At 35.8% G+C, this 144179-nt stretch overlaps 1 protein-coding gene across 1 annotated transcript; it reads left to right on the top strand.

Annotated features, from left to right (window-relative positions):
* The first annotated feature begins 56204 nt into the window (after nucleotides 1-56204).
* SPEF2 (sperm flagellar 2) lies at nucleotides 56205-130243 on the top strand. The gene is made up of 34 exons (XM_062512794.1): nucleotides 56205-56262; nucleotides 58007-58109; nucleotides 62351-62600; nucleotides 67178-67312; nucleotides 68310-68389; nucleotides 69257-69473; nucleotides 74766-74954; nucleotides 76199-76386; nucleotides 77619-77787; nucleotides 82293-82509; nucleotides 82974-83104; nucleotides 83322-83388; nucleotides 83881-83966; nucleotides 84764-84867; nucleotides 85352-85599; nucleotides 87075-87180; nucleotides 87972-88129; nucleotides 89523-89716; nucleotides 91163-91290; nucleotides 91388-91526; nucleotides 95879-96016; nucleotides 98314-98474; nucleotides 99362-99536; nucleotides 100333-100492; nucleotides 102473-102574; nucleotides 104169-104307; nucleotides 105549-105790; nucleotides 117450-117556; nucleotides 118560-118742; nucleotides 120693-120785; nucleotides 121395-121568; nucleotides 124680-124868; nucleotides 124989-125111; nucleotides 130160-130243. The coding sequence occupies exons 1-34, from the start codon at nucleotides 56205-56207 to the stop codon at nucleotides 130241-130243; spliced, it is 5037 nt and encodes a 1678-aa protein (XP_062368778.1).
* The last annotated feature ends 13936 nt before the right edge of the window (nucleotides 130244-144179 follow it).

Here is a 144179-nt window from a genome sequence, read left to right as displayed (position 1 = left end):
ACAGATATTTCACTGTCCCCTTACCTCTTTTTTGTACTTATTTTTTAAAACATAGCATATTTCTTTCTCTAACAAGAGACCTCTATGGTTCTAATATCTATGGGAGATGTTGATAATAGTTGTTTTTCCTCCCATCAATTCTTTTCATTGTTTTCTCACTTCCTGTGGCTTGTCTAAAGGGATTATTGAATATACTCATCTTCAGCAAATAGTTTAGAATAATTTAGAGATCTCCATGTAGAACACCTACTTAATAATAATATTAATAATAAAAAATATTTTTATTACAAGAAAAATATTTGTGAAACACATCAGAACATACTAACCAAAAAATACCTAAAAATTGCACCCCTCAAATAATTTTCCCTCTCAGGATGTTAGACTCACATTTTTACTGTCTTTGACATGCACTAACTGAGAATTATTTTATACTTCTAATCCAATTTTCAAGGAAAAAAAGCCACCTTTTAAAAGGAGGATCTATATTAATAGAAACAATCTGTTAAATAATTGTCTTCTCAGGCAATGAATCAGAGACAATAAAAAATAGCTGTCTAGCATTCTGCACCTTGTTATATTGGATGTGATCTCTATATGCATGTGCTATTAATTTTCTGTTTATCCTTTGACCTATTTTCCATCTTTTATGTGACCTTCTTTCTCAGGTCACTTGCCAGATTCTTCATTTCATTGAAGAACTCACGATTTAGCTGGCTTGGTCTTTCATTGAACTGCCTCTCCTTCTTCTGCTCAAGAGTAGCTTGTGTGGGTGGCTTCATCTTGTTCCTTTAAGAAGGAACTTTCCAACTTCCTGAAGTTGCAGTTATAAAAGAGTACTTCTGCCTGAATGTGAAAACAAATTAACAGCCTATCTCATCCCTCAGGTTTCTGAAAAAATTGGTGGGAGCTCTCATTCAAACACTGGTAGCACTAGGCTGTAATTCTTCCTTGCCAGACTTTCTCAGCATATTGTCTTTCTCAGCATATTGTCTGTCATTTCTCAGCATATGCCAGTTTGTTTTTACGTAACTGCGTGTTTGAGCGTCACTTGGGCATGAATGTCAAAGAATGATGGTGCTACCTGCATATTGGTGGTATTACCCAATGCCTACAGAAAATTCCTAATATTGGGGCTCTCTTTTAATAAGTGATCCTTGCACATATTTACTTTTGTGTATCTTTGTTTCCTTGCATAACCCTTGCCTGCTTAATAGCAAACCTTGCAATTAAAAAGCTGAGCAAAAGTGATGCAATATTAATCTTTTTGCTTCAACCTGTGTTGAATAATTTACACATCAATACAGTCATTAGTGAACAAAAAACATCAACCATACCCTGGATAGAATTTTTGACTAAAATAACTGAATACTGAGTAAACACATAGAAAATTAAAACTTTAAATATACCAAAGCTACAGAGAACTGAAATTCAAAGAGATAGTAGAAAATATGAAAAATAAAGGCACATGATATTTGTGGTCTTTTATAGTCAAAAGTAAAAAAAAAAAATTCAGAATACTGCAAGTGTAACTCACTGCACTTCTGAGGACAACAGCACTTCTTGCTGCATTTTGCTTTTTCTCTAATTTACTGCTTCAAGTCAAGACATTTCATATAGTTGACAGGAATTTTTTAAAGTCTTGTTTTTTGATAAAAGTCTGGGGAATTCGGTACTGGAGCATCCTTAAGCCTGGACTGGATACTGGAGAGACCATAGAGATCTGCAGTTGGCACTGCAGAGGCCTTAATATTCAAACCAGCTCATGAAGAAACCCTGGAGTCTTTCCATGGAAACAAAGCAACCATCAGTTAGGTACATTTGGAGGAAATAATCTGAGTGGTAGCTTGAAGAAACATTCTTAAGAAACAAGAATTTTACACACAAAGAGCAGTGAAACAGGAGCACATTAGTTTGGAGTGTGCCAACAGACACAAATATAGTTTCGGAAGAGACAAAAAGGAAGGTTGCTTCAGCACACAAGAATTAATTAATTAATTCTGTTTATTCAAAATCCAACTTACTGAGAGCTCCCAACAGCTCATGATAGAATATTGTTTTGCCCTGAAACTCACTGTAACAGAAAGCTGTGAGACAGAGGTCACAATCATGGATGAAAGGAAGCTAAATTCAAATTAAAACGTTGTGGTGTAGGTGCTAAAAAGAAATTATCTAAATGCTATAGAGCAAGGAAGTTAGGGATCACAGGAGTCTCCATTATGGTAAATTCAGCAGGTTTAACTGTATAATGCAGCAAATGGATGGTCTAAAATACTTTAGCATAAAATAAACAGCCTGTTCTGTGAATTGGAGCTATTATTCTATGCACCAGAGGTAGGGAACGTATCAACCTGCTCCTTTATGCAACAGTTTTAAAATATGTGAAGATTTTTAGAATATTCGTCCACTCTCATCCTCCAATCTTATCTTCTCAAGGTCAAACATTTCAAGTTTTTCCCTTGTCATATATACCTCTGAATTTCTTGCAAAACTTGTTGTTTCCCATAGTTTCTCTGAAATTATTCTGCCTGCTCTTCATGTGAAACACTACAAAAATGGATTAAGTACTTCAATTTAGTCATTAGCATTACTGAAGAGTAGAAATAAAAATACCCGTCTCAAGAACTATACTCACCTAATATCTGATGTATTTGTCCTTCTCACAAATGGTAGGTTTCTTTTTTCTGGTAAACCAGGAAGTATACATATGTCTAACTCTGATAAAATATGCTTATCTACAAAGAATAACTGAAACATATGGCAAAACACAAAGTCTTTCTTTTGCAAACAAAGCGTAGTTTCAATGTGCAAATGAATTTCATATCCATGTACTTGAAGGGATAAATACCAAACTGTATTCAACAGCCTTAACACTCTCTCATCTTGCGAGCTGCTGTAGTCTATAGCTCTTTTTATTTTTGGAACTGGTTGTTTCTCATCTCCTTATTGTGTGGCTATTTTTTCCTACCTAAATTTCTAAGTCTATATCCTTTCTTCTTATGTTGTGCCCTATTTTTTATAGCATAATTTCAATTTTAAAATTGAAATATTATTTTTTATTATCTACCATTGTAGCTCCACCACACCAATCTTCTTTCATTTCTTTAATATCAAGTCAGTGTTTTACAATGTTAATAAAAATCCTGAATCATACTGGATACAGGGCACATGCATATAGAATTCCAGTTGTTACAAACTTTTCATGATGAACTGTTGATAACTACCAGTGGCATGACTTTCCTATTAGTTTTGGTTTTACACTAACATAAATTAATCCTGACCATGTATCCCTGGTCATCTATGAAAATGGCATGCAATACAGCATAAAAGGACACAACCTATTCCCTACAGGCTTCATTAAATCAAGGTATTTAATTGTTACTGGTCTCTATCTCAAACGCCGGCTGTCCTCTTAGTGAAAGAAATCAAATTGGGATGACATAATTTGTTTACGACAACGTTGTTAAGTTACTCATCTCCTTATTGCCCTTTGTGATGTTTATAGTCAAGTAGTTGATTAGGTTGTTTTATTTCTCTGCTTCAGGATTTAACAGTACTATTAGTCTTCAGCTTGGTATTAACAGCATTCAGTAGCTCACAGAAATCAACTTCTTTAATGAAAGATAATTCTCATCTTTGGCCTTTTCATTTGCTAGAGAACAAAAATTTTGTTGTTTTTCTTACTGCTCTTATTGTACCAGAGAGACATTTCACAATTTCAAAATTGTCCCACTTTAGTCACTTCTCATGTCATGTCTTGTGCTTCAGAAAGCTTGATTTAGAAGAAAAAAAAAAGACTTGATGATGCGAAGTGGAGAAAGATTTATTCTTATTCAAAGGATTTAAATAGGGACTTAACCCAGGAAGATAAATGTTCTGTATTAAAATGGTCCTTGAGGGACAGGATAGCAAAGCACATCAGGATGTCCCTAAGGAAAGCAAATACACTTCACACCAATGTAAATAGGACTCACTGGCAATATTTACTATGGTAAACAAAATAAAGTCATGGCACAAACTCAGGCTCAAGCATTCATCTATTTAAGAATTAGCACACTCCTGGTCCACTTTTAGCCTGTTCAATACAGCATTATTCCAGGGGGTGCACAGGAGTATTTTGGGAAGAAGCATGAACCATTTACTGTTCCTTACAGACAGACTGGGAAAAGGCCATAGTGTTTCAGAGAAAAGAGAATTTACCTATATAGATATTGAATGCATGGCACCACATTCTTGGGACTTGGAGCTCTTGGGGCTACAGAATTGTCCCTGGTTCATTTTATATAACAATATACACACAGTGACTATCTATCCACTGTCACTATCTTCTGTTTAATTCATCAGTGGTTTCTTTTATTTTGATTGCTCCAAGTATTCTGGATTGAGTTTTTTGCAATTCTCTTCTATTCAACATTTGTCATTTGACATAGCTTCTGCTTTCTGACCTCTTCTGCTTACTTATTATATTTGAGGTCAAACAAGAACTTACAGTTTTTCTGGGCCTTTGACTTATACCCCTGCATTGGAGGAGTGTGTAGTTATTCTAATACTGTAGTGTATTTAAGGTGTAACATATTTTTTTCCTCTTTTTTTTTTCCTAGGTTCCCCTCCTGTGAAATAATATATATTGATTTTCAGAGCTGAAGTCTCCTAATTTGGAATCTGGTGGTTTTATTTTGTTGCATTCCTTTCATCAAAAGATATCTGAGAAGTCAAAATTATTTACTATCACTAGTGATAGTAGATTGTTCTACTAGCTTCTTACCTGAAGTTTTATTTTTCTTAACCTTTGTAACTTAATTGTGTTCACTAGACCCTCACCATTATAACTGTTTACATTCTTCTCTGCCACTGTCTCCTCATGTCTAAAAAATACATAATTTCCAATTATATGTTACACTTTCACGTTTTTGAAGTGGTTGTCAATACTATGATGGAATCCTGCAGCTTGTGGACTGGAAAGTTACTATTTTTAAAGATGTAGTTAATTTTTGTTACAGATCTGCCAAATAAGATTGTGCAAGTATTAAATTATTATTTTACAGGAATATTCCCTGTAGGATATCTATCCTTCACCAAGTCCTGTCTGGTACTAATTAGAAGACTGTTCGGTATTCACTTTGTTAATGTACAAATCTTCTAAAATAAGTACTGCCAAAAGGGAGACGTTAAACTTTGTTTCTCAGTCGAGATTAAGCAGAGATTGTGATACTGTTCTTAACTACTGAGATGATGATGAAATGAAAACATTTCACAATGAATTTGTTAATATAGCTGAGAGCATCATGGATAGGTAAATTCATTCACACCCACTGAAATGTAAAAAATATAAAATTTTTTTTTTCTAAATGTATGAGTAAAAGTAGTCAATTTGATTCATGTTGAAGGTAGTAAATGGAATAGATGAAATTATTTTTCCTCAAATTACCAGAGAATTCAACAGAGACAGCAACAGCTGTATGACTGTGTACCTGCCTTTAAATCTATAAATATTCCCAGGCATTGGAACCTGATTGTCTATACTGTTAATCTTTTTGAATGGTTCCTGATAGAGATTTGGTCCAAATAACCTGCTAATCTCCAAAAGAACTGCAGATCTGAATACAGATCTGGAACATGCACAGAGAACTACTTCCAGTGGGTTGCCTGCATGCAACTACAGTGTTTCTGAGGACAAAACAAGTTAAAAGTAAGAACATAGTATTTTATGACAGCTGGCCTCCATGACAATATTCCCAAGGCACATTTATTTTACTAAAAAAATTGCAGCCATAATGACTGGTTGGCAGAAAGGCTGAAACTTTTTAATACGTATAGGAAGTAGTCCACCAATATTGTATGCAACATATACATATATCCTGACTTACAGCAAAAATAGTGTGGTCAGCAGGACCACGGCATGGATCACCTCATGCTCAGCACTGGTGAGGCTGTACCTCAAATTCTGTATCCAATTCTGGGCCCCTTACCACAAGAGCTGGAGCATGTCCAAAGAAGGGCAATGGAGCTGATGAAGGGTCTGTAATATAAATGCTATGAAGAGCAGCTCACCTGTGGGCATATAGCCTGGAGAAAAGAAGGCTCAGGGGAGACCTTACCATTCTCTACAACTACCTCAAAGGACAGTGTAACCAGGTGGGGGGCAGTCTCTTCTCCCAGGCAACAAGTGACAGGACAAGAGGAAATCACCTCAAATTGTGCCAAAAGAGACTTGGGTAGGCTAAAATAAAAAAATTCTTCATTGAAAAGGTGGCTAAGCATTCGATTAGGCTCCTCAGTGAAGTAGTTGAGTAATTATTCCTAGAGGCATTCACAAAACAAGTATGTGTGGCACTTCCTGACATGTTTTAGCGGGCATGGTGGTATTTGATCAAAGGTTGGACTTGATCTTGGAGGCCTTTTCCGACCTTAATGATTCTATGATTCCATGAATGTAACCTTCCTAAAGGTCTAAATGGTTATTTGGTGAAATGGCTCTCAACAGTTATGAAGGCAGGACAGAAAACTCTGAATTTTAAGTGTCAGTATTTGGATTTGGTTTCCTCCTCCTGTATACTCAAGAAAAGTTTTTTAAATTCTATAGCTGCAGAAATGGGAGTGGAGAGCAAGGCACTATTTCTTGAGCCTAATGTCTATTACTGCTATTTGCCATTTTTCTGCCTACCAAGGAATGGAATGAAGGAAACACCCTCAGAATATAAAGTACCCTGATACAATTGAACTAATAATCTGATTACAGAATGAGCTGTGTACTGCTCAAGGCACACTTGGTGAACACACTATGCACACATATCTATATGACAAAAAATCTGTCAATACTTACTATATCACTTATTAGCACCCTAGTTTACTATTAAAATATTTTCCCCTAAAAATCCTTTGGGTATGAGAAACATCCCACACTGTCCACTGGAAAAAAAAAAATATGACCCTAATGAATCCTATTTAATTTTAGCCATGCAACCACATATATGCATTATAAAAAGAAACCTTTTCAACATTGAAATGAACAAAATGTTAAAAGGAGCTGAATACAGCCAGCTTCCTTAAAAATTGTTTCAAACACCAAAATAATGTTCTAGGAAAGAATCAATACTTATTTGTATTTATGTAAGGAAAATCTGACAAATTTCTTTAAGCAGAAAATCACATTTTCCTGGAAAAACTACTTATTAAGTATGCATCCTATTAGGGTATTAAATAAAACAACAGGAAAGGCTGTTGCAAATGATAAATATATAGGTTAAAGTATTGGTCAGTGCAGGGTAGATACAACTGGATCTGGGCTTCTTTACCTACACCCCTGTATCTCTAGAAGATTAATTTTATGATATTTTGTAAAGAGAAAAATATTTGGTATTAGTTTTTATTTTGGCTCTTTATGATTTATTGAGGAATTAAGATATTTTCTTTCATCTTAACAATAAAGATAAAATTGCATGCAGTCTCAAATGACACTTGGAAATCATGATATCATGAGACAAGACAATGAAAGTCAGGGAACTGAAAGAAAATGCTTGTCCTATGACACTAGGTGAACTTGTGATTTTTAAAGAATCCCAACCTAATGTATTAGCTGACATATGCCAGACAATGCGTCATTTAACACGTATTAAGTAATTAAGATAAACATCAGGGAGCTTTGGTTTCAATCAGATTACTTAAAAGGTTAAACTCTTTCTCAGTGAAGTCAAAACTTCCAATAATGTCATCTCTGGATTAAAAAAACCTCCCTCAATTCAAACTCCTAGACAATATAAGGGGTGGTTTTCTGACACTGACACTAACACTTTTGTTGAAGTAACTTCTTAGTTCAGCTGGGCAATGTGAAATAGAAAAATCCCTTTAAAATAATGCAGAGTATAACCCAAATGCTGTATTAGGAATCTTAATAGTTTAGCTTGTTGAAATAGAAAAGCATGCAGAAAAATTATACAGCCAAGACCTTGAGATACATTTAAACCAAATGCCAAATGAAGAAATTAAAAGGAAAGTTTTGATTTTGGCTCTTCATTGTAATTCCTTCATTTCCAGTCTACTTTTATACTTTTTTTTGGGTGTTCAACTGTATCTTAATATAGCTAAAATAAGAATAGCTGTGTACATGAAATGCACAGCACTGCCAAAAGAAAAGGAGTAAAAAAACCAATAAAAAAGTTGTATTTGAATATGAAAAATGGAGGAAGTTGGGCAACAGTTTCCACCTTAGTGAACAACTGTCATGGCGAGACAATTATAGGTAATTTATTCCCAAGCAAAAGCTGATTTTACCACCTAGTTTCTTGCATGTCAAGCAGCTGACAGTCTAAGTAACCAAAGAAAATCCAGAATCTAACAAGACAATGAGCAGCTGCCACTGAGACTTAAGACTTCTTAAGTAAGATTGGAGATAAGCAAAATAGCATAATACCTCAAAGAAGTAGAGAAACTGCTGAATTACGTGACTAAGAACCAGGAAAATTACAGAAAGTGATCAGAACAGCAAACTTGGGAACAAACAGAAAAAAGAAAAGTTAAATGTAATTCTAGATTACATGATTTCCAAGTTCTCCAGACTCGAAGGACATCTAGAGAACAGAAGTAAAAACATTGTTAACAGGGATTATATACCACTGGTGGGCACATGGTCTTCTTTCCTCTGGCCAGTCAATTATCCACACCCCAGAGTGATAGCCTGGACAACAGAGTCAACATCCTTGTGTGCATTCAAAGTTGAGTGAACCAAAGTAAGCTTTTAGCTTTGAAAAACTGAGGCGTTCCACCTCTCACTGATCACAACCCTCTCAAGTAAAAGGGTGTATAAACTAATTCTGGATGGTTAAAATGCTACCTCCTTCAAAAATAACGCATTTGCCTTGGAAAGAATGACCCAGAAGCACCAATTTACATTAATCCTTATTTAGATGAATAAGTATAAAACAATTTTGATTCACACTTCATTCTTAGAATTGAGTAGAAAGCTCTTTTGAAACAGAAATCAAGTTAAGACCTTCATAAAAAAGACAGCTACTAATACTCAATCCCTCTCAGACATATTTAATCATAGCATTGACAGTATCTCAAGAATATTTACATGTAATCACCTTCTCATCAACATACACAGCAGCTTGGATTCTAATTTCAATCAATCATGAAATCACTTAAGGAAAATTAGATGCTGAACTCTTGAGTGTTTCTTAACCTTCAAGTCCCTTCTTAGTGACTTCACTTTCCCCATGTTTACCTTATTTCTCTAAGGAAAACCTTGCTTATATGTATACCCTCTACATGCCAGACTGTGCAGTGATGTATTTCCAAGCTTGCTTCTTTCTCTCTTCTGCTGCTGTTTACCCTTTTTTTTTGTCTCATTAGCCTATTCATCCTATTTCTCTTACAGCTAGCTAGAACAAATAAGTTTTCCATGACTTAGGAATCATTAATGCTGTTTCTGGGTAGATAAGAAGTGAAATCAATAGACCTGAAAACAAGTCTAACTTTCTAGTGTCATTGCAGCCAAATTTCCTGTTTGAGTCACAAAGCAAGACCACTGTGGAATACAGAAATGATAGTGTAAAAGACTACAGCACCATGTCCAGTGCTTTTTTTTTCTTTTCCAACCAAGGCCTCTACTAGTCAAAAACTTTATTACTGTGAAAACAATCTGTTTTTGTGCAACATTGATGACCATCAATAGGGCTCCAAGAGAGTACCAGAAGACAGATATATACTCTTTCAAACCTGAAGATGATTCTGTACAACTATTGTTACATGTAGTCACTGTTATATAACTTTACAGTACTCTTTATCTTGCTAGCATGGTGGTGAAACTGGAATTAGAAATTAAAACTGTACAACTTCAAGAAAATCTGATGCACTAAAAAAGCATGGTCAACCAAGAGCCTATGCACCGATCTAGCAATAAATATGAATCCTATATTTCCCCTAGATGCAAAAGAAAAAGTATTTCTTTGCAATGGAAACAAACATTTCTGAATTTGTGCTAACCTCCTGAAGTCATATCAAAGAAATAACAGCCAGACTAGTCTATAAAAGAATACCTGTGCATTTAAGGATTCCATTGAGTAAGGAATTTTTCCACTGAGCAGTGTGTGAGAGAGAAGTATCCTTATTTTACCATAGTTTTGATCAGAAATACTGTTTTCTTTGTTGATAATTACAGAGTTTAACATGCAAGCATAAACATCCTGAAAAAAAATAGTAACAGTTTTACAGCCATATCCAATCAGAAACAAAATGCACTATAAATCATCATAATCACATAAAAAGTATTTCTATCTCATGGATTTTTTTAGATTTCTGTCATCAGGATGGAGTTTGAAATTTTCTATGTATCCATACATATTAAGTACATAAAAACCTGGCATAATTGAGGGAAGATTTCTTACCTCTGTGTCTTCTTTGTGTGTAATTCTATGCATATTCAATAATTTCTCATAAAAGACTTTAGCTAATTTGCTAAAATTTAACAAGAGGTGAACAAAAGCCTGTGAATTAGATAATTCTTAATGATAGCTAATTTCTCATTATGTTTGCATAACTGAAAACTACTGAATCAAATTCATGCTACTGATAAAGCTCAACATAAATATTCTTATGCCAACTATACCTTGTCAGTATCCTTTAAGGCCGAACTAGAAGATCACTTCATTAAAATTACCTAAAATCAGAGAATGAACATGCAGTCATTTAGAATACTTATAGAGCCCCATGAATCACACCTGAAATAGGAACTTCAGGGGCTAAGACAAAGGTACACATCCTGACATCAGAGTAAGGGACTGCAGATTATGGCAAGTTGAACTTCTGATTCAATTTAGTAAAAAGCACCTGTATTACATCTGGAAATGACTTCATGAGTAGACAGTACAGTTTGACAGTGCTGAAAGAGAGCTCTTGTATCCTCACTTTTTCCTGTTCCTCTTACTTTTGATTTAGTTTCATCCTTCTCGGTAATGGAGTTTCCACACCATATCTCAGTGCCCAGGATAAAACATCCATACAATCTCAATATTAATCATTTAATGAGTTAAACATTTTCTTGTTTTCCAAATATAGTTTTCTAACATTTTAGTGAACTTGGGAAATAGAAATAAGTTAGGGAATTTCCCATTCCTGCCCTGAAAAATTTTTACTGTTGTGAAAGTTGTTAACTTGCCTGTATCCACTTCACACAATGTCTTATTAGTGTGTTTTAAAAAATACACTCTTTATTAATTCATAGCTTGTATCAACATTCCAGGATCTTCAGAGATATTAATGAAGGCAAACGATTTTTGTTTATTAAGTGTAAGAAAAGAAACCTGGAGATTTAGAGAAATCTGTAATTTGATGAAGCAATCCTGAAAGTACTATTGAGAACTAGGTAACAGCAAAATATTCAACTCTGACAAGTAAAATGCACACTAGAAAAGTCACTGTAATGTGGCCATTTTGGGACAAGGAAGTAATGTTTCCTCCTTAATGGGTCCAACTCAGCTGAACTTTGAGGTGATTGTGTGTTCCCCATCAGACAACTTTCAAATGATAAATTTCATCTCACTTAAGCAGATACATGTAGTTGAACTTGTAGTTTTACTCAGTGGGGGTCTCTATATTGTCAGTGAAGAGAATCAGGCTGTTAAAGGTCACTCATCTTACAGGTTTTAAATAAAGACAAATTTCATTGACAAGTGCCTGTTTCTTACTGATTATGAGCAAAGAGCCTAGGCAGCCTGTTATAAGTACCCACACTTTGAAGAACTGCAATCGCGGGAAAAAGTGGCAAGGCATTGAGAGTCAAACAATAAAAAGAAGAAGAAAAAAAAAAGAAAAAAGAAAGAAAGAAAAAAAGAGGTAGTAACTAGGTCTCATGACAGACAACTGCAAATACCCCACTGCCATGGCCAGGGATACCTTTCACTAGATCAAGTTGGTCAGAGTTCCATGCAAGCTGGCCTTAAACACTTCCAGGGATGGGGCATCCAAACTTCTCTGGGCAACCCAATCTAGTGCCTTACCAAGCACTATCTCACAGTAAATAATTTTTTCCTAATATGTAGTCTAAACCTACTCTCTATCAGTCTGAAAACATATCCCCTTATCCTGTCACTCCACGATCCAGTAAATAGCTGCTCTCCTTTCTTGTATGCTCCCTTCAAGTACTGGAAGGCCACGATTAGGTAGCCCTGAGGCCTTTTGTCCTCCAGGCTCAACAATCCCATTTCTCTCAGCCTTTCCTCATAGCAGAGGCACTCCATCCCTCTAAAAAAATTGGTGTCCCTCCTCGGCTAGCTCCAGCAGGTCCCTGTCCCTCCTGTGCTGGACCCCAGAAATGGATGCAGTGCTCCAGGTGGGTCTCAGCAGAGCAGAGCAGAGGGGCAGAATCCCCTCCCTGCCCTGCTGCCCACGGGGCTCTGGATGCAGCCCAGGACACGTTTGGCTCTCTGGGCTGTGAGTGCCATGGCTGGGGCATGTCCAGCCTCTCACCCACAGCACCCCCAAGTCCTTCTGGGCAGGGCTGCTGTGAGATCTCTTAATTTCCCCGTCTATTCTTAACAATTTAGTACCCAAATATTACCTGTCAGTCACATGGCTGTGTACTGCAGAGACATTTCCTGTCAAAGACTTCTCAAACTTTTTTATCTCTTTGTTTACATTCAGAAGATGTAACACAGAATTTTATGTTTCCTTTCTCTTCACAAAGGAACATAAAGAAGTTTCAACAGAGCAAGTATTAGGGAATTACTTTTATATCACATTAGTACAACAGAAATGCTTACACTGAAAATATTTTAAGCATCACCTACACCAACAATAAAGGTCAGATGATTTCCATCTCACACCTTTCCTTTCCTTCCCTTCCCTTCCCTTCCCCTCTTCTCCTTTCCTAGCTATACCTATTTCCACCAGCTAGAACATCCCAGAATTTTGCATATGTTCTTTCTGTAGGATAATTCTGATTTTTCATAGGGCTCTTGCAGAGGATACGAAAGATGCTCACTCTACAAAACAGATAACATCTGTTTGCCAAAAGACAACAACTGGAAACAAGATATTCTGGACTATGATCTGCTTTGTATTTGGTAGTGTGAATGTATCCCTGATAGTTAAACAAGCAACTCTGTTAGTATACTCTCTATTTCAGTGCATCTGTCACTGTTGACCTTCTGTAAAAATCAGTAGAGCAGACATTTTCATAGTGCGTTACAGAACAGTTCAAACATTATGGTGCAAAACTTTATCATGCACAAATCAGAAACCAACATCCATGTTTTTATTTCACAAATATGTACTCAGTAGACTAGAAGCTAAAATAGTTCCACCAATCAAATTAGACCTATTTATGGTATTAATTAAATAAAAACTTCCTACCTCAAAGCGATTATTATTAAAAAACAAATGCAGAATCATAATTATATAAATATTCAGCCCAATCTTTGCTGGTTGAGTCAACTATATAATTTTAACAGAAGCTTTTGGATGGTGCAAGTACAGTATCTGTAAGAGTAAATGCTCCCATAAATCATGTTTTTTAAGTTAATATAATTAACATTAAAAGAATATAGATAAAAATTGCCTTTGCTTCTCTCTTCTTGCTCAAGAATTTTTTGGCTTCACTAACTTTAATGTGGGTCTTGATGGTGGCTTTGTAAAATGTCTGTTTGAATTTGGCTATTATTTTGTTTTGTCTCCTTCTTCCTAAGCAATGTTGAATATTCAATATTTTGTGTTCAAATACATAGGTTGAAACAAAAGACAACACTTTTAATATGATAGCTAATAACTCTGAAGCAATGCTCTACATATATATAAAGCAAATATAATTAAGCAAGAAGGAAAACAACCTTCCAGGACGAAGGTAGAAGGGATTATCAAGCTCCAGCCCTGGAAAACTACTTTCCTTTCTTTTCTTTTTTCTTCTTTTCTTTGTTCTTTTTTATAGTAGATCACTAAAATGTTGTGAAAGCAAAAAAAATTCTCCACCTTTTGTTCACAGTTCAACCTTGACCAAAAATACTCTCAGCCACTTTACTCATAAATTACAATTTTTATATCAAGAAGTAGATGTTGTAAAATTAATTTAAAGTATCACCATAAATTCTAAATAATTTGACACCTTATCAATATCCTAGTCTATTTTCAATATTTGAGGATGAACATGTATCTTTCAATTACCATTATCAGAAAATTGTACATCTTTTACACGCTTTATCTGCATTAGCAAATAATACAGTGCAATAGAAGCACATCTTTAAAGAAAAAGAGTTTTTGCTCAGTGCCTTATATGCATTTAAGGACTTTCATTTAATTCTAGTTCTAGTATGGCACATGTTTCAGGTTTTAATACAGTAGAGAAACTGGGAATAACACTAGGTAACATTGCTGCTGAATAGTGAGTCCTAGATCATCAAGAGTAACAAGCATACAAATTGCACTCATTTAAAGCGCACTACAAATACATGCAGGTAAAGGTGGAGTGGAGTAGGAAAATGTTATTTGTACATAAAGTCAAAACCAGTTAAAATATATAATATATTATAAAAATATTAAATAAAATTTTTTAAATTTTTTGAGTAGTTTGCATATTGCTCGCATTTTCTTGTCTAGATACATGAATGGCATTTTTTTGCCATTCGTTCTCAGGCAGTGGCAATAGAACAGCTAAATAAGCAAAACAAGACTCTCTTCCTTCATTAGACACATAAAATACATATCAAATTAGTCAATGACTTTGTCGGTGGGGTTCAACACCCTGATATCTGGTCATTTCCTCTGTATCAACTATAAACTCTGCTTTGGATGAGTGTTCCCATGTCAAAAGGAATTTGTACCTCCTTTTTTACTTCATCAGAGTAGCTACACAGAAGTACAAGATGTTCAGAGGCCATACCCACTATAGATGCCCTTCTGTCATTTTCCTGCTTTTGTACAATGCTCCTTCTTTTCTTCACAAAAGAAGAATGACAAAAAACTCTTTTACAAGGACATCTCAAACACATACAAGTTGTCATACGTACATTTCGTCCTCAAATCTACAAATATTTATGATGCTTGACAATATAATACAAATACAATACAAAAAACTTTAAATTTAACATCAAGTGATTTCTAAATAGGAATATTTTTAAGGTCTTGTAAGAGTACATTGGCTTTATTTTCATGCACACTGCTTTTCTTTGTTCTTGTATGAACATAAGCGTGTACACAGAATCAGAAAGCCTTCACCCTGGCTTTAACTAACTCATTAAGCACATAATCTTCAGAAGAGATTTCTTCAGAGATCTATAAAAATAAGCAGTCACCTTTTCAGTGTCTTGGGCTCTCTGCTCTTCTTGGAGGCTCTGAGCTCCCAGCTGCTCTGCAACATGCACATGAGCTCTCTTATCTGTTTACATCTTGGATTTTGTTTCAGAAGGCTTTGAAATCTGCTGTAGTTGCAAGTCATTCTGATGTGGCACTAAATTCTCAAACGCTAAAATTAAACATCAAGCAATGAAAAGTCAGAAATAGTAATAAACATATTGAAATATGATAATTTAAAAACATAGTTTCAAAATGTTTTCCTGTATTAATGTACACAGAAAAACCTATAAACATATTCAAACTAATAATCAGGACTAGATCCATTGAATATAACTTAGAGATTTGAAATTGAATAATGCCAAACTTTGTTTAGTTGAAAGAATCTAATTGCTCTGTACAGCTTCCTCTGGAGGGGAAGTGCAGAGGGAGGTGCTGTGCTATTGTGGCTGGGACAGTGTGGGAATAGAACCATAGAACTGCAGAAGGATTATGTTGGAAAAGACCTTAAAGATCACTTAGTTTCAAGTTCTAGTTTCAACAAGACTAGGGTGTTTAAAGTCCCATTCAGCCTAGACTTGAACACTCACAGTGATGGTGCATCCACAACTTTGTGGAGCAACTCGTTCAGGTACCAGCCTCACAGTAAAGAATATATTCTGAATATCTATATACTCTAAATATATACTCCTAATAAATAGTTCTAAATACATCGGTTTGAAGCCACTGCCATTTGTCCTATCTTGTCCAACTTCACGGTATTTTCGGTAATGCAAAATTTTAAAAAACATTGTACCTATCTGTGCCCCAAAAAAACTTTTCTGTCCCTAAATGATCCAGTGCCACAGCCAGAATGGGAATCCTGAAGTGCAGATTGTAGGGAGGGAAGAAGGATGTTGCTTATCCCTTTTTAATTTGGAGCCTGGAAGCAGGGAGCGCTCTCTTTCACTGAAGCATTTGCAGAAGGTGAAGGCTCTGCTTCGGAGAGGGCTGCTTCAGGTGGTTGGGTTTTTTTCTGGGCTTGCAACAGCAGCCACTTAGGAAAAGTGTATTTCACAACCAAAAACTGTTTTGGAGTGCAGTTTGCAAACCCTATCAGCAGTGTGGAGCTTGAGCCAGTCTCTGGGGACAGGTTAGTGCCAACAGGCCAATTCTTTCCCCTGGACACAGCAGCACCAACACTGGTGGAGTCCTGCATGTGGCAGGAGGAGGCAGCGGGTGGCAGAGCTGACCCAGCATGAGCCAGCAAGTCTTCATCTGCCATTAAAACTGCTCCTATCTCCCACCTTCTCATCAGGGTTTGCTGCCATCATTTCCCATTTTCTCCTGGACTGTCTTGTTGCCTTCAAAGGCTGCCATCTTGGGGGGGGGTTTGCCACCATCTTCTCCCTTTGTCTCCCCTCACACAGCTGCCTGCAGGAGGCACCATCCCAAAAGTGGCATTTCCAGCATTTTCAGTTTCTCTTGGTTCTCAAGGAGTATGTTTTGGAAATTTTGTTTCTAGTAATTATTTGCTGGGTTTTCCCTGTTGCAGTTTCACTTGTTAGCAAACTGTCATTTTTTTCACTTGCACATGCTTGTACTTGTTTTCTCCATTTTTGTGGAAAGGGATTGGTTAAATCTATAAATTGGGGCAACTCATTTTATAGCATTCTTCTTTAGACTGTCATAAATGAAGACACATGCTGTTGAAAATAGCTGTTTCCATTTTTCTTCTAGGCTCCCTTCAGGTACTGGAAGGCCACAATTAGGTAGCCTTGAGGCCTTTTGTCCTCCAGGCTGAGCAAGCCCAATTGTCTCAGCCTTTCCTCACAGGAGAGGTGCTCCAGCCCTTTAATAACCTTCTGGACTGGCTCCAGCAGGTCCCTGTCCCTCCTGTGCTGGACCCCAGAAATGGATGCAGTGCTCCAGGTGGGTCTCAGCAGAGCAGAGCAGAGGGGCAGAATCCCCTCCCTGCCCTGCTGCCCACGGGGCTCTGGATGCAGCCCAGGACACGTTTGGCTCTCTGGGCTGTGAGTGCCATGGCTGGGGCATGTCCAGCCTCTCACCCACAGCACCCCCAAGTCCTTCTGGGCAGGGCTGCTCTGGGTCTGTTCATGCCCAGCCTGTGCTGATACCAAGGGTTGCTCCTACCCAGGTGCAGCACCAGCACTTGGCCTTGTTAAACCTCACCAGATTCCCATAGGCCCACTCCTCCAGCGTGTCCAGGTTCCTCTGGATGGCATCCTGTCCTTTAGATGTGTGAAACCACCTCACCTTGGTGTCATCTGCAAACTTGCTGAGAGTTCACTTGATCCCTTTGTCTATGTCATTAATGAAGATACTAAATTACACTTGTCCCAGTGTGGGCTCCTGAGGGACACCACTTGTCATTGATGTCCATCAGTTGACCACTGGACGCGACTGTCAAACCCATTCCTTACCTACCAAACAGTCCACCCATCAAACCCATCTCTCTCCAATTTCAAGAGAAGGATGTGTGGGAGATCATGTTAAAGGCTTTACAGAAGTCCAGATAAATGAAATCTGTAGCCCATCCCTCATCCGCTGATGAGGTCACTCCATCATGGAAAGTCAATAGTTTGGTAAGGCAGGACTTACCCTTGGTGAAGCTGGTTGTCCCAAATCACTTCTCTGCCCTCCAAGTGCCTCAGAACAACTGCTAGGAGAATCTGTTCCATGATCTTCCCAGGCACTGAGGTGAGTATGACAGGTTAGTAGTTTCCAGGGCTGTTCTTTCTTCTCTTCTTAAACATGGGTGTGTATCCCTTTTTGCAACTTCCTGGAACATCAACTGACTGCTGTAACCTTTCAAATATCATGGAGAGCAGCTTGGGAACTTCATCAATCAATACCTTCAGGACTCTGGGATGCCTATTACCAAGTCCGATGGACTATGATGACTTCACTGATGTCCAGTGGGATACCCAGCCTTCTTTTCATCTTTTAATCTTTTTTTGATCTTCCCCCATGACCAGCATTAAAACAATGTGAGAACCTTGTTCGTCTTGAGGAACTTTAGTCTTGGAACTAAACTCTGAATGAGACTCTTGGTTATACTTTCTTCAAATAAAACAGTCATGAAAGACTGAGGATGGATGAAAAATTATATACTGTAGTAGGGAGGAAATACAAGCTTTAAGATCAAGACACTTTTTATGGTTTATGTGTGAGAGTCTTCAAAGTATATAGAAACTAGAAAGAGAAGTGCAAATGAGAATTAAAGAAATCACTGCTAGGCAATATGGCCTGACTATTTAACTCTCCTTTAGTCTACTTCTTGCAACATATTTTACTGTGGGATCTGGGATCTTAGTATGAATATTAAAGTCTTTAAGAAAATAAAAACTGTCAAGTGTATGTACAGAACACTTAATTCCCAACCTGAAAGCAATCTTACTCTTGCTGACAATTTTTATTAATAATTTTTGACAACTTCCACACTCTGTTCAATTTTACTTCTCTAATAAAATTCATAACCTGGCATATGGAATGCACAAAACTGCCGATGAAACAGCCATGTTACTTGTTGTTATTGGAGGCTGGAAAAAGATGAGACAGAGTCAAATTGTATTTCAAAAGAGCAGTTCAGGAAACATGGAGGGCATAACCAGTCTATAGGTTCATGTTTACTAATAGTTGCTAATTGTAACCAAATAAAATAAACTCCAGTAGCAAAACCACAATATACTGACACATATTTATCATATGATAAAAAAGTAATGCTTTTTCTTCTTACAATAGTATTTCAGATTTTTACTAACATAAAAAATTGTATTATTAAGTAAACTGTTTATCATAAAATGGCATACATCATACCTTCCATAATTTAAGTACTACTTAAACTGTGTTCATCCACTTAATATTCCTAACACCCTTTCACTGATGCATGGAAAGGAATACTAAGTGCTTGCAGTTTTAACTTTCCTTGTCAATCAGGCCAAGGTCAGGGACCTATATACCCATGAAATTAAACAGATGAGAAAGCAAGGGAAGAGAAATATTTACAATTTTAATTCCAAGGAATTATGAAAGAAATGCTCTTTTTTTCTGAGAAATTCTTGTAATTACTTTGCTTTCAAGAGAAGACCAATTTCCTTACTGCAGATAGAGAGATGTGAGAGATGGACAAATTGAATATGCTGCCAGACTGTCTGAATTTTGCTTTCTGAAGTGCTTTTGAAGAGAAATTATGGCTTTTTCATTATGGCAATGACATAGACGTTCTTTTGAGTATGTGTAATTACATACATTCAAGAGCTTGTAATTATGTCTATTTATACTGAAAATTCTTCTAATTTGATTTTTTTCTATTTCTGTCATGATCTAATGTCATCTTGTTGTTTTTTCCTGTTTTTAAACAGACTGAAAATACAATCAAAACTCCTTCTCTGAATGCCCTTACCTTTGAACTGAATAAAAGAAAGCAAATCAAAATTATTTCCAGGAGGCTATTGCCAAAGAGTCCAATATTAAAGGAAACTTACTTCTTGAAGGTGATGAGGGGATGGAAAAGGAGTGTTTAATGCATCAATAACAAGGCTAAAATCTAAGTTGTCTTTCCAAGATATTCTAAGTTTGAAACAACAAATCAATAACTGTGTGGTTTATCATTACTTTAAATCTGAAGTACTATTAAGCATGCAAAAAAAAAAAGACTGAGAATGTAAACTACTGTAGCATTTAATGCAAATAATGTCAAAGTCTCAATGAAAATGGCTTCTACAATACCTAGAAAATTAGAGAAGGTTTAAAGTAGGAAATTTATAAGTATTTACAAAATAAAGCAAAAAATCCTGCCATTTGCTCTAACATTTTGTACAGATGTTTTTATTTAATACTGGAAATCCTATTATTTCATAATCTCAGTCTCTTGAAAGTGTAGAACAGTGACTAAAGAGACCAAAAAATGTAGAATCATATATGATCTATTGCATAAGTGCATTTCTTAGTGCACCTACAAAAAAAATTTGTCCCTACTACTATGCATGATGAAAATTGCAGCCTCCTGCCACAAAACATATATCAATCCATAAACATTCCATATTCATACCTATGTGGCTTTCCATTCAGACTCTGGAATTCAGATTTAATTGCTTCTCTTTAAATTTTGTATTTCCTTTTTTTTAATCTCATAGTGATCAAGTATGGGGTATATACTTTTTAGACAAACTTAATTTTAAGACAATAATACCATAAAGTTTATGTTGTACTGGTGGAAATGAAGGGCAAGTAAAGAAGTTAAGACAAAAGAAATTACTTACTTGCACTGTTTTGCAGATATAGTAGGATTCAGTTTATTAGTGATTAAGAGTAGAGTTGCACTTAAACATGGTAACTCAAAAAATACTAGCAAAGGCATGAAAACATGTACTAAGCAGAATACAAGAAATACAATGGGGAAAGCAAAATGTTTTAAATTAAAAAATTTGGTTTCAATTACTTTAATAACATTGTAAACGTGTAAAAAAACACCATGAAAGAAAATAATAAAAGCTCCTTGGTCAGTGCACAAAACACAGGAAAAACTGCTTGCTGCAACAGAGGAGTAGTGTTAAACACTAAAACGCCTGAATCAAGTCAGATAAATGAGTTCACTAGATTAATAAGGAAAATAGGATCAGTATGGATTGGGATTTCTCACCTAAGTGGGAAAGCACAGGATTTTTAGGACTGCAATACTGACAGGGGGACTAGGATGTTGACAGTGCCTGTCATACTGTAGGAGACCAGGAAACCCAAGATTAAGAAGCAAACAATGATGTAAACCAGATAAATTACACAGGGGTGCTGAGGTAAAAGTTTACAATACTAAAATGGATTATTTCAGTGACTCCAGTCAGGAAATCCACAAGAGGAAAAAAAGCTCCTGAGTTATTCCTCGGAAAAGTAAAGGACATGATCCAAATCTATATTATTAACAAACTAATCTACAACTGTGCCCATCATATTCTTTACTTCATGTCCAATACAAAAATATTTATATATCCACCAATCTAGGGTTTAATTTCAATAAAAATTAATCTAATGAGTGGCCTTCTTATAAAGTATTGACTTGATGAATGTCATGAAGATCTTCAGTGGCACTGTAAAAGGCTGTCAGAAAAAAAAACAAACAGAAGGAGCCTTCCTTACAGAAGATACATGCATTTGAAACCAATTTTCCAATGTAAGAGTAAAAGATCTGGAAGAAAATAACAAAATGAACTACTGCAAATTGCCAAAATTAAATTAAAAAACCTCACTAGTTTTGAAGGGACACACCTAAAAAGTCACTAAATTATTAGTGTTGATGTGCAACCATCTTAATTGCAGCATTTTCCAAAGCACGCGTACGTGCTTAGGCTCCCCTCCTTTAGCCCTAAATGTAAGATAAGTACTAGCTCTTTTTCCCAGTCATTTGCAGTCTGACAACATTGCAAATTAGTTCAGCTCACCGTGGGAAAAGCTGCAGAACAGAACAGCCAGAGCAACACAAGATAAGTGAATATTAAATGCCAACTAAACAGACAATTCATAATAATTTCTGGAGTATCTTAGAAAAGTAACAAATCATACAAAAAGAAGAAACGCTGAATCAATGGCATCCTGGGATTTAGTTCTTCCATTCTCTCACAGTTACTGCTTTTGCTACTGGTTCAGACAACTTAATGGACTCTATGAACTTAAAGGCTGTTTCCAATGAAAATGAGACAATGAATCTATAACTCTAATACTGTGCCTCTTGCTTAACTATTAGAATCAATTCAATAGCATTGTATTTTGTTTTGGCATCAATATAAACATTTCAGTTGTATCACTCATCCTTAAATTTCCGAGATGGACAGTGTAACAAGTAACTTACACATGTGAAGTAATCTACAAAATGGAACACAAGGAATTTAAGAGAGATAAGGAAGATAAAGAACATAAGAAAACACAATTATTTTTTAATTATGGGAAAAAAATTGAAAAAATCTGATAAATATATTTGGACAAAGAATACATAATTATTCTTTAAAGAACCTATCAAGAAGGCACAATAATAAATAACTAATAATATATTTGAAAAAAAATATTATTCTACTAAACAGATGTTTTTCATACCAGAGAAAGCTGATTATTTAACATTTAAATATCTTCCAAAAATAGACGAATTTTCTGAAAGGTTTTTTTTTTCTTTTTCTAAACCCAACAGGGCAATTTGCTGCATTGTTTCAAAGTGACTTATGATGATTTTAATCAGATGAAAATTCAGACTTATAAATTCAGACTATCTTCTAATAATACTCCCAGTTAGAAAAAAGGAATGAAAGTCAGTACACTTGCTCAGAAGGAGCAGAACTTGTATACGAATTCTACACTCAGTGATTCTGGCATATTCATTCTTCCATTATTAGCAGAGGTTTTGATCATATCCTCTAAAGACCCAAAAAGACTTACCAACTCTATTTCTTCAGAAAAAGTAAAATTCTCAGTGTATTTAAATAATAGTCGGTACAAATTGGTTATATTAGACCCTATGCAAACATAGAATTATCAGTAAAGATGCAATTATAAAGGGAAAGCAAAAATCAGTGTGATCAGTAGATGGTTTATGCTTAGGAAAATCCTGAAATCCAAAGGAACAGATTTCATGGTGGCACAGAAACCACTGGAGAGTTCCTAAGAACAGGAATCAGTCTTGAACACCTGGATGGGCTGGATGGTTGAACTCAGTGAGTTGTAATCAATGGCTTGATGCCCAAGTGGAGACCAGTGACAAATGGTGTCCCTCAAGGGTCAGTTCTGGGACCAGCACTGTTCAACATCTTTGTTGGAGACAGGGAAACGGGGATTGAGGGCACCCTCAGCAAGTTCACTGATGACACTGATCTGTGTGGTGTGGTCACCATTCTGGAGGGAAGGGAGACATCCAGAAAGACTGGACATGTACAAGAGAGTCTTGAGAGGTGGGTCCATGTGATCCTTGTGAAGTTCAACACTGGCAAGTGCAAGGTCCTTCACCTGGTTCGTGGCAATCCCAAGCAGAAATACAGGCTGGGAGGAGAATGGATTGAGAGCAGACCTATAGAGAAGAACTTTGAGCTGTAAGTAGATGAGGAGTCGTCCAACATAATCCAGTGACATATGCTTGCAAGCCCAGAAAGTCAGCTGTGTTGTGGGCTGCATCTGAAGAATGATGTGTCCAGAAGATCAAGGAAAGTGGTTCTCCTCCCCTACTCTGATCTTGTGAGACTCCACCTGGAGTGGTGCATCCAGTTCTGGGAACTCAAACATAAGGACACAGACCAGTTGGCATCAAGCTGAGAGAGTTGGGGATATTCAGCCTGGAGAAGAGAAGGCTCTGGGGACACCTTAGAGCAGACTTCCATTACATAAAAGATGGGAAGATGGAGAAGGACGTTTTATGTGGGCATATAGTGACAGGACAAGGGGGAGTGTCATTAAACTGAAAGAGTGTAAGTTTGTATTACACATTAGGAAAAAATTCTTTACTAGGAGGGTCATCAGGCATTGGAACAGGCTGCCCAGAGAAGCTGTGGATGCCCTGTCCCTGAAGCTGGGTCGGAAGAGGCTTTGAGAAATCTGGTCTAGTGAAAAGTATCCCTGCCCATGACAGGAGGGTTGGAACTAGGTGATATTTAAGGTCCCTTCCAAAACAAATGATTCTATGACTTTGTGAGAATAAGGTGGAGGAGATATTCATTGTAGGTCCCTTTCCTATTCAAAGAACTGCAGAACTTAAAACACAGTTCTGTTTACATTTTTGACCATGGATTGGCAAATATTTGCAGGCCATTAGCATCCTATCCAACTCCTTTCATCAAGGTAGTCTATAGGAGACATTTACTGCAGGCATGTCAAGGAAAAGAAATTTAGAGGGAATTTTTACCTGAAATGAAGTAATCAAAAACATTAACACTGCTGCATGGGAAAGTTGAGTTGAACACTACTATGGAAAAAAAAAAACTGCAGCGTTATAAAATGTATTAGAATATTTATTTTTAAAAATCCTGCCAGACCTGTTTCTGGAATTGTCAAAATGCCAGTGAATAGATGGGAAATTTAAATTTAAGAACCTTGTTAAGAAAATGTGATGCAGCAGAGTCATGTACATATGCGAGATTATATTAAAGGCTTACATGCAGCTCACATAGTCAGTAAAACAGGAACTTATGTATCTAATACCCGTCATTCCTGCAGACCTAACACTTGTTATAACCAGTCTAAGTTTCTGCCTTAGTCAAAATTGAAGTCCAATATTTGAAAGGAGTTTTATAGTGAAAAGCATATATTTGACTTGCAGAAGTAGGGTAAGTATCACTTGTGTCTAGTACAGTGAAAAAGATGCATTTAATTTTTTTCTTCAAGTTTTCTTTAATTTTTAAGGTTTTTCTTCTGGGTTCTGCTGAAGCTTACATATTACACTTTTAGAAGATTCAAAAGTTACATAATTTGAAAATTCTTGGATGAAGTTCCAGGGCAACATTTACCCTGTGCATAATGAAAGTGTCCTGCTAGACAGTGTAGGACCTATGAAATACACCAAATATCATAGACTAAGGAATTCGCTAGGCTTGAAACCCACAATACTGAGCACTTAAGAACATGAGACCTAACTAAAGGGACAACTGTATTGAAAGTATCTGCTTGCCTAACTGTGATTCTGGCTCTCCAAACACCACAAAGCTCTGTTAAATAGGATGTTTGTGACCTCAGCTCTTAGGAGTTCTATTATCTCAAACAAAGAGGAATCTCCTGGGAGAAACAAGTAGTGCTGAAATAACAGAAAGAACCTCTAGTCCAATCTCACAAGCACCAGTGTATAAGACATGCAAGTTGACTGTGCTTTGTATGTGAGCTCTGCTCTGTAACCAAGAGAACACTCACAGATTTCATTTCCACTTTGAAAATCACATTAGCAAATACAATTTTCTTGGTAATTACATACTCAGTGGGCACTGAAAGGAAAAAACCCAACTACTTTTACCTATAATGAAGACAAAATCAAATGCACATACTAAGAAAAAACCTATTAACAAAACATTCCCCTCTTTAATACAAATGCTCTAAGAACTAGAATGGAGGACAGTTATATCTCTGCTCATAGGGACTACAGAAATCAAAGACATATCTGTATTAGTATTACTGCTTTCAATTTAAAATATACTTTATTAAAAAAACAAAAAACAAAAAAAAAAACCCAAAAAAACAAGAAACAAACAAAAAAAGGGCAAAATCCAGGAGATTACAAAAATAACAGAAGGAATTCACACAGGAATTTTACTACAATGTTAAAAATACAAGGAAAAGTGTAGAGAAAATGCCATACAAAAGAGAAGAAAGTTCTGGACTCTGTAACTTAGAAAAGAAATAACAATGGGGGCTTATAAAACAACAAATGATGCAGTGAAAATATATTGGGCTGCTATGACTCAGAAATTGTAAATTCCGAAGTGCAAAAAGAAATGCTAAAAGTCAGCATTGCAGTGCTTGTCTTGTTTACCACCAAAGGCTGAACATGGAGCTTTTCAGATACCTCATATCAGATCTCTTATGACTGTGACCTAATCTGTGTATCAGAATAAACAATTAACATCATTCAATATCCCAAAAGTCTTACAATTTATGTAGAGTTCTCACTATGTTCTTAATAGATGCGATCATTCCTCTCCCTAAAATTTTATCCTGAATTTTACCCAATTTCTTCTCTGTACTTGTTCAGGCAATATCCATCAAATATTGACTATTCAGAATACACTGTCAGCTACTGGTGTCACTGTCAATTTGTAAGCCTCTCTGTATTTTTTCCTTCTCTTGTTCATACTGTTCTTTACTCAAGAAAAACTGAAGATAACTTCCACCATCTCTTCATTTTCTCCATTGCCCTCAACTGAGCAGAGTCTTTGCATGTAAATCAAGTCTTACAAGACGAAAGAACCTACAGGAAATTTTCTATATTAAGATGATGTAAATGCAGTATTATTGTGTTTTTCTCTGTAGAATGGGTTATGAACTTCAGCCACAAGCTGAATATAGGAAAAATGAACAGTATTGATCCAGTGCAGCCATTTCTGTGTTTTTGTGCCTTAAAGCAGTTAAATATCTTTTCTTAAGGAAGCAGAACAGTTTTTATGTTAGCAACCATGTGCCTCAATATAAATCCTAAGCAACAAGCACTGAAATAATCACCTTCTTGGATGTGGGCCTGTTAATACCCTTAAAAAACAGAACTGGTAATCTCCAAATGAGTCTCTATGTGTTTTTCTCAGGCTGAAGCAGGCTGAATATTATTACTTCTGAAGAAAGCAATATCTCTCAGAGGAAGCGTCACCAGTATTTAATCAGTTTTACCTAAACTGCAGATTCAAAATAGGAACAGAAAAGAAAGTTAGCAAATCAGTTTATTTTTTCTCTATTTTTATTAATAATTTTCTGGACTTGGTTCTATCACTTCTGAACCATTAAACTGAAACACCAGTCCTTGAAGTAATAGTGGAACACTTGCATGTTTTTTATTGCTTCAATCAATAATCTGCAAAAGTGCACAGCAGTTAGCATGAGATCAAAAAGCCCAACAGGCACTGAGTCTTCCCCAAACATCTCCTTTTTAAACTGTCTGAAAATGAAATTGTAAGGCAGCATCTCATACATTACTGGCAGGTATTACCAGCTTTTTTTTTTTTCATCAACTACTTTGATTTTGAAATGAAACACCTTCCTTATTCATAGACAGAGGACAGTTGTGAGAGCCACACTTCCTTCAGTGCAGAACTACAACTTCAGTGTTCTGTACATCTGCAGCAGCCTCCTTGCTCCCTGAGCTGGATGTGGACAAGCATGGGAAGAGGCATTTAGCTACTACTACCTGCTTGAAGTCACTTCTTATGTCCTGAAAGATGAAGTGAGCCATAAAGGGAGCACTGTCTAGCTTGCATGCTGCTTGTGGGATCACAGTAAGCTGCAAGGCAACATGATTAACTACTGCTGCTGTCAAACAGTTTTGACTTTAAGGAAGATACAGACTCAAACATAGTGATAATGTCTTACAACTGAAGTTTTGGGTTGATTCTACTTCTAAGTTTAAACTGGGCTGTAAACTGGAAATCAGTATGTAAACCACACACACCTACACAAAAAATGCACTCACAGTGAGCTGATTTTAAAGAATATCCATAGATATAAAAGCCTATGACTATTTTTCTGTTTGTTTGATTATTTTTGTATACAAAACACAAGTAAAATAAATACTAATGGAGCAAGCAATAAAAGATGCAGTCAAGTATGCAGAGGAATGAATACAAACGTTGATCTAAATCTTTTGCACCATTTTTAATAGAAAAAATAGGGAAAGCAATTTTAAAAATAATGAGATTCTCTTGGTTAGTTGTTACTGTCTTTGCTGTTAGGATTTTCTATCTCTTGCTACTTATTGCAGCGACACAAAAATAGCTACTACAAATACATTCTGTCGTTCGTAATTAGCTGCTGTGGCTGACAGTCATTGACTTAAAACCGATGGGCAACAGCATATTGCTATATGTCCTTTTTTTTTAGGAAACCACACATCAGTTAATTAATGTACCCACCATAGCATCTGTATTTCATAACCTGTATAAGTGTGTTCCAAGGCAGAGTGTTTCACTGCCTATTCAGAAAGTGATTTATGGCTACTAAGTTACCCTCATGAGAAATTTATCTCTTAAACATGTAGATCAGAAGCCTGAAGGTAAATTACAAAAAACAAAACAAAACAAAAACATAGAAAAAGAAAGCATCCAACATACAGATTTAAATAGCTGTCTTATGTACAGTGCTCCAAATTCAAAATATTACAATCCAGTGCAGAAATAATCAATACTGACTATTTCAATAAACACATAATCTCATAACAGCAATGGAATTAATGTTCCATAATCTGTGGTGGTACAATTCACAAAAATTCATTTTGAGAAGATCACTGGACTAAATTAGAGCTCAGACATTATGCTTTTATTTATTTTAATTAAAACTATAGTCTCTTTTCAGTCTTTCGACAACAGCAACCTAACACCTGAAGTCTTCCATAACCTCATTTTTTTCCTGGGGTTTTGTATATATGAAAAACGTGAACATTTTGATTTTGTATACTGTTCTTGTATTTTACAGCACTGTCAATAGCTCTATAAGATGAAAGAAGAAGAAAAATCAGACATGATTAGGGTACTGTAAGTCTAGTTCCAGTTTCCCCCATATTGATATTACAGAATTGAACTGACTTCAAATTAATATTTTTCCAATGTCTATGCCTAAATTAATGTCTGAATTTTTTGATCAAACAAATCAGATGTTCATGGTATATTGTATTTAGACTACATGGACCAAAGTTACACCAGTAAATTGAAATGGAATGATAAATCTGTACTTGTAAGCATTTGACATAGAAGAACAGATATCTACCAAACAAGTGGGAACATCTGGACATGTGGCTTCGGGCCATGCACAGATGGCCTGCTGTAAATTGACAGCTTCAGAAATACCTTAGACTTGTTATGCACTCATGGATCAGTTGCACAGCACATGCACAGGGAGGATGACATGTCCTGGATTCACCTAATGCACTTCATAAGCTGGGAAAGGCTGATCTCCTCTTTGTCCACAAACAAAACAAATGGGGAGGCTGCTGCTGCTATCACTATTGCTCAGGATTGCAGATAATCCAAGAAAGCAGCAGGGTAGTGGATAACTTGCAGTAATTTGCTGGAACACTGTTAAACTAGTTAGTTGGTTTAAAGAAAATAAATAAAAAAAATGGATTCTACTTATTTTTTTTCTAAATTAGTCATTACTAGTCAAGGTCATTCATATTAATGAGCTCTAATAGAGGGTGGACCAAGTGAAAATAAGGACAGATTTATTTGTAGAAAATTAGGAAAAATGCAAGAAGAGGAAAAGATTTGAGATGTAGATAATATATTAAGAAAAGTATTCAGCTCTGCACCTGACATAAAAACTAAAAGTAAAAAATTAATAATGAAAGAAGAAACAGAAATGAGAAAGGTACATGTTTCCTAATCCTTTAATTTTGCAAATCAATGCTCTCTTTTTCATGACAATGCATTTTTCTTCCAGAATTTAAGCTGCAGTCTTTTAAGTCAATTTCTGCATGTATTCTAAAAATTTTGATGTTCTCTTCTTAGATATGTATGCATTAAATATTTAAAGTATTGAATATGCCCTCATCTCTAACTTCTATTGCGCATTTTACATAGTTAAGAAGGCTGACATAATTTTGAACTCACAGAAGTCTTCACTATCCTCTTGTTTCATTTATTTCCCTGTTCTGATATAAGTATCTCATTAGGAAAGTGGCTACTCTCAGAAATGAAGCAATGAAATCAGGTCAATTTCAAGTTTTCTATAATGGGTTTAAACATGCAGCAAAAAGCCTGAACTTGCTTTGATAAGAGGTATCTTACCAAAAAATGACAGAAAAAAATTACAGAAATTTTCTGTAACTTTGACAGAATGGCAAAGACAATAATTTTGAGAAAAACACCCAGTTATTTAAAACAGTCAGATACAAAAAATTATAAAATGCAGGAGAACTAATAAAAAGGACTGGGACAGCAGGAAAGAATAATCAAAATTAACAAAATCTGCTGGCTTTGACCAGAGGTAGAGATTAACCTAAAGGAAAAAACAAAGACTAAGAAAGAAAATACATCAAATGGAATGTTAGAAGTCAAGCCATTATCATAATCAGACATTTTATTTCACACTTTGCCTCAGATGCTCCTTCTCAGCACAAGATATGGGACAAGTATCAGTATTGAGAAAAGTTCATTTGGCATTGTCTGCACATGAACTAACACTGATTTTTTTTTATATAAAAGACATGTAACACAAGAGATACCTAAAATAAAAATGGTTGATACACACAGACCAATAATTAAAATGGCTAATCAAGAAAGACATTAAATCACATTTGATGTTACACAACAATACGAGAACGAAAAGAAAAATAAACTCCAGAGACTCTGCCAAACTATGTCAAAATGCAGTTGCTCCTTCATTCTTATTTTTAATGAAAATTCAACTAATGTGTAATATTCCGTTTTGAGTTAGAAAAAGTAGAAATAATTTAATGCTTAAGCAGAAAAAGTTCAACTTCTTTTAACACAAAAAACTGGGAAAAAAATTGCTTGTATAATGGAGGTTTATTTTAGTAACATAAGCCTCAATATTTACTACTAAAGAACACTGTGCTGAAAGCTGTTGGCAACCGTTCCACACCCCAGAGAGCTATAAACTTTGCTTCTTATCCCTGCAACTTTAATGCACTTTTATATTGGTATACTTTTCCATTCATTTTCAACAAAGATAAAATAGACTCCAGCATTCATCATAATTTAGTTATCTCTTCCACATTCATAGCTCACATGGAAATTTTTCTATAATTTAGTTTATAAAGATTTTACTTACACAAACAAGAGTCTTTTAATCCGTCTAACTGAGAAATGCATTCACTTCTTAGAATACTCCAAGTCTGATACTTATACCAGGCACACTTCAGGTACGCTTTTACTTGTGCATATCTCCCTCACTCCTGAGGGACACTTCCAAAGTGAAGAACTGACAGGTCTTGATCCTGCTAAGGTCACAGGGACTTAGCTATATTATAGCTTTGCTTAATCCTCATTGGTTTTGCCTACTGAGCACAAGGCTGTCACCCTGACAACACAACAGCAGTTACCACAGTGTCCAGAAATACATATGATGTCCAGGCTTAAGGTATATCCCACCTGAAGATGTATTATTTAATGCAATTTTGTATAGGTCATTGTAGAGAAAAAAAATAAAAGATGTGAAGATCTTCTGTACATTCTTCTGTTAAGCTTGTTACTATTCCTTCAAGGACATTCCCTAACTAGGTTGAACACTTCAGATACTCAGTTCTTGAATTAGTGAGTACATGGAGCAAAAGTCACAGTAAGAAGCCATGGAATGTAAGGGAATCACTGAATGTTTATATAAATTCCTGACAAATGTGAGACAAATGTCTCTCGTGACACAACATGAGAGAAAGCAAAAAAATACCACTTGAAAATTTAACAAGAGGGCAATAATTGCTAGCATAGAAAGGAAGGGACCACCTGGGGTATAAAGTAGAAAGTTTGGGCAAAATTTAAAGGTGGATATAGAAATGAGATGGTGAGAAACTACACTCTGCAGCAATATGTTGCATGAATACATATGGACAATTGCTATGATCTTCAGTTCAAAAGAAGGATTTTACAATAATTACAATAAAGTACGAAACAAGAGAAAACAAACACATCAGATCTGTAGATGAATATGGAAGCTGTGATTCTAGAAGTATTCTTCAGTAACTAATAAGAAAAAGAAAACAAACAAAACAAAACAAAACAAAAAATACCACTGAGACATTAAATCTAGCCAGGTAATTTCTTGCACTTCACCAAAAGCATGCAGTACCACAACACATAGAATAGATCCTATATAAAATTAATTCATTAGTTTAAATTTGTTTAAACAATGCTGACAGGGTAAGTTTCTGGTGGCAAATTACTTACCTGGCCACATATTCACTAAGTTAATATGAAAGCAAAATGCTGTTAAAATGCCGTTTTCTTGTGTGCACTGGCTGATGCAAGAGAAATGCACTATGGGATCATGTGTGCTCCAACTCCACTTGCACCAGGTAAATTCAGTAATAATAACTGAAACTTTATGCATTAAATGCTCATTGTCAGGTGTCTGAGTGATTCTAGCTGAGATGAAGTCAGACTGAAGAAAGGAAAGGAGCAGACAGTAACTTGACCTCATGGTTAATGGAGGAATGTCCAAGCCTGAGTCAGGCATTGCAATGGACTTTCCAGTAAAAAGCAATTAGAAGACAAGGATTTAATCAATTAACAAAACAGCAGTTTGTTTCTAAGCAACACAGGTCACCAAGAAGACATCACTTCACTCATATAATTGTTTTCCTATTGAATATAGTTGTACATCAGCTTTCAATTTTCTTTTTGAAATACCTCAAGTGTACAAGCTTATGTGACAAAAAAGATGGGGCTAGCACAGCTAAGAAGACAATATCCCATGACACTGACTTTCTATCTTGAGGAACAGTGGCTTAAAATGTGAAGAAAATTATTATGGGGTGTTGGGGGGCATCTCTTTGGCTTTGCTTAGTTAGCTTTGTTTTTAAACTCCCAACAAACAATGATGTAGAGTTTATCTGACTGACCCACATTCATCAATTTAGGCCTGGGAAGTTGGAAAAACTATGAATTCCATCACTTTCAGAGAAAAGAAGAATAATGTATAATTTGATTTATTTTTCCTACAGATTACATATTAAATACAAAAATAAATAAATGAATAATAAAGCAAACCACAGTCATTGAAAGAATGCAATAAGAGAGACAATATCAATTTTCTTAGATGCTAAGATAGTACTGTGATCTGCAAGATGTAGCAAGCATGGAAGTATAACCACAGTTACTCAAAGTAAGATAATTTGTTGAGTACTATTTTTACTTTAGTCTCCTAGTGGTTCATGTTTTTGAGTAAAATTATGAAAGGTTATTTTGAATAAAATAATGCTTATACAAAATTGTTAGCAATTATTTGCTCATTTCAGTTCTGAGAAAGCTTTTACTTACACAGGCAACTGAGCCACACAAAATGTGGACATTGAAAATACAATGAAAAGAAACTAAGGGGCTTTTGGAAAATGACAGACCATTTAAATTATTTTTTAAAAGAGTGTTCAGTCTGTAAATAATATAAGCAGCTTGCACTATCAATGCTCTGTGAAATCACTGTTATAAAATATTTTACACATTCTAAAAATAATGCTAACATGAAACTAAACCATTAATAAGGCATTTAAAGGAGTTAGATTTTTATAAGAAATACAACTACATGTAGAAATACAGCTAATGGTATTAGACAATGTACTTACGGCAAATCCAGAGATTTAATTCTTCAAAAGTTTGAAACAGGTAACAGTTGCAAACACAGTTGTGCTGACATCATGTACTTTATATCTATACAAAAAAAGAGAAAGGAATTATAGTCAGGAAAGGAATCTTATTTTCTGTATTAGCTTAAAATTTAATTAATTACTGATATCGTAAGTACCCTTTATGCTGCAAAACACAGAAAAAAATAATTACAAATGCTCAAAAAAGAATAATGACTGATATGACACATCTAAACTCAAAATTATTTAAAAATAATTACTATTGAATAAAAACCAAAAATTTCAAGTTCATTCCTTTTGGAGGAATACTGGGCAGGATAAAAGCAAAGCTAAAAGGATTTAGGACTTTCTAAAACAGAAGAAGGAATAAGAAATAGGAAAAGACAGTGATCAAACAGAACACAAGCACACTCAAGGTAAGTTCATGACTAAAAGCGAGATTCTCACATGGTAGCTCATGCTCATACCCACTCTAGAGGAACCCCAAGTCCTTATGTTCCTACAATATTCATGTAAGAATGAAGATAGAAATTATTTAAAAATATATTTGTACTAACACTAATGTATGGAAAGCAACCAAAGTTACACTAAAAGCCAATCTCCAAATAACATATTGATCACAACTGATAGTTTATTACAGTGAGGAGTTGAATGAATGACTTTCCTAGCACATATGGAGGTAACACCTGTCTTGTCAGTTAACTGAGATTCATTAGAGCTATGAACACTTCCTTCAAATACAAGCTACTCAGGATTCCAAATCCCCACTTCTTGCTCTTAAACAACTTATTTCTGTTTTGTTGTTGTTGTGTGGGTTTTTTTGTTGCTGGTTTTTTTTGTTGTTGTTTGCAGAGGGGGTTCTACCAAGGTAGGTAGCCAAGAAATTCCTCAAAAAATTTCATTGTCTATTTCCTTAAGTTTCTATGGATGTCTGTTAATCATAATGTAACACAGATCAGTTGAAAGATTGCATTTGTGAAATAGGTCCTGCGCTAATACTGTGTTAACATGGGTACTGAACTGAAACTTGTTAGAATTTTCTGATTCATACACAGAATTAAATGTTTATTTTCTTCTAAGGACTCTGACAATCTCCCCATATTCTCAATAACTTATATATCAGAATTTGTTGATTTCTTTCCTATGAGATCACTTCTTTTCCTGGATCCACTAGTGATTAAATCCTTCCAGAGTATTGGGACTTAAACACTGAAATATGAATCTAAGAACTCCAGAAGGATTAATGATTTAAACAACACAACAAGATTACATAACTTCAACCAACAAGAACATTTACTTTCTAAATGCTCAAAATACTGTAAAAGCACAAACTAACAATGCAAAGAAAGTAACAATAAGTTACTTTACAAAGTTACTTTGCAAAGAAAGTAACACATACATCAAGGTTAGGTCAGCTGGAATAATTTGTCAAAGTATTACAATTCTTATTAACAATTTTAGCTGAAAAAGTAATGACGTAAGGTATCAATGGATTTTTTTTTCAAAACACCTCATGTCTTTTAACATCTTTTGCATCTACTAAACTAACTTCAATTTTAATATTAAATTAAAATTTTCACCATGATTGTTAAAGAATTTAATCAAAACAAAGCATTATTAAACATACAGAAAACATTATGTGTTCATTGTCTACAAAGGGGAAAAAAAAAAAGAGACAAAATAATTAAATAACTTACATCATGTTGCACAGTTTGGGGGCCTGAGCAAGAGAAGGATTTGTTTCACACTTCTTGTTTTAAAATCTCTAAGTCTTCTTTCAGGCTCCTTTTCCTGAAAGGATAGTTAAGCACAGGTTAAAAAGGGACCACTAGACACAGACACTAAAATCAGACATAAAATTATCTATTTCCTAAGAACTGATGTAGCTTTTAGCATTAGAAAATGTAATCTTTCATGTGATGATGATAGATTTTTCTTTTTGTTATAGTTAATGATGCCTTTTCAAGTGTGCTGAGGTAATTATCAGAAGCAGTAACAATCTGAAACAATCCAAATTACCAGCATCTCCATGTATCTGTCATGCAAGTTTTCAATCACTGCAGTTCCAATTTCTACTTTTCTATCATAATTACTGTTCATTAGAGCAACTGCTTTAAGACATGCAAGAAATCTCCACTAATCTTAAGAGTTTTACAGTAGTAATTTATGTCTAACTACCTGCTTGTCTATATGTTCATTGTTTATACTTTTTCTACAAGAGAATATTTTTTGGATTGCAGAGTTAGAAAGGCAAGGTGTAATTTGCCCCTTTTCAATGGAGGAATTAAGGTTATTTTGTTGTCAGTACATCATACAAGGAAGCATGGACATACAATGATATTTTTGACCTCACCATTCTCCCAGTAGAGTAAGCCTTATAAAGCCAATCTTAAAAACAGTCTTAGCAGAGCCTGAAACTCTTCATACAAGGTATATGCCATTTAGATATTTTAAAATTTCATCATCCTTCTAGATGCAAATGGAAAAATATAATCTACACAGAGTCTTACACAGCCTGTAAAATGTGACCGATCAAGTGATTGTCTCTGTTTGATAAAATTAATCATTTCAGAGAACATTAAATCTCCTTATTAGCAACTGATTAAAATAAAGCAAACTATCTAAGACTTTGTGTAGACTTCATTTCTCTATTCGTATTGAGAAGGTTGCTAAAATTTTACAAATTTTAAATGGCATATTGTATTGCTGAAGAGTTTGAGACTCTTCTCAGACAGTCAACTCTGAGATTTTCATAAACAACTCAGAGTTATTTATAAAACAAAATATTGTTTATACAATGAAACATATTTCAGCACAGTGCAACAAGTGTATTACATTTTCATATTAAGAGGAAGTTTAAACAGTATTAAACATCTTGTATCTTTTTTCACTTTCAGAATCAAATAATACAATGAGCTCCATGCTGGGAAATTTATGCTTACAGTAGTTTCAGCGCTATATATTTTTTCAACTTAAAAATTAAATAGATTATATTGAGATTATTAATTATGCTGTAGTCAATGTCTGGAAAGTCCAGGAATGCAGTGTTCAACAATCTGAAATTATTAAAGACCTCCTAATGAAAAACAAAAGTCCATACGAACGACTGAAAAAAACAACCAGCCCACAAACATTTTTTTCTATTTTGCTGACTGTGTACCAATGGATTTTTTGCAATCTTAATGTTCTTACTGTCTGTAACATAGTGACAGAACCAGAAACACTTGAGCTAATGTATCCTCCAACAAGGTATTTGTTTCCTATATCAGTCTTCCGAATGCTATTAGATAGAGAGGTTATCCCTTCCCAAGCAGAGGGATAAATATATTTACAACTGGTCAGTAACCATCTCATCTGTAAGATGCTGGGTTCATGTAAAGTCAAGACACACAGTGACAAAGCATACGATTTAATAAGAAATATAGGATTCTCAACGAGAGAGAGGGGAAAAGAAGAATTTTAGTGATAGGTAAGAAACTCTTACTTGCACAAATTAATCACAAGAACTATCACAAGAAAATACATTCTTTTCAAGTTTTCTTTGCCTAGGCTGTTCTTTTTCAATCTCCAGAACAATCTGTCTCTTATGTTCCTTTCTGTTATCACACCTCAGTTATTGCTGTCTACTCCTTTTACTTGGACTAGCAAGATACATTATTCCAACCTCTGTCAGTACTGCTACACTCTCAAACCAGGTGACTCTATCATCCAGTGGCTTCCTTGCTGTTTCTTGTCTCTTGCATGGCTCCCAGCCCTATGCTCCTCATTCACTACGTTCTTAAACTCATCATCTCAGTTGCATGGAATCTCTTTCTGAGACAGAAATGCTATACTTGTAAGGGAAAGTGGCTTAACAACTTTTAATTTTTTAATATGAAGTGTCAGGACACCTCCTGCCTTGTATATTAGCTTTCATATATGTAATACATATAATATACTATTGCAGTACAGGTCCTATTCATATTATTTCTTCTTTATATAACAGTAAGAAGAGGTTCAGTTCAGTTTTCAGCAGACCTGAATTTTGCAAAGCTTTGTAGCAAAGTCCAACTCAATAAAACCGTATTTCCAGAAGAAGTGGCTTCCCTTTCATGAGGATCACTCTACTGGAATTAGCATTCACTGTCTTGGAAAAAATACATTGATAGAAACACCCAAAGAAGGAAAAAATGAACAAGCAGCTCCTTAGATCTCTTTCTGTGAAAGGTACAAAACAGCACATTTGCTATCCCTGGTTGGCACAAAAAATTAAGTAATAATTCTTCATATCAGCTGCCTAGAACATACCTTGCAACTTTTGTTCCCTGGGGAAAGAAAATTTTAATTCAATCTGCTTCAAGACTGATCACATTAGTTAAGCCATGTCATTATAATGGCTAGCAGCCAAATTTCTGTCCCATCATACACATGGGTACGTGCAATGATCATGGATCTGCTGTGTCATTCACCTACAAACTATTTATCTATTGTCATAATTATGAATGCAAATAATACTATCTGCAAAGACAGCGATACATAGTTTTTCTCATTGTTTTCTCATAGTTTGTCTCAAAGGCCGGAGATCACTCAATCGCCAACAAATAATGAAAGATTTTATGATTACATGTATAAAATTTTTGATAGTTCTGCCCAGTGCAGAAAACTTCTGCTGTATATTTCAAATGGCAGACTAATAGAGATGAGGAAAAGGTGCATCTGTTTTTTTTCACAAACAAATCTATAATTAAATAAATTATAAATAAATTATAAATCTAATTAAATGCATTTGAGGACCAAAACTAACATGAATTATTTCTAATATTAACTGCCACAAAGCCTTAGCTCAATGGATGTCTGAAGAACAATTGGCATTATCTACAGATCACTAATGACGTGAATAACATATCAATGACTTGTACTTATATTGCTGGAGAGGATTAATTAAATTATATGATTGTTTCATGTTCCCTTTTTGGTTCTGTTGTTACTCAAAGTAGACTTAAAGCGAAATGAAAAAGATGAATTTCGGAAAAAAGCTATAGTTATAGAAAGTAAACCTTATGTGTAACATAAAAAGTGCATCCTATATACGAAAATCACTGTTGATTTTACATGCACCTCTTCAGTTTTCAGTGCTTACAAAATAACTCCTTCTGAGTAGATCCAGTTCATCATATCAATCATACTGCAAAAATGCTCCTCAGCATTAAGAGGAAGATGCTTAGGACATAGTCCACTCATACTTTGATACATATCTTCAAAATCTACTTCATGGATTGAGATTTGTCATCATTATGCTACCCAATTTGGTTTTGACTACAGAGGTGCAAACATTTCTTCAGGTTCCAAGAACAAATTCTGACTCATCACATATGGGGAAGAGTCTGAGGCACAGCAGAAAGATTCCTCTTACCAGTGCATACTTTATTCAAGCACACAGACCTGGATACTGATGTCAGTCTTAATCCTGACCACAATTTACACTTCTACTCACCTCATGGGCAACCAAGTGCTCTGTAAATAAAACACTACTCAAAGCCACTTAGACTTGACCATTAGGATATAAAATCACCATCCACTTTGTTCATGCAAATAAGGAGTAAAGGGAGTCAATGGAAATTAACTTGTATTGACTTACATTTCTGTGTCCAATTATTTATCTAATCATTCTGGGACTGCATGACTGTGATTGCCTGACAGGAATATTACTTCCAGTGATTGGGGAGAGTGTGCATAGAGGGCAGGAAATACATTTTGCTTGATGTTTAAGACATACTACTTCTGCTTTTCATGTTCCTCAAAGGCATGAAAATATGATTGTATACCCTTACAGGTATACAATCCCTTATTAATTTAGAAAATAATCACTTTCTATGGCTACGCCTGTATCAAGTTTTCCCTTGATTTAAAAATCATATACGTCACTTCAGGAAGAAGTAATTAACAACCAGACCATCACCTCTTAGAGCAGGCTATTATCCTCATAAACAGTTAAATTAGACAGTACCAAGTCATTCTTGTACCAGCTTAATAATTTAAAATACTTAAAGGACAGTAGAAGCCAATATTTCTTTCCCAATATCAATATAGCATTATGAAAAAAAGCCTTCAACGAGTTTGAAAAGAAACAGATTCTTATGCCAGTTCAAAATTAATTTACCCCTTCCAATATTATTGCTTGTTCTTCTTTTGACAGTGACTACTGTTAAAGGGAAGATAAAGGTTTTCTCTCAGGGCCAAGAAAAGCAATTGCATGTCATTCCCATTTTCATTTTTTAAATGTATACATTTAAATATGTCTTAGGCAGTAAGCACAAAAAAAATTGAGTAAGCATGGTGGTGCACTCCCCCTGGCTGCACTGTGATCTCAGAAATCCTCATTATGCCTCAGCCTTGACAAACAGCACCTGGACTAATCTCTTGAGTTGTTTAGAAATACTGTCTGTGCCCAAGAACTTGTGCTATCTAGCACAAACCACTTTGGAAACTTATTTTCTTTGTCTGAATAACAACTTCAGTGGAACAACATTCTTGTAACTGAATTTACTAACCTGAACTATGGCCAAGATTGTAGATTATTTTGCTTTAAGCCAATTCTCTTGTGACCTTAGAAACAGTGATCCTAAGCAGACACTTCCTTTCAGTAATTTATTCTCAGATTGTTAGACTGGGATTCACTAGAATGAACTGTCCAGAGAGTTTGTGAAGTCACCATCCCTGAAGGTGTTAAAGAAGCAGCTGGTAGTGGCACTAAGTGCCATAGTCTAGCAACCAGGTGGTGACCAGTCAGAGGTTGAAGTTGATGATCTTAGAGGTCTTTTGCAACCTCATAAACAATTCTGAGCTCTTCTGGACTGAAGCAGTCTGTGATCAGCAAATTCCTCTGAGTAGGGCACCTCTCAGCAAGTCTGCTGTACTGGGAGGACCAGTGAACAACAACAATGGATCCTGGGCTGATAACCCCACTCCTCAAGGCTTGGCCTAGTGAGAAGATGCAAAAGCATCCAATGTATCTCCCTGACCTTCAGGGAAATTTTTCCCAAGTGAATACCTTATCCATACACCTTCAGGTCTACATGTGTGCAAGTGTGAATAAGCTAAAGCAAATGTACTAAAATCTTTGCTCTCCTAGGTATTTAAATAATTTAGGTTTGTAGGCTAAGGTGAATTACTGTTGTGCTTACAGTAAATTATATAGATTATTTAAATATCAATTAAATGTCCTATCAGGTTTAAGTGCTGTTAAAACCTTTAGGCCTAAACCATTACTCAAGTCTGGACCAAGTGCTCTAGTCAGAATCTTGTGATCCTACAGGACTGTCTCTCTTACTCATTTTTATCCTTAAACCTTTCCTATCTTTGCCCTTTTTCATCACCAGCCTACACATAGATATGTTTTGGTTTGTTTTGGTTTTAGGTTGATTGATTTTAGGTTCTAGTCCATTTTTTCTTGTGTATGCTTTAACCATTGAGTAAATAGAAACCTTGTTGGCAGACATTGTTTCATCTTCACTTAAATACTAAATGTGGCCTGGCCATCACCTTTGCTGGTGATTTTTTGAGTGACCTAAAATACTCATGTGCAACAGTAAACTGGTAATGACAAGTATTTTCTCACAACACTGAGCTACAGATTTATAACAAGACGGCTTAACATAAAAACTATAATACTATGTATGTATACATGAGTTACATATGCTTACATAGACACAGGTACATATACACATAAAACCAGACATATTTACTAAAGTCTATTCTGAAACATTGAAAACAATTACACCAGTGATCTACCAACGTTAAAAAAAAAAATCCCACCATGACGTAAATACACATCTGCCTTGAAAAAACCAAAATTTATTAGTATGTGTGCAAAAAAGCCCATATTCTTGAAAAAAAAACAGGGAGCTCCTAAATTTCCCATTACAGAAAAGTAAGCAAAAAGCAACCAAGAAAAAACATACCAAAAATTTGTAAAATCATGTCTGTTTGTAATAATATTAAATTTAGCACTTCATCAAGTAAATTAAGAAACTAAGGTATATACAAAAAGCAATTTAACAGCAAATGCATAGGTAAAATTTTAAAGATTGTATAAGGCAAAAACAGTCCTTCAGACTGACCAAAGTAGGATCAAAGCAAGAAATAAACAAAACACAGAAAGTGATAGGAGAGAACTAGACTGATGGTTCTCTGATGACTGATTTCACTTCTTTTATGAAAACATCTTACAGTCTAACATAAAATTAAAGAAAAAGATGGTAACACCATATCTACTTGCAATGATGTAAAACAATTCAGTTACAGGGGGTTGGAACTAGATGGTCTTTAGGGTTCCTTCCACCCCAAACCATTCTATGGTGCTATGAAATTGCAACAAACATATTAAACTTAAAACCAATGAAGAGGGTGCTGGGCAAGATCACCAAAGCAGCACAGTTTAGGCAACAACAAATATATGGTCTCTGTCTGCTACAACTGCTAGTTTAAAATGTTGTGATTTCAGAGATTGTTCTTCAGTTAAATAACTGACTACACCCTATTTTTATAGGGACAATAAAATAAATTGATAGCTCAGTATCCAGCTGTACATAGCACACTGACAATTACTCCCAAGTTACATCAATTAATGAGCTGCAACCAAACAAAACTGCTAAAAGCCAAATGCTAAATTAAGAAAGAAACAACAAATTATAAAAAATTGTTTGACCTTCACCTCACACATGTTCTCAGGCATTAGCATGCTCTTCATTTAACTCCTATCAAAAACATATTTCTGAGTCATGGCAATGCAATAAACAGTAATTACCAGCAATAACTATAAATTATAATGTATAATTTTCTACTTCATTTAAACATATAATCTGCCTATACAAGCAGCGAAAAGGACCACACCTGTCACAAATGAGATCCAGCATATGGATCAATGACAAGTCAGACTAGTTCCTAGTGATTTAGCTGCTATCATTTTGTTGCAAGGACTAATGTTTTGTGTCACAGCATTTGATTTTATTTTCTTTTTTCTGAAAAAAAGAATGAAATTAATTAAATAATGAACAAGCTCCCAAACTGGGAGGAAAAAGCCCCATAATCCAAAACCACAGAATTTCTTATTACACCCAATTTTAAATTGTAAATAAAAAAATACTAATTTGTGCAAGAACAGAAATAAAACTGTTCACATATATGAAAAACACCCCAAGTTTTCAACTTGACTGAAAGCAAATCTTCACATTCAGTGTTACAGTATTGTAGCCAAAATATTAGAAGAAAATAGAAATGCTTTTAAGTAGATTATATTGTTTCTCAACAACAATTACTATATATCTGTTCTGTGCAGGAACCATAACAGTATAAACAGGTATATTACTGGAGCTTGAAACACAAGGTCACTTTTAGGCTCCAAGTTTGTGTTGACTGGGATATGGCAAATGTGGTCATTTTTCCATTAAAATAATTCATTGTAAAATCCTTTCTTAGATTTTTAGGTTACTGACATTTTAAGGACTGCAGAATGAAATACATTAATGTTCTCCAGCTAAACAAATAGACCTCACTTCCCTTCTCTTCCAAAACAGTTTTATTTTTTTATTGGTTATGAATGGACTGAACTAAAAGGCCTATGCTTAATCTCTTTTATTATTTTTCTGGGTTTTTTTCCCTACACAGCTTCACACCTGGTATTCTAGAAAAAATGGTGATTTTTTTTTTCCCCATAACAGAATTAATGAGAACCTCTTGCTCCCATTTTGCTCATGTTCAGGGTTAATATCATTCTCTGGGAAAGTGGCATTCTTACTTTGTGAGACACGTCCTATCCAGAAAAACTGCTTTAATGAGAATTGCTTCATTAATGGTTGTGTAATCTCTATCCTGAACTTGATTTTTAATGATTTTATCTTATTGCTTTACATACTCACTGGCTTGAAGGTGTTGAAATGTCTCCAAGTCTTCAATGTGCCAGCAATACAGAATGCATGTGTTTCATATTACATAATGAAAGCACTTATCATACATCAGTAGTTTTTGAGAACACTGTGATAAATCCAAGTCCACTAAGCAGTTTGCTAGCAAATTTCTGTTTATATTAACAAAATTTTAACTGTGCAATACCTTCGTTTTTAAGCTGTCAGCAATGACAACACTTCACAATATCGTAAGCATGGCATTTTAGAACCTTAGGCTTAACTTCTTTGATCACACAATTTTTTTTGTTGTACGTATTTTTTCTTCTGGCTGCTGTAGATTAGAAGATTGTTAAAGAGCTGGCGATAAGATTTTCTAGACTCTGTAATTGTAGGGCAGATTTATTTCTCCTAAACTCACACACTGTCTTCTTTCTTTTGTGGAGGTATTCCATATATTTAGGACTTACTTATATTGCCAAGACTTGATGTAAAGTCATACATCACAGAATCATCAGGGTTGGAAGAGATCTCCAGGATCAACTGTCCAACAGACAGTCCAACTCTCAAAAGAGCACCACCATTATCACCCCAAGTGCCATATCCAGGCACCTCTAATACAAAACTGCTGTGGAAAATGAATTAGTTTTACAGACTGATTAACATATGTAAGAATTTTTGGTCTTCTAGTGTTTCTGAGATATGAAATACATATGAAAATAAATGGAATCTTAACAGAGTAAAGCAGAAAAAGAAGTCCTTTCCTCAGTGAGGAAACTGACAAACTCAGAAAGATGAGAGATAGCAGAAAGAAACGTGAAGGACAATAAGCAGGTTTTGCATAAGAGAAAAGAAAAGCTGGTAGAAATAAAGCTAGTATGCTTCCTGAGTACTTAAAAGCCCACAAGAACAGTTATCAGTAAAAAGTACAGTAGTTTTAATTGAGTAATGAGGAGGAGGACAGGATCACAACAGAAAGCAGAGCCTGGAGAAATATTAATAAGATTCAGCTAGGGTCTGAAATGGAACTTCTGTAAGGACATTGGGTTTCCTACTATTTTCCTGTTTAGCTGTTTTGCTCTTTCACACCACAGGGTTTGAATTAATACTCCATTTATTTCTGAAACACTATTCCAGAGAACTACAATTACAGCATTAGAAATGTAAATGGATTATATGTGGAATACACACTACACCTGATTATCTAAACATACGGATAAATAAGGCTTGCAAAATGAATAACATGGCATAGTATCTAGAGCTGTCTTAAGATCTTCTTGACCCATACAAGGACAATGAATGTAAAAGAAGAAATGAAAAAAAAAATAATTTTTGCGCTCTATCCATTTTTCCCTTTTAATGCTTTATGTTTCAACTCTATGAGCTTAGAAACTGAGACAAGCCTTTCAACTACATGAAAAAAGTCCAGACTCCAAATGGTGACAAGACGCCAGCCAGACAGGGTCAGCATCACACTGGGGATGAAGAGAACAACTGTAACTTTCTCATAAGGTAATTGGGAAGCAGCAGTGTCTTATGACAGGATTAAATTTTGAAAAAGTAAAATATGGATAACCATTATAAGTCAGCATAAATTTTTAAATGGCATGCTTAAATTTTTAAATGGCATGGCCACTACACTTTAGCCCAGACTGTTAGAAAGTGAGTGGACAAGAGAACTCTCAACAGATTAACAGAATAATGCAAGAATTTTTCCTGAGCATTATCATTTATCTTATGTCTCTATCATACTTATTTTACTGATTATGACTCAATCTGGATTAAAAACAAAATGTCCTATAACTTCAAACTGTTTTCTCCTTTAAGTAGCACAAATACTTCCAAAGATCTCCTCTTGCTAAACCAAACTGTAATTACAATTAACTAACTCCTTATACAGATTTGACATCTCCATTATTTAGCAATTACATCATTTATTCTTCCATTATTTGTCCTGAATTTCCTGTAGTTTATCACGTTGCAAAACATGCATTTTTTTCTGCTTGTTAAATTCCACATAACAATTTATGGCATCATAAACCATGGCTGAACCACACCTGCATACTCTGGACAGTTTAAGGGATCCTCCCTGAAAATGAATGATCAACAATAAGGTCTTCTTCACTGATGAGGATATGTTCATCATAGAGAAAACAGATGCTATAAAGATGAAGGGAAACAAACAAACTGTATTTAAAAGTTTCTGTTGCGTAATTCAGACATAGAGGATAATAAATTAAAAGGTTCAACAAAATACAAGAAGTTACAATTACTGAAAAACTATGCTCCTAGGAGATGCTGTTCTACATGCTGACATGTTATACGCAGGATGGAAGTACATACTTCAATCTTACAAAATACAAGCAGTAGTAGCTCACACAAACAAGTGAAGGGGACAATAGAAACAAATTAGTGTCAAAAACTCTCACAAGGAAAGCAATGTTACTTCCTCTGTTTGAAGAGAAGTAAACCAGAGATATTTAACAAAAATGCCATAGTCATTCTCTTCCTTTTGCACAAACAAATCTAAATGATACACAGCATTGGACAAGAGAAAAGAAGAGAATAGGGTATTTCAGTTAGAAGTGACCCAGAAAATGTTTAAGGAAGTTGTATTTCTGTAGTTATTTAAATGTCAGCAATGCCATGATGAAAGAAAAACATAATTAAAACAGTGAATCACATTTAAAATTCCGGGGAAAAAAGTAATTACTTTATTTTCTATTGTAATAAGTAACTTTATGGGAAAGAAACTACACTGCAGCAGTAAGAAAGCAATTAATATTTTTAAATTTATTTATAATTTGAAACATTGAACACTGTGTTTGCAAAAGAGCTTTTAAAATCCCTGTATGTTTTCAAAAATATATTTAAAAGCATATACACATGTGCTTGCACACCCAAGCATAATCTATACCTAATTTTTGTTACAAATCTTAATTTATTTGTATTTTAGTTATATTTGACACTCTATATCTGGTTCTTCTCTTACCATGGAACCCAAACTGTTAAAAACACTCATTAAAAAGGACTGCTGAACAGAGGTTCCCTAGGCAGCTAATTACAAGCAGCAGCTGTGTAACTTCATAAACAGAATTATGTGCATCTTAGGTTCCATGTCTCATATCATGCAGTATACTATTAAATTTTATTTACATTACCTATACACAAATATGGGATTAATTTGATGCTGTATCAGATGTAAAATGTGTCAGATACACTTATTTCTTGTTCCAAAATTAGAACAATTTTTCTGTGCTTTACTTGGTCCATTTAATCAATCCATTAAAAAAATAATTAAATCCAAAACACAGAATTTAATTGATTTAATATAAGTTTATTTGCACTTGCCTTTTATAGCTTCGTGCCTTTTTTTATTCCAAGTAGAATGATAAAGAATTATATGCTCATAGAAAACAAAAACTTACACCTAAATCTTAGAAAGACACCTTTCTCGAAGTGGAGGATCAGGGCTATTCTGTTCCAGTAAGATTCTCCTGATTTGTGCAGCATGTATTGATCATGTATCTGCAGCAGGTATTAGTTTAATGAAAGAAATTTATGCTGCTATCCAATAGCAAACTGACCAAAAGATAGGTTAAATCAATTTCACTTACATATCTTATTAAGTACCACGCAAGACAATTTTTGCCACAGAACATGTAAAAAAATATTAGTTTTTAAAACAGAAAAGAAAGAAGAATTTATTAAATCATTATGAACAGCAAGAATTCTACTCAAGGCTATAGTAAATTTTCAAATCCTCTACTGAACAGAATTGCAAAGAAAGAAGAAATTCTACTACCAACTTACTAGTGTTTGTATATGAAAACATCTAATACCCACTATTGTAACTGCAGCTGAAATAGATGTTTTGAACAGTGCATCCTGAGCATCTGTATCTGTTACTGCCAAAGTGAAGCAACAATATAATGAGAGGTATAAAAAGACAAAGGGCAGAATGAGATTTATTGTCAGTAACTACCACTGAAAAGAACAAAGAGTTACCTCTTTACTGACAATGAACACTGGTCTACTTGAGTATATGCCCAGATGAAGGATACTTGAAATTCATGTAAGGTTTCCAGAAGAAGGAAGAAAAGAAAGAGTGCATTGCTACTATTGTTAATGATTCATTCTGACAAATGATGCTCCTCTGCTGCTAAAAAAGAACTTGTAATTGATATAATTTCTCTGGGAGCAATCATTCTGCATAAAAAGATAAACACACTGACTAGCTATTCCTAACGTGAAAAAACAGCTTTTGAAACTCTAGGGCAAAACAAGATGTGCTAGACTTCATAAACTGGGCGAAATGAGTTAGAATTTACTGCATATGTTCAGAATCAGGCACAGCCTACATATAACATAGACATAATTATGCAAATTTGAAGGTGAATGATCAATGGTTTGTAACTTTCTCCCACCCCGTCTCTGTTTTTCTTGGGCAGGGGTCAGTTACAAGGTATGTAAGCGCTGGCCCATCAGGCAGTCAGCTTTGTTGTGATTTCATCTTTGCTCACAGGGACCTTCCTCAGCCGACATAAAAAGACTGGGAAACTGCTTAGACTTTTCCACAGGCTTTATTCTGTGAAAGGGGGATCATACAGGAATCCAAATATATGGGGTACTACATGTACTTTTATAGGGTTCAGGGAGGATTAAAAGCAAACCAATGAGATACAGGGTTTTTTGTGTAAAACAACCGATTACAAAGAATCAAATCTAACCAATAATATTCTAAAAAGGTAAGGGAGAGTCTACATTTTTCTAACATGAGTAATTTCTGAGTACTTGGTTTTTCTTATCTCACAGAGAATACCAAGAGGGTGTCACAGGGGTATCTGCAGAGGGATTCGTCTTCTCTACAACAGTTTTCTAAGGCATTTAGCAAACAGATATTCTTCCCAGTCATAAGATTTTTTTTAAAGCTGGTGTATTCACCAACTGCTTCTGTGAATGCTTGGCAGCCCAACCATGATTTTCTTCGTTTTTAATTTCAAATCTCATTCATACAACATTTCTCTGGGATAAAGCAGGGCATCCATAATCCTTGGGGAGAAAGAATTTCAAAACTGTAATCTGCAAAGACACTGATCTGTCAAGATGGCAGGTGCCAAACATCCATATGCCAAAGAGTCGACAAAGCACCTGCAGAAATGGTACTGAAGGGGTTTTGGGTCTACCACTCTCTGTATGACTGAAATGGAAAAAAGGGATAAATTTTTGCCATTGAACCTAAAGAACAACTCCAACAGTTTCTACCATCATTCTGAAGAATGAGAAGAGAATGGTTAGTCTTGCTACTTTAGAAATCTGATATAACACATAATTCAGAATGTAAATACTTTTAAAACAAAATGTGTGTATAAGCCTTGGTAGGGTAGAAGGGTTGGGGCAGTAGATGAAAAGGTGAAGAAAGACTCATCATCAGATGTGAAGAGTGGAGGAATATGAAGTAGGAAATAAACAAATATATGGGTAAAAATAATGCCAATTGCAGAAGAGAATAAGAATCAAAAGAACAGAAAGAGCTGGAAATGGGAATAAGTGAGACAGCTGGAAAAAATCAGAGGCACAGTAGCACACTGTTTTAGAGGCTTACTACTGGTTTAATTGCAGAATTTTCTTCACCGTTTCATTATTTTAAGTGATCCATCAGTAACAGTAAAGCAGTCAATGCTTCAGAGCAGGAGTTGCTAAATTTCTGTCATTTGTTTAAAATGCTTAACTGTGGCACAACTCAAAACATGAACAATTGGATGGCTTTTTTTTCATCTTTCACTAGGGCCTGTATTCAGTCATTCTGCATTAAATTAAACTTTTTTTCAGAATTTTATTTATTTTAAGGCAGACTGTTTATTCCTGTTTAAATCTTCTAGTCAGAGCACATGTAATCAAATAAGAAACTGCTTATGAATAATTCAAAGTTTTGTTAAAATTGTATTTTCATAGCCATTAAGCAGAAGCACAATACTAATCCTGTCAATATCAGCAACTCCTACACTCAAGAAGAAAAGAAAGCATCTATTGGAACAAGAAGAAAACATCTATTGGAATCAGCCTGAGAGTAAAATTATACTGGCATAAGAGGAGAGAAATGAGCAACTTGAAAGATAAATCATTATTGTAGAAAAGGAGTTATATTCTGTGTACTAGCATAGTTATATTCTGTTACTGTGCCATGATGTACCATTAATTTTTTATAAGAGAAGCAACTGGGCATGTTAGCCCATAGTCTCTCTGTTGTCTAGCTACATCAAAATCACTTTGATTTTAACTATTTACATTATCAGTTTCACCCTAATTAGCTAAGTCCTGTGGATTAAAGAACAATGTTGAAAAACCTGATGTTTTACCAGGAATACCTCCAATGTAGAGCATGCTTGACCAATCCCTTTCAACAAAACAATAAAGAACCATCTAAGGCTTGTAAGTGCTGGTATTTGTTCCTAGAATGTCAGCCAAATTCCAGATCACTTAGTTACATGATGCTTACTTGATTCCCTTCTCTACTTCAGAAACAGACACAGTACTCTTAGTTTTATATTCTAAAACCATAATTGAACAGAATTGTTAGTACACAATAGCCATACTATTGCTGAAAGAAAAAGTTGCATTTCAGTAATCTTCAAGAGGATTCTAGTTACATTACACACATTCTTTAATAATGCTAGACAAAAACCACAGTAAAAGAATGTAGAACAAATATGCAGTTAATGTGCATTTATTGAATGACAAAGATAAAACACTAGCTGGCGAGGCCTTGAGAGTATTCTAAGTACTACTCAAAATATTTCAGACCATTGTTTATAAAGCAATCCATAAAGTTATATACTTACAATTTGTAGCTGCGTAGAAAAATCTGATTTATTAACTGGATTTTTATCTTGCAGAAACACCATGCTAGAAAACGAATTAAACTGTGCATGACAAAAATGAACCATCTGAACTTACTAATTTACTGCCTTCTTTTTTCTAGAAAAAAGCCAGCTGGAGAGAGATTTCATTCACCTACACCAAGCACACATTCTACACATAAAAGAATGACTACAAGAAAAATGTTTTTATAATTTTATTTCAGACTGCATTGTGACAGAGATGTGAGTGGATATGTGCAATTGCTGGCGTTGACTAAAACCATCTTCTGACAGTATGTTTTACATACAATTTCCTGAGGCAGAGAAATAGTGACTCAGAATTTCAAGACTCTACTTAAGTCATAGAGCTAATGCAAATTGTGTTGCCTTGATCCTCTTTGTTCCATCCCTAATGGAATCCTCTTCTTGGCTAGCTACTTGTACCAATCACATTCTTCAATGAATCTTCAATTCCAGTCTCTAACCTTCAACTTTCTTTATCCCTCACCTACTGCTTTCCCAACTAAACTCCTATTATCCCACTAAGGATGCACAGAATCTTCAACCCAAAACGCCCAACTTTTTCACAGAAAAAAATAATCATAAAGGAAAGAAAGTGGTAATAAACCCAAAAATAAACTATTAAGAATAAGGAAATGCTTAGAAATGGGTAATGAAATTCAGTGAAATTGTCTCCAAAATACTGTCCTTAATCCCTCATTTCTTGTGTTTTGCACACTTGTTTAAAGCTGTATCAACATGTCAGTCTCTTTCTCCTGTAATTTACTGTGTCCTTAAACATGTATGCAGTCATTATTCAGAGAGGTTCTAATGAGCTTACTACTTCCTTTCATTTTGCTTGTGCGAATTTTTAATCTGTCAGGCAGTTTGGTTCTTTCTTTCCATCACTGAGCTTTTACTGTTCTGATGCTTTATTTTACTGTTTTGATGCTTTAAACAGTTAAGAAACACTATCTACCTTAAAGCAGCAAAATTTCTCCAAAAACTTTCAATCAAATTCAGTAGCAGCTTTTTAAAAAAACAACCAAATTAATAGACAAAAATCACACCAAACCCCCATCTGCTTTAGTAAGTCTCTAAGTAGTCTCATTAAGTCAAATGGCATCGACATTTGAAATGTTATTCCATATCATATTCCTTTCTTCACCATAGCAGATTGTAATTCCTGCCAAGCATATCACACTGGAGATAACAAATTCTCACTGGGAGCTGAAAAAATCTTGCAGTCCTTGATTTAAACATGCAAAATTGGTATAACTGAACTAAATGGAATTGTACTGTCTCAGATACAGCCAGCAAGTTATGGATTTTGCTTAAGAAGATTGAATCATCTTCTTCCTTACGTGGCTATCAGTAAAAAAAGGAATTGCAACAGTCAGCCACAGTACTCCACTCATTCCTCACACTGGAAGCACTTTGCCCTATCTCCTAAAAGCACCAGAACTTCTCTGCATTTCTCTTGCCTTAATCTTGCCCAGTAATTTACTGAGATTTACTCAAACTGAACCTACATGCTAATAATCCATTTTGCAGTACAGAAAACAATGCACTCAGTCGCAATATTTTCCTGCACACAGCACACCTGTAACCTTACAAACCTCATTATAAATTCTTATCTGTATTTGAACACACTTTTTAAATATAAAGAGATTATTTAACCACTAAATGCAGATCTTGCATACGTATCTTAGGTAGCTTCATTAGTACTGCCAAGTGTTAGTTCTGCAACTACTAGAAGAAGAGGACTTTGTTTTGCAGGACTGGTACAGTGGACTCACACCCTAGTGCCCTTTTATGTAGATAATAAAAAAATTAGAATATGCCATAGGAGCCACAATTCTCCAGAGACACAACCTCCAACCAAGACTGAGAGAAAATAAAGATGGTCAGGAAATGTTAATAGAAATGCAGTTATTATACAATTATTGGAAGTAAGATAGCACTTAAAGCATCAGTTCAACCTGAAAGTCAGATGCCTAATGCTCTTGTTTAAAAATAACAGAACAGCTAGAGAGCTGGAAAAAAAAAAAAAGAAGAAGAAGAAAAAAAGAGCAGAGGATGCAATCTCAAAATACATAAAACAATGCAATACATTGCATAATGAAGGGTAATCTATTTTTTTCACACAAAGCCAGGTTTAGTTATGGAATTCCTTACCACAAACCACTGTCAATATTAAACATTTACAGAGATTCAGAACTGTCTGCATGTGTTCAAGGAAGGAGAATTTAATTGTATTAGCTTATATCAATGCATAAAGTCCTTCACCACATTCAGTGGTGGCAGGGAGAATGTTCTGTATGGCAATGGACTACACACTAACAGATCTTTGTATATTATTTCTCCCCATTTTTTTCCCAAAATCTTTTATTGATCATTGTTAGAGACAGGAGACCAGACCACACCTACAGGAGGTGTGACTCAATATAACTGTTGTTTTGTAGCAACAGAGAAAACCAAGTTAGAAGTCAGGACAAGCTTCCACAGTGCTGTTCTAAGAGCCAGTAGGGACCATGGAGCTGAGAAATGCACCAAGCAACCACCTGTGGAAGCATCTGGCAAACACAAAACTCAAGATCATGATTTTTTTCTTGTTTAGAGCTTGATCCTTTTCTTTCCTCGGAACAGACATGAGGACCCAGAAGTGAGTACATGTGACGGACGAATAAATTCAAAACTAAGTTTTAAAGAGGACTTGATCATTTGATCATTATCAGAGGGGATAAACACCCTGAGATTAGCTCACGTGCTTAGAGCATAGCGCTAATAATGCAAGGTTGCAGATTCAAACCCAGTATGGCCTATCTGTCTAAGAGTTGGAATTGATGGTCCTTGTGGTTCCAACTTCCAACGCAGACTATTCTGTAATTCTGTGATTCAAATAACAAATTAAAATGAAAATAAACTGGGAAGGAACAGTGACAAGAAGCCCTAGGAAAAATGGAGGCTATTTAGCCTCTTTGTAACTTCCCAGGAAAAAGAAAAAACAAGCAAATAATATAAACCATAACATTACAAGTAATAAATAAAATTTAAAATAAACAAAAATATATATAATTATTTAAAAGAGTATGTTTATAAACAATCTTGTTGATACAGGAAAAAGAAAATTTTGCTGCACAAAAGGAAACTCCTGAACCCAGACACTTTAATTACTCCGTATCACTTTAGTGCTATTACTGTCAACACAGCTTCACTCTGATTGCAATTTAATTCCAGAATTCAGGTACTACTTCATTTGACTTTTCTTAATCTCACTTGTATTAAATTGCAGTAATTTCTTCTAATTAATTCCCCCTTCACTTTAGTATCTTGAACATTTAGAAGCATTTTAATTGTCCTTTTGTGATAAAATTTATCAATATTCACCTTTAAAACTGGATTTTGCCATTTTATTCTTTATGCATACCACTAGGTATGTCCACTATGTCCATGTTATTCAAAATTAATGTAAAAAAAAGCTATAGGGTTGGTAACATAATTTTTTGTTCTTCATATATGAACTTGCTTTCAGACGGGCAAAAGGAATGAAATGCAACAGATGACACCTGACACTTCAATTTCTGCTCAACAGTTGCTGCCTGATGTCTTCTATTCCTTCAACTATTATAAATTCAGCCTGTAAACAATCCTCTCTTCTTTCAAAGCAAGTCCACAATAAGATGCATTAATTTTAAAATAAAGACAGAGTCTTAGATGAAAAATTAATTTGTATTCCACAACCTCATATTACTGACTAAAATCTACATAATTCAAAGTACAGAGTCCTGTGAAAATTCAGTTTGGAATGCCCTGTGGCATTCCCAGCAGAGACGCAAAAAATTGAGAGCACAGGAAGTAAACAATATTATTATTTAAAAACACTGATGTTTTCACCAAGGGTGGAATGAGGGAAACACTTACTTTATTTGTTTTCTGCAATTATTTTCCTTTAAAAAAGGACTCAGCTTTCACAGTGCAGAACACGGACATCTTTCTAAGCTCTTAAATTCAGGGAAAGAATGAAGTAAAATTTGATTAATAAATTATCCCATCACTTCTCAGAATAAAGAAAGCTACATTAATTTGTTAAAACACATTTAGATGAAATAACAAGCCACTACTGAATTTAAACACAAAATTCCACATCTTTTTCTAACTAGTTCTAGCTTATCTCAGTAAGATTTAATTATGTCATCTCAACAGACAGAAAAACTCATGTTAATTTTAAACAAAATCAGGTGCTTAGAAATTCACTGAATATGATCATGACCTTGAAGGAATACATTCCATTAAAAAATAATTTAAAGACATAGGAAGTACCAGCCTTTTAAAGTCAGAGGTGATATGGAAATAAATTCTATACTTTATCTAAATCAGTTCTGGTTTGCATGTTTTAAATTAACATAACCTTCTGTTAATAACTACTTGCAGCAACACCTAACTGGGTATCAACATAAATATATATACATTGATTTCTGGAGCCATGGGAAAAATTCCATTATGAATCTAAAATACGTTCGCTCTTTCCTCCCTGACATACCAGAAAAACTCTGATGATAGAATCACCCACTACAAATACAATCGTAAAGTTATTAAAAATTTGAACTTTCTCCTTCTAAAATGTATTTTTATAAGTTCTGATATATGCAAAACTTCAAATCATTAAATGAATATAAACAGTAATTTAAACATCTGTCCTAAAAGTACTTCTTCTTTTTTGAAGTTTCCTGTTACTTCACTCATTCATATGCCACTGACTCTACAAGGACCTTTTCAAGATTTATAAATACATGATCAGTTATACATTTATATTCTTATTCTCAACGATTTGATTTCAAGCACACAGATTTAATCTGAGGAATTCTGTTTGTTCTCAAGGAACATAATCTGTAGCATTCCAAATTAACTGTCACTGTTGAAAATTATCATTAGCTTGTTGTCTGTCTGTCATTAGCCTCTAGATCATCTTGTTCCTGCCTTTTATAGCAAATAAAATCCTTCGCAATTCCGTATTGTGCCGAAAGGTAGTTGAAAACTTGAGTAGTTAAAATACCTCTTCCAAGAAAAAATAATAATATACCCATGAAATACCCCCTGCGTGCAGTGCATTTTCCAGATGTAGCTCTCTTCCCTATGCTCTAGCTTTTTGTTACACACACTTCAATTAGGAGCACTGGAACCACCCATGGTTGTTTCGGTGTGACTCTAAAGCAAAGATGACTTAATGCAAACAAAAGCTGAGCAAAGACCTCCTCGGCGGGGCTCGGCTCCCGCACGAGCAGATGTCTGGCACAGGCACGCTCCCGAGCGTCGCTCCAGCAGCGCGGCTGGAGCACACGGCTGGAGCACACGGCTCTGCATGTGCAGCGCCGAAATTTGGGACTGCAGGGGCCCCGGCCGGCCCTCCTGCGCCCGCCCTCCCCCTTTCCACACGGCGCCAGCACAGTAATAAATCTGTGCTCATATGAGAACGGCTGTGGGAAAACCGCCCTGGATTCGTTCCCCTTCTCCCGCCAGGCTGTGTTTTGCGGAATCACAGGAATCAATCAGGTTGGAAAAGATCTTTGAGGTGACCGAGTCCAACCAGCACCCCCGTGGTCAACCAGACCACGGCACCGAGTGCCACGTTCACTCTTTCCTCAAACACCGCCAGGGACGATGACTCCACCACCTCCCTGGGCAGCCCATTCCAGTGTCTAATCACCCTTTCTGCCAAGAAATTACTCCTGATTCCGAGCCTGTCTGTCTCTGCCCTGCACCAACCCCACCAGCTCACGAGCAAACACGGACCACACCGGGCTCGGGGCAGAACGGGGAAGCGGCTGTTTAAACAAACACACGTGGAACGCGCAGCCGGGGTAGGCAGCGCTCCGGGGCCAGCAGCCCCGCAGGGCTCCGAGACACGGGGAACAGCAGGCACCGACCCGCGGGACTCCGCCAACACCTCCCCGCTCGCCGAGCTCGGCCGGGCCCGGCCCCGCCGCGCCGACCCCGCCTCAGCCCCCGCCCGCCCAGCGCCTCCCCCGGGGCCGCCCCGCCCCGCCCCGCCGCGCGCTCACCTTGCTCCGTGCCCGGGGCCGCCCGCGCGCCCGCCGCGCCTGCGCGCCCGCGCCGCCGCGCGCCCCGCCCCCCGCGCAGGGGCCGCTCGCGGTCGCCGCGGCAACGGGACGCGGAGCCGGGCGGCGGCAGCGGCCGCGGGTGCCTCTCGCCATGTCCCGGATCCTGTTGGACTGGCTCAACCGGGACGTGAAGCTCTCTCGGTGCATCGGTGAGTGGGGCCCCGCTTCGCGGGGACGGGTAGGGCCTGGCCGCGGGGGCAGCGGGGGCAGCGGGTTCAGGGTCGGGCCGTCGTGCCCGGGCTCGCCCCGCGGCCACTCTCCTGTCGGGCCCGCCCCCTTCCCCCGACCACGTGCCTCCGCAAGTACATTTTTAATCTTCATGTGCAAGGCAGGGGCTACAGAATCGTAGGTTCGCCTGAGCTGGAGGAGAGCTTCGGGACCATCCAGTCCAAGCACGCTCCCAGCAGTGCCCCTGTAACCCCTGAACCACTAAACCACATCGCCCAGCGCCAGATCCAGTCACCTCTTCAACACCTCCAGGGATGGTGACTCCTTCACCTTCTTGGACAATTAATTCCAATGCCTGAAAATTTTCAAGCTGAAGTTCATTTTCCTCATGGGGCAGGTGCTCTCAGGAGATGAAAGGTGCTCAAACTTAGACTCCTAAAAAGGACACTAGAGAATAAAAAGTAGTTTGGAAAGTAGCGCTTTGTTTTGAATGACAAGTATTGTGCTGGCCTTGGAAAAACATTTGTTCTGCAAGAAGGGAGCAAAACCCTCAGGCAAATTAGAGATGGGCAATCTCCAACTGTATGAAGTCTAACAAGGTGCCAAGTCTAGCAAAATTCTGCATCTTGGGTGGGACAACCCTTGTTGTGTCTGTAGACTGGGGAAGGAGATGCTGGTGTGCCAGAAAAAGGGACCAGGGGCGCTTTGGTGAGTGGAACACAAGCCAGCAGTGCCCTGGCAGCCAGGAGGGCCAGCCCTGTGCTGGGGACATCAGGGCCAGCATCACCAGCCGGGCAAGGGAGGGGATTGTCCTGCTGTGCTCTGCACTGGGGCAGCCTCACCTCCAGTGCTGGGGGCAGATCTGGGTGCCAGAGTGTAAGAAAGGCATGAAACCATCAGAGAGTGTCCAAAGAGGGGAAATGAGGATGGTGAAGGGTCAGACGGAGAAGCCGTGTGAGGAGAGGCTGAGGTCACTTGGTCTGTTCTACCTGGAGGAGACTGAAGGGAGACCTCACTGCAGTTACAACTCCCTCATGAGGGGAAGAGGAGGGACAGGCACTGATCTCTGCTCTGTGGTGACAGTGACAGGATCTGAGGGAATGGCCTGAAGTTGTGTCGGGGGAGGTTTAGGTTGGATATCAGGAGAAGGTTCTTCCCCAGAGGGTGGTTGGGCACTGAACAGGCTCCCCAGGGCAGTGGTCACAGCACCAGCCTGACAGAGCTCAAGAAGTGTTCGGACAATGCTCTCAGGTACATGGTGTGTGACTCTGGGGTGTGCTGTGCAGGGCCAGGATTTGACTCAATTTTGATGTGTCCTTTCTAATTCAGCATATTCTGTGATTCTGTGATTGTGTGAAGAATGCACATCAGAGCTAGCTTTTTTTTTATTATTTCCATTTTGTATGGAAAATTTAGTAATTATAGTTTATACATATTTTCACAGTCTCAGTGTCAATTATGATGATGTTTGCATTTTAACACTGAAAATCAGAAATTACTATGTAAAGCTGATGTTGCAAAATGACTACATGGAAAGTATATTTATTTGTGATTTCAAAACTATTACTGCTAAATCAGTCTCCTAAATCTTTCTGAATTATTGACTAAACTTCAGATGTAGTTTTGTTATAAACACAATAACAAGTTTTATTAAAATTAACATTTGGATTCTCTTAATTATTTTATTAAAAAATCCTCAAACAATCACAGAACCCCCAAATTTAGTTCCAGGATCATTTCCAGAAGAATTTTCTACTGGCTATCTCCTAGGAGAACTTCTACACAAATATGGTCTTCAGGACGACTTTAAGCAATTTTCAAAGAACAGGTTAGTACATATGGGTAACATTTGGTCTTCTGTATAAAGTAACAGTTCTCTTACATAAAGTAGACAAAACATGTATTTTCTCAGCTATGACTTGCTATTGCAATGTAGAATATTTTGAGATTTAAAATATTTTTCAGTTATTCAAAAGCTAAGTATGTTTGATTCATTAATTGATTATGTATTTCCAGAGAGACTGATCATACTTCTTCAAGAAAATTATGCATTTTAATTGCAACTACAAAAGTACCAGGTTAGACCAAAGGTTCAAAAAGCCTTTCAAGGATGTCTCTAAGATTTGGAATCTTAGTGGAACACTGCCCATGATCTGTTGTAGAGTAAGGAATACAGAGTTGTGTTGTGGTGGTGACCATAACATGTTCACTAAAATGAGACTGTTGAAGAAACGTGAGTCTCTGAATGGAGCGCTGACAGAAGATGATAATTTATAACTTTACAGGTAATCTGGTGTAATATCTGTAATCAAGAACTGTAAAATGGGAAGTTGAAAAATCTTATGCAGATCTGTGAGCTTTTATACATAGATGATGCAATTCATGAGGTTTTGTCAGACCATGGTGCACATGTACATGAAGAGTCCCAGGCTGTACAAAATCCTCCTGTTTCTTCTGAACTTCTGCTTTCATGTTCTTTGAACTTCTCATGTATTCACACCCTTTCCTATCCCAAGTCCCGCCAAATTGCGGGAGGGCAGGCAGGGCACAGCTAATAATGGCAGCTAACGAAAAACAGTTTCACACAGCAGTTTTTGAACTCTGTTTCTAGGGCTTGTAGATCTCTTAGGAATTTCTGGGATCATTGGAAAACTCCAGGTAATTCTTAGAGTGCTTGCTGTTACTGGGAAAAATAGCTTCAGGAGGCTTTTATTTCTTCTAGCAAGCTCCAGCACCTTCTAACAAGTTTTCTCAATTCTTCCCAGTAAAAGAGTGCTTTGAGTTCTTGTCCCCAGCTGATTAGAAAGGTGCATTTAGTGAAGATGCACTTCAGTAGGTGCAAGAAGCGATTGGGAATCTTGCTGAGACAGTTTATGTGTGCTCAGCAAAGATGGGGATGTATGACAGGACATGATATCCAGTACACACTGGAACAACTACTCAGAGTGTCAGAGTCCTCAATACAAATTTCTGTCCAGTGAGAGAATTCACTTTGTCTCAGACTGATGGGAATGCCTTCATCAAAGGGAGGTGGTTGCTTTGCCTGCAGAGGTGTGTGCTCATGGCAGAGCTGTGTTATCAAGTCAAGCTGCTGCAGAATGAGGTGAAGGATTGCACTGGATCTTCTCTGAGACATTGCAGATACAGGAACCTGGACCCACAGCTGTGCTGAGGGAGAGGCAGGCAGAATTGTCGTGTTAGGAAGAGGAGGTGACTGGCAGCTGGTGACTTCTGTGAGGAAAAGGAAGGTGTCTGCTCCTCCTGCTGAACCACAGCTGCAGAACAGGTTCATTGCAGTGGTAGCAGATGTGTGCTGGTAGCACTGTGTAACAAAATGTCTGAGCAAATGAAGTGTAAACCACCCCAGAGCACCAGCAGGAACAGGTGAGGATAGCAGTGGAGCACTTTCCTGCAGGAGATGGAAGTGCCAAGGGCTGACCTCACACATTAGCCTGAGAGGTTTGCTGCATGCTGGAGGTTCAGTCCAAAGCTGCAGAGACTTGTCTAGCTCTTGCACTAATATCCCTGCTATTCTTCTCTTTGGACACCAAGGATACTGCCAGAGACCTGGAGCCAAAAGCATGAGGGCTCAGGTGTTTATTTTCCTCACTTATGGTAGATGGGCTTGATGAGGAGTGGGTAGGTTCAACAAGTGGCTGTGCAGCTGCTGTCCACCACAGAGATTTGCTTTTCTTAATCTTAGGGTCCTCTTCTGATTGGGAAGATGGGTAGGAAGAGATGGGGTCCACCTGACCAATTTGGACAAGGGAATCATTGCCAATAGCCTGGCAAACCTGGTGAGGATAGCTTTAAACTAGGAATGAGTATTGATGGAGAGGTTTAGTCTCAAACAAGAGAGGAAGTGATAGCCTAGACTGGCAAGCAAGAGGAGAGTGATGTGAATAAGAGCAGCAAACCAGTGCAGAAGGCTGCCCACCCCAAATGTATGCATACAATTGAGGAAGTGCTAAGAAGACATGATTATGGGAGAAGCATTCACACATTTTCTAAATTATTCTAATTTTTTTTTTTAAATCACACAGCTGGCTGCTTCTCTGAAGTGCTTCTGTAGTAATACATGCAGCATGGGGATCAAACAGAAGAAATTAGAGGCTTGTGAGCAGTTGCTGGGTAATCACTGCCATCACAGAGGGATATCCCACAGCCATGGGATAGCTCCCAGTACTGGTGTGCTGCCATGGCTTGATACAGGCTCTTTTGGATGGACAGATTGGGAAGGTGGAGGTGAAGAGGAACTAGCCTCCATGTGAGAAAGCAGGGAAGATCCAAGACCTGCCTCTGTAGTGGCCATTCTTAGTTGTCTTCCTTCATCAAAAAGATGGCAGAGTATGGCTCCATCAGCCTTCCTCTCCGATTCTCAAATGAGTAGCTGCTGTGCTGAGGCTGAGATGCTTAATGCCTTCTCTATCTTAGTTTATTAAATAAAACTCACACTCAGAAATCCCAAGTGCCTGAAACTAACAGGAAGGTCTGCACCAGTTGTTTACCCTGTGATTTGGAAAACCTCCAAGGATGGAGACTACACTACCTCTCCAGGCAATCTATTTCAATGTGAAATTTGTATGTATTTTATACATGATTGCCCTGATGGAAAAAAGTCTTGTCTTTTGTCTAGGCAGAAGGGCATCAAGGGCTTTTACAGGTATCTCCACAGCAAAAGGAAGGCTGGGGAGAATGTGGGCCTGCTGGAACATGCAGAAGATTAAGGTATCCCAAGGACACACAGGAAAGTTTGTAGCAAGAAAAATTTACCCATGGAGAAGGAGCAGTTTAAGGAACATTTAAATAAATTGGAAATGGGAGCTGATGGCACATACTGTTTGACCAGGCTGTGTGACCTGGCCAATGTTGTTGCTGAGCCACTCTCAATAATCTTTTAAAGTTTGTGGTGACTGGGGGTTCGGGGGAGTCCCTAGGACCAGGAAACTGCAACTGCTGTTCTTCTCTTCAAGGAGTGCAAGGAGGGAGAAGTAGAGATGTACAAGCCCGTCAGCCTCACAAAATAAAAAGTTAAGAGCTTCTCAATGTATGTCATGATTTCTGGCAAGAAGGTTCATCTTAACCTTGAATCAATAGCAGAAAAATGCTCAATACTTGTAAGCTTCAGTTCAGTGTAAGTGTGTAAGAAATAAAGCATGGACTGTTACAGTGAGAATAATGAGCTCCTGGACAGTTTAATCGAGAAATAAGATGAATACTGTTTTATCAGAATATCTTATTAGGCATTTTTGTAGAATTATGCTGCATCTTGGCTGACCTCAAAAGCTTGTTGCTCCATGTGAAGGAACTATTGTGAACTCAAGCAATATAGCAGTATAGAAAGAATGATTTTCAGACTCAGGCTGAAATTATGGGTATGTCTGATGAAACATGATGTGCTGATTGTTATAAACTGATAATTTATTGTTATTTGGTTTTGCCCTGTATATCTGTTGGTCTTGACTGCTTCTTCATGAGAACCTACATATCAAGAGAAATATTAGCCTTCAAGCCACTATTTTAGTTTGAAATGTAAATTGCTCGTTTAGAACATAGACTTTGCTTTCAACACTGCTTTAACATGTTTGTCCATTTCTTTTTCTTGGAGAAAAAGTGTATTGAATTGTTGTAAGGGTTAATAGACAATACAGACCTTTTTTTTAATTTTTTATGTTTTAACTGGTGAGAGTTTGAGTGATTGATACAGCTAATACAGAAACTTCATTAAATCTCCTTGTGTGTTTAGTGGATGGTATACCATTAGTTGCAATTACAGATTAGCTTTTGCTATTAGATGCACTTTGTGTGCATGTGTATCAGAATTTATATAATCCAATGTGGTCTTTGTCTTTTCAAAAAGTTATGCATAGTAATCAATGCAGTTACCTGAACAGCAGCATAAAACTTAAGCCAAAGTGTGTATCACATTATTTAAGGAATTCCTCTCTAGGTTGTTTTTTTCTCCTCCTGTCTTGGTATAAGTGTCATGACCATGCTTACATGCAACAAGTTAGATTTGAGAATAAGTTCATATTCTGGGTTCTTTTGTTGTTGCTTTTAATCATGTAGAAATGCAGATGCGAAAATTAAAAATTTTTCTCGCCTGGAACCCACCCTTCATCTGCTTGGTGTGCAGTTTAATGAGAGTATGGCTCAAGACATCATGACAAAACAGCATGGGGCTGCAACAAATCTTTTATATGAACTGTATATTGCTTTAGAAAAAAAGAGGAAGGCAAAGCTCACTGGAGCAGCTGTGGAAGCAATGAGACCTGCAGCAGCTGCAAAGCTTAAGTCTACTGAAAGTGGAAATCGAGAGGTAAGTAACTATGTCTGTTTTGTATAAATACAAAGAAAAGGTAGTATATTTACATTTACTTCTCAAGCATGTTGTGTCCTTTCCCTCTCTACTTTATAAATCCCCTGTTCAAAACCCAGTACTTATAAGGAAATAAGCATTTCTTTGCTATGTCTTTTACAGTGGGTTTGCACAGCTTATCAGAAACTCAATAGAATATCGGTTTTCTGTGTTCTGTGTTTCTTTATTTTGGTTCATCCTCCATTACCTGCTCTGTTTTCAAGCCTTCTCCAGAATTAAAATATTATAACAACAAAAGCTAGTAGTTGTTCAGCAGCAGTCTTTTTCCATCTTTGATGAGCACAGATTGCAGACTGCATTGCAGTCTAGGTATCAACTCAGACTAATTTCCCCTCCAGGAAACCTATTAACTATGTCAAGCTCTGTGCCACAGTGGTTTGGTTCATTCTGTTGCATATCTCTCCATATATTTATACTGTACTCCATTCTGCAATAACCATATGCTGAGAAATACAAAGAGAGAAAAATAAAGGGAAAAGAGAACATCTAAGAGGAAGTCAGTGGTGTTGATGTGATAGGGTCTGTTAAAGACTTCTTTCTTGTTTTCAGTAGTTATATTCAGTATGTCCAGACCATTACTTGGTATCAAGATGAGGAGTTTTTAAGAAGGTGTGTATCATAAATTAAATTCAGATGGGAGAAATTTCACCTTTTTTTTTCTTTTTTTTTCCGGCACTATTTCTGAAAAATAGCCTTCAAGCAGAAAATTTACCAACTAGTGCAAAGATTGTACTGAAAAGTCAAAATATCCCTTCACCTGCAGAGGGATAGGTTAAAGAAACTGAGTAACTGACAGTAGGACCTGTCTTTAGACAAGTTCAGTATGGCATTTGAATCATGGAATAGTTGGAAGTTGGAAAGATCTCTGGAACTCAGTTTATACCTCCTGCTCCAAGCAAATCCAGCTATAGCAGGTTCCTCAGGACCCTGTAGAGTGGGATTTTGAATATATGCAAAGTTGGAGACTTTCAGTAAAGAAATTCTTCCTTACCTCCCCTGGTGTGGCATGGGACAGATCCTGTGACTGAAGTGCAACTATGGATGGCTACAGGCTGTTGAGAAAGGACAGGAGGGGAATGGGAGCCGAGGGTTTGCCCTCTATATCAAATGGTAGATTGGATGTGAAGAGTTGTCTCTGAGGGGTAGACATGAGCAGGCTGAATGCCTGTGGATAAGAATCAGTGACCAAAGCAAAAAATGGAACCCTGTGGCTTACTCACCTTCCTGACTAAGGCGAGCCTATTTGACAAAGTCTTGCTCCAGCTAGAGGAGGCATCATGCTTACAGGCTCTTGTTCTGCTGGGGGTCTTCAACCTACCCAACATCTGCTGGGAAAGTAGTACAAGGAGCTGTAGGCATTCCAGGAAACTCCTGGAATGGAGGATGACTTCTTGAGTCAGGTTATAGACATCCCTACCAGAGGGGATGTGGTACTGGATCTGATGGTCACCAGTGCATACAAAGTAATTAGGAACACCAAGACTGGAGGTAGCTTGGGAGGCAGTGACCATGAGTTGATGGCGTTTTAGTCCTGAGGTATCAGGTTAAGGAGTAAAGGCAGATCCCTGAACTTCAGGAGAGCAGACTTCTAGCTCTTTAGGGAAATAGATCACCTGGCAGGCTGTCCTCAGGGTCAAGGTGAGGTAGCAGATCTTTAAGGAGTTCTTCCATAGTGAGAAAGAGCTAACAATCCTCAAGAACAAGAATTGAGACAAAGAAGACAAGACACTGGCATGGCTGAGTTAGGGAAGTTAGTTTGGAGTTAGTTAACTGAGTTAGCCAGTTAGTTTGCTGGGAAAGCAAACACACCAGAAGTTGAAGCTGGGGCAGTGAGCTGGTAAGAACAGAAATGAAATATGGTTGTCTGGATCGAGTGATGAAGGCCAAGGCAAAACTGGAACCGAACTTGGCAAGGGACGCAAAAAGTCAAAGGAAGAACTTCTACAGGTATGTTAAACAGAAAAGGAAGATCAATAAACAATGCTGGAAAACTAGTTACAACAGAGGAGGAGAAAGCTGAGATTCTCAACTTTTTTTGCCTCATTCTTCAATTCTCAGTCTACAACCTCTTGAGTGGATGGACAGCAGGTTGGGAACTGGGGGACAGGCTCATGAAGCGGGCCCATGAGCATCTCATGAGGTTTAACAAGACCAAGTGCTGGTGCTGCACCTGGGTAGGAGCAGCCTTTGGTATCAGCACAGGCTGGGCATGAACAGACCCAGAGCAGCCCTGCCCAGAAGGACTTGGGGGTGCTGTGGGTGAGAGGCTGGACATGCCCCAGCCATGGCACTCACAGCCCAGAGAGCCAAACGTGTCCTGGGCTGCATCCAGAGCCCCGTGGGCAGCAGGGCAGGGAGGGGATTCTGCCCCTCTGCTCTGCTCTGCTGAGACCCAGGTGGGTCTCTGGAGCACTGCATCCAGAGATGGAGTCCCTCTAGGGACCTGCTGGAGCAAGCCCAGAGGAGGCCACCAAGATTATTAGAGCACCTATGCTATGAGGAAAAGCTGAGACAATTGGAACTGTTCAGCCTGGAGAAGAGAAGGCTTCAGAGTGACCTGATTGCAGCCTTTCCAGTACCTGATATAACTGAAGGGAGCCTACAAGAGAGATGCAGAACAACTTTTTATGAGGGCATTGAGCAACAGGAAATGGGGGACTACCTTCATGCTGGAAGAAAATAAGTGGTGGTAGTAGTAGTAGTACTAGTAGTTGCAGTAGTATATAGTAGGCTAGATATTAGGAAAAAATTCTTTACTGTGAGGGTGGTGAGGGTCTGGCACAGGTTGCCCAGAAAAGTTGTGGATGACCTATCCCTGCAAATGTTAAAGACCAGGCTGGGTGGGACTTGAAATGGACCTGGTCTAGTTGAAGTCGTCCCTGCCCAGAGCAGGAGGCTTGGATATAGGTGATCTTTAAAGTCCCTTCATTCCACGTGTCCTGGAATGTGATGCCAACTGGATACCAGGAACAAGAGAACAGCACCTCCCCTTGCAGTTCCCCTCCAGAGGAACTTGTATAGACCAATGAGGTGTCCTTTTCTGTCAACTAAGGAACGTTTGGCATAATTCACGTTGAAGTCTCCAAGTTCTTTTCTATAGAGCTAGTCCTGTTTTTCAGTTTAAATATGTTTGTAGGCTTTTCTGTGTACATTAACACAGAAGAACATGGTTTGAAGGATTGGTCTCAAAATTATAATATTGTTATATGTTTATTGCTCTTTCTGACTCTTCATTGCTGGATGTTTAATATTAGAAAACTGTAGTGCCACATCAGAACGAAACAAAATCCAAGATGCTAACCGATGAGAGAGCTCATGTGCATGTTGCAGAGTAGCTGAGAGCTCAGAACATCCAAGAAAGCAAAGAGCCCAAACCAGTGGAAAATGACTACTTATTTTTATAGATCTCTGAAGAAGTATTTTCTGAAGGTTATGTGCTTAATGAGTTAGTTAAAGCCAGTGTTAAGGCTTTCTGATTCTATGTACATGGTTATGTTCATACAAGAACAAAGAAAAGCAGTGTGCATGAAAATAAGACCTTAAAAGGTTCCTTACAAGACCTTAAAAGGTTCCTATTTATAAATCTTTTCATGTTAAGTTGAAAGTATTTGCATATTGTCAAGCATGGAAAATATTTATAGATTTGAAGAAAAATGTACATATCACAATTTATATGCATTTGAGATGTCCTTGTATAAGAGTTTTTTGTCATTCTTCTTTTGTGAAGATGGAGCATTGTACAAAAGCAGGAAAATGACAGAAGGGCATCTATAGTGGGTATGGCCTCTGAACATCTTGTACTTCTGTGTAGCTACTCTGATGAAGTAAAAAAGGAGGTACAAATTCCTTTTGACATGGGAACACTCATCCAAAGCAGAGTTTATAGTTGATACAGAGGAAGTGACCAGATATCAGGGTGTTGAACCCCACCGACAAAGTCATTGACTAATTTGATATGTATTTTATGTGTCTAATGAAGGAAGAGAGTCTTGTTTTACTTATTTAGCTGTTCTACTGCCACTACCTGAGTAAGAAGGAGAAAGTCCCTTCATCTGTCTAGACAAGAAAATGCAAGCAATGAACAAAATATTCAAATTAACATTTTAAAAGAAAAGTTTGGAATATCCCTTTTGATGTATTATATATTTTTAACTATCTTTCATTTCTTTGTATAAAAACTATTTTTCTGCTTTATTCTGCCTTCATCTGCCTGCATGTCTGGTGCACTTTAAATGAGTGTAATTTATATGTTTGTTACTTCTTGATCTTGATCTGTGCTAGTGTTACCTAATGTGTTACCTAATGGTATTCTCAGTTTCTGTACCAGGAAACTGGTGTTCTTATTTTCTGGCTATATTCAGACATAAAAACAGGTGCCATACTAGTACTAGAATTCAATGATAGCCCTTAAAAGCCTATAAAGCACTGCTCATCTGCTCAAGTCTGGAGCCTGATAATCTCTTCTAGTTTCTTCCTGGAAGACAATTTTCAACTTAATTATATTTGCTTCTTATCAGCATTACATTGGAAGGAGACAAAATGGAATAATGGGCAGGATTCAAACTGTTGCACTGATTCAAAAACAACCATCAAGACCCACCATAAAATCTTTTGAAGCCAAAAGCTTCTTAAAGAAGAACAGGGAAGCAGAGGTAATTATCATCTATATTGTTTTAATGCTAATTACATTAACTCAAACCCCATGATTTCTGGAAAAATTATGATTACAAATACTGTACTTGCACCATCCAAAAGCTCCTGACTGTCAAATGATATCAATTCAACCACTGAAAATTGGGCTGAATATTTGCATGATTATGTTTTTGCAGGTTTTTTTAAATAAGAATTGTTTCTATGGTAGAGAAATTTAATTTTGAATAAATACCAAAGGTATTAATTTGATTGCTGATCATAGCTACAAGTCTGCTAGAAAGAATACATTAAATAAAATCATGAATGTTCCTTTTAGATTTGTGCATATCATTTTTCGCCATAATGTTTGAACTGTTCTATAACACACTATGCAACTATCTGCTTATTAAATTCTAGTAACAGCTGAAATTTACAATAACCTTAAATCAAAAGATGCAGCAATTATCTAGTATCAAAAAAATCTTGGTTACAATTCAAGTTCATGCATTGTATTGCCATTAGCAGTGGAAATATTACCACTTTTTACAACTGGGGAACAGTAACAGATGTATTTAAATCTAGAGTTTAGTAACCTATAGTACAACAGTTACTTGAATAAGGATTAGGGATATATTCACTTACTAAATCGAAAGCAGATCATATTCCAGAGTATCTTGTTTCAAATCCCCATATGGTGAGAATTATATACTCTGCTAGAGCCCAATGCAAAATCAGAGTTATCCTGCAGGAGAACAGCTGCAAAATTCTAGGATTTTCTGGCTGGTGGAAATAGGTATAGTTAGGAAAGGGGAAGAGGGGAAGGGAAGGAAAAGTGTGAGATGGAAATCATCTGGCCTTTATTCTTGGTGTAGCTGATGCTTAAAATATTTTCAGTGTAAGCATTTCTGTTGTACTAACATGATGTAAAAGTAATTCCCTAGTCCTTGCTCTGTTGAAACTTCTTTATGATGCTTTGTGAAGAGAAAGGAAACATAAAATTCTATGTTACTTCTTTAGAATGTATACAAGGAGATAGAAAAGTTTGAGAAGTCTTTGACAGGAAATGTCTCTGCAGTGCACAGCCATGTGACGGACAGGTAATATTTGAATACTAATTGTTAAGAATAGGCAGGATCCCACCTGAGGTGTCTGCTATGTAGACAGCTACTTGAAGAAGAAATAATATCTCATTTAGTTTAACTGCATGATTATCCTTTGAATGAATTTCACACTATCACTGATTTCAGGTCCAACACAATTGCAGCTACCTTTAAGTTAACTTTAGTCTGTAAGTTACCTTTACTTTTAGAAGGGACGGCTCAAGCTTCCTTCACTACTTTTTGCCACATATGTAGCAAGAAACGGGTCAAAATGCATCTTTTCTTTGTTCATTTAGTTATTGGGTCTGTAAGGTCAGTTAACCTTGCAGCAAGATAGAAGTGATAAATATGCATACACAGTAACACATTTCAAAGGGAAACAAAGTAACTTTTATCCTGAAACTTATCTGTATGTTGATTTATTTGTGAATATTTGCAAGTAATTTTCATTCTGTCACCTTTAGTGATATGCATACCCTACTCAGAGATGTGAGACTCATGCATGCTGCTATGGATATTTGTGTGTGTAAATCTGTGATTAATAGCTGCAAAACTACGTAGAGTGTATGGCTATATTGAGGAGTAACTCATCTTTCTTTGATGTTTTATGAGCCATCCTAATTTCCTAGTTTCTAGCAATTTGGCTTTGTATTGACAAAGAAACTGATGATCATTTGGCTCAAGTCAGTGCTGCAGTCTTCCTCTGGACCCAGTGGGCATTGTGGAGAACAAGAATATCAAGAAGTAGCCACAGAGCCCACAGAGTGATATTCTGTATTTGTTAGACTTGCATATAACTATACAGGCATCTGTATGAAAAGACCCTTAAGAATGGTAATTCCTGTCATTCTTTTTTTCAATCAGTGATATGCAAGAATTATTGCAAACACAGAAGTTTCAAGAAACAAGTCTAGAAACTGTACCAGAGATGAAAATGGAGCTGTTAAATATTTACTCAGATGATGAATACATAAGGAAAATTAAAAAACGTGTAGAGGAAGATACATTTGCTAGAGAACAACGAGCAAAGAGACGACAAAGAATGCTAGTGGATCAGTTAACAGCACATGAGGCTCAAGAGGTGGGAAATTGTATGCTGATGTACATAGTCCATGCATATTTAATTAGTAATCTAAAATGTGCATGCAAATATGAAATAAATACTTCTGGAAGGCTGAAAAAAATTTGAAGGGGATAAAGGGATTTATACATACTTAGGTATGAATATCTCTTTTATGTTCAACCCTTGAAAAATATGGAAGGTTGGCTGTTCTTCATCACCAGCCTTATGTCATGCACCATACTCATAAACTTAAAAGGATAAAATGAAAGCAGCAGAACAAAGATTATTAAAAATCCATTGCAGACCTGCCTTCTATTTCCTGTCCCCCTCCCCCAAAAGTGGAACATCCCATGGTATTAAAATGTATACTGGTTCTGAAGAAAATTCTTATTTAAAAACAACAAAACATGGCAGTCCTTGTTTGAACACCTGTATTTACAAATGTGTCATATGGTTTTGATCTGGACTGAAGGAATCTGAAATGGTTGCGGTGTGTGATACACAGAATCAAAATTTTATTTGCAGGTCAGAGATTTGGTGTTTGATGTGTTACGAAATAGAAGACATGTCTCTGGAGAACATCTGTGCTGTGTCTAGGAATGAATGTTGCAGATTATTACATTTGAATCCTGTCCCAGAAAGCACAAGGCTTTTAAGATTCTTCATCATTTATTCCTCCTTTAAGAAGCAGCTTTTAGGTTACTAATTTCACAGATCTTCTCTTTCATAATGACTCTATCAAATCACAGCCTTGTAATTTACTGGGTTTTTTTGATTTCTCATTATTTTTTATTTTAGTGTTTCCTTGTGAGTCCTGAGCTTAGATCATATGTGTTGAACATATATAGCTGAACCTATCCCTACTGCTAATACTAGTAATACTAGTAATAATAATAATATTTCATAATAGTAGCATTTCAGATATGTAGCATCTCTGAAAATATGATCTATTGGATATATATATATATATATATATATATATATATATATATATATATATATGTTGTTTTTTAAGCATTATGTTGTTTTTTAAGCATTGGCGCCTAATGTCTGGAGACTTTTTGGAAATTTTTAAAAAAAAGTTTAATTTGCTAGGGTAAACATCTGGAAGTTAGATGCTTCTCATTGTCTATCTCAGACCTATATTCTTGAAAGACACCTGTAGTGGCTTAGACCAAGAGTCCATCTCTCCATATATCCTGTCTCTAGAGAGGATAAAATCTCTCTAGAGTTTTATAGTATGTTCTTGTTGGTATGCATAGGCCATGAAGAAGTTTTGTGACCTATTTGCCTGAGATTACTGTAGTGCTAAAAACTTGCTCTTTAAGCTCTCTCAGTTCTTGCAGCCCCAGCAGTGTGGGCCATTGATTCTAAAAGCAGTGGCTATCAGTCTCCAGAGTACTTGGTGGATACAGCAGCTCAGACTGGCTCCAGAGAGGCTCCAAATCAAGTGAAAACTAGCAATAGTGTTCCTAGCTTCCCAGGAAGAAAAATCATCTTTGCTATACAAACAATTGAAATCACAGTCTTCTGGGACTAGAAGAGACAAATTAGCATTTGACTGAAACAGTAATCTGACATATCAGAGAATCTATTTAGTGGTAATTTGGTTCTAAATTAGTAGAGGAAAAACTGTTTTGTTGGAACATCGTGAGATTACTTGACTTTAGAGAAGTGGGAAGGAAACTGAAGTATTTTCTTTTAAAAAGAATGAATATGGAAAATAGTTCAAGATTGTTTTTCCCCCTCTATTAAATATTGAACCAGAAAGGGTTTGTTGACTGAAATTGCAGCTGTTTATATGCATTCAGGTCTGAGTTTTACCTCCACTACATAAATCTTGAACATGGCATGGGATCATGTAGAGTTAAAGGAATTTCATCCTGTCAGAATGCTGTCATGTGTTTCATGTCCATATTTATAAAACTTTATTAAAAGATTTTTGAATCTTGTTCAAGTTTTGGTTTTTGGTTGGTTTTTGTTTGTTTTGTTTTTTTGGGTTTTTTTTTTTTTTTGGCACACTGCAAACTGGAACTTGGGAGAGAAAATACTTTACAATTACATGACAGTACTGTAGGTGGAGCACAGCATGATGCCGGTCAAATTTTCACTGGCACGTGTTGAAAGTACTTGAAAGTTGTATGGCTTCATCCCAACTGAACCTTTTACCTCCACTATTTCAACAAATTGGTGATTTGTACTTGTTATTTTTAATGCTCTGTTCAGATTTTATATCTCTGAGTTAAAAAGTTATCAGACATAAATTACTATCAGCAGTGAATTGAAAATGTGCAAATGGGAGAAGGTAATTGTTACTAGCTTATTACTTGCCAATCAACTTGATTTGTGTATGCTAAGCTCTAAATTTCGGTCATAAAGTTTATGACCACATAACCACACAGAATTGTCTCACTTGTAACTAAATCAAACAAGGAAATAGAAAAATAGAAGAACATGGTATAGTAACTATGTATGAACAGCACAAAACATAAACGCGTTAATGTTTGGCCACTGGATGCCACTGTTGTCTTAAGTAGGTAAACTGAAAAAAGTGTCTATTATGCTTTCTTAATAGCAATTTTTCAAAGTATTGCTAAGTTGTCCCATTTGTGATATTTAAGATTTCTTCAAGCATTTCACAGTTCTCTGTGAAGATGTTGATGTGAAATACTGGGTCAAAAACTTTTTCTAAAATTTTTATTTTGGGTCCTTGTATGTTCAGAAGTTTCAAAATTTGCCAGCCTTTGGCTTGAGTACTTTGTGAATTCCTTTTTGTATGAAAGGTCATTACTAATGCTTCACTCCCCCATCCAGTGAAGATCCTTTTTAAAACTGAGTTTGGAGTTCAGTGTTCTGAATCCTTATTTATCTGTTGTGTAGTTTTGAGTTAGTTGCCTTTTCTGTTTTTCTTGTTCCTCAAGAATTTCCTGCTGGGTCTTTTTAGGCCTGGTGAGCATGCCAAAGTACTTGATCACTTAGAACATTGAAGTTCTCTACCTTTTTAAAAAGAGAAAATCTGTTTTAGCTGCTGTGAAGTGTTCTAAAGGAGCATCTTCCAATTTCCTTTATGAAGTGGAAATTCACCTAGAGCAGGTGTTTTAATTTCTCACTGGGCCAACTGCATTGCACCATTCTATTGATGGCTTGAGTATGACAAATGACCACTCTGTTAGGGTGGCTCCTTCAATTCTCTGTGAATAAAGATTTTAACATCAATTTTCCACTGGTGAACATTTTTTTACTGCTGTAATAATTTGTGATTGAGGGTAAGCACCAACTAATGAAAAAAATTAATGGTATTTACTTGCAATAGGAAGTAACTTGTGTAACCTCTGCTCTTCTTTGAAATCTTAATTGAAACACTAAGTTCCATGAAACAGTGGATAGAACTGAGGCAGCGAAGGACAGGAAAATTTTATCACTGAGATATATCAAATGACACAACTAATAAAGTTGTTATGACTGCATTGTTTTCCATGTCAGTTGTATGTATGATGCTAATTTCCTCCACAGACAAACAACTTAAAACTAGTACACTACAGATAAAGAACAAAACAAGACCCATTTGAAATTAGATCCTCATTTAGTGAAAAGCTTTATAGAGAGATAATATAGCATCCAGGTGAAGGACTCTATGATAAAGGCCTGAGCTGAGTGCACATTTGTCACTGGAACAGTCATGGAGTGTCATGAGACCCAGTAGCAGGAAAAGTCCTCAGTACAGAGGAGAAAGCCTACATTTTCGCAAACTAAGGAAAAATGTTAAGATATTTTTATATTAGTTTAATATTTTCAAGTAATCAGAATTTAATTGGAATGTACTTTATTCCCAGCAATTCTGAGGGGAAAGGAACTTTAAAAATATGGAACAAGATCTGTTTGTTTGGCTTCTCCCCAACATCAACATTAATATCTAAATTATTTAGAAAGTTCTTGCTCTTATTATTGCAAATACAACAGTCATGCTTTGCATTAGAATTCTATTACAAGTGTCCTGGCTGCATTGTGTAAGACAAATCTAGATCTCTTAATAGAATTTTTTCATAAATAATATCATATGCAATCAAGTTGGATTTTTCACTTTTTAAGTGACGTTACATAAGGTGTTTTGCCCACTCTGTCACAGACAGCTGATGAAGAAATAAACCAGATTGGAAGAAAATAGAAGTGATACTTTATTTTAGTGTGGTTTTTGTTCTGGTTTGTGTTTTGGGGTTTTTTTGTTTGTTTGTTTTTTGTTTTGTTTGTTTGTTTTTCATGTTGTTGTTTTGGTGTTTGTTGTTTGTTTGTTTTTAATTACTACTAACTGACTTTACTTATGCCTCTGTTTTTAGGTAAATGAATTTGAGATCTTCAAATCTAATCCAAATTTAAGTCCATAAATTTGAATACATTTAATAACAGTTTTGATATATCAAAAGCAAATGTTAAACAAATCAGAAATTTCCTCTAGAATTCTGCTGTAGCATTGGCATTTGGAATGATGGTTATGTGGCAAGCTGATGTTTTTGTTCAGGACTCAAGGAGTTTTGGACTGTGATAGTAAGGCAAAGCTTTAGGTTAGATTAAGCATTAGTTATATACCAAGAACAGTCTGGAGAAGTGTAGCAGTGAGAAGATACTATTATGTTTGAAGAATACTTTGAAAAATAACAATTCACAGCCTTCAAAGTGTCTGTGCGCACAGACCATGTCTCAAGTAATGGTTCAGAATTATTTTTCTTTAGTACTGCATAGTGTAGTATATTCATGTCCCAATGAAGACACTGGAACTATTACCCAGAAGTCTTGTATTTTGCTCTGTTCTGAATCCTTCCTCATAGCCCTAGTCTGATGAATAGGGAAGAATGGAGAAAATAATTACCCAATTCCCCCAAAAGAGGAAAAAAATTTGAATCTGTAGAAAATAGATTGCTCAAGGCTGCTGTAGATTATTGCTGAGAATGGGGACTGGTGAATAACAGGATGAAATTAATTATTTGAGGAAAGGGTATATCTTCAGATAAGAAGCTGTTATTTGAAGTATGCTGCAGTTTCTTTGCACATGGGAAATAACTACACTGAAATGGGGTTAGTCTGACCAGATGTATTTTTACTGAGTATCTCAGTTAAGACATATTTTGAATTCTCACATAGTTTGTGAAAATGGTACTAATAAATAGATACGAAGTTTGTTCTGATTTTACGCCCCATATAAGCAGGTGAATGCTGTCATATGATAGTATTCCTATTTCTCATATTAAGCACTGATGAATTTTCTAGGAAACAGTTAATCAACTGTGCTTAGTACTATTATTTTTTATCTTTTAGAAGGCTTACCAGGAGGAGCAGCTCATTTACAGACTAATGAAACAATCTCAGCATGAGCGGAGGATTGCTGCTCAACTTATGCATGTTCGGCATGAAAAGGAGGTGTTAAGGCAAAACAGGATTTTCAGGGAAAAGCAATATGAAGAAAGACGACAGAAGGACTTCCAGGAAGCTCTTGACAGAGAAGTGGTAAAAGATTGATCTCTGAATTGCTGCAGGAGTGCTAGAATACCTTCATGTTAAAAAATGGAATTTGTATTGTCAGCTGTTATTCAGGACTCTTCTAGGGACTTCTCTAGACTATATTTGTAGGGATAAATTTATTCTTTGTTCAAAGTCTCAGCTATAAGCAATAAGGATGTTACTGTAACCATGAAACTGACTACATTTTGTACTATGTTAAAAGTTTAGGGGAATTATCCAGGGAGGAAGAATAGCTAATGGACCTGCTCTAGTGAAAGCCCATGGCAGCAGGTTTGAACTAGGTGGCCTTTAAAGGTCCCTTCCAACCCAAACCATTCCATTTTTCCATGATCCTGTAATAAGGGATAAAGCTGAGCAATTCAAAGTCTGATTTTGATCTTTTCTTTCATACTGATTTTAACTTTGTAGGTAAACATCTGAGTTTAAAAGCTCAGGGCAGTAACCTAAGGTCCTTCTTCAGGAATCATGTTCTTAACTCCATTTAGATATGATCAAAGTCTGGTTTTGACAAATTCTGGAGTAGTTTCCCTCATAAGTGCTGATTTCTGCTTTGAAGCTTTAAGTTGATTAAAAGGACTTATAATTCTGTGGGAAGCTGCCAAGTGCTGTGCTCATAGTAGGCCATAATGTAATATTAGAAATTTTATTATTCTCCTGTCAAAATGATTAGCAAGTCCAAGTCCTTCAACACAGCTGGAGTCCTGTGTAATCAACAGCTATAGCTATTGATTACATCACCTCTTTAAGTATGCTTTCAGACACCATCATAGGAGGTGGTGATGGAGCACACCACCACAGGAACTACTGGTAATTTTATGCCATGACCAGAAATCTTTCAAAGATTGAACAACATCAGTAATACGAAATATTTGAGGATCAGAATCTAGTAAGATAAATTACATGTTCTAAATGGGTTGTTACACTGAAAGCTGCAATTTCATTGCCCTCAAGGACTGACTATGTCTTAATCTGTTTGTCATAAAAAAGTAATGGTTTCTCCTTTATTTTATTCTATTTTAGAAAGCAAACAAGTGGGAATTTATAGGGTGAATAAAAATGTTTAGATTTGTTTATATGTTAGTTTGCCTGCTGGCTGTGCAGCTCTGGAGAAAATTGAGCTGTTTTGTTTCTTAAGTTAGATGAACAAGTTAATTTTCATTTTCAGGACTGTGTACCTCTACTTTCATTTTCATTGCAGTCTCAAATTTACTCCTTAAAAACACTTCTAGGCTCTTGCAAAAGAAGAAACTATTGATAATGAAGAACAAATAACCAGAGAAAGAGAGCACCATAAGAAAATTACTGCTGAAAGAGCTCAGGCATGCTATAAAAAGCATTATTCTGTATGCTGGGAAATTATAGGCCAAATCATTGATTTGTCAACAAAAGTTGGAGAATATCGTCAACTAACAAACAAGTGAGTATGTAGCTGCTAGGCAAAAATAACAGCTGTTAGGTGGCTGTTAGGCTGCATTATTCAGACTGCTTTAAACATTATAGCAAATTATGTAGTTTCTCAGGTATTTTACATGGCAGCTGCAATTAGTTTTTTTGTGAGAATGGTGATAGTCTTTTTGTGTGAGGATTCACTGATGTGTAGTACAGGGTGAACTAATGCTACAGCCTTAGCATAATTTCTTGAAAATTCAACTAACTTGAATTCTTAGGAGACCAAAATTCACTAGTGCCACAGAAAGATTTCCTTTCTTATTAGTAAATTCCTTAGTAAGAGTTAAAAACTCAGTGGTGCACAACTCATCCTAGTTTGCTTCACTAGGTGAACAATTCCTCAGAGTAATAAAAAATGATCAATTCCTCAAGATATATAAACTGCCTGAGTGTCCAGAGCACAGAAACTAAGCCCAAATTCTTCTGAGTCCTCCATGCTGTGATTCCCTCCAGAAATGCCATAATTGCATACAGTTTCCGAGAAGGTTCTACAGAGGCAGTAATCTCCAAGTGTTTTGAAAACTGTAGAGTGGGGCTTTGTTGCTGTGATTCTTTCATCAGTATTCAGTGATTTGACTGTGGTCTTAGACTTACAGTATTAGAAAGAATGCCTAAATCTTATTGCTTTCTAGTGTAGAAGAACAACTAAAAAGAAGAATTCTTTCTAGTTAAAAGAATAAAAGTGTAACCATATGAAACACACATTATTATATTTTATGAAAATTATATAAATTTAGGCTTATTTAGTATTTGATGAAATAGTCAGCCTAGGCACACAGTTTAGTGAAATTACTAACTAAAGAAAGAGTTTAATTTATATTATTCTGAATTAATTTTTCTTTGAGGAAAAAGTATTTTATAGATCTTTGGCAAAAGGAGGCTTTATACCACAAAAGGAAAGAATATTTTGTGGCTGGGAAAAGTAAAGATAGCAACAGTTACTGCACAGCTCTGCCAGCCAAATATTGTGTGATGACACATTTGTGAAAACACTGAAGCCTACAAGTGCCTACAGCTGTCATAAAAGCAAATAAACACTTATAAAAGGCCATAATTATTACAGGATACGACTATGACTAGTTTTGTATATGCTTGTTTCATGATTGGGATTCTCGTAAGTTTGGATACACTGTTGTCAAATATCCAATCTTTTAATTTTTGGTTTAAAACTATTTTTTTTCTTTTTTTTTTTTAATGCAGCCATGTTCCACTAAAACTGATGCTGGATTGGAAGGAACTTTTTTTAAATGGAAAACCAATATATGAACAAGCCTCAATTCAACCTTTGCCAGATGAACCTAGCCCAGAACAACTTGTAGAGCTGAGTAAAATGAGTCTGTTAGATGAAAAAGATTATGATGAATACAAGGTACATCAAACTGATAAGGCATAATGGAAGATAATACACCTTGCTTTTTCATAATCATAAATGTCATGTTGTGGTCCTGCATTTTGTTCTATTATTGGTTTCCAGTGTCAAATTTAAACAAGCATTTTCTTTTCATTCCCTGATGTTTTAAATGAAAACTGCATTTGATATTAACAGCAGTTACATTTCTTGAGTTATAGGACCAGCATGTTAATTGCAATGCAAATAATTTTAAGCTAATTGGAATTTAAAGGTATAAGTAATATTACCAGATTGGAAAATGCAACAGAAAGTAACCTGCAAAAGCAGTAAAATGAAATAATGGACATGTTACAAAATCTTAATCTCCTAATTTCAGCAGTTTTGAGTGAGAGCTCTCTAACAAGATTTATTGGTTTGAATGAACTATTAGTTTTAATGTAGTAACATTTTTTTATATTATTAAAAATGGCTGGCATTTTTCTCAATCTTCTGTTAGAAAACAAGTAAATATTTCGCAGGTTATATTAACTTCATCTACTTTTCATTATGTCAATGTTATTTGAAAAGCGAAAGATTAGGGATTGATGTTTCCCTGTTAAAATGTATTGTACAGTTTTTTCAAATTATATTTATGATTATATTCATTAAATCCCACAACATATATAGACTTTTCAGTTAACCTGGTGAGTCACAAAATCATGGCAAATACCCAGTCTTTGTCTTGTCAGGGATTTATAACTACAGTATATATTTGCTTTTTATTCACATCCTGAGCGACTTGGTACATTTTCCTTTGCAGTGAGTATACATGGTCATTATGAGTTTTTGTGATGAATGCCTGAAAGCTGAATTTACTGTAGCTTCATTTTTTTAGCATATGCTTTTCTGATTTATCTCTTCATATGGTTCTGATTCACAGCATCCCATTTCAGGTATGAATTTTGTGATTATTTTCTTAAGTGAAAAAAGGGCTATACACAAAGTCAACAAGGAGGACATAAAAGACAGGCAGGAAACAGGAGAGTACTAATGAAAAATTAAGTTTTTCAGTCATATTTTTGTTTACATTATGAAGTCTCAGGAGTCTTCTCTAACTGTAACATCACTGAATGTCACAAAAAATTACTGACATATTTAAAACCCCTTTTCTTCTTTCCAGGCTATTTAAAATTATTTAATAATTAATTTATTCCCAGATGTTGTTAGGTCTTATGCCTTTCTGAATCATTATTAATCAAAAACTGGCATCATAAGACACGTTAAATTTTGGCACCAATTCATACTTAATGTCTTCTAAAAACCTAAGTGAATGGTAAATTCTTTTAAAGTCTTGCTTCTAGGTAAAAATTTGTTGGCAGGTCATTCTGACAATGTTTATGCTGATTTTCCTAATGTTAGTGAAAAAAGCCCAGGACAGACAGTTTGGCATCTGTCAAGAATACTTTGCTTACATTAGGCATACCAGCTAAAAGTGTCAAATGTATTTGATAAAATATAAGAAAATGCAATGCTGTCAGTCCATTGCACATTATATGTTGCAATTTATTTTGAGAATATTTTTTGAAACTACTATGATATAAGTTGTGGCTAATCACTTAGTAAATTAGTACAATAACCAAAAACCAAGCATATCATTAGGTATTGCTCAGATAATTTCTTGTTTCATTCAAAAGTATTTACTAGGAGTTACATAAATCCCAGTCTGAAAACTTGTTTCTGACAGGTAAACTATTTTACCTCATGACAGGCACAGTCTAGCAAACTGCTGGTTATAAGGGCAAGATAACTGGAGAATGGGGGACCCCATTCAACTTGGAATTAATTTTTCCTAGAGATCTTATAGAATTCAAAGCTGTTGATCCATCTCTACATATATGTTTAAAGAAAAATTATTCAGATAGTGCAAGTATTTGGGTTTTTTTAAGGATGTCTTTTCAATTACACATGAAGAAGTATGTTTTCTGAGAGATAATAGAGAGGGGATATTGTGCAACTCAAAGATTTACTTTATTTGTTTTTATTGACTAAAAATTAGTGACTTCCAATTTTAATTTAAATTTATTTTAGACTTATAATTAAATTGGGTTTTTCTATCTAATAGACATGTTCTACTAGTAGAATGTATGCTATGGGAATACATGATTCAGATAGTAAATTCAGGAAAAGATTGCATATTCTACCCAGAACATGAGTTCAAAATCTTAAGAACTTTAAGAAGAACTTTAGCATTGTTCACTTCTCTTGATGGTGGTGAAGTATTTAATTTATAGAATGACCCAATTGTTTGGATTAAAGGTTTGTGAAGGTAATTTGCTTAAAGCAGGGCCAACTTCTGAGTCAGGTAAGGTTACTTAGCATCATTTGGTCAACTTTAAAATACTCCAAGGATAGAGATTCCACAGACTCTCTATGTAATCTTTTCCCATGCTTTACTAGTCTCATTGTGAGCCAATTTTTTCTTCCTTTTTCCCTGCTTGGAGTGTTCCTTGCTGAAACATTTGACTTTGCCTTCAACACTTTCTTGTGCATCCGAAATGAAGAGACAAACTAAAATCTAGTTGGAAATATTATTAGTCTACACGTCTTACAAACAGCTGTTTAATATCCTCCAATAAATGTTAATACAGGACTAGTATTCTGCATACTATCATGTCTTTTAGCTTATCACAGCATAAACTTCAGTACATTAGGGCTTTCCTAGTGCTGTAAGGTATAAAACTGGTAGAGTAAAAGTACAATTCTGTGGTTCCATTCTTTGGACTACATTCTTTCATTCTTCCAGTGTGGTTATCAGTAAAATGATCTTTACTAGTAAAACCTAGTAAATCAACTGATACATTTCTATTGATCTCAGAGTAGATTAACTGGAAGTTTCTGCTCAGTATTTCCTTCCCTTAATGATGTTTGAATTGGTTTGAATTGTTTGTTTGGTTTTAGTTTTTTTCTCCACTGAATGTGTGTTAGGCAAATCCATATATTTGAAATCTTTGTTCAGGAAATTTCCAGAGATTTAGAAGTGATACTGGGAAATAATATTGTCCAATTTTAGAATGCAGAATATTAGGATAGGGGCTTTCTAATACAAAAATCTGCTAGTGATTAATTTTATAGTATTGGTGAAATTATTTTTCATGTTTATGGCATTTAAAAAGTGGTTATAGGAATCTGCATTAGATTTGCACAACAAAGTTCCACTAGTGAGGAGCTGCAGGGGTGGCTTCTCTAAGAATCTGCTGGAAACTTCCCCCATGTCCAGCTAAGTCAGTGCCAGCACTGGCTTCAAGATGGACCCATCACTGGTCCAGGCTGAGCCAACCATTGGTTGGGGACAGCAGTGATACCTCTGTGATAACATATTTAAGAAGAAAAAAAAGATTTTGTGCAAATGTCAGAGAAGAGAGAAGTGAGAAGGTGTGAGAGGAACAACTCTGCAGACACTGAGGCCAGTGGTGAATGATGAGGAGGAGGTGCTCCATGAGCTGTTGCCAAGATTGTCCTGCAACCTATGGAAGCTCATGGTGATGCAGAGATCCACCTGCAGCCCCTGGGGCACTGGGGGGAGCAGAGATCCACCTGCAGCCCCTGGGGGACTGGGGGGAGCAGAGATCCACCTGCAGCCCCTGGAGGACTGGGGGGAGCAGAGATCCACCTGCAGCCCCTGGAGGAGCCCACACCTGAGCAGCTGGGTGCCCGAAGGAGGCTGTGACCCCATGGGAAGCCTATGCTGGAGCAGGACCTGGCAGGACCTGTGGCCCATGGAGAGAGCAGCCATGCTGGAGCAGGTTTGCTGGCAGGACTTGTGACCCCACTGGGGACCCATGTTGGAGCAACTTGTGCATGGAGGACTGTACCCCATGGAAGCCTTTTGTGAACTGTAGCCCATGAGAAGGACTCAGGCTGGATATATTGGTGGAGGACTGGCTCCTGTGGGAAGGACTGCATGCTGGAGCGGGGGACTGTTCCACTCTCTAAGGAGAAAGCAACAGCAGAAGCAGCATGATGAATTGTCCATAACCTCCATTCCCTGTTCTCCTGCTCTGCTGGGCAGGAGAAGCTACAGAATTTGGAATAAAGTTTAGCCTTGAAAGGACAGAGGGCTAAGGGGATGGTGTTTGTAGAATTTGTTTTAATTCTCACTATCCTGCTCTGATTTTGATTTATAATAAATTCAACCAGTTTACCCAGGCTGAGTCTATTTTGCCCTTAATGGTAACTGGTGAGTGATCTCTTCCTGTCCTTAACTCATGAACGTTTTGTTACATCCAGAGGCAAACCATCACAGAATCTATTAAGATGTTTCTATAAGTACTTTTCTCTCAACTAGTTATTAGTGAATATTAATAAATACTTAATAATTATGACATAATTATAGGTTTTAATGAGGTTCTATTCTAAAAAATATGTTATTATTGAGTACTATTCAAATGTCATTATTTTATGTATTATATTTGTGAATAAGTACCTATATTTAGAAAGACTGAAGACAAGACATATTGAGATTTGTTAATTTGTCATTTATACAGAGTATGACAGGGGAATGGAGCCCAACTGAAGAGAGCAGTGAAAACAAACCTCCTCTTAATAATAACATATTGGGTCATGTGCTTCGTAGACTGATGGAGATGTTTTATCCTCCAAAACCCAAATCTTCACCTGAATTTCCTTCATTTCCTGTCAAGGGATGTGTTTTGGGAAAAATGTTTAGTGGAAAAACTACTTGTGCAAAGTATATTGAAAAAGGTAGAGGTTGTTTGTTTGCCTAAAATTCTTTAAAATTTTTGTCTTAAAATCTCACTCTTACAATGAAGGTTGTTTGAGCAGATCTTTGCATTAATAATTCTTGAAACTCAGATGGGTCTGTATTTTGCTGGGGTTGGATGCATGTCATTCCTTTGTTATATTCCAAAATAAGTTTAGAAACCCTGGAAATTGAAAGTAATATTAATATTGTATTGTAATGTTAATACTTCTTTCTTGATAATTTGAAAATGCTTTTGGTAAACTTCTTTGGAGATACTTGCTTTAGAATAGACTAGCAAGATAGCTATGTGATTGTCGATACATACTGTGAAGTAATTACAGAGAAGAGTGAAAGCAACTTGCATTGACAGCCCAAATTAAATAATAAATTTAATTGCTTGTAATACTTTCTCTGTACATATATTCAAATCAAATTGTAGCTATCTAATATTTTTGTGTATTAGTTTGCAATATTCAGGTACTATCTGTTGGTACTCTGGTTCAGGAGGCCATTGAAGCTTTTCTTAAAAATGAAATGAAAAGTGAACAGAGCATAATTTCACAGCAAGCAGAGAGTCCTGGAGAACAAGATGAGGTAAGCATATTCCCTAGTTTTGGTCTTGGCTCTAACAGGTAGATGGAATTGAAACCTGTTAGGAAAAAAACGTGTTTCAATTTTGTTACTCTATTTCAAACTTAATTCTAAGTTTTGACAGTTAAGACTGGAGGAATCAGCCTGAATTCACAGGGTTGGTTTTTTCTGTGAGATGTAATTTTCATTCTAATCCATTTCATGTCATATTTGATACAAGGCCCAAGAGATCTTACCAAATTCACCACCAAAGCGTCTAGAGGAGCTCCAAACAGAAACCACCACAGGTAAATATTTCTTGCTGTAAATTTTCCTGTGTGTCAGGGCCTTGGGATACCTCAGTCTTTTGCATGTCCCAGCAGACATTTTCCCCAGACTTCTTTTTGTGGAGATACCTGTTACAACCCTTGTTGCCCTTGTGCCTAGACATAAGACATGACCTTTTTCCCACGAGGACAGCCAAGTACTGAAACACATTTCCTGGAGAGGTAGTGTAGCCTCTGCCTTTGTAGGTTTTCCAGATCACATGGGGTAAACAACTGAGAAGCCTGGTTTGACCTTATAACTGATGCCAGCCACTTTGAGCAGAATACTGTACTTGAACTAGGTGACACCCAGAAGTTGCTTCCAACCTGAATTACTCAATGCTCCTGTGATTCTAACAATTTTCTGTAATTTCTGTATTGATTTGTTCAAAGAACAATAACAGGCCATGTACTTTTATCCTTTGTCTATGATAATGAATTTTATAGTAATAGCTTCATCAAACTTTATTTTAGAACCTATTTTAGACAATTGTCCTGTTGAAAAGGATCCATCCAAGAAAGAATTTGAATTGGATAACAGTCAGGATGGCCTATCCAAGGTTAGTAGTGCAATTTTAGTTTCTACTTTATAAAAAGACATTAGTTAAAATTAATTAAGTGAATTAAATGGTGACACCTTTTCATTATTCTGAATTACTGACATCAGTGCAAGTATTTTCTGTATTTTCTGAAATATGAAAAGAGCTTATTGTGAAAATATGTTCTGTATGTTGTTTAGAGGTGTACATCTTGTTAAAATTCTGCATTTTCTTTTGAAATCTCACAATTACATATGATGTGATATTTTCTATGACATTTCTGAGTTAGCAAAAATGTATTTCCGCTTGCTGCTGCCTAGCAGATAATTCATCCCATTACAAGATTTATTTTCTTTATGTTAAAAATGCTTAATTCCACAGTGATTTCTTTGTCCTACTGCTCACTGAAAATTACTTCCAAAGCTAAGATATAAAAGAATCCCTGTAAAATTAATGATTTTCTGTGCTGCTGTATGAAATCATCAGTAGTCATAGAAATCAGAATAAGTTGAGAATCAGAATTTAGTTTTTAATTTCTTAGCCTTTATATCCTTAGTTTCTCTATCTTGTTTTTTTCAGCATCTTTATGAGTGTAATCATGGAAATCAGCTGGAGATTTCAATTAAATAAGGCATTTTTTACAATTAAAACTATTCTCCTTAATAGACACCTCAACTATTGAATATTGATAAATAACAGCCACCACCCCCAATATAAATGAAGAGTATATGATATAAAAGGTGGAGTCATACTGTTTTCTATGGCACTTTTTAATGACTGTTATGGACATTTTGAGCATACATTGCACTCTTCCACAGCTCTCAGTACGTGCCCAACTTGGTGCTGCATCACAGAAATGGCTGAAGAATGGAAAAAGTGTTCCCGATGAATTACTAATTGACATCCTATTGGAAGCCATTACGTATGATATTCTATAGATACTTGGTTTTATCTGCTCTTGTTTGACAGAATATTGTCTCAACTACCCTGAAGTGCAGTTAGCACTAAAGTTCCTATATGAATATCATTAAAGTTGTATTACTCCCATTAGTATACTCTAAGTTATAAAATAGATTTTCCTCTTTATTATTTCAGCAAATAAGTTATTTGAGAAAACTGAAATTATACCTCTGTGCGGTCTCTATAGAGTGGTTTTGAAAGCTTTATTTATCAAGACAGCAAAAATTGTTTTGTTTGTGTTCATTTTTCACTTTAATTAGACGTAATTTTTTTCTGATTTAAAATCCATTATTTTACAGTTTAATAATATTTATCATATTCTGTATTCATCAGGAAATTCATTATACTGAAGTAAGAATGACTGATGGCTAGAGGAAGCTGTTCTTTCAGTTTTATTATTATGCTATCATTTCACTGCATAATTCTGGTTCTTCATTTCCTTTTAGCCAGATACCACCAGAGAAGGGGTGGATTGTGGAAGGGTTTCCAATGACAATTAATCAGGCAAAGCTATTTCAAAAATCCTATACAGGGATTGATGTAGAAGCAAAAGATCCAATTTCTGAAAAGCTGTCCCTTGCTATAGATCCCAGAGCCCCTAACCAGCCTCCTCCGACCTCACCTGCATTTGATGTTTCCATATTATTGGATATTTCAGACAGTCTGGTGCTGAAACGTGCAGCTAATGTGAAGAGTAAGTTTCCAACTATTGTTGACAAAGTAAAATGACAAGCAGGTATCTTTAAGTTGTAGTTATTAATGCAAGATAACATTACTGGACAATTTCTGTAAATTTCACAATATCACTTTCATTAATTGTGCTTGAATACTTCCAGGTTTTTTCCACTACTTCTGTTTGTTTCAGACAAAGGCAGATCAGAAGTGTGCAAGTGCATGTGTATATGTTTTTTTGTATTTGTACTCTTTTGTATATGAACTCTCACTGCAGCTGAGATAGCACAGTGGGTGGTGTTATATATCTCATAAAACAGCAGCTGGAAAAAACACAAGTTATAACAGTATATAACAGAATATACTGCACTACAAATGAGTGTCTGTAAATAGTATTTTTCTTCAGGAGACACACTTAGAAAGGGGAAAAGGAAATTAGAAACAGAGGGATGTGCCAATATTCATTCCCTGAGGGTGCAGAATAAATTCCCTATTGATTACTGCCTTTGTCTTGTCTTCAGCGAATGATCAGAAATGAAAGTCAATTTCTGGCCAACCAAGGCAAAGGCATCAAAGGTTTATTGAGAGCTGTTTCACTTCCAGACCATGCATTTTAAAGACCTTGGTGAAACAGAAGTTTTTTTAATGAGTATGTTGTGTATTATCCAAGTTATGAGGAGATTCTTTGTTATTTTCATTGCAGTGCACAGATGGTAAATAACTCAAGTTGAAGCACCATTTACATTTAGCTTTTAGGTATAGGTAGGAGTGAGGATGGGACAAAATCTTCAGAGCTTTTGCTTAAGATCTGGTGAGGATAAATGCATCGACAGTTGAATCTTGCTAATTTTAAGACCTTGTACTGCTAAAATACTAGGAACATGTGATTATATTTAATATAATCTCAGAAATAAAAATGGAATTTTTTCATAAGATGTAAATGTGATGATACAGTCAAAAGAACAATTAAAAATCAAAATTATTTTAAAAGAGCATATTTCTGATTAATTAAGGGCTTTTTAAAATTTAAAGAAGACTCGGACAGAGAGACCACTTTTCATGAAGTGAAATGTCTGCTCATTGTGAAAAGTAGATACTTGGATTAAACTGGAAAAATATCTTCTAACTGGTAGAGTAGGTAAGCCTGAAACAGTCTGCCCACAGGAATGCTCCATCTCTTCAACGGGAGATTTCTATGGCTGAAAAGCATTCATTAAGAAATATTAGTGCTATAATTGGCTATGCACATGAACAGAGGAGGAGGCAGGACAGTGTCCTTTACGTGATTATATTTTGTGATGTTCTCTGACCTTTACTTTCTCTTAGGAAGTCTGATAACCAACTTCTAAGTGAAGAAATGTAAGATCAAGGAACACTGAATTTATTCTTATAATCTTATTATTTTGTCTTAATCTGATTATTTTAGTTCAGGTGAATAACTGTCTGAATAATTGCCTTTTTCAAGATATATGCTTATGCATGTGATTTTCCACACAGTAGATAAAAGAAAGGCATCTCAGGCTGAACAGAGCAGCAATCAAAATTCAGATGCTGAAATCCATGAAGAGAAGATTGACTTGGCCAGGGAGCAGGTGCTACATAGGTAAGTTATATGAAGTACAAAAAATTTGCTTCAGCCAGATATTTGGTCATGTAGCTGATCTGAATCTCTTATGTGATCCAGGACAATAATGACATGCTTAATGTCAAGAATTTACTTAGACCTTTCTATAATGCGGAGCCTAAAGGGTATTTTCATTTTCTGCACAGTATAGATCCTCCTAGAAAATAAGAATTCTTGTGTTTTAATTTAACAGGGTATTGTTCCAAGGAGAATTTAGTTTTCAGGTATATCTATTTCATGAATTATATGTATACATTCCATATAAGTATGTGTATTTATGTGTGCACTTATATCTGAGGTCTGTCACACATTTAACAGCCCTTGAATGAAATACATTTGATTTGAGTTAGAGATTTTGTGAAATGTTATTTTCCACTTCTACATTTACAAAACCTACTTAGTTTTCTAATTTTAATTGTACCACTAGATGTTTAACTTTATACAAAGAGCAAAATCAAGAACAATTCTTTCTTCTGGATATTTGATACTTTTAACTGTTTCAGACTATTATATTTTGTATTATTATTGGTTTAATTGGGATATTAGAAAGTAAATATACCTTGTGTAAAGAAAGAGTAAGAAATACAATATTAGTTATCAATAGAATTTTGAAAATTTTCTTATGTTTAAAATGAAGGGGTTGATGTGGGTGGAGATGTTTTTGTGTTAAATTAGATTATCTGCTTTTTCTTATATGTATCAATTTTAGAAAATGTTTGATTTTCCATTAGTTGGGTTTTAATTTAATACACTGATATGATTTTCTGTAGAATTTCAGGCTTCCTAAAGACATGGCCAAAATTAGAGAAATGGTTTTCAGTCCATCAAAACACTCTAGTGAAAGTAAATGCAGAGACAGAACAAAGTCTTGTGTGTGAAACAGTGAAGGATATTATAATAGAAGAAATGGTGAAAAATCAGAATAGAAGTAAGTTTTCATATTCTTACTTTCTGGAATTCAGTACCAAATGACTTTGTTTTTTATAATTAACACTAATAATCACTATATAAAATGATTTGGCAACCTAGATTTTTGCTGCCCCTGAAAAAATCTGAGGATGTGCCAGTTAGTGATAACTACACCAGAACTCTTAACTTTTCTGTTGTGCTTTCATCTTTTTGGAGTATATAGACCAATTCCACATAAAAATTAAAGCTTTACATTCAGTTCTTTCTTCCTGGTTTAAAAATTACAGCCAGCATCTTCATCTATGGGATTCCATAACCGTATAAGAAAGTCTAACTTGCCATTATGAACATATAGTCATTGATCAGTAGAAGTGGTTTTGACATTTAATTTTGGTACATCTTTATTTCACTTTTCCTCCTTACTACCCAGAAAGAAAGAATAATTTAAAATAATTATTAAAAAAAAAAAAAGATGAAGCATCCAGGAGGAAAATGCATAAAGTAAACCAGCAACAGTGACCTCTAAATAACTATTATGAGAAAATCTTAATGTGTCTTCTACCACCAAAAGAAAAAAAACAAACTTGAAAAGCACTTGTAACAGTAAAAGTTTATCCCATTACTCCTGTGCAAGGTTTGTAGTTCATAGGGTCTTTTAAAGTGCTTTGTATATAATTAATGGCCCTGCTAGAGTCAATATCAAAGTTCCTATTGCTGGAAATGAAGATTTTCTAGTTAGAATCCAGCTATTTTATAGAAGTATTTAAGGACTGTATTTACTCCTAAGGAGAAATAACACCTGGGGTCAATTAATAAAGTTTAATTTCATATGTATGTTGATAGCTTCCAAGCTGTTCTTCACTATTAGGTTTATATAAGCAGAACAGAGAATCAGGTTGGTCAAGCATGTTTTCCCTTTAGTGAATCCATGCTGGCTACTTCTGATCAGCTTCTTGTCTTCCATGTGGATAGGGATGGTCTCCAGAATGATGTGCTTCCTCACCTTCCCGGGGATTGAAGTGAAACTGACTGACCTGTAGTTCCCTTCTTTCCTGTTTTGAAGACCAGGGTCACACTTGCTTTCTTCCAGTCCTCAGGTGCCTCTACTGATCTCCATGGCCTTTCAAACATGATCATGAGCTTCCTGGCTATGATGTCTGCAAGGTCCCTCAGCACTTGTGGATGCATCCTGTGAGGGCCTTTGGATTATAGATGTCGAGTTTGTTTAGGTGCTAGCTGATCCAAACTTTCTTGATCATTGCTGATTTAATGAGTATATTTTTGATGAACAACACCTGAGTAATGAAACAATGAATCTGTTCCATTATTTTGAGCCTGTGAGAGTAGCAGAAATGTCTGTTTATTGATACTTAAAATACATTTGGAAGTACTAATTGTGCATTCATATCAAGGGTCTGCTGAAGAAATAGTACCAGAAGAAGAAAAGGTTTTACCAGTTACAGATGAAGAAGAGGTTTTACCAGTCACAGATGAAAAAGAAAAAGTTTTACCAGTTACAGATGAGCCCCCTCCCTCTCTTGAGACACCACTACCGATTGAACCAGGATCCAATGAATGGATTTATGTAGACGAATCACTTCCCCAGGTACACTAATTCCCAACTGACAGTCTTAAATATCAAAATGTTTATTTTTCTTAGCATTTCATGTATATCCTACCTAAACCTTTTTCCATCACTGCATGTTGATTTTTTCAATATTTTTCAAGAAAAGGTATGCTATTACTTTCTGGTAAATATACTAAGAACAGTTACTACTAAAATACATAAAATAAGGAATCATACTTTCAAATTTATATACTTTTTTACTTCTTTGCAAATATGATGAAGAACACAGCTGCCAAAACAGTAATACTTTTTACTCTTTTGAAATACTAAAACAAACTTCCTAGATCACTTTTCTTTCTCTGACAAGGGTAAGTTGTTGGTCTCATACAAAGAGTAAGAATGGGGAGAATGTGCACTAATATGGTAGTATATTCTCCTATATATAGTAGTATATTTCTCCTAGTATATTTTTTTCCTAATATTTTCTCCCCAAGGACATCTTCTCAGATTCTAGTGATCTGAAATTTAAGGGTTTTCTGAAATGGCTGTCTATCTGCATCTTGTGTTTAGTAGCTCTCAATGCACTTTTCTTCTATGATTATGTTTTTTAGGTGGTTCAGTAGCTTTTTTGAAGCCATTTACTTTTTGTTATCTGTGACATAGCTTGTATAGTTATGTTAATTCTGAAAAAATATTTCTGTTTCTTCGCTTTAAACTATGATCTGGCTTGGATCATGTGGTAACCCTAATTCCTGGTGACCCTAATTCATATATCGAGAGATACAATGAATAATTCTATAGTCAGCCTCGGAGGGCTTTAAAGATGTGACAAGCATCTCTTAAATGTTCCTTTTGCTTAATGTTGCTTTTGTTCTCCATTCCAGTTATAATCTGTTGTAGTTATTCTGTAAGGTTTTTGAGATGAGAGGCTGGGACTGCATGCAGTTTTTGAGATGAAATTTTTTCAAAGGTGTACAATGATGATTTGAAATTTGTTCTGTAGTTGCTTTCCTAATGTTTACCAGTTTTTTTGTGTTAACTGCAATCAGCTTACATATGCTGGGTTTCCTCTGGCCATGGCCTTTTACATTTCATGACAGTCTTTCAGTCACACATCACTTCTGCTACACTAGGCAGTCAGCTTAGATTTTCTTGAGCTGCAACAGTTACGAATGACCAAATTTTCTTACTTCAGTGCTCATTCAGTATCATAACGTACTTTATGAACATATCTGAGGCAACAGATACTGGAATATTCTGCTGGAATTTCCCGTTCTTTTAGACACTTACCACTTTTTCCCAAAGAAATTCACAGGATATATGTCATTACAGTGTCTGTAATCAGCTGTAAACCAAAAGAAATACATAGTGGAAAAATAAATATGATTTCCTGAAATAATATTTTTGTGTATTTGCTAATGCTACAGATAAATGAATTACCAATAAATAAATCAATTAATTTTGATGTTTTTAAAAAATTCACAGGAGATAATTGATTTTTTAGTACCTTACTGGGAAATGGTAGAAAATACCTATGTGAATACAATCAAAACTGTACTTAGATGTCTAAGGGATGAACAATACTCTATAATTCATTACACAGCAGATATTAGGTAAGTAAAAATAGTATCTTATTACACTAATATTAGAGTTATGTGTTTTACATGGTGTGTTCTGTAACCCAAAAGTTGTTTTTACCATAATTTACAGAAAAAATTTTCAAGATTATTTGAAACGTCCACATCATAAGCAGGAGTTTGTATCTCAGTGGCAAACAGATTTTAATTCAATTGCTGATGACTTGCAAGATGATGAAGAAACAAAAGCTGAACTACACCAAAAGGTTACTGTAAGTAAATGACAGAATTTACAATATACCCTAGACAATTATTTCTTTGTATATAAGCTTGATGTAACATGAATTATATTATTATTTACTCCTTTCTTCCTCTTTATAGTTCTTCTTAAACAATGTCATTTCCTCTTGTGCATAATGTGTCCTTTAAAATTATTCCTCTGTTGTTTGGCTATAATTTTTTTACATCTTTCTTTGGTGTTTTTGGTTACACTGTGATATTGTGGTACACTGTAAAATAAATATTTCTCTGCTTTCTTTTTCTTTACATTTTGTATTTTTCTGAGATTTTAAATTGGATATTTCTATCACAATCTAAAAAATCTTGGCAGTATTTTATTTTTTCTGTAAATTATATATGATGCTATATGCATTCTAAAACTGATTATTACAAAGTACATAGGATTTCTTGTGATGTTTTGATTCAGGTAGATCTTTTTGAGGTCATGTCCTGAGAGTTCTTTTTCACAAAAATCCATAATACTAAATGTCATAACAAGATCAGAACCAGATTTAGCATAAGCCAAAAGTAAATCTATCATTGAATTTACCAGATTCCATGTCAGAACAGACATGATTTTTAGTTAAGTGGTGTCAGGAATGGTCCCGAAAAAGGAGAAAAGAATACTGACAACATTTTTAGTTGAAGGGAACATTTGAGGAATAATGGATTAATTAATCTGAGATGGAAAAAGTGCTGGACCTCCTTGTCCATCGAAATTTTCAAAGAGAATGAAATAGAGGACTGAAAAATTGTCATCCATATTCCTAATTTCTACTGAATGGAATTATAAAAATAGTGGAATTACTCTGTCCTATATTTTAGAAAGATAAAATTAAAATATTTGGCCTTTTTCTCGTAACAGAAATCCAAGTTTGACATTGTCCAGTTCCAATTTATACTCCCATATGATGCAGTGAAACTCAGATACTGTGACAAGCCTAAGCACTTCGGCGTGAATACATGATTTTCAGAATTATTTTTTAAAACGACCCATTCACCCCTTGTGAATCCCAAACCTGTGGGTAATTGTGAAGAGGTCTTCCTCTATGCTTTTAAAGCCATGCTCATTGTATCTCCCTGAATGAATTCTGTCAGCTATCCTTCCTTGCTGTTAGAAAGAAAGAGGAAATGAAGAGTGACAATCTTCATAATGTTTTTTCCTCAAACTCACAGATTCCTCAACACTTATCTAAGCTGGACCCTTTCTAAAACACTGAAATGTACCAGCTGTAATAACAAATTACTCTGGTATCAACTGGGAAGTGTAAAAACCACCTCATTTTGTGATGTATGTAAAATTCCTTAAAGGTCCAAAGCCCAGAGGGCAGCCAAAGCTTTGGCCTGATGTTGTGATTTAACCCCAGCCCGCACTTAAGCCTCATGCAGCCACTGAGCCCCACCAGTAGGATGGGGGAAAGAACTGTAAAAGTAAGAAGCTTATGGGCTGAGATTAAGCAGTTCAACAGGAAAAGCACAAAAGCTGTGCACAGAAGCAAAGCAAACAAGGAATCCATCCACCACTCCCCATGGGCAGGCAGGTGTTTGGCCATCCCCAGGAAAGCTGGGTTCAGTCACACATAGTGGTGTCTTGGGAAGATAAACACAACCTCTCCCAGTGTCCCCCCTGCTTCCTTCTTCTTCCTCTGTTTTATATACTGAGCATGGTGCCATAGGGTGTGGAATGTCCCTTTGGTCATCTGGGGTCAGCTCTCCTATCCGTGTCCCTTCCCAGCTTCCTGGTACCCACAGCCCCCTTGCTGGTGGGTGGGGTGAGGAGCAGGAAGGACCTTGTCTCTGTGCAAGTGCTGCTTAGCAGTAATGAAATCATCCCTGTGCTACCATCACTGTTTCCAGCATAAATCCAGACCATAACCCATACTCACTGCTCTGAAGAAAATTAACTCTTCCCCAGTGAAAACTAGGATGCATCCTAAATATCAAAACACAGAATTACTGTGGATAAAATACACTTGAGCAGCATATCTCTGTCTGTCTTCCAACAATTTCTCCAGATTCTCTCTCCTTGCATTGCTATCATTGAGTATAATCAGTTGCTTGCTATCACTACTTCTCTTGTTCCAAATAGGAGAGGACTGAGCAAATGCATCCATTTTTAGGTTTTTTTCACCACTTTTCAAGAAAAGAAGGAGAGAGAAGCTGCCTCATTGTGAAAAGAAGAGCAGTGAGAGAGGAAAAGAAGAAACTTGTAAAACATGCTTTTAGCTTCTGCCAGAGGAATATACCTCACTGTAGCCCTCTGCAGTTTTCTCGACTGCTTACAGTAAATCAGTCCTGTGGCTTAAATGATATGAAGACAAAGAGTAAAATCTTTCTTGTTACATGTTTAAGAAAGATGCTTGAAGGAGCTGTGCATCAGTTTGTACAAAACATTAGTGTGGTTTTTTGTGTGGTATTGCATTTATGTGAAAGTTTTCTGTGGCAAAGGGTCTGCAGAGGTGGCTTCTGTAAGAAAGCAAGACAGCTGTGAGACAGAAGTGAGAAAATGTGAGAAACAGCTCTTTGGTCACTAAGGGCACTGAAGAAGGAGGAAGAGGAGGTGCTGCAGGCACCAGAACAGAGATTCCCCTGTGGCTTGTGGAGAAAGCCATGGTGATACTGATTGTTCCACGGAAGCCCATGGAGGATCACAGGGAAGCAGATCTCCACCCTGCAGTCCATGCAGTCCACCTAGGCTGCATCAGGTGGACATGCTGTGAAGGAGCAGCAGCCCATGGAGAGCCCAACCACAGCAGATTCCTAGCAGGAGCTGTGGCCCATAGAGTATACACACTGGAGCAGTACAGTCCTAAAGGGCTGCACACACAGAAAGAATCCACATGGGAGTGGTTGTTGAAGAACTGAAGCCTGTGGGAAGGACTTGCATCAGAAAAATCTATGAAGGACTGTATTCCGTGGGAAGAACCTCACTCTGGAGCAGGGAAAGACTGTGAGGGAAAGGAGTGGCAGATAAAAATGTATTATGAGCTCACCATAATTACTGATTCCCCATTTTCCCTGTGCCATTTAGGAGGTAAAAGAGTCAGGAGTGAAGTTAAGCCTCAGAAGAAGAATGGATGGGGGAAAACTGGTTTTAGTTTTGTTTAATTTCTCATTATTCTGCTGTGATATTAATTGGCATTATATTAAATTAATTGCCCCAAATTGAGTCTGTTTTGTGTACGATGGTGAGTGATCTCCTCATCATTATCTTGATGCATGAACTTTTCCATCGTACTTTCTCCCCCTTTCCAGTGAGGGGGAGTGATAGAGCAGTTTGGTGGTCAGCTGGCAGTCAGTCAAGGTCAACTCACCACTGCCAAAAGATAAGTCATATGCTTGATTTATTTTTCATCCAGTAGCATATTCTTATGTGCATATTCTACAACGTGAACAGCCATGAATATCTGATTCAAGCCTGCCCCTTGGCTACTTTCTAGCCATCATTGATGTGTTAGGTAGCCCAGGGACTTCCCTGTGGCTTTTGTCCAATTGAGGACAAGTGGATTTAGTTGAAGTGTTCAGACAGGGGGAGAGAAACAGAATCTGACATAATAGGTTGCAACCAAGACCTGGTGAATATGGAATCACCATGAAGTGTTTTAACGGAAGCCTAAGCTTCTCTCCTTTTCTTCCATCCCAGAACAGGTCAGGTAGGGTAGAACTGCATGGAACCAGAGACATCTCATCTTGCCCTACCTTGGTGCTGTATTTAACAGCGCTCTTCTCCTGTGGCCTCTTACACACAGTGGCCTGTCATGCTATTTCCATGCAGAGATGGCAATAGGGAACAAATGGATTGCATAATGTTTTATGGTCAGTAGGCCCTGAGTGCTGTCAGTGAGCCTCATAGTCCTATTTGACATAGTCACTAGCTGAAGAGCCCTTAATTAAAAGAACATTAGAGAAAAGCAGTGTGAAAGCTACTCAAATTTGAAAAACACTTGAAATCTGACACAATTTTCTCAGTATTTTTCATATTACCCATCTCCTGAGAGTACTATTCTTAGCATATTAATTAGCAAACCATTCAAGTGGAAAGTTGTTGGTGCAGTTGGGAACTTAGCCATTCATAGTTTCATATTTGTCTAGCTTAGGTAGATCATGTCTGCCTGAGGAAAGCAAGGCAGCCTGCACACTGAACTCATATTTTTGTGTTCTTCTCTCTAGCACACTTGTGAAAAAACTTTGTCATCGCTCTGTAGGCATGTGACCTGACCAAGTGTTGATATTTATAATAGTAAAGGAAAAGCTCCAGATAAGAATTTGCCCTACACATAGGGGAGAAAAAGAAAAAAAAAGTTTTCTTTCATAACTAGTTACTATACTTGATTTTGTGCTTTAGGACCTAAGAGATCTTCTCTGGGACATCTGTGACAGCAGAAGGGAAGAAGCAGAGCAGGAACGTATTGGTATCATGAATGAAGAATGGTTACCAGATCGGAGGGGAATTGCAATGAACCATTTCTTTACACTTATGCAGGTATGGACTGCTACAATACACCTGAGAGAAATTTCTTATGGTTGGCTCCAAATATGTGAAGGATTAAAAATTAGTTAAGTAAATGTTAATGTGCTTTCTGAAACAAGATACTTTATAGACAAAGTTAGGAGACAAAAAGTTGATGACATTCCATACATTTAACTTTGGAATGCAAAAAAGATTAAGAAAAATACCATTCTTCTTGTACAACCCCCAAAACTTTCAGACTCTGTTATATACTGCTACTTTTTGCAATTTTATAACTCCAGTGAATCATCTTGAGTTTTGTGACAGAAATGCTACAACTCTTTATCCTTCTGTGATCATATTAACATCTCCTTTTAATTTATGAATTACATCATTCACTACTTGATGTTATAAGTATTTCCCATGTCTCAAATTTATTTCACTTGTAATTTCACTGAGGTGGCTTGAAATTTTATCTGCTGACCAACAAAAAGAAACCCCAAAAAATCCAATTATGTTTTAAGATTGAGATGTCTATTGCTGCTGTTGCTCAAATATAACCCAACTTTCAGATATGTAACTTTAAAGTTTTCAAGAGTCCATTCAATCCTGCAGTAAAGTAAGATTTCCCTGTTATTGCTGTTCTAGGTGCATACATTTAGTTTAGAGCTGTATTGGAGTATTCTAGACTAGACTAGGCTAGACAGACTTTTCTGCAAACTGAAGTGACCATTCTGTGAAAATTTTGTCGAATTTAAAGAAGACAATGAAATGAAAACAGTGTTTTAAACACATGCCCTGTGATGCTAACTTAGCTGAAAAAGGCAGACCTAAGCAGTTTTAGGGTGGGCTTTCAACCCTTTAAATTCTCTGTGCTGTTTTATATGTTTAATAAAAAAGGGATCTACTCTCTTATCTCATCTGAGTATTGTGGTAATTCAAGAAAAGTTTGTGAAATAGTCAGTGCTATAATAAAGACATTGTTGACTTTGTTTTCAAAGAATCTACATAATGGCCTAAATAAAGAGTTTGGGCCACTCAAAATATCAAGTAACTGCTGACTATCTGAACCTAATTGGTTCTGTAACTAGGGTATTTATAGACCTGAATATTTAAAAAATCCATCTTGAATGATATTCATAAAGGAGACAAAGTTATAATACAGAGCTTAAGTATTTTATATTCAGTTATATCTTTGCAATCCTAGTTCTAACAGAATTTCATGGGCATGTGTGATGGAGTTTAGAGGAGATTCGCTATGAATCCATTTTGATCTGTCTTGTGTGGATATGCACAATAACACTTTAAAATTGCTAACATGTATTAACCATATGTAAGCTTTTGTTTTAATAAAGGAAAATCTAATAGAAGACATTACTTCTTGCTTTATTTATTACATATTCCCCCAAATAAATGAATTACTAATCTTCAAACTACGGGACTAAAAATATAATAACTGTAACTTTATGTAATGACTATTCTTTTTAGAAGCAGCCAAAAATAGGCTTGTTATTCAGTTCTCCATTTGTGGGTTTTTCTGTTGGAAGTTACATGTATTCCCCAGGTGGCTCTGTAACTATGTAAACACATAAATTTGTATGAATGCCGTTTTATCAAATTTCATTCCTTCTTTCTATGTACACAGTTATACTAGAAGATATTTCCTCCTTAACTTATGGATAAGTGCTGGTTTACACCACAAGGTTTTATCCTTTGTTTTGTGAATGTGGTTTTGTGCATTTTCCCATGAATATTTAGTACTGTTTTGTCAGTTAGAAACTAACACCATACTGTATCAATAAATCAAAACATGACAGGTGTTAAATGTTTCTTGAATCTTACTTGATTTCTTCTGAGAGGATTCACACAAGAAGATCTTCATGTCACTTAGGTGTTCAAAGTCTGCTGATTACTTAGGTCCCGAAAAACTATATAACTTTTAAAATTTTCTCCATCACATAACCCTTTTTATTTTATGCTTTTGAGACTTTATTTCTTCTGAATAAGAAGATCTATGTGATTTGTCAGCACTAGTATATTAGCTACTAGGAAATATGTATACATCAAAATATATTGTAATTAAATGTAATGCATTGAGCATTATTTATTGTAAATAGCTAGGCTACTGCCTGGAAATGACAGTGTGAATACATTATAGATGCAATTAGAAGTATGCAATCAGTATGCTATAAATTTTAAAAGAAATATGACTGTATTTCTTGCTCTCCCTCAAACTCTTTAAGATTTAGAATTGTTTCTGTTAACATGTGATAACAAAAATTTGTTCTGTAGTATGTTGAGTTGCAATCTCTTTGTCCTTTCTTCTTGAGGTTGAACTGGATCGTTTCCAAGATACAAAGAGACTTCTTCATGACTATTATAGGGCAATGGAAGGAAAAAACCCAACAGAAGACACCCAAGATTTTACTAGAATCCCATTGTTAGATATTATTAATGGAGACCAGAAGGAAAATCAAGACAAATCAAAAAGGTAGAAATGCAATGTAAAATTATACAAATATGAACAAATAGAATGTACTGATAGATTTTTGGAGTATATGGAATTATATGTGTGTATATTTCAAAGGATGGAGAAATAAGAATTTTTTTACCAAGGATTATAGTCAAATGATGAATCTTGCATTTTTTTAGAGGTTTCATTAATCCCTCATTTTTTACATATTTACCTGTATCATATTCATTAATGCATCACTGAATTGGAAAACTTTTAAAAGCTGCCTCAGGAGGAGATCCACTATTATAGAAATGTTTCATTCTTTCCTTTGTGTTGCTGATAGTTTACAGCATAATCCTCACATATGCAAGGTAAAGTATTGTGGTGGAACATTAGTAGGTTTAAAATTTGTGCCAATAAATAAAATTAAAGGTTATAAATTTTATGTAAATGTAAATATAATTAATTTTTACATAATAACAGATGTAAATCAAAGCAACCTACAAAGATACACCACACCAAATGCTATATTAAATGATGAGGGTTACCACCTGATACTTTCGCAATATAGAAAATGCTATCAGTAAAAACACATGATTTTTAAGCTTAATTAGAGTGAATTTAGAAATTATCTGAGTACTAAAACTGTGTCTAATGCACGTGGAATTCCTCAGCAGATCACATTTGATGTAGTTTTATCCATCTGTTACTATTTTTTAGCTGTTACAGTTAAACTGGACAGTTTTCTTGCCATACACACACCTCATCACTTTTGGTCATAAGGAAAGTTCCTCCATTTTTTTTGTTTTGCTATTGCAATTGTTGAAAATAGCATTTTCATTCTCTCAGCATATTCTCCAATGTACATACTAACACATTTTATAAAACAGTATGTAAATTATTCCTTACATTTTATTTTTGAGGATTCCTCTGGTTTCTTGGAGAGTGCCTTCAGCAGGTAATACTGAGTCAGAAAACAGGAGTCAGCAGGAGAGTCTTAAGGATAAGAATTCTGGAAATGAAGTGACTGCTTGCAGGAATGATGAAAATCTTATTATTGATACATGTCAAACAGCAGTAACAGCAATATCAGATATGGTATGGAATGTTTAACTTAAAGATTTCTGGATTGTACAGTCAAAGCCCCCCCATTCAGTAGGCAGCCTAAACACATCATCTTTGCACTGTGTTTCTCAGTTTCATATGTCTTGCTCCACCACTGGTATTTCCATTGAATGTGCTTGCAGTTCTGTTGGGAAAATGTTGGAGTCTGTGTTTTCAGCACCTCCATATTTATAAGTGAGCCTTTCATTCCATTACTGAGAAATATTTCAAATGTTGCCTCTATATATCTTCTTCCATGATGAACTCTTCTTTTGTCCCTCAATAGAAGTGTGAGAAGATGGACAAGTTTAATACTATGATGCAATGTTTGCTCAAACCTTTCACATGTTCAGACCCTGTGGTTACATTTTTTTTTCTATATAGCTAAAAGTAATTTAGGTGAGCTTTTCAAATGGTTAGTTTCTAGGTTAGATTGTTGTTTTCTCTTTGATAATTTAAAATAAATTAATTTCTGCCCCCTTACCAGGTAACTCTAGGCTTGCTTTATGTACTGTTGATTCTAGCTTTTCTAACGTTTTCCTCAAGCACAGGCAATGACTGTACAGGAATGCAGGAATTAAACTCAGTATGTCTCTGTCTTGTGTTTTTGCTGCAGAATTTTATTTTTAATAAATAATCAAAATTTAACCAATTGGTTAAAGTATCTCCTTTATTTTTTTTAAATCTATCTACTTCTCGTCAAGTACTTTCAGCAAGTATAGACTGTTTGAAACAGTAGTTACACAGTGCTGATACTGTGTACTGTACTATGTGTGTCTGTGGTGTCAAGGTAACGGCTGAAATAGAGTTTAGAGAAATGGAGGAGGAAAAAGAACATCAGCAAAAGCAGAAACCTTTGAAAGCTGCACAGAAACAACCAGGCAAAGCAGCTGGGAAAGATACCAAGGCTGCCAAAAAGGCATCTCCCAAATCGACTCCTAAAAAAAAAGGTATTTAAAATGCAGGCTTTGTTTTAGCAGTGCTTGAAATTACTGAAATGTAAATATATGAATAATACAGAAATTAATAATCTGTGACATTAATTTGTGACATTAATTTCTCTTTCAAAATGTCAAATGTGACACAGTGTGAGAAGCTGGTAGTGAAAAAGGAGGGAAAAGGCTTTTGAATGGCAATTGCATTTATTTATATAAAAATATAGTCATTATATGTAGAAATAAATATTCTAAATTCTAAATATTATTTTTTCTTCATGTTCTGTAGTGGAATGGAACAGTTAAAGCTAGTTTATCAAGTTAAATAAAATTCTATTAAATTCTCCCTACTTGACAGCTGAAGTCCTAAAAAAGAGCAGATTCTTATTGAGGTAGGTCTTGCACATAGACCTGGCAAGAACCTGTCCCACCAAGTGGTAACACAAGATTTATTTGTAAGAGAGAAAAACAGGCAGTATGCTGGAAGAGATTGTGGCATACAAAACTGTTTATACTTTTTCTCACAATTATTTCCTTTTGCAGGTAGTAGTTTATGTAATATTCACCTTTTGTCTGCAATATGTCATCATTTCATTAGCAAGTGAGGCCTGTAGCCTAAACTCTTGTGTCTTTTGTTAAGACATTCTGTATAGCAAAGGAGAGGTTCATGCCCTGTGGGTAGGGTAGGGTAGGGTAGGGTAGCTTGTAATTTAGCTATTCCATTTCCAAATGAGAAAGCTGTAACTGCAGAGTTATTGTGCATAATACAGTTGTCTTTTTTCTTTGACAGAAGTTTTATTTGCACTGTTCTCAGTTCTCTCTCTGGTTATTCCTGCCCATACAGAGTCAACAAAAGCATAGTCTTGTAAATACTTGGCCAGTTTGTGAGTCCCAGGGAGCCTTAGGCTTAGTTTAGTATCTCATTTAGCCAAGAAAGTAGCAGATTTTCAGACTTTTGGAAAAGTTTTGTGATAAAACTCCGCAGCTGTTGCATGCTAAGTGGATAGTTCAGAGTTTGTGGATTGCTTCTTGGAACCGAATTTTTGTTCAGACCTGAAATCACAAAACCAGAACTGCAGCTAAAAAGCTCTGTGTTCTTCCTAGTAGAAGATGAAGTAAGAATTCATGGATTTGTAACTGAAGTATTGACTTTGATTTAATTTCAAATACAGTGTTCCTGTAACATGAGAACGCCCTAGGACAGAACTATGGGCTGGTAACAGGGTGATACAACTTACTACATGTAGTTTTATCACTTCTAGAACTGACCATTTGTTTTACGTTGACTTAATGTATCATGCAGATATCATTATATCTTTTTCTGTAACATCTCCATCTGCTCTTCTTCTAGGATAAAGCAATTATAAATATTTTTATATTTTTCAGTAATAGTCAAAGTCGTGTGGCTACAGAATTCCATGCAGTCTCTAAGAACATGATAAAATACCTTTACAATATCTGTTCATAGATAAGTAGGTCCAAACAAGGTGGAAATGCAGGTTTGAAGGAGCATGAAATAAGAGATCTTTTTTTTTTTCCCCTATGTTTTTAATAGCATAGTTCTTTTCACTGCTTTAATGGTAACTACTACCATAACATTTTTACTCTAGTTTGTTATACTTGAATTTATTCCAGAAGAAACAAGTATTATTCAAAAGACATTTATTTATGTTCTGATTGTGATAAATTGGTAGATACTAGAGTCAAAGAGGATCTGACCATCTAGGATCAAACAAGAGGCACACTTATTCAGTCATGGTTTTTCATTCAGAAATACATTTCAGGATGTTATTTAACCGAAGTTGTATATCCTGGGGTATTTTTATGCAGTATTAACCTTAGCATGACTTGCAGATGTAAATCATATTTGGCAGCTAAGTATTCACCTTTGCATTCTCATAAATGGTTACATTAAGTAAGCTTAAAAATGTTATTTTTCATGATACACAAACTTACAGGCAAAGTGCAAAGACTGAGAGGTCTGTTTTCCTGCAGGAGCAAAAGCCACTCCAGCTCCTATCGACCCAGAAGAAATAAGGAAACAAGAATTGGCACTTAAAATAAAGCAAGAGTATTTCAGTGCCTTGAAACATGAGGGTATGTTACTGTTCCATTATTTATATTGGTAGGCGATTGTTATTCCTAATTTCATTAGTGTGCTAGTCAATACTAACGAGAGACAGTAGGCAAAGTGGATGGATAAGAAAGAAAAAGAAGGAGAGACAGTCATGTCTAGAGAAATCAGGAAATATTTTTAATGTGGTAATCATCAATCATTCTGTGGTAAATATACTGAAGGTAGTAATATGATTTTCATTCCTTTTGTCTTCTGTTTCATTTAATCTAATTTGTCATGAGTAAGCAAATATTCATCCTGAGAGAGAAGGTTCTGGATAAGTTGCTAACTTCAATATCCAATTTAATTAGATTCAGTATTTGAAATGTTTTGTTCTGGGAAAGAATTTCTTGGCAGTTGCATATTTCATTGATATTTTTCTCTGATTCCCTCCTCTTCAAGCAACTTGGGATTCAAGCAGTAGGACATAGATTTTGTTTGTTCTTCCAAACTGCTTTATGGACAGAGTCTTCCAAAACCTACATATTGTTCAGTCATTCTCTCTGTTTGTCTGTCTTACCCAGTAACTTTCAAACTAAATGGTTCATTTCAGCCAAAAGACGTCTGTAGAAAAGAAGTCCCAAATTGAAGATGGTTTGAGAATTTAAGATAGGTTTAGACTAGAAGAAAAACTGTTTTGTCATTAAAGGGAAAATAGAACCCAGCTTTTACTGATTCTATTTGGCAACATTTGGCAAGCCCATCATTGTATGGTACCTTTCTGGTGGGAGAACTATTGTGTAGCATTTTATTATGAAAGATAGAGGGCAAACAGCAGTTATTGAACAAACCACAAATTCATAAGGCTCCTTTAGAGCCAGTCAGACCAAATGCTTGTACACCTATGTCTTTCAACATGATTTAATACAAAAGCAGTTCAAGAACAAATATTCTAAGATTCTGGGGTAATGAGAAGAATAGTAATAGTAACTGCTCAAAGATGAATTTTAGTGATTCATTAACATGTATTTTTTTTCTTGACATTGCTTCATTTTCATCCTGTATTTAAGAAAAAAAGCCAAGAACCTAAGGAATGCTGAACATACAGAGCTGTATTTCCTGTTTGCACAGGCACATAACTGGTATTTGAGAATCATAGTTTTGCTTTCAGCTTTGTTATCCAGTTACCTTTTGGTAACTCGTGGTTTTCATTATACAGATACAAAGAGTCTAGCAAAGGCACGAGTTGTGTATAGTTGCAAAGTTTTTAACATTGATTTCATATTTAATTTCTCTGTTGCATCAATGTACCTTGCTTTTTATTCTGCTAATGTTAAGAGAGCAGCTTTATCTAGTCATCTGTGCAGTACCTACCTCTGAAAATACAGGGAGACAAAAAGTGTCATGCACTTACCTCTGTGACATAGTGATAGCAGCTGCTCAAAGAACATGTAGAGAAGCCACAATTACAGCAGGCTTGACTGTACTACTGAAAGGTGACTAGCCAGGCAGCAAGAATCCTCTAAGGTACTTTTAGCTAAAAACAATTAAATATGCTGAATTTTTGGTGCTTAGACTGAGAACATTCCTCACATTTTATAAATGTTATTTATTAAGACTTTACCATTTAAACAGAGGCAGCCACAAAATCTCGTCTAGAACTTATAAAAGAAAAAGCTTTAGCATTTCTTGAGGATCTAAAATTTAAAGCAGAAGAGGCTTATAAAGATATGGAAATGTGGCTTGGATCCACCTTCTTGGAGGAAAAATCAAGGTAACGTATCAATTTTAAACAGGATTTTTTTTTCATTTTTTTAATCTAGACTAAAAATTTTTAATCTAAAAATTTTTTTAATGCTAGTAAATAGAGTTGTTTCTGGAGACAGAAGTAGTTTGGAAAAAAATGTCAATAATAATAGTTTCATTTAGTTTTAACTTAGAAACCTGAGTGCTAGTAACTCATTTCTTGGCTGATTAAAAGGTTCTGCTTGTAGCTGTAAAGGTAATTATCATGCTATGCTATTTTTCTAGTCTACAGGTTTAGCAGATTAGTGAGCAGACAATCAGTTATTCTATATTAGTAGAATGCTCTCTATCATTTCTGTAGCTTCTATAACTTTGGAGTGTGGGATTATTTTCTTTCCTGTTTTTTACATGCACTGGAAAATTCCACCTATTGTTCTTACCACCACATATTATGTTTCTCAAAATTGTTTGAAGGACCATTAAAAAAAAGAGTTCTTCTTTACAATTTTTCTGTCCTAGTAAATAAAATGTACTTGGGATTGCTATAGCACATTAGACTATCTGGCATAAAATGACCAGTCTGCCAATATGCCAATTCTGGCACAGAATGACCACAAATAGCCCTGTATCATTAAAGGCTCTTCCTCTCTAAAGGAAAGGAGTAACTTTGCCCCTTGTAAAGTATTTCTGGCCTATACTAACTTTTGAATCATAGCTGCGACAGTGCTGCTTGATCTACATCAGGGTGTGACCAGGAAGAGAGGTATAAATGGAGGATGTGAAGGCCTTAACTTGCAATAGCTCAAAGAGGCAAAGCCTTTTCCTTCTAGCCAGTTTTATTTGCTCTCCTGACATGTGCTAACAAAGATGTAGTATTTATAGAATATCATATCCTTTGACCTGACACTCCAAGCCAAGTCTGTGTTTGACATATAGACAGCTGATATCTTTTCCTGTATAAATTGCATTCAATGCACTTATATCATCATATATCAGTATGCTAGCCTAGAAATTACTTTCATGTTTTTCCATCAGGTCTCTTCTGTGTCTTAGATCTGACTTGATATAAATTTCTGACTACAGTCAAAAGATTTCTTGCAGCCAGAGGAGGAGTAGACTTCATAATGATTTTGGTAGTTACAGAATTAACACAGAGAGTTTGATATTCTTACTTTAGGAAAGCTTTAAAAGCACAAGCACATTAAAATTTAAAGCTACATTGTTAACATTGTGTATTATACTCATGAGTTTCTGCATTTATGCTTTCAGTGTTGAAAAACTGGTAGAGGTTGCACGACATCATATTGAGAGTTCTAGCAAAATCCAATATGAAATTTCTTTAGAAGGAACAGATTTCTTCATCAATAGTGATGTAAAAATGGTTCCTGACCCTGTTCCTGACCCGGTTCCTCCACCAGAATTTCAACGCATAGAAACCTCTGGAAGTAGTACTCTAACCTTTTCACAACTTACTGCACTTCATAAGCAGTTTCTACAGCTGGCACCTAAAGGTAAGAATTTTTTCCCTTTTGGCTCCTGAAGCCTCTTGGTACCTAGTTAAAATCTAGAGTAATTGGGAGCTTAGTTAGTTATCTATATTGTTAAAGATAACATAGTTATCTGTATTTTTAGAGATTGTACTACAGTTAAAGATCCTGCTTTAGAGCAAAGTCATAGTGGGGTATATTGAAAATGTGAAATAACAGACCACTTGAAACCTTTTAATGGCTTCCCTAAGGGTTTTTTATTGTTGAGACCATATATTCAATATTACTCTAACAGGTGTCACTGTAACAGGTGTTCAGTACAGTGTGTATCATGCTTGCTTTGCTTAAATATGCAAGTTTAAAATTGTTTATTAATTGAGAGGTCAGTGAACTCAAGCTATATTATTTTAAAACAAAATAATTTTCATGGAATTATTATATAGGGACTATTATAAATACTAACCATTATATTCTTCAAGTCAATGTGTGCCTGTTTGGGTGATTTGCAAGCATTAACTCAGATATGTATCTTTTTTTTAACCTTTAATCATGCATTTATTTTTTATCTACCCTCTAATTATGGGAACTTAGGATGCTTAAAAAGGACTTGCAGTAGTTCCTAAGACTGTATAAATGTTACAAAGTAATTTAGGTAAGGCAGTTATAAACTGAGACAGAAAATAGTTAGACGTGTTTGCAGAGTGTTTCATTACCAGTGTTCCATATTATAATTTTAGTATTATTGCCACTAAGATTGTGAAATACAATGTGTAAACAAGTGCTTACAATTAAAGATCTAACTCTTCCAGTGTAATAAGGCCACAAAGGCACAATGAAGTTGAGTTTAATTCTTTATTGGGAAATTGTTTTAGTGTATATTTACAGAGCAACTCCAACTTCCTTTTGTATATAAAACCATTTTAGGCAGAAAGATACTTACAGTTTTCCCTTGGAGAGATGCATGTCATCTCTAGTGTAGGAGTGTAGATGTGTATGTAAGCATTTCAAAATCTTCTGTTGAGACCTATTCTGCAGATAGTATTGCATATACAATGCCACATGAAACTAAAAATCTGTGTTTGTAAGAATTTACTGTGCCATAGAAGTGAAACACAGATAGCAGTTTGACTGGTGCTTTCATTTAATTTTTTTTTTTTGGTTTTAGATCATTCATGACTAAAGTACTTAAAACTAAAAAAAAAGTATATTACAAACTTTAATATTTTTGACATATTTAGGACAGAACAACCATTTTCATTGTAAATTTGTAATAATTAGAAAGAAAGCAACTGAAGTCTTTATCATTCTACAATATTTCCCTTTTATTACTCCCTAGTATTATATTCACCAAAATAACCTGCCATGACTTGCGTGACTATATGAAAAGGGAAATTTCTTGCCTTTAGCAGTCTTGAGACAGTAAAATAATACTGTTACTTGTTCTCTGAGACAATGGGAAAGAACTATTGTTTAAATTAAGGTCACATATCCCATGTATTTATCTTTTGTTTGGTGACTGTTAATTTAAGATACTTACCTTTTTTGGATAGCTGAATTAGGATGCTTGCACAAGCTGTGCAAGTCATGTTTAATATACTTCCTCCCAGTCTCTTACACATTTTAAGACAGCATAAATCATATAAATCACATCCTTGGTTTCCTAAGGCAACCACTTCACTATAGACTCCTTTCTTTTCTAAAACATCAGGAAAATTTTCATAGCCTTCTGTCTCCCCTTGCTCTAAAGAATGGTCAACAGAAAATACACATCTCAGTAGTTAGTCTCTCGCTGAGCAAAAGAGGGAAAAACACTAAAGCACCCAGCACAGCAGCAGTGAAATTGTTGAACAACATCAACAAAGGAGACACCAAAAAGTAACAAGGAAACCCTTACCTTGGGGTAGGGTACCCCTACCTCCAAACAGATCTAGATTTGCTGTCAGACATCCTAATTTTTCTTATTCTTACCCACCCCAGCGTATCTCTCAGCATTCCTAGTGGAAATCCACATTAAAAAAACCCACATGGGGCATAAGCTATTGGGCAAGACTAAATAGAATAAATCTACCAATCACCTTGTAGTAGAATAGAAGTAGTATTCAACAATAAATTTCCTGAAGTTATTCTGAAAATTGGAAATTAGGCTTTTCTAAAGCATCATGGACATTACATAAAGCATATTTTTTCTTAGAAATGCAAGCAAACAGAGTAACAAAGGAGGGGTGATTATATTAGAAGAAATTAACATGTAAACAGGTTTCTCACAAGATACTTGGCAAATGTGAAAAGGAAGTCTTTTCAAGATATACTTAACAAATTGCCAAAATTAAAACTAAAAGTGGGAGTTCCAGCATACTTTAAATATGTTTGATATTCATGGAAGAATTCTTATGAACCAGTTTTGTGTTTCCTAGGAATCTAAAGTTTTAAAGAGCTGCTGATTCTTCACAGACAACTTTGTGCTGTCCTGCACACTTGGCTCTCCATGGAAGCACATTATTCTCCATTCTAAGCACCGATGGACAAAAAAACAGCCTGTGCTGGACCTTACTACCTACTGACACTCTTTCATTCGAGAAAGAATTTTTTTTTTGTTTTATTATTATCCCAAGTGCTATTGCCTAAAGTCAACATGAGTCTGCATTTCTTAATTTCTCTAACAATTTGATCAAGTTTTTAACAGTGCTCTAAAGTATTACCTTGCGAGTGTTTTTCATAGGAAGAGCTGTGACGAGTCTTAAATGGAGCTAATAACATTCACCTTTTTATTTTCTCTCTTATAGTCTTTTTGAACGCATGCTTTTCTTATCAACAAAATTAAAATATCTATTAGATCTCATGCCCTTTGATTCCCTTCAGCAGTATGGTCTTCTATAACTATATCTCTTGTCATTTCAATTAGCCCGCATATGGAATGTCTCCATTTTCTTCCAAAGATGTATCAGAGAATGCAGTTTGGGTGTGGCTTTGCATTACCAAGCGATCAAAGTAGATTCTGTCCTAAATTTGGTCTCCATCTTATGACTGAATCACACAAGAGCATTTTAAATTTTTTTCTTTTTCACAGGCATGATCCTTATGAACCATTCCAATTTAATTACAGAAATGATTCTATAATTAGATAGAATAAAGAGACACCAGTCAGGTTTTAAACAATTTATCTCCAATAACCAAAAACATGTTTAAAATACTTATTTATAAAACTATTAGATAGTCTTCTAAGGTGTAAACATAAGGGATGACCAGTGACCGTATTGCACTGCTGTTTGTTTTCAAATTGGGAACTTGTGAATTGAATTTTACTTTGTTGGTAGATTTGGAACAGACAGTTATTTTAAGATGTGCATGTAGTTCAGCTGAAATGTTACCTTTTCAATATTTATTGAGTCCAAATTATATGATGACCCTGGATAATGTGCACAGATTATGCTTTCTTTCCCCAAGCACTTGTAGAAACAGTTGAAGAACAGTAATTGCTTGACTTGTATGCAAATAGAGATTGAAGTCCATATGAGAGCATAGGAATAGTTTAATCATCTCTAACTTATATATTTTGAAGACTATTTATCTTCAGTGTGTTTTTTTTAAAACTTGAAAATGTGAATGTTTTAAGTTTGTGGACAGAGGAAGTATTTCTTTCTAGGTGAAAACTTAGTAATTCTACCAATAGTTTAATTTACACCTCCCGTAATGTCTCTTACTAAGACATGTATGTTATTTAATTTCAGAAATTTGTGAAACATATTTAATATGTTTGTATGTCTTTCTGTGCATTTGAATATATATATATATATATATATATATATAAAAAACATTAAGATTTCAGTCAGTGTGACAGAGGAACTCACCCCTCACTACTACATCTATGCAGCAACAAAAATACCTTAATTCTTGGTTCTTCTAAGTTTAAATTCCCAATTCCTGCTATTTAAGGAAGATTGGACATATAGCAGCACCAGTCATAATTAGTGAATAAAATATGCAAATATTTTCAGTGAAATTGAGACCTGTAGGGAGTGATGAGTCTATCAACAACTCAGATGAAAAGTATCATATTTTTGAGAGTTCTGTCTTTTTCATCTAAGGGTAGAACTATCCCATATTACTGCCTTTTAGAGTCCTAAAGTTAAAAGAATATAATTCAGCCCCCATGTTTTATTTCACTCATTCATCCTTACAGAATTTCTACAGAGTCTGGTGTGTTTGTTATCCAAAAACCCTAGTCAGGAACTGCTATGGAAATATTTTTCTCAGTAAAAAATAAAAGGGAATATTAATCTCAAATGTTCAAATGTTTTGGTAAAATTTGATGGTAAGGGAATAAGTGGCAACATAATTCTCATCTCTAGTGTAAGTTTACAGTCTCTTAATATTTTGTTGCCTGTGTAAATTTATAATCAGAATGTTTAATAGAGATTTACTACTTCATCAGTTTATGGAGATATTTTTATACAGTGCCTATAGAAAATACTCTACTAACTGTTTTTTCATTAAGAAATGGTCTCTTTTGTGTATCTGCACTAACTGAGGCATAGTGATTGCTCTTTATTCAAATGTCACAGGTTTCATTTAAAATGTCACTAGTCCAAGTTCACAGGGTGTAGTGTAAACTTATGCTACTGTCATTCATAATGCTTGTTTTTAAATGTTTGTTTTTTCTGTTTTTACTTTCATGAGTGGTCATAATCTTAATATCTTCACTAATTAGTGTTTTTGCAATTTTTTAAAATTTCTGCACGTTTATCGAAACATGTAAAGGCTTGCTAGTCACTGTGAGTATCAGGGAATCATACTGCCTCTTAGAAGGATTTTAATGAAAAACAATTCTACCTAGTGTAGCTTTTCCCACATTAGTTTTCTTCTTGATTTCATTTGATAACAATCTTTGTGAAGAAGTTGCTCCATATGTTGCTTCATAAGTAGTGCAGGCTGGCTTCCTTCTGTATCCTTTGTTCTTTCCATGGTACCACTGCAACAGGTCCCACCTTTTTCTATATTCCCAGTTTCTCCATGTGAACTGAAAAAAACATTGGAAACACTAAAGACCCATTTTACAGGGAATATTATGCCTGATATAGTGAATCACAGGTCTACTCTGATCCCTATTTCCCTAACCACCAGCGAATTTCCACAGGTTTCCATATGCCCAAAGAAGCAGTAGGCACTATAGAGGTATTAAAATGTTTTTGTCCCTTATACCCTTTCCAATTCTCAAGTTGCAGGTCCAGTTTTCCAGCCCTCCACCTCCTTTTTCACCTTACATTGTGGTTTTGCATCTGCCTAATGGAGTTTTTTAATCTCTACTGTGTGTTAAAAATATTTTTCTTCCTGTTTTCCGGTCTGTGTATGGTATCTGGGCACACATCAGAAAAAACCTCCTGAGACAGTTAGTTTTGCTGCCCATGTGGACCACAGCTGCTACCTCAGATTTTAAGTTCTTTACAAGAATCATCCATACTGGAAGTGTATTTAAACTGCATGTTCCTAACTTTTTTTACTAATATAATGGCCTTTCAGGACACTTAGAATAGAATGGAACAAACTGTCACTTATTTCAACAATGAGAACATACAGTTCTCACAAATTATATAGTATATATATATATATATATAAATATGAAAATTTGCTCCTTATTCTGAAATAGAAAGGAGTGGCATACAAAAACTTTTTCTCAAGACCTTTTAGAGCACTAGAAATAGCATTTCTCTCTATGATTAGCTTAATGTACTCATTAATTTTGCTTCTTGATGTACATATCACAGTAAGGAGGGAGAGTCAGATTTTAGGTCATCTGTAGGGTGTTACTTTTGTTATTTCCCAGTGAACAAATAAATTTCTCTTTTTATTGCTTCCATTCTGCATCCAATTTTTCTTGCTTTCTTTTTAAAGTCCTATAATTATGGCAGTAGTGCACTAAAAGAATCATTAAATTACTGGCCAAAAGTAGGCAATAAATGGGATCTAGAAATAAAATTCTTAAAATGTCAGCTTATGGGATTTACTCCTACAAAATACAAGGGTGACTGTCTTCAGAACAATTTGGGAAAAGTTGAGAACAATCTCAGTGCATTAAGAATGCATATACAGTTATAAAAGCAGTAATAATATCATTTTCAGGAAAATACATTTTAAGAAGATCACGTCAGCTACTATGTAAGTGTCTTAGGCATTCTGTGTCAGGGTTTTGATTATGTATTTACAGACTTGCTCCAAGTTAACATTTCTGCTAATGCCAGATATGATGGACATTGCAATAAGTTTGTGACTTCAGCACTGTTTTCTGGATGTGTTTTGCCTAAAAGACCATTCTGAATTGCATTTCATAACTTTGCTTTTCCCTGTTTCAAAAATAGCATTGATGCTGCTGCACTTCATGCGTTGCATACTTTGATAAACTTCTAATAGTCAAAATCAAAACTGACCATTTCTTACAAGAATCCTTGGTAGCCTTCAAGTGATTTAAGAGTAGGTCTGCTTTCCTTGTTTTCTTTCATGTCTGTTCATTTCACGTCACACTCTAGTCCTAAATTAAAAAGATAAAAATGGACAAAAGAAAAAGAAAATATGCAGCTGATATTTTATCAAATAAAATTATTTTATATTTAGTTGTTTCTTTTTAAATTATAGCCATAAGAGCACTGAAGCAATTTAAAAGCAAGACTAATACTTCTAGCAACAGAGAAGCTGGTGACAGAGGGAAAGAGAAGAAAGACTTGGAACATCAGAAAACAAAGAGAAATCACCAGTTTCCAAAAATATGGCTAATGAAATACTCCTGGTTAAAATATGATGATGAAAAGGGAATAATGTTTTGTGCACCATGCCGTAAACATAATGTGGATTTGGGGGAAAATATTCATAATTTTTGTTCTGGCACTGATGACTTCAAACTTGAATTTATAAACACACACCAGAGTAGTGAAGCTCATGCTTGGGCAACCTGCATGGAAGCTGCCAGTTCTGCTTCACCAGATACAGCTTCTGCTGAACAGATGTTGAAAAGCATGAACTCCATAACATTGGGTAGAGTAGAGAATATTTTTAGAAGATACCATGCTATTGCTAAATCTGGCTCTCCCTACACAGACCCTTACAGAATGTGCAAACCAGATAAACTTTAATGTGACCTTTTTTAGACATGTCCTTCTGAAGACTTCCCTACAGAGGCAGAACAGGTCCTCTTCCCATTCCTGATTATTAATTGCATTAATTAGTCTTCCCACAAGAAGTACTCTTACAGACTAATATACTTCACATCTTGAACTACTTTTTATTTTCCTGTAAGAATATTTGTAAGGGTTGCAATAAGAATATTGCATCTTCATTTTTAATCTAGGAGCTGAGAATGAGTATAGTTTAAAGAATATGTATTTTCATAATTCTACATATTCTAAATGCACCTTTCTACTTGATAATTTCAAAAGGTAAAGCATACCAGAATATATTTCTACCATCAAGGAAATAGTAATGATATATATCAAAAGATAGCTAAAATTAAGTCATTGAAGACCCTTCTTGGTTCCTTCAACAGCATATGAAGTTGTACTACAGATAATTTGGGAGAAATTAACATGAGGTCATTCACCTTTGAATCAACCCTCTGCTAGATCAAGAAAACTCTGTACTTTAAATATAAAATGTGTCTGGTAGCAGCAGGAGATACCCAATACCCCACACCCTACTGTACTAGTCAGCTCTGCTCTGTACTGTGCTATGCTGTACCACACACACATATGTATATACACATAGTCTCTTTTTGGTGTTTTGCATAGATGTTCATGCTACTTCTGGGTATAAACAGTGTATCAGAAATGGAGTAGGTTTTGAAGGAATGCCTCATTAAAGAATGTTAGTCCACTCCAGAAGGGTTAATCTGTAGGGGTCAGAAATAGAGATCAGTACTGTGATTTGTAAAAAATACTTAAACGTGAGAATTCACAGACAAAAAAAAAAAAAAAAAAAAAAAAGTTTAGATATACTTTGCCTAATAAGCAACAGGATATATATTTCATGGATTACCTTATTAGATATGTGGCTTGTTATATATTAGAATTGTGAATTCTAAGGATTTCTTTTAAATCTTATAATACCAAGAGAGTTCTTTTCCCTCAAAGTTTTCAAATAGAGATTTGTAACTAAATTGAAATTAGAAAAAGTTTGAAAATGTGTCCCAAGGATGTCCAACCCAAAAAATGGTGGTTCTATATGTACTGTAGCACTGAAGTAATTTCCATGATGCAGGATGGGGGCATATTTTCTCATAATCTTCTTTTCATCCATGTAACTAGCAGAATTCCTTCAACCTCACATTTCAGGAGATATATTCTAAGCCATTGATGATTCTTGCTGCTTTCTTTTGGGCAGTCTTTAGTTTACATCCATCCTTCTTGATCTAGAGTTTCCAAAATTGTGTTATAGCAGAAGCCTTAACATCTGGGGGGAAAAAATTAGTATTTCCAATGACTTCCCATGTATTTTCTTGTAGTATGGTAATCTGCTATAATCTTTAGGGACTTTTGTATAGAAATTTTACTTTGGCAGTAAGATTCCCTTTGGGACATTTATTCAGTCCTTTACGTCAGCCCAGTCTGGCACTTGACATTTAACTTTATTGGATAGTGTCTTTTTATTCTAGACTTTATCTCCAGTTTTTAAAGTTTCCTTTGAATTCTAATCCTGTTCTCTAAATGTGCTTGAAGTCTGTTCCTGAATTGTTTTATCTGCAATGTAATAAATGTATCAATTTGTGCAGTCCATTTCCAAAGAGTACTTTGGTCTGTTTCTGGTGAAACTTACTGACCCATCTCTCCAGCTTTTCAAAATCTTCAGGATTTCTTTTTACAAGATGCCTGCTACTCCTTCTAATTAAAAATGTTTCATTTGCTATTCAGTTTCCTACATTATTAAACTAGAATTTACTAGGTTTGGTTTATTTTATTTTGTACTTACAAAAGGATTTTGTAAAGAGCATACCTGTTTTGAAATGAGTCTTTCTAAGTGGAGAAAGCCAATTCTGGGAATTGTTTTCCTTTTTCTTTCCTAGAGGACATAGTTTTCCTTCACCGCTTGCAGACACCAGTATTCTTCTCTGGGTACCATCTGTGTAGCTGCCCTCTCTCAGCATCTCTCTGTGATTATGAAGCACTGACAGCCCTTGAGCTGAAATGAGTCACCCCTTGTTTGGTATTATAATCAGATACTGAAAAACACTCCTGTGCTCTGAAATATATACCCAAATCCACTAAGTCTAGAAAAAATATCTAAAAACACAGTGAGGAACATATTTCATCCTTTATGTTTATGAGGGATTTCCTCTGTTTCTCTGAGACTTCCCTCATTCCTCCTGCATATATCAGTAGGAGGAAATAAATCACAGCCCACTTGAAGATTTTGAACTACTACAACTTAGGAATTGTCCCTCATCAGATATTTCAGGAGGAGGTAGTAAAGAAAAAGAAATTGCCCTACTGCACATCAGCAATTCTATAGTTTAAAAATTATATCATTTATGTAAGTTGTGAGTAGTGTTTTAGATTGCAATCCTTTAATCCCATCTCAGACATTAGTTTTGATTCAAGTTCTTTAAATTCCTTCTCCCTCAGATACTTTCAATGTATGTTTCTGAAGTCATGTAGCTTCACAAAAAGTGATATGAGGATATTAGTATCCTTTTAGAATTCTGTGAAGAAAATCAAAATTAAATTTCATTTCAGGAAGTCAGAAACTCAAAAGAAATACAGGAACTGCATCTTTTATTGTCATGTAGGGAAATCATAGTAGGAGTTGAACAGTTTAAAACATAAGATGGCGTGACAGCTAAGTTAGATTGCTAGTGATCACATGGAAAGAGAAATGTTTAGCAAAACACAAAATAATTTTTTTTTAGCTGGGCTCTTTCTTTATGGTAAAGAACTAGAAAATCTGAGACTGCAAAGAAGATGTAAAAATTTTCCCTGTTGTTTTCTGTTGTTCACTGGCTCCTTCAGGGACCCTAGTTTATTTTCCCCATGAACCACTAAAATGGTACCTGGTTTATTGAATCTTTGATGAAGTATCCCAGTGATGATGCAGTGATGTCCCTGTGATGCAGGATTCATTGTGCTATATGGAAATTACCTGATTCTTGAGGCTGGAAGTTTTTATGAAAAAAAATAAAAAGCAACAAATTTCTGTTTACCTTAAAATTATTATATTAGCAATCCAAGGTGCTCCAGAAAATAGCACATGATTTATCACCATTTTTAGATGTTCTTTCTCAGAGTGTAGATAACTCAAAAACTTTCAAGATATGACATCAGAACACTGATACCAGTCTGACAGTACTTTTTCCCCCCAGCTTTTATTTTTATGCTGAAATTTGTGGGAGGATGCGAAGGCTTCAAGTCCAGGTGTTTCTCTCTTCCTTCCTCCTGTCCCGACAGACTGAGCTTCCCAAATCTGTTTTTGTCCTCTTCTCTCCAAGCTTATATATGTGTAGGATTTCTCTGCTGTTTGAAGATGTGCTGAGGGAATTAATCCTGGTTTTCCTGATTGGAGATAAGGTCTACAGGGAGGCACACTATTAATTCAAATTGGCAACTTGATTTTGAATAATGACACAATTAAATTAATATTCAAACACAGTCTTTATATTCCTATCACATATCTTTTTCATAAACCTAAATTTCACTTCACTCTTTCCCTTCAAACAAAGTGTCATAGCTATAGAATGTGCACAGCTTTGCCTTTTCAAACAGACAAAGAAAAAGGAAAAAAATAAATAAGTCTTTCCAGTATTTCACTGATTATGTTTGCTTTCAAAGATAATCTGAAAACTCCTGTTTTGATGCTATGGAATTCATCACAACCTGATCAAATCAGCTTTATCTCTCAAAATTTAAATACCTTGAAATTTATTTTGCTTTTTTTTGTTGTTGTTACTGCAGATGTTTTGCTGTGAACACTCACTGACCCAGCAAAGTCCATTTCTGAAAGAAAATACTCATCTATCTGTTAAAAGTTTTATACATAATTTTGTGGTTTAATACCCCACATGAAATTTGAAGTTTCTGTTTGCTCATAAGCAAATCTATTTATGCTTATAAAACAAATAGAGTTTGCTGCACTCAACAGACCTTTTTAATAGGATTTCTTTAAAATAAGATTAATGGAGCTATATTTAACTTTCACATGTGAGTTCTGAGAAGCTTTCCACACAGTTGAATTTTGTTTCAGAGTTCATCAGACAACAGAGCATGTTTTTCACCCCATTCTCTAGCACACACTTGCTTTAAAGAGTGAAGATAGATTTATAATTAGTTAAAATAGAGCAGAGTGGAAGAAAATATTGGTAGGCATTCAATACATAGAACTCTATGAGATTGGCATCTGTGAATGCTTATTAACTGTCAGTGCAGACCATGTCAGGATGGATTAGTGATCTTACTGCAGATCAGGACAAGTCCAGAAGAACTGCAGTGCAGCGAAATATTTTAAATTTTGCTGTTAGATAGGTCACATATGATTAATTTTAAATGAAGAGCTTTATGTTTGGTTTGGAAAATATTAGCATTATCAATAGTGCATAATAAGAAAGTAAATAACTTTCTCATATGGCCATTAAAATTTGAAAATAGATTTTTTTTTTAACAGGGTAAGTCTATTTAAAAGGCTAAACATATTTCTGTATTGATTCTTTTATTAGGTTTTATACCAAAGAAAATATTTATTGAAAGTGTTAGTGGCTTGGTTAATTTGAATCTTGGAATAAATTGCTTTTCTGATGCATGGAAGAACTTAACACTTGCAGATGTAAGTTACCCCTTATATTCTCTTGAACTGGAGTAAGGGTTTGTGTAGAAGATGCAGCATTGTCCTTAGTATGATAAAATGAAGATTATAATATTATAGGACATTATCAGTTTTTCTTTAAAACTCATGTTTCACAAGGGAAGGATCGTGGAAGTCACTGTGCCAGACATTTTGTCAGCACTTTATTTATTTACAGTTTGCAAATTGTATCATCCAATGTCATCCAAATTATAACATCCAATGTTTTCAGATTTAGAAACATAAAAACTTCCAGATCTTCCATACTGAATTAATTTATCTTAATTTATCTATGTTGCTCATAAGCCTATTGAATGAAAATATTTACTTGTTTTAGTATGTTTTGATAACTATTTCTGACAGTAAACCATGATTCACATTAAGATTTTAATTGGATTTCACATTATTCCACCACTTTATTCAGATATTCTTCACACAGAGGAACTGCATTAGTAAAACATTTTAATGCTAGCGTGGTGTAGTCACATCTGTCATCTTGACTGTACAGCACAGGAAATTAATTTTTTTTATCCATCAGTCAAATTAATTATCTATCAGTCAAATATTGTCTATTAATACACCAAATGTGCATGGATTTCATGTTCTGTATTCTTTGAGAACTTTTTGTGCTTGTAAATCCTATCTTTATTTTAATAATAGAATTTTCTTTCCTTAAAAGAACCATTTTAAAATGAGACTTTAAAATTTATTGTGGAAGCAAGGAAAGGATATTCTCAAAGCATAAGCTAAGGTATATATAGATGCCTATTTGGGCACTCAGGGTTTTTGTTTAGACAAATATCAGCTGCACATGGCTGTCAACACAGTGGCCTGTGGTCTATTTTGTTTTGCTCTTTACAGAAGTGTGAAACCTCACTGCAGAGACTTGTACATCCTGTCCAGGAAAATACCTAAGGATACATAGGATATTGAAAGAATATGTTTATGAAAATTTGTGACAATATTTGCTATTTTGATTTTATAGTTAGAAAATCTGGCATCTGAATTCACAGTGAACTCAGAACTTACTGACTGGCGCAGATTCTTGCTGGCAGCAGCACAGCCTTGGCCATTGCCATCTGTGACACAACTCCTCAAAACACTGCATGTCTTCAAGTCTGTTGATGTCACTGGGTCAGGCTTCGTTACACAGGAACGCTATATGCAGGTTATAATCCTTTCACTTTTTCAATCAAATTTTATTTTGCTAAACTCCCTAAATTGAATGATATGTTGTTTGGTTTATTCATCTTGAGAAACTCAGTCTGCATTTTAAATGCTTTAGATCTGAGGGATCTTTCTATTGAAAAGTGTTTTCAGGAAGTCGATGGCCTATTATGTGTCTTGTCCATAGTTCCACAAATCAAGCTAATTAAACCTGCTTTTTACTTGATTTTCCTACTTTCCCATAAATTAAACTCAAGTGAAAATCCTCTCTGTTTTAAAGAAACCATTCTGTGTGCACTTTGATGACTGTTAACTTATTTGACACTGAACAATAAAATTTGCTCCAAGCAAAAATAAGGACTTCAGTTTCATCTCATCAGCTGCATTTTAATTAAATGTTTCTAGATTTTTTCCAATAATTAATTTTCTCAAGATCATTCCTCAAACCTTGAATACATGGAGAATTATAAAATTCTTTGATTGTTTATCTGGCAACAACTTTTGTTTGAATTGTCACATCGTTCAGCACAGTTTCTCAGAAGGAGTACTATGAGTGTATTTTTGTTCTTTCAGCAAAATTCTGCTCATTTTCACTTAATTTTGCTTTGCATTTTTAATGATACTTAGAATGATACTTGCTGGTTCACTCTCAGGCTATACTAGCTGTAAGTATCATATATGTGCACATATAGATGTGTATAGATACTCCAGTCTTGCCAGTTTCTGTAATTGTTTGGTGATATTAAATATAATTTTACAACTGTTTTGAATAAATTTCACAGAACCGTTACTATAATTTGTCTTCCAATCACCTAGCATTGGTTTTTAAAGAAAAATAAATAAAGGCTTTGTTAGTCCAGAGGTCTGTCATTTTCAGAACTTCTTTGATTAATTATAAAACTTCCAGGAGCACCTGCCAATCCCTGCCCACCACAGACTTTCTAAGAAACAAAGTCTGTAAAGCCAGAAAACACATCAAAAATGCAGGTCTACGTGCATTTATTTTTTTTCTATTGTTGTAAGTTTTACTGAAGAGTTTACAAATAAGCTAAAAATTACAAGATATGCAGATTGAGAATGTACATTTTTAGCACAGGATCCTATTTCAAGTATAGTATTAACTGAGCAATTAATCACTTCAGTATTACAAGGTAGTAAATACGCAATAAACAACCGATTTGAATAACCTTCTACTGAGAATTTGAGCTGCTTCATCTCTCCTCTGTACCTGTATTGGTAAACTACACAGTGCTGGGTTACCATCTTCAGGTAATGGTGCTGGGTTGTCCCTACTGTGATGTTTGTACAAACTGTTGTGGTTTCACACAGGTGAGTCTTTCTGTAGGAAGTTTGTTCATGCCTGTTCAGATCTAGCTGATCCTTCCTGTGTCTAGAGTCTAGTACTACATAATTGGTTCTGAGCACTTTTAATTTACAGTTGTAGCTCTGGCTCTGTCAGACATCTTGTTGGGAGCAGGCAAGCATGGGGACAGTCATGCCTCCGTCCTTCATCCTTCTTCATCCAACTGAATTGTATGGACAGTTTCTTTTAAAAGTACAGTCTGGACAAAGGATATCCTAAAAGGATATCCTGAAAGTAAAAAATCCCAGTTCTTGCATGGAAACTCTGTATCATATTCTGCCTCTTCAGGAGCATAGATTTACAACTACATAGTTAATTTTCACCTTTTTCAAAAGCATACATTCACTTCTATCCTAAGTGATTTTCAGTAATTTCTCAAGTATCTGTGACAATGTACAAACAGCTACTTAATTATTCTCATTTCATTGTATATTAATAACAAATTATAATAATAACAAATTCCATTTCATTATGTCCAGAAATTAGGCTCTTAGTAACCTGTGTGTTGAACAGCTACAGTATAAAGATCACCTTATTTCAACATATGAAAATAAACAAATTTATTTATTTATTTATTTTTAAACTCAGGTTGGTTTATGGTTTAATGGAAACGAAGATCTATGCATAACAGAAAATTGCGAAGAGCCTGTTTCTTTAGAAAGGCTAAAACACCTCATAAAGGTAACTGAAAACATAGGTATTTTGAAGAGATCACTATTCAAACATGAGAGGTCTCATTTCAGAGATTTTTTGGTCTCTTTTTTTCTTCAATAAGTGCTTTTTTTTTTAATGTTTTTTTCCGGTCAAGTGGTGCTTCAGAATAATGTAAAGAGGAATCCAAGAGTCAGCCCTGAGTATTCTAAATCATAGTCTGCTCAGAAAGACTTAATTACTCCTGTTCTTGGTTGAATGACATTAATTTTGCTACACAGCAACCAGCTTTGTAAAGAATAGGAAGCAAATTATCACTGCATCTGAGCTCATAAAATTTTCCATGAAAGAGGAGGGTAATAATAACCTGAATACAAAAAATGCTTTGAACATATTTGTCATGATACAAGGTTTTATTGATTTCTCCATTTTCTGAGAAACTCAGTTTCTGTTTCCTTGAATTACTTAACACACATTTATGATTATCACAGACTTGATTTGTGCAGTCTCAACATGTCCTTAAGTATAGTAGCTCTTAGCAGTAATTACTGTGTTTCATCCTTTTCTCTATAGTCTTGATTTGTATTTCATTTAATTCCACTTATAGAAATTAATTTGCCTGGTTTTGCCCTTTTCTAGTTTTTTTTCAGTTTGTTTGCGGATACCAAAAAAGACCCTGCTCTGCTGGACTATATTGAGATGCTGCTTTATTTCGCCTCCCACTCTGATCCAGTTGAAGGTGTATACAGAGCACTTAGCATTGCTGCTGGAACATACATTCACAGAAAAAAGGAAGCTTCTCTCCCATGTGTGGTAAAATATTACAGAAAAATACTGGAGAATAGTAGTAATACCTTTGAATTATCAATTAACTAGATTTCTCTATATTTGCTTATCCTGAGACTACTTACAAGTAGTCTCACTGAATTAATGGGAATATTGAATTGGTAATAATATTCAGATGGATTCTTTCAAAAGTCTGTAAATTTGCATGCCAATAATGAAAATTTAAGATATTTACTGGTGATTACTCCTTGTGCCTATGCATGGAAGTAATTTTTTTGCCTAACTGACCAGTTGCCAGTCGCCTGGAATTAGACTGCAGTGTGACTTCTAGTAATGTTATCTCAAGATGCAAGATCTGGTATTATTGCTGGTCTTACTTTATTTTCCTCTAAGTTTCTATGGGGTGTTCAGACACACCTCTGTTGTGTTATTTCTAAGTGTTTAGGTTTATTTGTAAACCAGAAGGTTTAATAGTACCTAGTTTCATACGGAGTAATTTTAAAATTATTTTTTCAGCCACGATTAATGTATTGTTACATCAAATGAAACTCATCATTTATTAGTATTTTGGAGTACGTTTTTTATTGTTAAAGTCTTAAAACTGAAATTAGTCCACTGCATATATCAGTTACTTATTAGTGAACACTTACATTTATTGAAGTCTAAGTCATTTTTTAAGACATAAATTATTTATCTGTACACACCTTGGAAAGAGGTTACTGCCCAAGATAATAATATGATTCACTGCCCTGTCACAACCACAGTGACTCCAACATTCTCCCAGGACTTAAAGTACAATTGAGATCTCTAGAAACAGTATAGAAAAGGCATTATTCTACTACACAGGATAATCATATACATATGAAAAATAGCATTTTATAATTTCAAATGACAGAAGTTATTGTACTTCCCTGTGTTTTGTTTGGCACAACATAGTTTTTGTACACTGGAGAGACTGAGTAAGACAATAAAACAGTAAGACTTTCCACATTTCATAGGAAGAAGGAGAGCATAGAATGCTCCCAATTAGATATTGTGGTATTAATTTCTCATATTTTGGTGGCAAGTTCTAACTTTCATCTCCTTGGATACAAAGCTACACAACCTGTTCTGATCTTTGCCATTTTCTGCTTGGTTTGATCTATTTGGTTGGAAGTTTGATAGGATATAAGAAAGAACATTGGCATTAACATCTATGTGTCATCTTCTTAAGGCTGTGAGTTACAAGTGCAGGGGAGCATTTGCCTTCAGCCCAGAACTGACTGGATCTCTAAGGAGAAAGATGTCCCATCTAACTTGAGCATTTCCTCATGCCTGCTTTCTCACTCAAGGCATTGTCTCTGTTAATTTGGGCTATGTCTGATGTACGTTCCAGAGTACTGAACAGACAGATTGAGTACCTACTTCACCTTGAAGAGTCCCTCAGAAACTTAGGAATAACCAAGAGCTAGATATTAAATAAATCTTGTTTGTGTGGATTCTCTTTGACTTTATAGTTGTCTAGGCTGGTGCACAGAATCACTGGACTGATTTTAAAACAGCATTTTAATATTTTCTTTCTTCTTATGCCTTGTGTTCCATGCCTATGCACTTAAATGATAATGTTGAATATGGAAAAAAGACAACAAAAGAAATCCCACACCACTGAAGTGAATGACTTTTCTCTATAGGATTTAGTAAAGACAGAATGTCATTAAGGTTATTCCACAAACACAAGGGGGCAAAAAGGAAATGGTGCATTGATATTGTATCATGTTTGAGCCAAGCTCCATCAAATGCACAGAGTCCTGAAGACATCCAAATTGCTTTTCAGCATCAAATTAAGAACCTAAATCTTTGTTTCCCTGCGGGTGTTTACATGTGATCTAAATATCCCAGTTCTCACTCCAGGTACTGGAAATTGAGTAAATATTATCCATGCAACATTCATAAGTGAAATATAAAGAGCTATCTAGCGCATCTCTAAGTAGTTTTACACCTTAGGTAGCTGGCTCATATATAGACACTTACAGAATTTCACCTAATTTGCCTCTTTTTCTTGTTCTGTGCTAATAATTGTAATGACTTCTCATTGGTACCTGCCTGCAGAAATACATCTGAAGTCTTCATGTTGTTAAGAGAAGCTCCAAGATATTCTTGAGATTTCTTTTACTAAGTTTGGTATAAGTCTAAATAATGTTATTAGTGGTTGTTTAGGTCTCACAGCTGAGTGTAAGCAATGCAATGAGAGACTGAAAAACTTCAGTGCTGATATTTCTGTAATCTTGATTACTGTGCGTTAAAAAGACTGTAAATGACTCCACTCCTTCTGTGTTAAAAGTGAAATATATTAAGGCCCAAGGCACGTAGCACAAGTGTAACTGAACCTCAGCAGTCTCTCCCTCCTAATGAGGAAAGAAATGGTTTTTAGAAAGAAATTACATGCCATTTCCTGTTGCTAGTGGTTAGCCTACACTGTGACATGATCTAGTCAAAGCACTGTTCACCTTTGTGAGGTCCTTTCTCATCTTTGTGCTCACAAATCTCTACAGCAGGGGTTTTTTTTTGCTTAGTTTTTCGAGTATTTTTCTCTTCAACCAGCTCTAGTATCACCACAAAATTACCTAATTTCTTGCTGAAAGTAAACTTAATTTTTTGCAAGAACTAGGAAATACATATTTCTGTGGAGATCTGGTTAACTGTTGGCCAAAACAGTTCTTGCAGTGACTAGATTTAGACTAGAAAATTAATCTGGTTTTTTTTTTTTAATGTGATCATCCAGAATTACCAAGTTTACTCCTTAAATAAACACAAAGTTCTTGGTATTGCAGTTTATAACTATTAAACATTTTTATGTTTTGTTGCTCTGAGAAATATGCTCTGAGAAAGTTTTTCTGTGCAATGCTGGCCACATTCCTGGAAAAAGCTGTCTATTAAATTCTGGTAATGCCAATATTTTGGATACTTCTGAACTGTCAGGATTTATTCCTCCATCCTATGGTGCAGTAGATAGTTTTGTATGATGCAATGACTTTTGTTTTTTAAGAACTGAAGTTTGGAATTGCAATCCATTGGTTCTTGATGGGTGTTTAACTGAAACAGATCATCTGCTTACAGACTGTTTATCTCCAAGTATGATACCTGTGCCTAAATTTTTAGGATTCTTCAAGCCCCAACATACTGTCAAGTGAAAATACTTTAACAGAGGATGAAAAAGAAGTCTTGAGTTACACAGGTGAAGGAATTATTTCAGTGGCATCTCTATTCAAAGTATTTCATACTGGTGGAAGTAAAGATGAAGATTATCATAGATTTAGCTGTCTGAAGAAGGCAGAAAGTTATTATAAGGTAGGCAGATTGATTCAAGAATGTTTCTGTAGCTTGCATCATGTTTAGAAAAATGCTGTGATCTTTGCTTTTCCACAATTTTTTAACAATAAATTGACTGCATATTATTTTTACATAAAGAATTTTACCAAGATGTACCAAGAATTAGGTGCTGAAGATCTGACACCCATTTCAGTTGAAGTCCTTTTGAAGCATCCTTTCATGGAAGATTTGATCAATACATGCCAAGAATACAAACTTCCTGTAAGTATTCTTGTCTGGGACACAAAGACTGTAAGCACACATGCTTAAGTTTGCATTATCCCAGAAATGTACATGTAATTAATGTAAATACTGTCAATTTCCAATGTAGATCAGCTATATAGCCCAGCAGCTGTAAGGTAGATCAGGTTTTTTGTTTTCTGTGACAATTCCATCCATCAAAGACTGGGCTGCTTTCTGACCTGTTTTTTGTACAAGCCTTGCTGGCCTGGAACTGCCTACAGGTTTTCCACTTCCTTGTCTGATAAAGCTTTGCCTTTCTCACCATCTGTAGAAAGGAGTCTGGTTGAATTATCCTCCCAACAGGATCATACTGCAGGATACTGTAGGATATATGGTAGATCCCATTCCATCCCAGGCCACCCAGGCAGCAAGAAAGGGCATAAAGAGGCAGTACAGGTCCAAGTGTACAGGTCCCTGCCATTCTCTGGAGCTTCCCTGCTGCCTGCACGTATGTTTAAACATGCATTAAAACAATTGCAAAAAAGGCAAGTTTGAGCCAGAGAATCACCTTATTTAAAGTATCAAACTATGGCAAAAGTACTTGATAGACAGGGTGTAAGAAATAGCATGAGAAGACGAGAGGATGCTTGCATGTGTATGTCCCACAGCAAATATAAACAGTCTTCACAAGTTTTAGATGATCACCCCCATGGTGTCCCACCAAATGTAAACCTGAATAAGGTACATGATAGTTTAGGAGTAACTTGCTAATTTCTTAATTATATTCCTCACTTGTAGGATGTGAATTGCCCAGCACTTACTATATCACTCATAATCATTGTTAGTAAAATATAAAATATAATAGTAAAAGAATATATTTACTCAGAAAAAGTGAGGGTTAAAAATTCACTTGGTACAGTAGAAGGTGACAGAAAAATGTAAGACAAAGATAAGACAATAAAATTGAAGATTATAACTATCCATGTGTTTTCATCCTGCCTATACTGATGTCTCAGACAATTTGGGAAGAGAGATGCTATGCAATATTATTATGACAATATTATGCAATATTATCATTCCTCCCTTCCCCACTCTTTCTTCCTAACTATTTTAATTTAATTGGATATTACATTTTCTAATCTGACTTTTTATCCAGTCTCACTGAATTTCTTGTAGACCTAAGCATTTTAAACCAGCTCTCTAGATGTGTTCCACCTCAAGAACTGTTGTTTACACAAATGCTCACTGACTTTGTAGCGTTTAATATAATGCAGGCTCTTCATGAAGGCCAAATGTGATGAAAGCTAAAAGAAAAACTTAATTAAGATATAAATTGAATAAAGCCATATCCATGTGCTAGGCAATTTACAGGGACTCTTTTTAAAAAATATTTTCACACTGGCCATAGCTGAAAATAAAATGCCCCCTATTTATTCTTTATTAAAATTTCTGATTTTCCTTTACCATTTTTTGGTGGAAATTTGTTACATAGTCTACAGAGTAGATTGTAGTGCATGTTTAAATTGTATTAGCTACCATCAGTTACCTGTGTTATTACTGGCTGATAAGATACATTCAGGGCAGTTGAGGTATAAAAATTGAAAAATGAAAAAGCTGTAAGATAGTGTATATGAATCTTGGTAGTAACTGAGGGTTTCTGTTCTAGCCTGGACATATTCTAGCCCAGAGGAGTTCCCACATCTTGTTTATAAATTGGTATCATTCCATTTAAATGAGACATTTACCACACACTTGGCAGGTTCTGCTGGTGCCAATATCTCCTGACTCAACAGTTAGGTGATGCAGAGCTTCAGTTCTCATTTGTAATACTTAAAATTTCCTCTTGAAAAGGCTTATACTGACTGTATCTCAAATATGGTACTGTATGGTTTCTGTACTTAAACCCCATCTATTTCATTCCTTCACTGTACTGTTAAACACTGACGTTTTTTCCATGCATGTAATCAACATTCAGGTTTACAAAAAAAGTGTTATATACACCAGCAAACAGGCATAGAGACCCAGCAGCCATTGTTTTAAGTATGTTACAATTCTGGTCTATTACATACAGACTCCAGGAAGATTTTACCTGTATCAATTCCATATTTGGGGAACAGCTGAACTTTTTTTCTTTCCAAGACAATATTTTTAGCATCAATTATTTTTGCAGAAATTCTCCACAAGAGATGTCTATAAAAAATGAAAGTCAACCACAGTGCTGTTATTTTGAGATCTTTTACAAGATAAATATAGCAAGTCAGGGTGTGGTTTCTAAAAGTTAAAATGTTTTTACTAATGTAGTCATAAACATCAGAAAGTAAAATGTTTTGCTGAAAACTGTAAAGGGAATGTTTAGCTTACAAGTTTTCAAATTTAAGTTAGGATGCCTGATTGTTTTGGATCTTGATGAGCTGTTCAACTTCATTATTTTCTGTCATATCTCAAAAAATATCTTTTCCATGTGAGATGTATTGTCTTTTGCAGGGATTTTGTTTTCTTTGTTAGTGGGCTGGCAGCATCCTACATGATGGTGACCTTTCTGTCAGCCTTAGTACAAATGTGTACAAATTAATATGCCCAGAAATTCTATTACTTTTTTATCTTGTCCCTTATGTCCTGATTACAAGATTTTCTGCTCCTAACTAGAATTTTCAACTGTTTGCCATTATCAACACATTTATTTCACTTATTAGATGAAATTTATTCCTTGAGAATAGGCAGATGACACGTTTCTATGTTTATGAAGACAGTTCATTATATGCTCAATTAAATTTTCTTTAAATAACTTTAATAATAAATGAGAGAGGATTTTTATTAGACCAGCTGATTCAGATGGGAGAAACAAGCAGTCTGCTTTTCCTACTGCATGTGTTCGTGTATTTGATTTGGTCAGTTAAGGGGTTTTCTTTAGCCCTTGTATTATTTATTGTTACAATTTTTCATCTGTTCTGAGACTGTCACAGATATGGTAATACAGAAACAACCACATATTTTAGTAATTCTGCATTTTTATCATGATAAATTTAAAGAAAGAGTCTGGGATATATTCTGATTCTCTAATCCTTAATATTTAATGCAGTATTTGTTATAATTACTGAAGATAAGGTAGTTTGATAATTAGCATTCAGTTTAATAATATCAAAAATATTATGCATTGGATAAATTGTATTACATTTCTTATTCTGCTCCCAAATCCTGAATAGCCCTTTGAAAAAAGCCCTGTTTTTGATGAGAGGAATATCACATCATATTTCTAGGTGTTCATGTTTTGAATACATTTAGCACAGGCCCTTGCATTATGCTTGTTCCATCTAAATTAATTGTCATGTGGTTACTGCTGTTAGTGTTCATCCTGTTGATCATTTCAGTAACATAATTCAGATATTCTTTCAGATAGGAGTTCCACTGAAACAGGATTCCTATTAATGTATAGTTAACATGCCTCTATGAAAAAAAACATGTATTGGTATGTTGAAGAACTATATCCACAGCAGCCATTTAATATCCCACAACAAATATTCAGAACTCCATATATCATTTCACAAAGTAAAAACTCTTGTCATAGGAAGAGTTCATGCAGATTATATTAGATACATCTTATGAACTGGACCATGTATCAAGGTTTTGACAGAAAAAAAAAGCACTGCTGAATCACTGTCTAGTCATAGCTGTAACTATAATACTTATGAAACCTGAGAAGCTTTTTTCATGTGGTGGTTTAAATGTCCCAGTGTGCAAGAAAAGGAAAATCTAACTCAGTGTTTAAGTACCTCATTTAAAAAAGAGACATATGTTACGCTTCACTTGATCATGTATCCCATTCCTAAGTAACCTTAGAAAATTTAATGTACATGAAAGATGTTGTTTCTTATATTAAAGAAATATTAATATGTGTTAATATAAGAAAAAATGTTTCCTTCATTAAAGGCAGACATAGTAAAGCTGTTGGAACACTCTATCTCCAGTTTTTGACAGTATTTAGTACTGCATTTATTTTTATCGAATCAGGATTGAAACTATTTTTTCTGACTCAGTTTGCTGAAAAATGCCTTCTGATACTGGATACTGGAGTGTTTCCTATAGTCAAAGATAAATACTAGTGCAACCTTCTAAAACCAAGGACTGGTAATATTTTTTCTAGCATAGTTTTGTATTCACTGAAATGCTTCTGATATTTTGCAAGTTTGTGAGGTATCATTGCATATAGACAGTTGCTGCTTTTGAAAAAGTTGTATCTTCAAAATATGCACAAAATATATATTGGACTACATGTATATAAAAATACTGTGTGTATATAAAAAATCTGACAGTTGATTATTCTATAGGAAAAAATGTGTATTCTGACATTATCAGAAAATTCTAGAAAGTTATATATTTGTCTTTGTATTGAATGCTCAGCATGTTATTATTTTAAAACAGAAATTCCTTGTTCATCCTACTTACACATACTATAATGGATAATAGTAGTGAAATGGGAAATGGAGAAGATTCTGCTAATACAAAATTGAAAATAACATATCAGACAATATGTTATAAAGAATTAAGCACACAATTAACCTACTGAGGGTATATATTATTCCAAGTGTTAGTTACTTATTATTGCCTGGAATTGTTAAAGTTCAGTCTGAAATATGGCATATTAAAAAAAACACTTCTTAATTGAAGAATTTGTCTTTGTATGTTCTGAATAACATTTACTGGTTTAAACAACAGTCTTGATATCTCTCTTTACCAATATTAAGCTATGTTTAAGATCTCTGTTTAAGAGTTGCATTTTATCACGGTGTTGTTTTGTAAAACCACCAAAGGCAATGAAGTCCTGTGGATAACATGAAAACATCATCTCAGTGATATTACAGCACCTCAGCTGAATGAGTTCCAGTGCCCTGCTGGAAGACGTTGTCTGTAATGTGGGGAATGTGTAATTTACCTCCACTAAAGTTAGTTTTTCACCATAATCTAGTCAGTGGAAAGCTCACCCCATGGAGAGACCGGTGTTATTACTGCAAGTTTTAAGGTGTTATTACTGCAGTTTTCAGGCTGCAACATGAAATTACTTTTAATATTTCTTTTTTTCCTTTTCACAGGATATTAAAGTCTTTCTCCAAAGATCCAAAGAAGCACAATCTACTGATAGGGAACAAAACACATGTGAAGACATCAATGTATGAAAAAATAATGTTCATGAACATTAAGAAATCTTTTTCCTCAAAGTCTGTAAGAAATGTGTCTTACAGGTCCAGTCCTCTCTTCCATGAGAAAAGTTTTTTTGTTTATTGTTGGAAGAGAAAAACCCCATTCCAACTACACATTTCCTGTTACTTTAAATTTTAAAAAAGCAACAAAACCACCAACAGGGAAAGTTATGGTTTGCTCATCTTAAATAGTCTGATGATATTTCTAAATAAAATTAAACCAATTTTTGAACTTAAATAGAGATGGTATTGTCTTAAGTGATGTTTTTTCAATAAAAGAATGTCTAGTTCTTCTAAATGCACTAAGATATCTATTCAGCCTTTTTAATATGTATAGTTTATTAATTAATTAATTTTAATAAGTTAAATGCTGTGATCAATTAATCTTTTAAAACACATTGCAATTTCTAGCTAATAAAATAAATGCAAACAGTATTTTCTCTAAGACCAGGATAAACTGGGCATCATGTTCATGAAAACTGAGTGTTTGTTGACAGTGGAGATGATGAATCTTTGCCATTGAACCTTTCTATTTCTAACCTTGCAGTACATCTCAACTCTGCCACCTGCTAGAGACCTGCCTGTTCTTTTTTTATTGACACAGTTCAAGGGCACCATATACTACAGACACATGCTGAAGATTTTCATGTGTGATAGGTGCTTGTCTAAAAATATTTATAGCACACCATGATACCTAGAGAATGTTGTCTTCTGTGGCAGATTAAGCAGAGTCTTGGTCAAACACTTTCCATCCTTACAGCTGAAGTGGATGTTTCTTTCTCTATACGAAATCTGAGTCTTACTGTTTTTCCTGGATAATAGGATCTTTGTGTTCAAATGCAGTTTTATGCAATTTCTCCATTCTCTTGTGTCTAGTGATGGCTGACTGTAAATTTTCAGGAACTATTTTTTCATGGACCTTAGTGACATACATTTCAGAACATTCTTTGTAAATAATTCCCCTGGAGTTGAAAATGGAGATGCATAAAAACACCCCTCAGTTTTCAGTGGTATTCTGGTACTCCTCTGATCTACAGTGTCAAATTTATTGAAGACTAAACATAGGAAACTAGTAACTGTGTGTCCTGGTTTACAATACAGCATAAATATTCTATTACCATCTGAGAAGGGTGATCATCCTTATCTCTGTGGGAAGTATCTTCTGTTAATGGGCCATTGAGTCCTACTGTATAACTGATAAGATTTCATCATCCCATTGGGAGATGCTCCAGCCAGGAGGACGAGCCAAGCCTTTCCTACCGAGATAAAAACTGAGGTTTAGAACGCCAAAGGCAGCCTTTTTCCACTGGATTCCAGAGGAAGAATCAGGCTTTTCCCACATCATCGCTGGACCCTTTGGAGGAAAACTGCACCAGCACCCTGACTGACAGGGTATCAGGTTGTATTCTGACTCTGTCAGTGGTTTTATTTTTATTATTGCATGTATTTTGGTTTTTTTTTTCTCTTTTTTCCTCTTTCCTATTAAAAATTGTATTACTGACTTGAAGTCTCACTGGTTTTGCTTTTCAAACCAGTACACTGTGATTACCAGAACTCAGTATTAGGGTCTAATTTTTAGTCTGTCAGCTGCCCAAGATATTGCCAAACCTTCAGCGTTCTACACTGTCTTAGTAGCTTGTATCTGAACACTGCTCCGTCATTCTGGAGTATATTTTTTCTGCATTCATCATTACCTTCATAAAAATTGCACAAAATGTTGGAAGGTTCTTTCCTCTGGTGTGATTCAGCGAAGTATTTGAACATATGATGTTAAGAATAAAAATAATCCCATCGAATTCATATAGCCCACAGGGAACCACAAACCTTTACCCTTTGCTGAGAATGCTATCTGCATATAGTATCTGAATATTTTTTTATTTTAATATATATTTATTATTTTTAGCCAAGTATGCATGAGACAGTATAGTACCCATGTATGATGATGTTACCTGTGAGGATTGCCTTTTTGAGTTATAAAGCAATTCTGTATCAAGAAAGCAGTAGCATCATATGAAAAATGAGGAATCTTTAGGCAACAACTAAGAGACCAGATAAATAAATGTATCTGGCAGCAAATATTTTTTTAGATTTTTAGAACCTGATGTCAATAATAGCAGGTTTATTTCATTGTTGATTAAAGACAGTCACATTTTGAATGGAAAGTCTAGGGGTAGCAGATCAAAGCTATGTGATATATGAATCTCCGAATACAACCCAGTCAGCTTATCACTTCAGGCAAAAAAATGTTAATGTCTCTTCAGTCTACGTATTTTGTGCTAACCAGCACAGAAACAAATGTAACTTTGTTGTGTCCCCACAAACCATGCTAAAACCTCAACATCCTTGTTTTACATGTAACAGACTTTATGATATGCATATAAATTATTCTTTTTACCATAATTTCTTCACATAACATATACAATTTGTTTAGTTCCGTCCCTAATATTTTTTAAACATAACATGTATATATTCACACAAGAATTTGGCTTTTTACTCCATATTAAAATATTGCATGAATAGAAAAGAATTGCAATTTAGTTCTCTGCCTTTTGTATGTTTTATAGTCTTTCAATTATTTATTTTGTTCCATTTAGTTTCTAATTAAAAACCAGCTTTAAATACTAAGTATTTAACTCTGGCTTTGTGTACATGGAGATCTCCATAAAAGATAAAAAATATTATCTTCCCAAAAAGCCTTCCCTACAGTTCATAAACCTAAGGAAGAAGCTTCAGCTACTGGAAATCATAAATTGCTATTTAGGTAAGATTCTTCAAGTATTCCTCCTTTTTCATACACTGTTCATATATTTTACCTGTGATCCAGAATGGGACATAGAATCATTACTCATAGTGTTTGAAATGTGCAGATTGCAGACCAGTGTAAAATAGTAACAAGTGAAGTAGGTTGTGTGAAGTGCCAAGCTTCATGCAGTGAGCATGTACTCTGTGGGGAAGTACGGGTATAATTTACAAAGCAAAGAATGTATGCCCTGACAATTGCAATCTATTTTTTCAACAGTTACTACTTGAGTATAGCTAAGTATTACAAGAGTTATTCAAGAGATTTTTGAATTCCCAGCCCAGCTGTGACCCAGACATGAAAGAGGTCCTTGTTTTTACGAAGGGGGAATGCTGAGTAGTTTTGCATTCAGATGTAGCAGGAGAGTTACAGTTAAATCATGTTCAGCTTTTATAGCTTCAAGCAGGATAGTTGAAACTAGAAAATACTCAGAGAATAATGTCAAGAATGGTAGGAAATCATTTTTTGTATAAGAAAGTATGAAGAACTTGGTTTTGTTACTTCACCAAGGGAAAATGTAATAGGGTTTCAAATACCATGTTTACAAGAGCCCATCTTCATTCTGGTAGACACCATCTAGATTCAATGGCTGGAACACTTGGCTTCAAAATAATAAGTAGGTTTTTTATAGGAAGTAGAAGAACTGTTGAAGCAACTAGCTAAACGAGCCAATTTCCTCATCAGAGAGTTGTAAAATCCAGATGGGTAATTCTTTGTGGTGGGAAATAAAAGAAGAAATAACTACCCATGTGATACTAACATACAGAGTTAAAAACTGAACCTGAAAGGCTAGTTAGGCTTTCAGGTAATTGTATACAACATGCTCACTCCTGTTTTCATAGCCTGCTGTCTTTTAATGTTCTGTTTATTCCTTAATTTCACTTATGTCAGATATTCTTGTCTATGCTGCATAGATAATGCCTTGAATGGTTTGCTTTAGAAAAGATGCAACAAAGCTTATGTTATCAGTACTCTCATAATTTAAATTACTTGTATTCCATGCCTGCAAAAATCTTCTTTCAAAAAAATCTGCAAACCAAAATGTATTGCTGAATTAGGATGTTTTCTATGCTTTTATTAATTTGCACAAAATCTCCCAGCATAAATCAATCTCAGCATTTCATTCGGTACAGAACTCAGGCTCTATAATTGTCTGTTTCAGGGCTATGATCCATTCCTTTATATGGGTAAAATACCTCCAGATTTGTTCCTCAGAAAGCAAAGTCTGGTACAGACTCAAAATTTTGCATGTAACCAGAACACTTTAAAAGACAGTCATTTTTTTTGTTTTGTTATTTTGCTTTAAAATGGCTGAGTGATGTCACACCATCACCATAATAGCAAGAAAAGTTCCTCAATCTGCTCTGTGGTCCCTACCTCAAAATTTCCACTGAGCATGAGGTTCAGACATGCATTCTTTTTTTATTCTTCATAAGTGAAGCCAGCCGTTCTGTGAAAAGCCTCTTAGCTCTGCTGAAACTTCTAAGTGTGTAAAGACAGCTTAAGAGAAGCTCTCCAAGCCATTGAAAGAGTGATAAATCCAATCTGAAAATCAAGCACACTACACAAACTTCTTTGCAATGTTGTGGTTACTAAATAAAAGCAACATCAATCAGACAATTTCAGAAGCTGTTTTATTGTTCACTTTATCAGTAAAAATTATAATTAGGTTGTTACTGCTTTTATTACCTTTAATAGATTCTATAACAAATACACTTATTTGTAATTAGAAAAGCAATTGGATGTAATTCCCAGTTTTATAAAATATCCTTGGCAATGGGAAAAAACCTACATTCTTTAAAGTTTATTTTAAATAAAATGTGCAATGAAAATTGTGCAGTTCAACATCTCATCGTAGAACATCCTTGCAAATTCAAGAAGGAACGTGCAAAACGTTGCCCCTTTGGGAAGGATAGCCTCTCATAATTATAACTGCTGAGGAGCAGCTGTGCTGAAAAGAACTTGGGGATGTTGGTGGACAGCAAGCTGAACATGAGCCAGCAGTGTGCCCTGGCAGCAAGAGCAATCTCGGCATGTGTTGGCAGGAATACAGCTTGCAATAGATGGAGAAAAATCATTACCCTCAAGCAATTAGCACTCATCTTGTTTACAGTCATGCCAAGAGTTCTGGACCTCCCAATACCAGAAGACATCAACAGTTACATTTAGGATGCTTCTCACTTGCATCCAAGATTTCTGTAATGGTTTAAGGTTTGCCAATTGTAATGTATTTACCTGGTATTGTGAAATAGGATTAGGAATAAAAGTAAAGCAGGCCTAAAACTTAAAAATGGAATAAAGAAAAAAACTTTATTAATAACACAAAGAATAATGATATTAAATTCAGAACAGATTTTCAGACCAGTTCTTCTTTCCCCTTTTGTTACAGCTTAACAACATACAGGGACACTTCAGTCAATTCCTTACTTAAATAATCTTTTTCAGTTCACTTTAGGGAGAGGAGTTTCTTTTTGTTTAGCTGTAAGGATCTTTTACCATGAGAGGAAATTGCCAGTTCTCTCTTGACTACACTTTTCCATGATTTAAAGTCGCCCGGGATCTGCCATCATGAATTTCCTCCCACTTCACAGTCTTTCCAGAACTGAGTTGCGGGCCCTGTTAAAAAGTCATGGGGTGTTACTTTTAAGGATGAGCTACTCAAAGGCAAAATTTTTCTCCAGCTCACTTCTCTCTGTTCACACTTCATTCCCAGGAACAGGAATCCCCCTTTTGTCCCTCGGGGCAAAGGATTCTTCAAACACTTCACACCTTGCTCCACCCCCCATGTCTTTCTTCTTTTCATGGTTTAAAGGAATTTTTTCGTGAAGTACAGTCCACCTATATAACTTACAAAAAGATATTTCAGCCAACCTTCATGGTGTCTCCTCATTCTCCTTCCATCTAAAAACTTAGCTTTTGCTTCATTGACTTTGGTGTATCTTTTCTGTTCTTCTTCCTCTCACCCCAGGAAAGATGGAAAATCTGTAAGTCTTATCTGAGCATTGGAAAAGTTAAAACCTCACCCAGAAGTTGCAGGGGCTGTGCCAGGCCATGCCGGAGCTGTGTCAGGATCTCAGGGTGCTCGGGCCACGCTGGAGGGGCAGGACGAGAACTGCAAAGCGCATCCAGAGGAGAAATGGGTGCCAAGGCCGTGTGTCCATGGCTTTCCCCCGGCGCTGCCCGCCCCCAGCTCCAGCCGCAGCCCGGGGGTTCTCCCTCTGCCCTGCCCAGCACACAAAGCCCTGGGGGCTCTCCCGAACCGGGCCCGGCTGCCTCCCCCCAGCCCGTGAGGGCGGCCGGGCGGGCTCGGCCACCCCAGGGCTGCTCCGAGCCGGGGCAGGGAAGGGCAGGGCCCCCCGAGCCACGGACACACCGGGAAAAGGCGAGGATCCCAGCAATGGGCTTTGATTCTTTTTGGTTATCGGGGCTCCTGGTTGGAAACGGGGCCCGGCAGCTCCCGAGCCCAGCCCTGCCTGCCCCGGGCCAGGCCGGTGTTACCTTTGAAAGGTCGGCAATGCAACAGAGCTTTCCTGGACTTTACTTGCTTCAAATGTGATTCACGGAGAGAACCGAATTTTCCAATTGGTTTTTCAGGCTGTCAACAATTAAACCAGCCTCCAACTGGTCCTATCAATTCACAGAGGAAGTTCTCATGGGGAAAAAACTTCTTAGTGTGTCCTCCCCACAGGGTAAAACCAGCACAACTTCATACTCAAGAGTTCTCAAATTCTTGGTCTCAGGGCAATGCTGTGGACATCCTTACACTTCGTAAGAGCAGAGCTTTGACTTAGCAGCATGAAGGCTTGACAAGCTTCTAGGTCATGACCATGCTACATTAACATAACTGAAGTGGTTGTACTTTGTGAAAAACTTGTACTTACCGTGCACTGTGGATGTTGTACCTGTTAATTAAAAAGTAGCAACAGTCAGGAAGAGAGTGCACAATTAATGGTTTAAATTAGGCAAAACCATCACTTTTCCTCACTTTCCTCATGACAGAGGTTCACCTTTTCTTTGTTTCCAATACATAAATATATATATTTTTATATATATGTAGATAGATAGATATAGATATATGCATGTGTCTGTGTATATGTGTATATGTATACATGTACACATCTATAAATATGTCTATTTATATGTACACATATACATGCATACATAGAGAAAGCTAAACCTGTTCTTGCTTAATTACAGATACAATGACATTTTCTTGTGAGGAAGTCTAATTTCATCCTGATTAGCCATGAATTGCTGCTTTTCCAGCAAATAACATCCAGTATTCAAGATGATTTTTTAAATTATTTTTTTAATGTGCAAGGTTACAACTATTGAACCGAAAGTCTGATCTACTGCAGAACTTCACATATACTGTAGCTCTGATAAAGTAAGTTTGGAAGAAGGTCTTAATCATAGCTCATCCTTGTTACTACTTTTAGATAAATAATATTTAGTTATGTCAGTGTAAGATTTTCACTGGGCATTTTTAATTGGTTAACGGAATTAAAAGCATGTACAAAAATCAAATCAGTATTTCCAGTATTTTAAAAACTGCATGTGCTGAAATCTCTTGGAACTCCAAGTTTAATATACCCAGGCCTCAATTAAACATAAAACAAAACCTTACAATACCATAATACCTGACACTCAGTATATGTTGCAATTGATTTAACATCATGTTTTCCTTTAACATCATGGTTTCCTTTTTAACCTGATAATGACTACTAGTGACACAGTGAAACCAGAATGTTTTTAAACTGGACATGTAATTTACATTGTTTTTGGGAGGAAGCCTAAAAGAGAAGTAAGATCTTGTGGTTAGGTTAGAGTTCTGCAGTAACGTTATATCTAACAGAATCATAGAATATCCTGAACTGGAAGGGATCCACAGGGATCATCAAAGTCCAGCTCGTGGCCCTGCACAGCACACCCCAGAGTCACACACCATGTACCTGAGAGCATTGTCCGAACACTTCTTGAGCTCTGTCAGGCTGGTGCTGTGACCACTGCCCTGGGGAGCCTGTTCAGTGCCCAACCACCCTCTGGGGAAGAACCTTCTCCTGATATCCAACCTAAACCTCCCCTTTCACAGCTTCGGGCCATTCCCTCAGATCCTGTCACTGTCACCACAGAGCAGAGATCAGTGCCTGTCCCTTTGCTTCCCCTCACAGAGCTGTAACTGTAATGAGGTGTTCCCCCAGTCTCAGCCTCTCCTCACACGGCTTCTCCTCCTGACCCTTCACCATCCTCATTGCCCCCCTTTGGACACTCTCTGATGGTTTCATGCCTTTCTTACACTCTGGTACCCAGATCTGCCCCCAGCACTGGAGGTGAGGCTGCCCCAGTGCAGAGCAGAGCAGGACAATCCCCTCCCTTGCCCGGCTGGTGATGCTGTCCCTGATGTCCCCAGCACAGGGCTGGCCCTCCGGGCTGCCAGGACACTGCTGGCTCGTGTTCCACTTGCCATTGACCTGGAACCCCAGATCTCTTTCAGCAGTGCTGCTTTTCAGCCTCTCGTTCCCCAGTTTGTCTGTAAATCCAGGACTGCCCCATCCCAGATGCAGAGTCCGACACTTCCCCGAGCTGTTGGTGGTTGCACATCTCTCTGATTTGCTGAAGCCTCTGTGCCTTCGAGGGAGTCAGCAGCTCCTCTCAGTCTTGGATCATTTGCAAACTTACTTAACATCTGTTTGAGTACTGTACCCAAGTCATTTATGGGGGTGTTGAAGAGAACTGGGCCTAAGATGAAGCCTAGTCAAGTGAAATGTAATACAGAGATGTCACAACTGGCTGCAGCTTGACCTAGTTTAGACACAGTAATCTTGTTAAAACAATCAAAGGTTAGCAATTTGTCTGCAGCATACATACATCTTTAGGAGACAAAATACAGTTTTCAGAAAAAAATGCCATTTTCCTTCTCTGCCGTTAGCAAATGGAGCAGGAAGAAGAAGGTTTCAGCTTATTTTCCAAAGGATCTCAAAGAATCCATAGAAACATATTTTCCTAATTTTCAGAGATTAGCATTAGCTTTTTTGCATTTTCTGCTTAACACTTCTAGCAACAATTGGCGTTTTCTTTAAAAGAAATATAACCACAGCACCTCAATCTTTTTTTCTCCCCCACCACTTCCTTTAAAATTGGTCGAATTTAATAAGCACACTGAAGCTTAGCCCATGGCATATTTTCGCCTCTGATTATCTGAATTACACAGGTTACTTGACAACCAGCACAGCTTTATTCTTTCCCTAAGCAAACTACTCTAGTTTTAATTGATCTTTCTCCAATCTTGTTCAAAGGAAAAGAAGAAAAATCTCTTACTTGGTTCTTCTCATGCTTGATTTGTAGACCCAAAAGGGTTAAAATACAAGGCTCCATAAAAGATCCAAAACTCAGCAAAGGAAGGGCTAGGGTGGCTTCTCAGAAACAGATGAATTAGAAGTCAGAAACAGGTTTCCTCTTCTCTACCACTACCCACATCAGAACATACAAACAACAAAAACAATGGTAAGGTAAGGAACAAAATGAGGACAAACTCAAAAAAGAGAAAAAAAAAAGAGAGCTGGTACACAGATAAAATCAAAGGCTGTTTCCTATCAAGAGTTTGTTTTGGAGTATTTATATTCATAAGGTGAATTTTTCTCTCAACTGAAATCAGTGGCCTGTTTTATTCTGATTTCAAACTAAACCAAATTTACATCTGAAGACTAATCCTTGACTGCAAGAAATTTCATCCCAAAACTCTCAACAAAAAGCCTAGCAATTACTCTTGGCAGTTTGTAGTAAAGTGTTCATTTATTATTGCAAGAGAGTATGAGAAAGAGCACTCAGAACATCAGACACTGATTTATTTTAACACTTTAGTTCTATAAAACATTCCACTCTTGTTCAGGTTGAATTTTAACTCCACAGTCCAGTGACTTTATTATGCTTTTTATTCTAAGCTGAAAAGCTTTCTTTCTTTTGGAAGCTAGATAAAATAACCACATGTTTTCTTAATCTTTGTCATAGAGGGAAAAAAAAAAGAGTTGTGATGCTTCTCCCCATATGTCTGTATAGATTTTTCTCTGCATTAATGAGTTCACATTCTGGAATCAGGCATCCCAGGTATTTGATCACACTTTGCAGTTTCAGTTCTGTTAAGTCCATCTAGAAATCAGCTATTAGCAATTCTTCTCCCATCTTTTATTCTGTCTCCCCAGTAAGTTGCTAACAGAGATATCAGATGTGTTTTTAAAGTACAAAAGGCCGATTTCAAACAAATAGGTTACAAAAGTTTAAAAATGTCCTTAGAAAATTAGTAATTGCAGAATATGGATGCAATTTGCTTTAAAATATTCCACTGGCAGCAGTTATGCTCTACTTGGACTGAGGGGGATTCAGGATAAGTGCCATTTTAGGTACTTATGTCATACTATACATTCCTTCATTGATTATTGCCTGTCTAATAATACAATCAGAATAGGATTGATTAAATATCTTGCAGCTGCATCTTAACTTCACTAATTCCCAATGGTGACTTTTGATGCTGACACATACAAATCCAGTTTATAAATACAGCAATGTGTTTTGAGATCATTATATTTAGTAATTCACTACAGAATATTTGAAGGCAAGCTTTATGTAAACAAATACAAAATACTTTAAACAAATACAAATAGTTTATTTAAACAAACAAATTTAATGTTTAATTCTTTGCTGGTGAGTTTTGCAGCTGATCCTGATCACTTTAAGGCCCTTGGAGGCTTAGTGATGAAACACTGAGCTCACATCTAAGTTAGATTTATATACATTTATAAGTATAAGCACTCTCAGAGTGGGAGAACTGACTAAGTGGTTAAATGGAGTTAGGCATTGTAAATTGGGTTTTCAGATCGATTCACTTGTCCTTTTTAATCTACAGGTTAAGTGCTGATACCAGTTCTGAACAGTTACCTGCTCTATATTTAGAACTGCAAACTCAACTCCCATAACAAAGATTTATAAATACATATATTAAGAATTCGATTTTTTTTTTGGCCGTAGTTGCACAGTATTTTAGAAATATTTTGTCAGAGATTTTCAAGATAACATTCTTGCATTGACGTTTTAATGGAGCTGGATGTGTTAAACTACTGCTCTTGAAAAGACTATTAAGCATAACTGAGAGTAGCATACACATTACAGAGGCCAGGTTTTGGGGATGACTGGCTAAAAGTTTTGTCAATTTCTATTGCCATAATAGGTTTTGCACATCAGATACTTTGCCTTCATGCAAGGAGTGCTACATTTTTTGTAGTGAAGTGCATTCCTCTGTTTACAAGCTAAAGATGTTATGTGTCAGCATTATTGATTTATTTATTGTTAAGCAACAGCTATAATATGATAAATCAATCTTATTCTAGTAGAATTGTATCATCAAAGAGGTATCAATCAATGAAGGAATGTAAATACCCAGTAAGCACAGATTTCAAATGGATGATTTAGGGAAACAAAAGCATGCTTAAGGGCTTAGTGAGGAAAGAATCTATAATTTAAAAGAAAATATCAATATATGTTATTTTATTGCTTCTCCCTAGCCAAAGAATGCATGAATATGGAAAAAAATTAACACTTAGAAAGTGATTACTTTGTGGAATTAATTAAGAAGAAAATACAAATGTTTTATTGCTGGGATTTCTTTCTGTGCAGAGAATATATTGTAGAATTTCCTGGATGATATTCACCTGTCTGATAAAGCAATTGTATTCAGTTGCAACAATTGTATTCAGTTATATTCAATTTCAATTGAAATTCAGACAAATTGAAATAAACAGGTAAATGGTATTGGAGGAGGATATACATAATCATGTTTCTGAGGAAAGATTTTTTTTGGTGTATTTTTCCTCACTTATGTTTATAACAGCCAAATGTGGTATGCTGACCTGAAAGAGAAGATGATGTACTCCCAGGTTGCTCTGGCTTTCTCAGTTATTGTTTTGAAAGGTTTTGCATCTCCTGCTCTAGAGCCACATTTCGCTAAGCAGGACACTGTGAGCTGACCTAATTTGACTGGGTAGGCTGCACTTCTAACACACTCACAAACACAAACTGACCTAATTTAGGTTCTCATGAGTTACTGTGGTTAAAAGGTCCCTGCATTAAATTGACTGTCATGTTTATTTAAAAGTGAAGGGCTTTGCAAACTTTTCAGATAGACAAAACAAATGGAATTACTGTCTCACTAATTGCTGTAGCAGCAGCAACTCAGATATAATGATTTACATATATGAGTTTAACCCATGTTTAAACATTGAAACAGTGAGTATCATCAAGAAACTCCGTATCAGGTCAGTTTTCTTCCTTCTGTCTGAAAAGATGGCAAATATACACATTGTCAGACCAGTGCAGCACTGGAGGACCTCCTCATCCTCCTTGTCAGCTCTGTGTGGTTTTTAAATGCAGAATCAATAGCATTAATTAATAACTTTTCTCCTTTTTTCCCCCACAGATTCTTGTCTTTGTGTAGACAAAAAGGGAAAGTATCTCTTTGCCTTTTCAGAGGGTCTGTGACTGCTGAGGATTAGAGAGGGCATGAAGTTGGTCCAGTTAACCTCTTCTGTTAAAAATGGTTTTTCAAAAGTGGTGGTGGGAAGTGTGTCCCATTGTAGTGGGAAACTATGATTTTTTTTTCTCTTCAGCTCTGAAGAAGGGAAAGGAAAGGTTAAGGAAGGGAAGAGTTAAGGAAGGGAATAGTTAAGGAAAGGAAGGGAAAGGTTAAGGAAGGGACAGGAAGAAAAGGGTTAAGCAAAGGAAAGGAAGGGTTTAGGAAGGGGGAGAAGGACTGTGCATCTTGCCAAGCATTAGATTTTTCCATTATCACCTGTGAGACATGAAGCTTCTTCAAAAGACAGATTTTCTTACGCAATTAAGTAACTGTAGAGTGCTGATCTACGAGAAACATGCAGACCACAATCATTCATTCCCAACGCGTACAGCCAGCAGCAGGTTGTTTGCATGCTAGTGGCTCATTAGATAAAACAGTTCTAGCACATAGACCACAGGCAAAAGTGTCACGTCGCACCCACACCTATACGAACCACTTCTGCTTCTTTAGGGTAAATTAAAAAAACTGCCTAGGCAAACTTTTTTCAGAAATACTTTTTTTTTCATTTTTACCCAACAAAACAGTCTATTAGGTAATGTGTTTAAATGAAGACATGGAACAAAACATGCTAACATGAGTTTCTGTACCTCTTTTAGAATGGGAAACGTAGTAAGAGAGCTGAGTTTTAATTAGGGTAAGAATCTAGAGCTCAGTGTCTAAAATAGGAGTCATAGACTGTCCTTTCAAATGTAGTAAATTCTTGCAGCAGATATGGAGGCACTTGATTTCTGTGGTTTTATAGTAGATGGAAGGCATCCAGATTAAATTGCATGACAAGCATCATTAGCAGAGCTATCAAATTCATCACTGTTTGTAGTTATTGAAATTATTATTTTCAAAAATTTTTTTTAGAAAAAAAACAACACTTAGCTCCTTTCATCTTTGCCAGACATTCATAAACTGATCCAGAGATGTGGAAATGTACTCATGACTCATAAACTTAATTTAGGCTTTTGAAGATGAATTTTAAGTTTGTATGTATCAGTCCTACATATTTTTAGTAATTTGCATGGATAATGCAATTGTTTGTAGCAACTAAATTAGACATCAATTTTCAAGTGGTTATGTAAAAATAATATTCCTCCTAAAAATATTTGTTAATAATAGATGAAGACAGGTAGAAAGCTGTACATGGATTACGTGCTGGAAGCTATCTTTGCCTCGCTGGTGTCTATGACAAAATCCCTTGCACAGGAAGTCACCCTCTTGCTGCAGTGTTCCACTGCCTCACAGCACAGGATGGAACATGTATGGACCTGGATCAATAGCAAACCAGTTACCAAGTCTGTTTCTCTTTCTAAAACTCTGTTATGAAGACTTCCAGCCCAACTAAACAATGAGTTCCAACCAGATGAAGTTGTTTAGCTGTCCACAGTCATCAATGCTGGTATCTTTTCAGTTTCTAGCTGATGTTGAATGCTCTGTTCATCAGCTGCCTGTTCTTACCTTGGAACAGAAAAATTCAGTGCATATGAAGGGTTGGTAATTTT

Source organism: Cinclus cinclus, chromosome Z (assembly GCF_963662255.1).
Source record: "Cinclus cinclus chromosome Z, bCinCin1.1, whole genome shotgun sequence".
Taxonomy (NCBI): Eukaryota; Metazoa; Chordata; class Aves; order Passeriformes; family Cinclidae; genus Cinclus; species Cinclus cinclus.
This window is presented reverse-complemented; position numbering and strand designations above follow the sequence as displayed.

Bases quoted from the DNA above. Each gene is read 5' to 3' on its own strand.
- SPEF2 (XM_062512794.1), top strand. From the start codon at position 56,205: ATGTCCCGGATCCTGTTGGACTGGCTCAACCGGGACGTGAAGCTCTCT. The intron at 76,387-77,618 runs GTGAGTATGTAG...TTTTTAATGCAG, and splicing joins TATCGTCAACTAACAAACAA to CCATGTTCCACTAAAACTGA. The intron at 85,600-87,074 runs GTAAGTTTCCAA...TTTTCCACACAG, and splicing joins ACGTGCAGCTAATGTGAAGA to TAGATAAAAGAAAGGCATCT.